Source organism: Sphaeramia orbicularis, chromosome 16 (assembly GCF_902148855.1).
Source record: "Sphaeramia orbicularis chromosome 16, fSphaOr1.1, whole genome shotgun sequence".
Lineage (NCBI taxonomy): Eukaryota > Metazoa > Chordata > Actinopteri > Kurtiformes > Apogonidae > Sphaeramia > Sphaeramia orbicularis.
The window spans coordinates 29,668,166-29,812,344 of NC_043972.1; the positions used below are offsets into that span (position 1 = coordinate 29,668,166).

Below are 144,179 nucleotides of genomic sequence, written 5' to 3' on the forward strand. Positions count from 1 at the left end.
ACACCAAACGTCCAGAGTCACAGTAGCTCCTCTCACTGCTGAACCTCCACATCTTTATACCATGATGTATCTGCAGACCGTCAGACTCTCCACCCACGTATTCCTGGGTACAAACAGACATCTCTGTGGCGCTTCGGCCTTCCTGCATCAGACACATCTCTCCGCAGCCCTTTGATTCCGTCCCGTCTATCAAAGGGGAATCATTTGTTCGAGTGCTCACACCCTCTCACGATGTTTAGTGAGCGTTCTTTGCCCCGGCATCGGAGGACTCATCTCTTCCTGAATCAGCTGAATTCTGGGTTCTTTCTGATGATCTGATGGCCACAGCTCTGAAGAACAAAAACACAACCAATGCATATGAGATCAGAACCAGCATCTTGTATCATTATGTTCCTTTAAAGCTCAGTATGATACTCACCTTAAGATGCTGAGGATGTTGAGATGACGTTTCTTCACAGATCTCTTTGAGGAAGTGACTTCAAAGCTGCGTGTTAGGAAACATATCAAATATTTACCAAAAATAACCTCATGGTAGCTGACATGCATACCTTTGTCACATTTTCAATACGACATGTTTATTGATATTGCTGTGGATAAAGATAACTTCACTTGCATTTTTTACATGCATAGTCGCTTTAAAAAAAAGCTCTTATCTTTACAGGCTCTCTAAATGTTTTATATCATGCAGTTATCACTACTATAGATCTGCCCGATGTCACTGTTTAGACACACCTTGGCCAGTCCATGTCATTTTTTAATCACTCCCTGTTTCCACTGTATCTGGGTGGTTATGTTATTTGTTTGTCACTTGTAGGAAACGTGAGTTGGCTACTTAGCCTTTCAATGACTCCTACCTAATTCACTCCTCTGTTCTCAAAGCCAATCAGAAACAAGCTGTGTGGACTTTGTGCACCAGCCTGAGATTATTCTACTCCCTCAAGCTTCAGCTGCATTGTTTTGATAATCGGACCCAGATGAGCATGTAGGACTCTTAGAACATAATAGCAATGCATTAGGCTAATAATAACACTGAAATAAGATGTTCTGCATACAGCTCCTTGTCCACAGTGATGACTGTCATTATAAACATAACCTAAAGCACTGCATGTCTGCAAACACATGTCAGAAGACCTTCGATTTATTAGATGCTCTTGGTCCAACTCACCTGTTGCTGCAGAAATGCATACAAGTCTGATCATCACTGGTGGCACAAGAGCAACGTCCAGCGGACCTTCTGCGACGAGACAGACCGTTTCCAAGCCCATAAACTATAGTCTTACTGTAGACAGGAAAAAAAAAGCTCAGTGTGACACATTGTGCAGACTTTGCTCTTTGCATGTTTAATGATAAGGACACAGCACATAAAACACTGGATACCCAAGTTGCAAGTCACTCTGTTATGATTAAATCATTTTTATAACATAACTTGCTATGTTGTTAACCTATCCTGCACAGATGAATAAGCTGCATGCATTAAGTGTTCAAATATATGCCTGGGAAAGGGTTTTGTGCCTGTACCTGGGTGTGTTGACCCAGATGATATCCAGGTGGCAGAAGTAGTGGCACTCAGAGTCCAGCTGGCTGCTGCAGGCACAGCGTTTGGTCCTCACACTATGTGATGGGACTCGATCACTGTTTTCCGTTTTCAGTTGCTTCATCAAAGGAACACTCAGACCTATAGAACAAGACAAAACCCCACTCAATAATAGAAATACAGCGTCAGTTCTACCCCTCCAACTGTCAACAGTCCCACATCTGTGTACACTGACGTTCCAAACACAGAACAGACATGATAGAATATGCAAGTAAGAACATGATAAAAACCAATGTCTTTTTCAAAGAAATACTGTTGCATGATAGATGTGTATTTATGATGTTTTCTGTGCTGTAGAACATGTTAAAGCATGTGCTCACTAATATATAGAGATGACTTTGACTAAGACAGATGTCAGTGTACATATGTGTATGAGTCAGTCGACTGTCTAATAATAACAAAAAGTACTACGGTGTGTTTGCGGTTTTCTTATGCATTATAACTAATTGAGTTTCAGGCTGATGCAAGGATAAGAACAAACACCTTGTATAATGTAATTTAAGAATTATAAGAAGTATTTTAATATTCATATTTATTCATGGACAGCTGTAAAAACACACTCACCATCCTGCATGGAAGCCCAAAGAGTGATGAGGAGGAGAAAGCCTGTGTGAGAAGACATATTTGATGCCAGTGAGCTCTTCTTAGGACTCGTATCCATCCAGTTACTGCTGTGTTTTAATGAGCTCCTGCTCTGTTTGTCTGCAGGTGTCTGAGCTCTGACCCTCTTATACTGTACCTCCTCTTCCTCCCATGATGTCATGGGTGAAGCTCCACCCACAGCTGTTTCCATGGAGTCACAATATGTGACCCCCAAGGTGTTCCATTGTGATTCCAGGAATATCTGATGCTTTGTTGCCTCAGTGTTTAACTGTTGTCACCTGCTCAGTGGGACTTACAGCATGTCTGCACTTTGTCCCAGAATGATGAATCGTCCCCTTCTGGATATACATGAGAGTGAGAATTAGGGAATTATCAGGGGTTAAGAGAGGTACTACTCAGCGTGGTAGTGCAGGGAAATTCATCCTGGCTGCTACAGATGTGAATATGTGATAAGGAAATGTGGCAGAGGAAGAGAAAAAGGATCCAAGAAAAGATTTGTGGAAATAAAAGAGGTGTGATGCTGATTAAACATAATGGGGTATTCCAAGTAACTATGACTCATTTACACTGAAAAAGTAAATCAGATAAAGGTTATTTGCAGTTAATACCTCAAAGACTTTAACAGCTGCTGGTTACTGATCTAAAATGTTTATTAACTTTTGACCCACTAACCCTATCAATACATTTAGAGAATTTGGATAAAACACAGTTTATCAGCTTTTGAGTGGCTTCAGGTGTGTCTGATTACCTTCCGTAGTGAATGTGGCAACACTATTTTGAATTTTTGAATTGAAACAAATGCAGTTTTACAACTGCAGACGCTTGTTTTTATGTCAATTAATTATGTACCGAGCTGAAAAACTCACTTTTTCTTCAGTTTCTTTCTGTTTTGATACAATACCCTTTGAATTTCCCTGAGCTTTTATGAACAACTACATTATCCGTAAATTATATATAGATAAATACCTGATGCCGACAAGTCATTTAAGAAAAGATGATATTATGTAGAGAAAAGTTAATTTGTAAGTTGCCAAAAAAAATTGTTCTTAGTCTTTAAGATTTATTATGAAAGGGCTGTGAAGTTTTCCTTCACTGACATGTTGTGTTATGTTTTTATGCTGTTTGTGATGTAAAGAACTTCCAAATAATTCGGAAGTATCTCTTCATTCAAATGTAACTCTGAAAGAATTACATTTGAATGTAGAGATACTTCCATGATGGCCGGAGAATCGCCCACATACGGAAAACAGACTCCTATCCTATAGGCAGTAGTTCTCTGGTTCGTGTCTCACCCACATGTTTTCCAGTTTGGAGGTCATCCATGTCTGAGCCATGCAGATAGTCAAATGGCTGCCTACATTCATGCACTGCTGTAAAAACACATTCAGATTTGGTTTTAATGTTACTTCTCACAGACAACAATTGACAATTGTCTACCGTCTGATGAATGAATTAATTATATCATTCCCTTTTTGCCACTTTGAGCATTCATTTGTACCTGGGAGTGGTACATGACCAAAAAAAAACAAATATAAGAGCACTGAAATCAAATTAATAAGTTAGTTTGTTTGGTTAGAAATGACCTACACCAGACGTCATACACTCAAATAAAAGATATGTTGGATTTACTTAAAAATGCTGTTTCAAGTGGTTCCACATAACTTAGTTAAGTAGATTTTAGTAAACCAGTTTTCATACAATTTACTCAATAGACTGAAGTATATTGTACAACAGGGACTTAAGTGACTTAAACTTAATTGGGTTTCTTTCTTTTTATGTATGAAGCCTACATTAAACTTATGTGATATGGTTCAGTTCAGTGAATGACCTGGATATACACTAAAGCAATACGGGGTTATTGAGTAAGATGAACTTGACGTGGTTAATTGAGTTTATTTTGTCTATTTAAATAAGAATACAGCAGAGCTGCAGCACTTCTGTAGGTATGAATGGTCCAAAAATCCTCCTGAACCAAAGGAGGTTCAATCGGTTATTTCATCCAAGGGTTCTCTTACTTTTTTAGCAGTAATATGAACGTTTAATAGCACAACTGTGTTCAACAGAGATATTCAATATTATATGGTTTGTGTGATATTAGCTTAAGAACATTGTGTTTGTCTATACTTGTGACTTAGATGGAGATCATCTCATATTTTCTGACCGATTCTTGCAGAAAACCAGGACATTTCAAAGGGTTTGTATACTTTGTCTTGCCACTGCATGTCATGATATTAAGAATTTTTTAAGGCCAAGTTGAAAACATTTCTATTTAGCTCTGCATATGCCAACTGAAATGGTTTTATCTGCACTCTTTTCTTTTTATTTTAGGTATTTAAATTTTTTAACATTCTGTTTAAAATACTATATCTTACTGTTTTTAATCTATATATGCTATAAATCAGTGTATTTATATCTTGTCTTTTATTTTTGTAAAGCACTTGGAATTACCTTGTGCATGAACTGTGCAATATAAATAAATAGTCTTGCCATACATAGCTCAAATGACAGTGTGTCTTTAACCCTTTCATGCATGAATTATGATTACCTAAATCAAGATTTTTTTCCTGAATGTTTTTATGCCTCTTTAGGCATGAAAAAAACAATGTGATTGAAATTTTTTTTATGAATCTACTTTTCATGGCGTTACAAAAATCTCCACTCAGCTGGACACCATGTGTTTAATTTTTGAAGCAAAGAAACATGTATTTACTGGCATACTGTGTGAAAACTATGAAATAAAATAATTTTTTAATGCTGTGAATCTGATGTTTCCTCACATTTTAACATACTAAAATACTAGTTATTACTCAATTGCTAACAATTAGCAATTGATTTAAACTCAAATATGTTACTGTAGATCAGGTTTATCAAGAACAGGAACAGTCACGGTATGAATTATAATGTATGGGGTGTTGCATAAGCGTCCACTGTGTTGGCTGATGTGGAACTAAAACAACAAAACTCATGAATATAATATAATATAATATAATATATAATATAATATAATATAATATAATATAATATAATATAATATAATATAATATAATATAATATAATATAATATAATATAATATAAGAGAACAGCTGGAGAATAGCTGTCCACTGTAGTGACCACTATGCATGAAAGGGTTAAAGGGACTTCAGGTAAAAGTCAAAGAAACATGAAAATGTGGAAAAAGTGGACCAAGTTAAAGCAAAACTAAGGACTTGTATGTCTTTTTCTACCAGATTCTCAGAGGAAAATGTATTATATTATTCTTTATGATGGGCTATATTAGTGTTAATAAATAATGTACAAGATGAGAAAACAGGATTGCTCCTTTTGTTGGTGATGAGTCTGTCAAACTGTATCACAACAGTGTAGATATTTCAGCACATTCCTGCACCAGAGGTTATGAGTAAAGTTCCCTCAGGAGTACAGATGTGCCCCTCTCCACAGGCATCACATCACATTAAGCAGCCCCATCAACAAAAAACGAAGAGCAAATAACAGTCAGTGATGCAAGTGAGAGGAAAAGCTGGAGAGTCTCCTCTAATTCTGACACAACCCACTGTTCAGACAACATGTCTGTGCAGGCTTCTGTCCTCCAGGAGGTGTTTATTTTTAATTAGCAACGTTACCTCCTCGGTTTTCCTCCCTTAAAATAGCCTCGGACTCAATTGTGTAATGTGCACAGGCTTTGTAAGAGGAGGGTAGATCATCACTCTAAACTATTTCTGATTATCAGATCCTAAAAATAGTCATACCTCCCTTTTGTCTGTTTTCAAACCTTTTTTTTTTTTTTTTTTTAATATGAAGTCACGGCAGCAATCATTTCTGGGCTCCTTGTCAACACACTCTGTGCCCAAGTGAGCTTTATGTAATCCACGTCTCGCTGTGCCGTTATGTGTTGTGCAGAAGACTAGTTAAGCGAACAGAGAGCACTGCTGGGAAACCATGTTTATGTGAATATTGTTTTATACTCCTAGAAGAACACCTGAAGTTGCAAATGGCAGGAATGTTGCAGGTGGGATGGCGGAATCCAAATAAGACTATAAAGGTGATAAATGTTTGTGTCTGTCATAAAAAAGGGGAATTATAGTTAGAGATGTAACCCACTTTTCATTCATATTGTCAACCATAAAGTTCAGATAGAGTCAAAATTGATTTTCAGGGTGTGTAAGGTATTTGAGTGGTGATATAATAGAAAGCAGGAAGTGAAGCCAACCTTTCTATTGACGGTAGATTAAAGAACACAGGTTATGCCAGGCTTATACAACAAAATACATAGAATAAAACAATATAACATTATGGTTGATGCAAAAAGAAGGAAACACCCCAAAACAGTCCTGATATCTAATCTCACTGAAGTACCATAGTGACAACAAGAGTTTAGATTTTGCTTTTTGACCCTTTGGCACATGAAAGGTAAACACTGCAGTCTGATCTTAATGTCGGACATTGGCCTTTTTGTCTTATGATCCACCCAACTTTTGTAATCTTTCCAAAGGAATAAGGAAATAAGAAATAAATGTGAAAACCATGTAGGAGTGTTTCAGAACTATTACATTGTCACCTTCCTTAAATAACTGTTTAAAACATCTTTGTAAGATTTTCCAGGAAACACAAAAAACTTAATCAGAAATGGAGTATTTGATGATTCATGGAAAAAAAGGGGTTTTTGTCAAAAAATGGAAGGTGATGACATATCTTACTTATTTAACGTTTCAAATCAGAAGTGCTTGCTTACAAGAAAAAAAGTAGACAATTTTAAGTTTGTCAATATTAATGTTGCACCTCATAATATTCAAATGGGGGATACAAAGTATGGAAAGACACACCACAAAAGAAAAAAGTGGTCCATCTCTAATGTGAACTGTTGAGCAAATTTTTATACTTATTTTATACATATTTTATACTTATAACTTTTCCATCTGTAGTCTGCAGAAAATCATTCAACATTTACATTCGCCACAGTAAAAACAATAATGGCACATATTCGTCACAATACACTAAACTGCACTGATGGCAAAATGGAAAAAAAGGGACAACCTCAGTGATGTGTAGTGCATTTTTATTTTTTTTTAATGACTAGAAATTCTGCTGTGTGTGAAATCTGCAGGGCACTTGATCCTCCAGTACCAGACAAACTCGTCCCTCATCTTTGTAACCAATTCAAGTCACAAGAACATCATGAAAAAGACACACAGATGTAACAAAAAGTACTTTTTTCCAATAACCAAAAGTAAGAAAAAAAACAAAAACATTTTAAAATAATGCACATTTTCATCAAACAACAATAAATAAGGAGCGTTCTTGCCTGTACAAAGATATATTCTAATCTAAAATCTTTTGTAATAAAAAATAGAACTTCAGTGCATTTCCATTAACATGTTTCTGCTCCTCCTTCAACATCTCTGCAACTTGGTTACCCTGACATTAAAGCAATGGCCTTTAAAACAGAAACAATCAGAAGACCAAATATTAACCCTCTTGGAAAAAAAAGCGATAAAAAAATTTCACAGCCTCCTCTTTGTCAGTCTGAACTGTACATTTCAATACACAAACCTGGACAGAAAAAGGCACAAGAAACTACAATTTGAGTAATACTGGACAAAATTTGGACAAACAAAAATGGAATTATTTTTGATTAAAGATTTTGGTCATTTACAAATTTATTCATAATTCTTTTACATATATTTAAACAGACATTAGGATACCAGTATCAATAGAGATACAGGATATATATATATATATATATATATATATATATATATATATATATATATATATATATATATATATATATATATGCAAATTTACAGAAACATTTTCACAAAGAAAAAAGTGCATTTTTATAACAAACCTGAATATTGCCGCAGAACATTTAAGTTAACAATAGTATTGAAAACTGTATAAAAACAAAGCAATAAAAAACAAGACTAGTGTAGCAACCAATAAAGCAAAATGGGATGCATGAAGCATCAAGGTGTCGACACTGTTAAGTGCTCTGGTCTGTTCTGGCTGAGTCTCCTTTAGCTCCTCCCTCCTCCGCATCACTACCTGATGGTGGCTCCTCCCCTTCTGGCTGCGGTCCGGTGGCACACGAGGCTACAGAGGCTGCTAGACTGAGGGGTGCTCTTAAACGACTGTCTCTGACGGTGGTCTCAGTAGCAGACCTGTGGGTGTGGGCGGAGCTATGCGAGCTGCTATATTGCTTTGAGTCTGTGGTCTCCAACTCTGTTTTGGAACATGTTAGTGCCGTGCTGAGACTGCACCGCCCTGACTGGCTGGTTCCTGCTGCCTGGTGCTCTGACCAGTGGTCTCGAGGAGTCCTAAGCCCTTGAGTCCTGGGGGTCCCGCCCCAGTAAAATTCAAACCTAGCCAGTGAGGACCCCTCCAACGGGGGAGACGTAGGGGATGAAGGGGTGGTAGGGTGGGACCTTGGTCTGGCTTGTACTATTTGTATCCCCCCGATGGGGATCATCAGATAGGGGACCTTGGCTTGCTGGGAGTGCATGGGAAGGTGGCTGAAGATGTTGTCTGCAGGCTGCTGGCTGGGATAACCCTCACAAGTAGAAAGACGGAAAGCAGGGGGAAACAAGCTGGTCTCTGGCAAAGTGGGCCCTTCCCCTGCTGTACCACTTTTGTCCTGTAGAGGGAGCAAAGAGTTCATCATTATGGCTGAATAGGCTCTACTTGAACTGTAGGTATTGTTCTATTGTGCTATGAAGGGTGTGCAAATTAGTGCTGGACAACACAGCAGTTTCAGTCAATTTATACAATTACTGATCATTGTACTGAGCTATTTTTTTAAGTAAATACCATAAAAAACGTTTCATTTAACCACATTACTTAGCAGGACACAAATATAATAACTGTGCACTGATAAATAAAGTTGAACTTATGACCAAAGACCAATCACTGATGTGTTACTGTACTACTTACAGTCACATTTATCCAATTTACCGCTTTCCACACTCATACAGAACTGTGAACACAGCACAGCATGTAGAGGCATAAGATCAAGTGCACGCCAATGCTAACCCCAAACCAGTTGCATTATCTTATCACATGATCAAAACTATGACAATGAACCTCAACATATATAAAATTGCCCACAAATCACCTCTGCTTAACTGTAAAAAAAAATAAAAAATCCAAACAAAATAGGAAAACATGCATTTGATTGAAGAGTTTCTTGTCTATTTTTGTTTATTTGCAGTTTTATAGTTGACGCAGCATAAAAATTGTATTTCATTATAGACTGCAATGACAGGAATGGACTCACATTTTTAAGAGGCTATAGAGCAAATGGCACCATGTTTAATTTAATATTATTCTCTGGTCTTCACTGAACACAGTAGGATCTACTCTAACTCTGACACCCCCCCCCCCCCCCCCCCCCTCCATCCTATGGGCCTCAGTGCAACCCGACTGTCTGCACTGTCTATATTTACACCCCTGATGGTATGTGCAGGGTTGCGGTGTGCCTTTAAAATCAGTTATAAGGACATTTGGTCTGGAAAGTCGCTGACACTTCCTGTTTTTTGGGCTGCGTTAAAGTTGTTGTTTTTGTTGCCACTGTTGTTTTACTAGTATAAATCATAACTCATCTTCAAGTTCAACCACCACTTACTAAATCTTGGTAAGATTTTGCAAAGATTACTGTGTTTAGTGCATTTAAGTCAAACTATCAAACACTGTAATGCACAATCTTGTGGTATTTATGAAATGGCGACTAGCAGGACATGTTGCTATCGCCCACGTCCTGTGCAGATGGTATATTATGTATGTGTTTACAAGGGGGCTTCAAAACATTCATGGAAAAGGAACAGTTAAGTTAAGTTTATGTTTCAACATATGCTCCATCTACAGGGGTTGGACAAAATAATGGAAACACCTTCACCTCAAGATGATAATGCCCCAATCCATACAGCTAGAATTGTTAAAGAATGGCATGAGGAACATTCTAATGAAGTTGAGCATCTCGTATGGCCGGCACAGTCCCCAAACCTCAACATTATTGAGCATTTATGGCCAGTTTTAGAGATTCAAGTAAGACATCGATTTCCACCGCCATCGTCTCTAAAAGAGTTGGAGGGTATTCTAACTGAAGTAACTGAAGTAACTGAAGCATGGCTTAAAATTCCTTTGGAAACAATTCACAAGTTGTATGAATCAATACCTCGGAGAATTGAGGCTGTTATTGCCGCAAACGGTGGACCCACACCATATTAAATTATATTTTGTTGATTTTTTAAGGTGTTTCCATTATTTTGTCCAACCCCTGTAGGTCAATATACCTCTGCAAGTGTTGAAACCAGCTTTTAAGTCCATCTGTGTAAAACCATGTGATTTAAACCATGTCATGCTATGTACTTTTTCCACAAACTTTTTGAAGCCCAATCGTATTTCTCTGCTTACATTGAATAAAAAATGTACCTGTTTGACATGACTACCCTGTATATTTGGACTCTCCCAGGGCAAAAATCCAGGGGCCCTGCGTTGCACCCCAAGTGGTGAGGGAGGGGCTCGGCCTTGTGATGACCGATAGCAGCTGGGTGAAATGGGACGAAGAGGAGAAAGAGGCCTGATGGGAGATGGTCCTCTCTCAGGGGAGGGCGAGACATGTCGACTGGGTGAGGACAGGTCTGTTCTTGGGGAGAGGCTGAGCTCCAGGCGGGGGGAGAGGCTGCGACTCGGGGAACAGCTCTCACTGCTGGGGGAGAAAGCTCTCGGCGCCTTCCAGCCTCGGCGGGAGAAAAGCGCTCTTCTGCTGCAGGGGGAGGCTGCTCTCCTGCTGGACCAAACCCCCCTGGGCGAAGGCTCCTGACTGGAACCAGGACTGGGCCCCGCAGGTTCTCGGTCCGGGGTGCCCTGCTGAGAGTGTCTGCTGCTGGTGGAACGCCCCCCTGTGGAAGGATGGGTGTCTGAGGAGCAGGAAGAAGGTGGGTCATCATGTAATGTGGACTCCTCCTCTTCATCTTCACCATCATCATCGTTGTCGTCATCATCTTCAGACTCCTCCACATCAGAAAACTGATGCTCTTCCTGTTCCTCTGAGCCGGCCACTCGATCATCACTTCCTGCTGTTTGTAAAAAAGGAAAAACAATCACATCCTTTAAAATGATATCGCTGATATACAGTGCATTTTAACACACAGGTACATAGAAAGAATAGAATAGAATAGAATAGAATAGGTTTCATTGTCATTACACCAGGTGTGCAATGAACACAAATGATGCATTCATGTATTCAAAAAATATAAAATATAAAATAGTGTGCAATCGAAAATAAGTGCAAATCAAAGATATACTATATGAAAAGGTAAAATTTGAAAAATATCGAAGTAGTATAAAAATTTGCAAATGTCACAGTTACAGTTCGAATAGGTGGTAATCAGAATATTGTTACATTCTTAAAATCAGCAGATTTCCTAAAGAGAATTCTTTGTACAAGTCCACACATAAATTGAAGATGAGCTACACAGGGCACTAAAGTTTCATTTCAGCTGAACAGTAAACATATAATATTTTTACTGATGTTTTATCTTATTTCACCCATTACATGCTGTGGGAAAACAGGAAAGGTGAATACTCCATTTTTGGTGATGTTTTAAAAGGAGCATTTGCATCATTAAAATGAAAAATATGCTCCAAATATTAAGTGGAATCAAAATGTTAAACTAAATCCTTTGGAAATGCAAATTCACATCATTTTGTTTCATTCTAATTTATGTTGGGAAAGTAAATGTCAACAAAAAATGAGGCTGTCAAGCTTTTTACATAAGACCAACCAAAAGCTAAATCTCATCTAAAATGTTGAATGAGCTTTGAAATAATAATCCATATATCGATACATGTAAATAGTTCAGGTAAAATACAAGATCTTAGCTTTTCCGCAGGATCAGATGTGACCTATTTAGTCACTAACGCTTATTAGTCACTAACTTAAATATAGGAATTTACTTTATTTTCACAGAAAAATGCAAAATGCAGAGGCTAATTTTATAATAAATGATGATAGATCATTTAGGACAGGTTAAATGTAGAGAAAAATTAATTTGGAAGTCATCACAAAAATAGTTCCAGGTCTTCAAGGGTTAAGTTTAGTTCTCATCTCTACAACATGTGTTGATATACATTCAGTGTGACTCCTGGATTCAGTCCATTTTCTGCAGCTGTGTCAGCGCAACATTCATGCACACTGTTACATGTAATAATAACACAGGGCAATGCAATGTTTAAAGGAATGATATTTTGCTTTTTTTTTAAAAAAAAAAAAAAGGAATTATGCATTTTAAAACATTTCCCTGTGGTCTACATAAACTGTAAATGCTCTGCTTGGGTCTGAATTCTTCATTAATTCAACTCCACAGGTCCATCTTCAACCCTATTTCCGACTAATGACACCAGAAAGGTCATTTTGAGCGCTGGCCCTTTAAATGCAAATGAGCCACTTCACGCCCAACCCCCTTCAGGTTGCTGGCTGTGCTCTGTGCTGCTCTGTCCCGTTAAGCCACTTGTGTTCGTTAATACAACCAAGAACTGAACATTTTAAGTAATTGCCTCAAAGTTTGGACATATTTTCAGTAGGGCTGGGAATCTTTTTCTATCATGATTCAACTCAATTCGATTCCGATTTTTGGGGCTATGATTCGATTCAAAATTGATTTTCGATTCAAAACAATTTGATTCATAATGATTTCTGCTTCATTCTATGGGTGTGCAAAGGATCCTCATGATCTACTCCGGTCTTGCCGCTAATCACTAATAACCGCTAATCGTGTTAGCTGCTAACCGCGTTAATGCTGTGAGACTGCCGGTGAATTTGTTTTATTTTTAAAAATCGATTTTGGGACATTTTAAATTGATTCTGAATCGTAGTAAATGAGAATCGCGATTTTTATATGAATCGCTTTTTTTTTTTTTTTCACACACCCCTTATTTTCAGTATGGACTACAACCGCTGCTGCAGACAAACAATTATGTCGTACGCGGAGAAATGTTCATTGGAAGTCTTGACCTTATATGTGCAAATGTTGTGACGTAACTAGTTATAGACGTAACAAATTAAGCAGGAATTAAAACAGGTTCTAGAAATTCGCTCGATTTTTGCCCAAATTAATATAAAGATAATTTTGCAGCACCTGGAGGGTTGAAATTCAAACTTTTTGAACATATTAGGGTCCAAATACACACAGAAATGTACCAAAGACTAATAAAAGTGGGTTTAGCAAAATATGACCCCTTTGGAGTATGTTACACTTTTACTCATTTAACATAATATACTGAAAATTACATTTAAGAGCACATATTCTTATGTATACTGATTTTAAAAGCAATCCTCCCAACATTATGTATGGTCAGTCTATGATCGTGACAAATATCACATTGTGAGAGTCGTACAAACTCATGAACAGAACAATTTTCAGGAACAAGCACAAAGAGCTAGGACAGTGTTCTGTATCCTTCTGACAAACTTCACCCACTACCCGTCAAACCTGTGTTATAAATAGAGCGAGGATGAAAAGACCGGAATTTAATTGAATAGCGCCATGCCTCTATTCACAACTATCACTGCAGCCTTGTGAATGGCACGGCGGTTTAAATGGTGAGTCCTTGGCTGTAATGAGTGTAGTCTGTCAGCAAAAAAGAGACAGCGATGGAGGTCTAGTAGAGGAAGGTTAGGGGGCAGATCGTGAGGCAGCTGGATGTAAGGTAATTTTTGTGGTTTTGACAGCGGATAGACTGAAGTGTCGGAATGTGTATTGTCACACAATCCTTGAGAACAAGGTGTACAAACTGCAGCAACAGCATCAGGAGACTGAGGAATGCTCTGTGTTCTTCATTTATTTATCTTATACTTTTTTATATTTCTTATGCAAGGCCAAAGGGAGGAGAATAGAACATGGTGTTGCATAAGCTGTCAGTACTGAACAGCTCCAATTCTTCACAGGCACAAGTTCATCCAGCTGTGTTCCAATATTTCTCTACAGTAGAAGGGAAATATGTGAAATGCCTCCCCATCCTCTCTTAAGTACCTGTTTCCTCGCTCTCCGGCTCGTCCAATGATGACTCAGACACTCCTACCGCCTGGCATTTTTTCCCATGAGCCTTTGACTTCATGTGTTTAGTGAGGTTCCCTAGGAAGGAACAAGAAAAGCACATTAAAAATTTCCCTCGACCTCCAGACTGCGACAGAGGTAGAGCAGGATCACGGGGCATAAATTAGCTGGCACAATTCAGAGTTGTTCTCGTACCTTTAGTTTTGAAGGCAAAGTTGCAGTGTTTGCAAATGTACGGACGGACATCGGTGTGTGTTCGGATGTGCTTTTTCAGCATGCTGGGCTTCTTACAGCGGATACCACACTCTCCACATATGTACTTTCCCCTGCCGCGACCTCGCACGTAAACATACTCTTCATTGGACTTGTACCTGAGAGAGCGACAAACAAACAAAAAACAAAAAGAATCTCAAATTAGGGCTACTCTTATATGCACAGCTGATTTTACTCCTAAAACACACATAAACAAATGTCTCATATTACCAAGCATTGTGAAATATTTCAGTAATTAAACTGAACATAGCATCACATTTTTTGGTATTTTCTTGAAATGTCACTGTCACTGTTACACCTTAAGTCAATGGTTCCCAATCTTTTCTGGCTCGTGACCCCATTTTAACTCTTTCGGTGCCAGACAGTTAAGGGGCTAATAAGCCTTAAAAGTGCCACAGAATTTGGCCGTTTTTCAGTATTTCGCGTCGTTTTTATAATCGAAGTCTGAATCGTCATCAGAACTCATTTTCTAGCAGATGGGACTGTTTTGACAGATTGCTGTGTTTACGATATTACTACAAAATGGCCATCTAATTTGCATATGATTTCATTCATAAATTCATTCATAAAATTTCCCAAGCAGAAAACGAAACGCGAGCTCTTCCTTGGTCAAAAACCGCTCGGTAACATCCGACCGATTGCTCCTTAGATTCAAAACGCACCGGACGCAGCCGATTCATTATTGATCGTAATTTGCATAATTTATTTGGTCGCGTGACCTCAAATTCCCGTCTGGTCTCAAAAGGGGGACACAGAAAGAACGTCATCGAAATGTGAGAAAGAAATGGGGGTGGATGGTTTGTTTGTACACAAATATGGCGTGTTCTCCAAAGCCGATCTGATCGGCCCGTGGCACTTTACAGGTTGTTTTCGTAAAGCCGATTTAATCGGCCCATGGCATTGAAAGAGTTAACATCACAAATTTCTGGCGACCCCAGACATACAAACAGAGACTTTTTTTTTTTTTTTTTGCTAAAATTAATTTGTTTTTGATCATGTAATAGTTTGCTATACTATGTTGCAAATAAACATTAATTTTAGATTACATTTAGTCTATATAATGTATATTATTCTGGACAGAGGCAGAAAAGCCAGGTGTAGATTACTGCACAAAATGAGAATTTTATTTTTCTTGGTCAGGATATGTACAGTCAGTCCAGCTTGGATTTACAAGGCTGACAATTAACACTGAACAAACAAGAACTCAAACTATGAATTATGAAAGAGCTGCAGCATCTGAAACCAACCACAATGAACATTTGAAAGATAAACAGAACCACAGTGCTTCAGTTTCAGCTTCAGTTTGTCATGTCTTTTATGGATTGGGATTGCCTCTGTCAACTCACAATATATTTTTATTAGTAAGTTTTTATTTTTATCAATTACTAGAAATTTCAGGTGACCCCATTTGAATTTCAGGCGACCCCAAGTGGGGTCCCAACCCCAAGGTTGAAAAACACTGCCTTAAGTGCATCACAATAATACTGCAAAATAATCACTGTAATTATCTTTATTTGCTTATATAAAAACAGCTTGATGGAATAGAAATATCCTATTTTCATAAATTTTTCCACATAATTTTCCATCATTTGAGAACAGACTGGCACTCTTTCAGCGCCAACTTGTAGCACCTTATTCCAGTAACTTTTATTAGTTTTTTTTTTTTTCAGTAACAGAATCATTCACATTATTTATGTCAAATCTGCCCTATTTAGTTTTTCTTTACAAACCCTGAAAGGCACCTAGCAGTTTTTCTTTCCCAGTATTCAAGAGCCACAATAAATGGCTCTTCTCCGTCATTATGTGAACTGTATAGGCTTAACTAAACTATTGTTAGGCTTATACTATAATCCTGGCGTAAATGGCTTGATCCCACTCATTTGTATGACAATTATAAGTCATTATCGTGTCAGCAAAAAAAAAAAAAAAAAAAGAAAAGAAACAGCCTGAAGCCTTATTGTGTCCTCTAATATCACATCAGCAACATTAGAATTCACTCCGAGTTCTAGTTCTGGTTTCAGCTCAGTTTTCATCTCCACCCAGTGCTTTGAAAAATATCAGGTCTAACCAGCTAGATGGTACCTGGTTAACTGGTTAGCTAACTTATTTTGCTGTTTGGAAGCAAACAGGCATCAGCATATTTTTGTTGAAGCAGTGAAAAACAAAATACAACGAAGAGGCTGAATCAGTGTATAGAAGAGCAGAGAAGGACTTGCTCAGATGATGATTTTCTGCATTTGTCAAATCAAATGAGTCCTTTCACATTATATGTAGACATTTGATACACTGAATATGTCAGAGTATTGATTAGAGCAGCTTTAATGTTGGCAGTGACTGGAAGTGCAAATACATGCACGCCAATACACCAAAAACATTTGCACATACAAGTCAAACGAGGAAACAAGGCTGTCTTTATGGAGGCGGGCTGGGGAAGCCCCACCAAAACCCCAGCAGCACTCAGTCTCAGCAGCCGCCTGGGCACACAGAGAATAACATCCATTCTGCTGTGCTGTGGCCCTGCCAACAACAGCAGCGACTTAAGAGAGGGAAGGGAAGCCTGGCTACGGCCAACAACCGAAAATAGACACTATATATAAAAATCAAGCAACACATTTAGGTCTGGTCTATAAAAACATTGTTTATACACAATCTTGATGTTTGCCCATGGGCTATTTGTGGACACAGTGGACCGCAGATAATTTATATTTGAGTGAATTGTCCGCTATGAAAAACTCTATCTGCGCTCACCACTCATGAAGGGATGTACAAAACATTCTGAATTGTAAACATCCAGTGTGTACAGCCTGTGTTTAATTACAGGACACACACCACATCAACAAGAGCCCAAGCTGTGAATGCGCCCTGTTGTATGGCAGAACCAACAACAGCAAATCATAACAAATTGTTACATGACTGTAAAATAGGCTCAACTGTGGCATTGTGCTGCATTCATTGAGTGACTGGCTACTGTTCGCTGGCATGTATTTCTTGTCACTGCTAAAAATATCCTCCCGCATCTCAGGAAAAACAAGACTGAAGTTGCACTTCACACATTGGGCGTTAAATCAGCAGCACGTCTCTCAGTAAACTCAACCGACAAGCTGCCCTCGCTTGTTCTGTAGCTTTATGACCACCGTGGCATATTGTTATAGAGAATACTGCTTCCAACCAGACGGTGACTGACTGATAAGGCCACTGAATTTCAAAGAGGCAGCAGCTGAACAGCAATAAAAGGCAATACCTCAGGTACTGAAGCAAAATACTTCAATCACCATTTGGCCAGAAAGACATTTGACACGGCTAATCCTCCTAACACAACTTTGCTCAAAGGAGAGGTTACACATATTTCATCAGCATAGTTACAGTATTATATTATACAAATCTGCAAAGTTAACTGCGCACACTGAAATCAATCTATATGTTTTAACAGAAACAAGAGAGAAACAGTTAATCTTGTGCCGTTTGAGAGGGATTAAAGCTGATGTTCCACTGACTTCTGCTGCCACTGTGCTATGCTTAGTAGTGGAGAAAGCTGCCTTTATCCCGTATCTGTTTCTTTAGGTGTGTCATACTAATACACCCCAGAGAGCCTGGCAGCCAGCCCCTTTGGCATCTCTGAAATTGGACCTGGATGAAATCATCACTGTCTCTGGAACATAAACAAAGTGGCACGATGAATATTAATATATAAAAGTGTTGTTTGTTCTGCAAAATAAAATGAGCGCACAGTTGTGAATTGAAGAGGGAGATGGGGATGTTAAATCCTAAAAGAGTCACAGTACAAGGCATTTTCCAGAGTGGGTCACTGTGCTTATTTTGCATGATGCATGGAGAAAATATAGAAGAAGCACAGATACACAGAATGTCAAAGGACACTGAGTTGATGGTGGGGAGTGAATAAGAAGAAAATAAAACATAGTTGGTACTCTACTGTCACTAAATAAGATGCGTGAATAGGAGAGGAGTGGTATGATCGAGACAAAACAGGGGAGAGAGAGCTGTAGGCTGTTTATGGAAAATCACTTCTTAAATGTGTGTAATGTGTAGCTGCAAATGATGAGCACTGGTAATTACTGCCTTATCTTCTTTTAAGCAGACAACTCCTTCACACTCAATCAGGATGCACATTAACACAAAACACAAGCCTTGATGTGTATTTTGCTGACACACATACATACACAGACACAAGCATATTAGAAAAACACACATAATCCATATTAAGGGTATAAAGATGATCTGTCTGCTCTAAAAATCCAAATTCACTGTTAACCCTTTTACTTTCATTCTCCTATTGTGATTTTCCATCTTGTGTATTTCCACATGTGCTACAGTGTGAACAAATTTCCACAATAAACTTTGCGAGGAGACAGGCTGCACTGGAAAACATCACTCAGACTTTTATGGAAAGCACAAATATGTTAATATGTGCATGGTGTGTATAGCAGGTAATGACAATCGCATGCAAACACACCTATACGACAGTCAGAGGTACAGGGTGGGGAAGCAAAATTTACAATATTTTGAGGCAGGGACTGAAAGACAGTGTATGACCAATTAGTTTATTGAAAGTCATGAAAATTTATTTGCCACAAGAAAATTTACATAATAGAAAATGTTTTTATTCTATGTGTCCTCCTTTCTCAATAACTGCCTTCACACGCTTCCTGAAACTTGCGCAAGTGTTCCTCAAATATTCGGGTGACAACTTCTCCCATTCTTCTTGAATAGTATCTTCCAGACTTTCTCGTAATAGTTTTGCTGATAGTCATTCTCTTCTTTACATTATAAACAGTCTTTATGGACACTCCAACTATTTTTGAAATCTCCTTTGGTGTGACGAGTGCATTCAGCAAATCACACACTCTTTGATGTTTGCTTTCCTGATTACTCATATGGGCAAAAGTTTCTGAAAAGGTATGGATAATAGTGTTAGGTATGATTATGACATCAATATATATTTGGTTTCAAAACAATTGACGTAGTGCCTGCTGAGAAAAAACAACTAAATGTTCATTGTAAATTTTGCTTCCCCACCCTGTATACAACTGTATGCAGTTCGCTTCATACTATGCCTTTATATACTCTCAGTAATTTATATTGGCGTAAAAACAGGTACTAATGAGCAACACACCAAGTGAAGTTAGAGTGTTTTCCCCTTCAACAGACATTACTAACTCTCCACTTCTAAAACACTGACATCCATGCCAGCAGTGAGAGGAAAAAGCTTGGCTGCAGGTACAAATGAAGTCCCTGCGGGCCTCACTGCCTCCCATCTGTTACTGTATTTTCTGTGCGCTCTTGTCTGCTCCCTATAGTTGCTGTTTTGCTGTCATCGGGCGTCAGTTGGTAACAGAAGAACAGATTACTTGCGTAATGAGGCACAGTCATTATTCTCAAATATTAAAATAGAATACAGTCTCCCTGTTGTTCTTACCCGCCTTCAAAGATGCGAACACGAGACGGTTCACCCTGTTTGGACGTGGAAGGTTCTTCCTCTTCTCTTTTTGCTTTGTGCTCCTCCTTTTCATGATGTGGTTGATCCTTCACTTCAGTGAGGCTGCTGGGTGGGGTGGCATGTATCTACACTCAAGAAACAGACAAAAAAAATCCAACATAAGTTAAAATAAAATGTCTAAAACATGGTTGGAAAGTAAATAAGTTGTGTATAGCTAACTGTTTTGCAGTCGTCAGAGGTTTGGTGAGAGAAAACATGCCGACCACAAAGCAGAGAATCTTTAACCCATAAAGACCAAAGTCATCTACCGGTCTAAAATGTTTCATAATTTCTGATCCACTAAACCAGGGGTGTCAAACTCATTTTAGTTCAGGGGCCACATATGATCTCAAATGGGCCGGACCAGTAAAATAATAACAGTGAAAAAAGTAAAATTACATTGTAATGTTTGCATCTACAACGTTTCCTTAAAATTCTGAAAAACATGAACAACTTGAAATGTCTTAAGAAAAAAAAGTGCATTTTTAACAATATTCTGCCTCAGTTTATCAGTTTATCATTTACACATGTGCGTTACAACTTACATTACAATTACAAATCCACAAAACATTTAGTAACATGCAGAATATTGTTAAAATTGCATTTACTTCTCTTAAGGCATTTCAGATTGTTCATATTTTTTTCAGGTTATTCACATTTGTTTGTAAAAGGATAGTTTGTTAATGTACACATTTTCATGTAATTTTACTTATTTACACTAAAACAAAGATCAAATCTGCAGTTGTCATTATTTATAGGTTATTATGACACTATTTTACTGGTCTGACCCTTTTAAGATCTAATTGGTCTGTATGTGGAACCTGAATTAAAATGATTTTTACACCATTGATTGTTAATATCTTAAGTGTGATTTTTGCATTTCACAAATTCATCCTATGGGCCAGATGGGACCTTTTGGCAGGCCGGATTTGGCCCCCGGGCTGCATGTTTGACACCTGTGCACTAAACCTATCAAGACATGTAAATAATTGGTGTAAAATGCAGGTTGTCATCTTTTCATGGTCATCAGATATGACCCACTTGGATGTTCAGAGGCTTTGTAGTGAACGTGGAAACACCGTGATCTTCTACAACACTGATTTTCCAGTAAAAAACTGTCATTTATCACCAGTTTGGCAAATGACAGTGGATGGAGACACATATCTTTGCTGTTAAAGTCACTTTTTCTTCAGTTTTCTCTATAACCCTAAACTTTAATCTGAGCTTTTATGAAGACCTACATGATTGGTGAATTAAATATAGGGAAATACATGATTTTCACTTACAAAAACACAAAATGCAGAGGATAATATCATAATAAAATAGTGATAAAACACTTAAAAAAGGTTAAATACAGAGAAAAAAACATTTTTGTAATTGCTATAAAAGTAGCACTGGGTCTTCATGGGTTAAGTCTAAAGCGTCCTGACTTGAGGTCTAAATAATTAAACCACAAGTTAAGATACTTTTACCCAGTTTCTTGTTTTCTTAAAAAGAAACATATACCACCAGTGTGCACAGACAACTTGGAAGCAGATGTGTGTATCAGTGGTTGGTGTTAAACTCTAGAATTCTCTTTATAATGAGCTGAAGGACTGTAAAAACATATTCCAACTGAAAAATGTGTATAAAAAAAGAACAATGAGATTATATGAACAGTTATAAGTTTTACATTTGGCTTCGTATTTGTTTTGCATTTTGTGACATATTTATTCACTTATTTTGGACTGGTAAAATGTTTTCGCATCATTTCATCAGGTTTATATTTACCTATGTTTTGTACTTTCTGGACATGTAGTTTTGCACTTGGTTTTGTATTCATTTGGTACTATCTTGGATGCATTTAGTTGGTTTTTCTGACTTTATACAGTATGATTTTATAGCTAGTTGTGTATGGCTAACCATTAAGGTTATTATTATTTAGAAGGGGGCAGGAAATATACGATTTTCTTCATCCTGCTCCTTTTCGAGCATGGGTGTGTACATGTTTGTTTACTTGATGATTATTGAATGTTTACTGATGAAATGCACAACCATGAACTAACTAACTAACTAACTAACTAACTAACTAAATAAATAAATAAATAAATAAATAAATATCAAGTTTCTGGAATAAAATATCTATAAATGGCCAAGCATATCCATTTTGGTATATGTATTTATATCAAACATTTCCAACAATGGTAAAATGAGAGAAATCTATAATTTATCAAGTGCAATAGTTCATTTCATTAGGTTGTCTATAAGTGGTCTTTGTATATTCTTCCTTTTAAGCTCAATACTTAGATCAAAAGCTTTAATTGTGATAGGCACTACAGGAAGTGGTGAATCTGCTGTTAAAATCATCCACTATTGTTTTCACTGAGGGATGCAGAGAACACATAAGGCCTACATAAGTGGATATAGGTATACTGTATTGTGGTTATGTTTACCTCTGACACACGTGGGGTCCTGCTGCCAGCCGGGGCCACTTTACTTTTCGCTGGGTTGGGGGCTGTGGCCATCGTGTACGTCTCTGAGCTGTGTTTCTGTTTCGAGCACAGCAGAGACAAGGCCACCTTAGTGCTTAGGCCAGGCAGGTTGGGGTTGTGAGCACTGACGCTCCAGGTAGAATAAACAGATGTTCTGGGGTCCCGCTGTGCAGACGGGTTGGGTTTGACATAGTTCAGGTAGCACCAGTTGACTGAGGTGGAGGTGTGGAGGCTTGGATAAGAAGGGGTGGTTGGTCTCTCACCCCTCACTTCCATAACCAGCACCTCTTCCTTTTTTTGACTTGTTCCCTCAGTTGATTCCCTCTCCTCCTGTTTTTCTTCCACATTATGCTTCTTTAGTACTTGCTCCTGTTTCTCCTCCTCTTTCACAGTTGTCACCTCTACACTCTTGAGATGTTTGTCCTCTTCCTCTTCCAGTTTCCTCCCAGTGGATTTACTTTCTCTCCCCTCTGAAGCCGTCTCTCTTACATCCTCCTCCTCTCTGGCTTTATGTTGCCCCCCCCCCTCTTCCTCTTTCACCCTCTTCTGGTGACGCTGGGCCTCTGTACTGAGCTCAAGACTGGCTGCAGGTGAAAGCATGCGTTTACTTCCTCCAGCTCCCAGTGGACCATAACCCTCCTCAGATCCTGAGGCCAGCTCCGCAGACAATGAAAGTGGAAAGAGACTTTTGACATCAGGGGAGGGGACCTTTAAGTAGGACCTCTGCATCTTGTCCCGTTCCATGTGGCTCATAATGACCATAGATGAGCAAGAAATTGGCTCCTGGGAACGGGTGGAGGCCAGGATTTGGGAAAGGGTAGTATACATGGCACTGGCGTAGGTAGGTATGTGGGTCTGGAGGCGCACTGGAACCACAAGGGACATTACTGGAGTGAGCTGTGCAAGACAGGTGGCAATAACTGGCCGTGTGTCATGGTAAGAAATGGTTACAAGTGATTGCTGGGTGACAGCAGGAGACAGCTGTCTGTTTAGAGTAACAGGAGGAGAGGGGGTGTATTCTGTAGGTCTTGATGGAACAGGTAAATACAAAGACGGACTGGCTCCAGCCCTGGAGGAGAACTGGAGAGGAACTAAAGATGGAAGATGATGGAGTGGTATACCTAGCCGTTCTGCCATGTGGATCTGTGTGGGATGTATCTGTAAAGGTGGAGGTGCTGACTGTGAATGTAAATAGGCTCTATGGACAATTTGGTGGGATAGTACTTCAGAAATGGCGGTGGTGACTGGAAGTAGATGGGCTAGTGATTCTTGGGGGAACACTTGCTGACCTCTAGGGTGCAAAGGGAGAATGTCCTGAGACAGTGGAAGGACTTGTGGCGGCAATAGTTGTAAAGCTTTCCCTGTGGTTTCCAGGCTGAACCGGGAGCTTTCATCTGTAGAGTAGAGAGGAGGGTGGCTTGAGTGTGAAGGCCCGGGCTTTGGACTATCTACTCTGGATAACTGAGAAACACCAGCCCCCTCCTCCTGCTCTGGTTCCCCTAAGGTAGCATGTTTTACAAGAAGACACTTTCTCCGTTCTTTCCAGGAGGAGGCGGACTGCTGAGAGGACAGGGACCCATAGTCAAAAGACTTACTCCTGATCTCAGAGGTCTGTTCTGTTTGTTGGGGGCTGGCTGGGGCTTGTTCTGAGGCTGAGCGCCTCATTTCTTTGTGGCTTTGATGGTGTTGGTGAGCAGCAGATGGCACCATCAACATCTGGGAGCTTTGGCTACTGGAGACCCAGACGACAGGCTCAGATCTCGCTGAGTCTTCAAAAGAAGCAGAAAGGCTTGAAGTGTGGGAAATGTTGCTCTCTTGACTGGGGCTGCGAGGCAGAGACGGAGACTCAAAGCTAGACTCCCCGGAGGACTGTGCTGCTTCTGCCAGGCGGAGTCTCTTCTTCTTGGGTGGCAGTTTCTCTGCAGGGAGCTGGGCCAAAGTCTGGCTTCGCTGAGGCCACTGGAACTCCTCCACTCTTTCTGCCTCCTAGGACAGATTAACAGTTTACTAATTTAATCTTGTATGTGACGCAAGAAAAATTAACTGCTTACCTGCTCATATTTATTTTAAGTGAAGTTAAAAGTAAAAAAAAAAAACATCTTCTCCATTTAACCATACTTTTTATGAGGAGCTACTTGAAACACATAAACATAAAAAACAGGGGTGTTAAATGGCACAGAATTGGCAAAAATAAATACGATGTACCTTGGATAAAGATGCTGTCACTGGTGGTGACACAGATGGCATGTCAGCATCAGGCTCCACGGTAACAAGAATCTCTGGCACTTGGATGTTTGGCTGGCGGATGAGGCGAGTTGTAGAGGGTGATGGTTTTGGCTCAGGTTGTTGTGTTTGCTGACTCTCTCTGAGGTCTGGTTCCTGACTTTCCATGGATATACTCTCTTGCTTTTCAAAAGAGCTTGTGTGTTGGATAACAGACACGCCCTTTCTGTCCTGCTGTTGTTGTTTTGGCTCAGTATGTAAAGAAACACCTAGAAAAAAAATTTTACAAAAACAACAGATCAGCTATTATGTACAAGATAATTATATATTGTATAAATTATGTTTTGGAATAATCACATGACATTCTCTTGGTTACTGTTTACTGTTCTGTAGATATGGATATAAACTATTTATTTTGTTAATATTCATACTTGTATTTATTTATTGTATTTTATTAATACTTAACTTCTTTACTAAGGAATTTAATCAGTGTAAAATTGAATCATTTTCTTTTGCTAGTAGTTGGAATTTTTTTATTTGGAGTCTTCTTATAAAGAACTTGTACTGACATGTTGAAAAAGTTTGATTACACTTGATTGTTAAAAAGTTATATATACAGTATGTGTGCCTGTATTTCTTTATAAGTTCATGAATGTCAGTTATCATAGTATACATGAGAGAAACCACATTTGTTGCAGTTACAGGATGGTCTTACTAGAAATGTATTTGATCCTGAAGGAATACAATAACAAACCTGAGTGGGCCTGGCTGTGCTCCGGTCTGGTTGGCACTGAAGTAAGGCCTGACATGGCTACAGACCCAGAACTGGGAGGATCCTCCTCCAAACTCTCCTCTTTTCTTCTTTTCCTGACAGCCATGGCCAGCGCTCGAAACTTATAGTGCATCATCATCTGGGGGCGGTCTTCCCTGCACATTTTACTGCTATCTCCGGTCTCTTGTTCCAGTTTTTGCTGTCCAGGGCAGGTGGCTCTGTGGGCCTCATAGCCTTCACTGTGTTGGAAGAGGGACCCACATGCTTCACATTCAAACAAGCTGGGACTGTGTTGCAGTTGCTGTTGTGATTGCTGTTTTGGCTGTCTGGCTCTATCAGTGCCTCTTGCTGATGAGGACAATGGGGGACTGGCTTCCTCCAGCATTTGTTCTGCTCCCAGGGGAACTTCAATGGCAGGCTGGCGTCGGAGCATACGCTGAGCATGGCTGACCCTCATCTCTGCCACCACTGCTTGCTGCTCATCAAATGACTGGCAAAGACGAAAACTTCTCGGAGACATGGTGCCAGAGGTGGAGGGTTCTCCTTGGCTGGTAGATGATGGCATTGAGTGGCTTCTAAGCAGAGGCACTGTTGACAGCTCCTGTACACCTGGAGGACCTCCCTCTGGATTAATGAAATGTCTCAAACCACTAGGACCAGGGGCTTCTCCTTTGGGGTCAAATGCGTAGGGATCTTTAGGGGCAGTAATTTTTGGTGACTCCATGCTGCTCTTTCTGGACAAAGAAGATCTTCTGGGCTTTACACTGTCAATCTCGCTAGTGTCTACCACTGCCTCATTGATGGTGATGAGCTTGGTAATGTGCTCTATTACTTGGGTTTTGGGTACAGCAAAGGGCATACCCTTCTCTTCTGTTCCTGAGGGTGAGGACAGTGAAGAATGAGGCTGTTGCTGATGGGGACTGCGCTGCTGCCCTCCAAGCCTTCCATATTTCCCTAAAATAATTTCAGCGTAAGTTTTGGCACTGGCACTTGGAGGGCTAACTTGAGACAGGTCAGTGCTGCCTGATCCAGAGAAATAACCAGACTCAGTGCTGCCTTTGCTACCCGGGCCTAGAGAGGAAGATGAAGTTGAGAGGGAGGAACGAGGGTCGTCTGGAGAAGTCATGGGGTCCCGTTTGCGAAGCCTTAGTGCCAATTTTTGCTTGACAGCCTGAGAGTCTTCAGGCCTTTGGCTCTCATCAGAGCTTCTTAGCACCTCTTTACCAGATTTTCTCTGTTGGCTTACCATCTCTTTTGTGGAGGATTTCCTGTGTTGTCCTGTCTCTTCTTCAGACTCAGTGCTCTCTCCCTCTGTGGGTTCTTCAGGCTCTTCTCCAACACCACTGCCCTCTGGTCCACTTAAACTGGGCTCATCACGACTGGACACCAGACCTGCTTTAATGCGATGGGCATGGGACTTGCGGTGCTTATACAAGTTACTCTTTGTCTTGAAAGAAAAGCCACAGGGGTCACAAGGGTAAGGTCTTTCTCCTGTATGGGAGCGAATGTGTTTCTGAAGAACGCTGGGCTTTGCACATGGACGGCCACAATAAGAGCACACATATTTCCCTGGTTTTTGGGGTTTCTTCTCCCCTCGTCTTGGTGACCCAACTCCTTCTACAGCCTCTTGGCTCAACTGAGAAGGGACCCTATGACCATGCTCACCCCGGGTTGAGGACGTAGAGGGTAGTGGTGAGGTTGATGAAGAAGCCGAAGAGAGGAAGCTGCCTCCTGAAGGACCTGGTGTATCTGAATGCTGCCATGCTACCGCTTGCTGCTGCTGTAACCGCAGCAGAAGGTCTGTGCGTTTGGGTTGACGATTTTGCAGGCGGCCCAAGGCTCTGTGTACAGGACGAGGGTTTGAAGGCTGCTGGGGCTGCTGAGGTGGACAAGATCCTAGTGAGGATTCAGTTGTCGCATGCTGCTGCTCTTGCCTTCCTGAGCACTCCCCTTCAGCCGCACGGCTGGGCTCAGCCTCCATAGAGTGGGGAGGAGGCCTCACAGATGCAGAAGGAAGGGCTCCTGGAGCCTCATGGGGCTAACCGCATGGCAGCAGGAAGGTCAGAGGCAGGGGAACATCAACAGATTGAGTTTTAAATCAAAACGAAAGGCCTTTTCCAGCGTGGGCCAAAAGTTATTCAAGAGGACCAAATGAGGCATCATTAAAAGGTGCCCTGAAGGTGCATGGATGCAGGTAAAGATGGATCATCACTGTGTACAAAACAGCTCTGCTTCTGTCCAGCCTCAGCCATTCTAACACACCTCCCAAGGCCTTTTCTGCATCTCCTTTGTCTGTTGTGAGCTTTAGTTGTTCTGAATGGGTCTGAAGAAAAAGAGCACAAAGAAGAAAGCACTGAGTCACACAATAGAAACATTAATACAACTATTATATGCTTATTACTGAACTTTCATATAATCTTTTGCAAAAATAAAAGTAATGTGATAAAGGAGAAATACAGGGAGGTCCTGCACTGCTGACTTCTGTGATCCCAAGTGCTCATTACAAATATTACTACAAAATAAGAAAACACAGGATTTTGTGAAGATGACAATTCACAAAGATTCCCAGGGCCTACCATACAGCTCTAAAAAAAACTTATGTTAGTATAGAGAGGAGCGCTAAAATCATTCAAATCATTCCAGATGATTAGAAATTATGCTGATGCGACATAATATCGTAAACACAAATACATTCCTTTGTGTAATGTGGTGCCATTGGTGTCAGTGCTGTAATTAGAACAACAGCGACATGTCGTTGCTCTCTTTTGTCTTAGCTTCAGGTTTTAACGTGCAGAGAATGTACAGTCAATCATCTCCTGGAAACCTATAAACTGAAGATCTGTAATACTAAGACTTACTGAAGGGACAATGAATTATGTACGGAGCATCTATGCGTCTGTGCATTTCCACTTACTGTAACATGCTTGTGAACTTCCTTTGAATTCGAAAAAAGTCACAAAAAATGTCTGTTTAAACTGAGATTACTCCTCAACACAGTCATGTCTAAATCATATCTGACCCAGAACTGGTCTACTCTGCAGGAGTCAGAGCAGCTCAGGGCCAGCAAGGCACTATCCACAACACAGGCACCAACAGGGGAGACCACAGTGTCAGGGCAAGGAGTCAAAACAAATGTTGGAAATATAGTCTATGCTCATCTGATCTGGCACTAAAGCTAAAGGGGGCAAGAGGAGGGGGGCATTTTCTAGTGGATAAAAGAATCTGACAGCGACTGGCATTCAGCCTCTGCCCTTCATACTGTTACACAGCCACCAGGGTGCAGTGTTTTGGAGAAGCCATGATACTGTAAAGCCTTTCATCAAGATAGATACATTTTAATATTTTCTAATCATCCACTAAAGCTGTGTTTATGAGGAGCCAAGTTTAGGTGATCTTGAAGACTTAGAGATGAAGCCATGATTAAATCTACTCCTTTATCAAGATGTATGTACTGTAATATTTCCCACTTACTACAAATCCTGCACTTTGTCTCAGCTCAAGACACAGGATTCCTGTACGGCAGCCAATCTAAACACTTTCTGGCAATGGATGGGGCCAATCATAACATTTTCACTAAGCTGCCGTGCCCAACCGCTGACAGTCCCAGCCAAAGCTCATCCAGATTATCAATCATCATCTGAGAAAGACATCAACGCTACTTGCAACCCCTACCTGTCAGACTACAGAGATGAGTGCGAACTGACAGAGGACGCTGCGTGTGTTCACCTCACAGTTGGAGTTCTCTGATGATGGACACAATGAAGAAGACAACAACATTCTATATGAGAGGTTGTACACAGCAAAAATTGGAGAGTTGAAATCTCAGGGTTAAACATTTGAGAGTCAATTTTCACTCTCAAAGTGTAGTTTTAACTCACTGTGATTTAAATGTCATTCAGAGTTGGGGTTAATGAAAAGAATTAGTCAAGCCTGTGGAAATTTCTATCAGACTGTCACTGTCAGAGAGAAAAAAAGAGGAAAAATACATTTTCTACAAAAATGCATCAGCTTTCTTTGAATCATCCTGTTCACATTGAATTTTAAGTCATTTTTAATGGATTCACTTTTTTATGATTAAAATTAACACTACTTTCAGAGTGAAAATTAAGTAAAATGAGTGTTATTTTTGTTACTTTCATGGTGTTAATTTAACTTTGTTTGAGTTAAAGGAGAAACTCTGACAGTGTAAATAATAAATCCATATGGGTTAATTTAACCCAGGTTGGTGAGATTATGGGATTGACAGACGGATTGGTGCAGCGTCTGCAGTGATGCACTCATTGTATCGGTCAGTTGTGGTGAAGAAGGAGCTGAGCCGAGAGGCGAAGCTCTCGATTTACCGGTCAATCTACTTTCCTACCCTCACCTGTGGTCATGAGCTTTGGGTCATGACCGAAAGGACAAGATCCCAGATACAAGCAGTCGAAATGAGTTTCCTCCGCAGGGTGGCTGGGTGCACCCTTAGGGATAGGGTGAGGAGCTCAGCCACCAGGGAGGAGCTCGGAGTAGAGCCGCTGCTCCTCCACGTCGAGAGGGGCCAGCTGAGGTGGCTCGGGCATCTGTTTCGGATGCCTCCTGGACGCCTCCCTGGGGAGGTGTTCCGGGCATGTCCCGCCGGGAGGAGACCTCGGGGAAGACCCAGGACACGTTGGTGAGACTATGTCTCTCGGCTGGCCTGGGAACGCCTCGGGGTCCCCCCGGAAGAGCTGGAGGACGTGTCTGGGGAGAGGGAAGTCTGGACATCCCTGCTTAGACTGTTGCCCCCGCGACCAGGCCCCAGAAGCAGTGGAAGATAATGGATGGATGGATGGATGGATGGATGGATGGATGGATGGTGAGATTATGAAGGGTGGCTGTGGCTCAGTTGGTAGAGCGGGTCATCCAATGACCACAGGGTCAGTGGTTCGAATCCTGGCTCCGACTATCCACGTGTCGAAGTGTCCTTGGGCAAGACACTGATGTCACTGTATGAGTGTGTGTGAATGTGAGGAATTGTAAAGCGCTTTGGGCACCATGAAGGTGTAGAAAATGTGCTATATAAGTTCAGTCCATTTATGAACTCTTGTGAGTGTTGGTAGTTAAATCAGTCAGTGTTAAGTTAACTCAGGTTTCTGAGTTAAAAAAGCAACTCTGGCATAGTGTTAAATAATTAACTCCAAAGAAAATGTTAATTTAACTCTGTAAAGTGTGGACCTATATAAACTCTGAAAAAGAGTTAAAATCAACTCTGTGGGAGTTGATTCAACTCTTCAATTTTTGCTGTGTAACAAGGGAGAGGAGGCAACTTTAAATGTTTACAAAGCCAGCACAACACGGAGGAGATGAGAGAACGATATGCACAGAGGTCCTGTTATATTAGCGTCATGCATATGAAGGAGAGGGATGGGGTGAAAAATGAAGTGAGAAGATGTGGGAAAGTGAAGGAAGTGTGAATCAGTGATCCAGCGGCTGAATAAACAGTAGAAGACTGCAGCTTAAGGTGCCAGTGGTGGCAGGGCTATACTGACAGTTTTTTTTAATGAGCCACACTTTTGCTCTCTCCATATGTCTAAAAAAAACACCCTGCACGGTCAGCCTTCATTAGAGCCAGTTTACAGTAGAAAAAAAAAAAGAAAGAGAATCACTCTTCCTTTTGGAAATGACTCGACAGTCTCAGCTCCATCTCCACGTTTCTCCACATGTGCTAAGGGCTCATCATTTGTTTAGTGTGTGTTTCCCCAAGTAGACCAAGGCTTTGATTATGGCAGACTTTTACCATCAACACTCTGCAATTAGGCAGCATAACAAAGAAAATCAACAACTTTAGAATTCACTTCTCTGTTTGCATTTTCATCTTTCACACTCACTTGCAGAGGTATGCTTATATATGCGATTATCCTTGGTTGTATTCAGTCTTGGGCTGTTCTCTGAGAGATACTCTGGAGTTACATGTAAACAAGTGGGCTTTATAGGGAGTGGAGTTCATGTATGAGCTACATGTCACACTTGATGCATGTTTTTTGTCACATAATTTAATAAGATAGACAACCTATGATGACAATAAATATCACTAGACTTGTGTGACATCAGGAGTGAAGAGACAGATGACATGGATGAGTAGGGAAATGCATAAAACTGAAGTGATACAAGGAGGATGTGCATAGAAAATACATGGACCAGACAGGAGGAAAGAAAAGAAGAGCTTAATAAATCATCTTCCACAACATATCTGAAATAAATGTCTTTGTTCATGTAGTTGGTTATCAGAGAGTGAGTTTAATTATCTCTGGCATAGCTGTTGATGCAGGATTTTAAAAGGACGATTAGATGGTTTTTAAGGTTGAAGAGAGCGCTGCTTACATTATTCATGGCAGTCTAGACTTCCAGCTCAGAGAGGGAAACACGTAGTCAGGGCCTTGCCAGGAAGACGAGGAAAGAAATGCCAGAGTCGTGTGTACATTAAACTAAAACACACACACACACATCCTACAGTGCACATACAGAGTACAGTTGTATTCCACGCTAACAGCGCTAAATCGAGTCTGACAGATCTGACCAGCCAATCAGCAGCAGTGACCTGAGGTGACCTACTCTGCTTCCACTCAGTTGATCCTCCTCCTGTTTGATGAGGGCTTTTCCTTTTGAATCATTTTCATTTTGCAGAAATAACTCACTCTTTATAGTGGTTTACCTACAACACATTAATGCACTATGGGATTAAACTAGGGATGAACTTTAATCAAATAATTATCAAAATCACAATATGGCCAAACGCCAGATCTAGATTTGCAGCAGTGTCAGTTCTTCAAAACAGGTAAAAAATTATAAATGACACATTGTCATGCAATACAGGTTATGACCTATGAATTCCTCTACATGTGTCTTTTTTGGTGCAGACACCTATAGAAATGACTTAATATTTTTACTTTTGCAGTGAAAATTAAGTCCCCACTAGAAGTGTCACATGATTTTTTTGCATATCATTCAGCTTGATCTTACACAAACCAACAACAAACAGGTGCTTGAAGGTGAAAATGACATTAAAATAATAAGACCTTAACGCACAGGTTATGTAAATTTGTTTAACCTCATCAATAAGGATGGACAAGGGCGTTCCTCAGCCGGTTCTATTTTTAGACCTGAGGTGTGAACAGGAAGCCACTGATGCAGATGTTATATGGTGTATGTTCTTTGACTGGAGGCATCAGATCAAAACGACAAGAGCTAATATTAGAAGCAGTTTGTATAACAGCAAGCTGTGAACGTTGAGGCACTGTAGACCCCTCCCTCCGCAAGTTATCCACCGTCTGTCTGTTTAGAACGACTACATGATAATTCACCTAACAGTCTCACAGTGTATGCATCAATTTGTTGTGTGAACTAGTTTCTGGTGTCGGCGCCTAAAATGTGATTAATGACTGGTCCACGGAGAGAAGACGAGAGAATGAGTGAGGGATGTGTGCAGAGATGTGTGCATGCAAAGAGGCTTTGTCAGCAGAAACAGGCAATGATGCAGGTACCCGAGGGAACTTGACACACGGAAGAGCTCCCTACATACACACATGTTGTCACTTACATGCTAACACATCTTTTGTCATCTCAGCTGTTTTGACTAAATTCAACTATAAATAGCATAATCAGATATTTACCTCAATTCTTGCACAATAAGAAGTGCAGGAGCTTTGCTGCAATTTTACACTTAAAACTTCATTATCATGCGCAAGAGTACGGCTAGCAGAGTTTGTGTTCATTTCCTCATCAATACCCAGATGTATTCACGTAGCTGGTAATGATGGATAAAAATATGGGCTAAACATTAAATTATCTTGTGCCCTGAGAACAGATAAACCCACTTAAGTGCTTCTTAAAAATCTGCTGTCACATCCTCCTATAACACACAAAGTCTCTCTCCTCATTCTCTAGTACTGGTGCTAGCCCGGTGCAGGTTCCCATGGAAACCAGCCTACTCTGTGCAATGGCAGATGGAGAGGGAGCTGGAGGTCTAAATTTATCTCCCAGCATCCTCTCTGACTACAGACGCACACAGGCAGCAGGAAGTGAGGAGGGAAAAGCTTGGCCTCTGCATGCATTGACAAGCTGGCATGACCCTTGACACCTAGCTGAGTGTGTACAGTCCACCCAGCGACAGCTCAGACACCAATAAATAAATAAATAAACTCAAAGGAGAAACGGCGATCGATATGAGAAGTGCTGCAGAACTGCAACTGCAAATGAAAAGTCGAATCATTGTCCTTTTAGATCGATCCCAACCAAATATAAAGAGAGCAGTCATTCAAATTCAGAACCCAAACTGCAGATGGTAAGTCAATCACAGAAATGCAGTTGGAAAAATAATAGTTTGGCTTTGCAGAAGTGACTGAAAGAAACCCAGAAGATACAACCAGACGCTATTAAGTGTAAAACCTCAGAACCCACAAGTCACACTCACCCAGGGATTTCGGTGCTGTCAGAAGGAGCTGTATGTTAAGGAGGACGACGGCTGAAAAACACCACATACCAGAAGCCTCACTCAGACTCTCTCAATAACATGCAGGGTGTGTGGGGATTGCTGCACTTCTGTGGCACAGGGGTGTATAAAGAGAGATTTTGCAGCGCTTTGATAAAACAGGCCGCTCGAAATCGTCACAGGGCTCACTTTGATTAAACAAAAGCCCCTGAACCGCAGGTCAATACCAGTCTTAAGTCAAACACAAGTGTCATGGCAGAGCTGGGTAATGAACACCTCCACAGTAGAAGATTGCATAGAGAGTTTTAATACTATGCTTGGCAGAGGAAAACCTTCTCCTCTGGTGACATAATCAACCATAAAAACAAACTGACCACAACTTAAACTAAACTGCAGGTTGCCATTTTAACCCTTAATGCCAGCTGAAGCTGAGTCTATGTGTATGACGGACACAACTCACAATCCATGCATCGAAGTGACAGGTATAGATGAGTGAATGTCTACATTTAAGTCTATTTTGCTGAATGATTTAACAGTGTGCAATTTATTTTCCTTGAACAGAGTTTGCATCCCCTCTTGGATGTGATGCATTTTGCCATCGCAGTGGAAATGTAGTCAGAGGGTTTATTTATAAAGTGCAAAATTAGCAATATATACTACAAAGTCAACATAATATTCCACTTAGAGGAAAAACTAAATGAAGAGGATGAAAAGCTACATAAACCTCAAGACGCATAAAGGAGGAAGCAATCCTCTTGAAGGACAGAAATATATAAGCTATGTATATATACAGCAAAGGGAAGTGTTTATAACTATTATTAAATCTGTGTGTTAAAAATGTAGTATGTTCACAAAGCTCAGGAACACCCCACAACAAGCTAAAACACTTTTACACCTCTTATGTTCACACAGTCATCAAACTTAACAAAGTGTCAGGGTAGTGAGAGAGAGAGCACGCTGTGAAAAAAAAAAGTGAAATTAGCAGTCATAAATGATTAAATGCAAATACACTTCCTCACAAGTGGAGCAGCCGCAATAATTAAGTAACACATTTCCCATGACTGATGAGTGGAGTGACAGAAAGGAGGGAAAGCAGGGGAAGGTTGAGATGAAAATTGGATAGAAGACAGGAGATAGAGATGGATTTACTGTAAATAAGAGAGAGAGAGAGAGAGAGAGAGAGAGAGAGAGAGAGAGAGAGAGAGAGTGTTAAACAGATGGAGTTTAGATTACCTGACAGAACAGTCTGGTCTTCCCCCTCAGAGACGCTCCACAGACACTGTGAGACAAGCAGGGAGAGCCAGAGAGTGAGAGCGGATATGACTGTTTGAGTGGGTGTGTTGCTGAGAGAGAGGGAGAGAGAGAGAGAGGGAGAGAGAGAGAGAGAGAGAGAGATGGGGGTGAGGCAAAAACAGTGTGATGAAGAAAGAGGGAAAGAGGAAGACACAAAAGGAATGTTTCCACTGTACAAATGTAATGGGAGAAGAAGGAAGATGCAGCAGATTTGTATTCCTCAAGCATGATCAACATCTAAAATACATTTAAAAAAAAAAAAAAATCACATCACCGTCGCCGACACCAGTGACAAACCAAAAGTGTGGACTTACAAACTGAGGATAAGGGCGTCTGTTTCTCTAACTCGCACACGTCCAGTAGAAGTGGCATGCTGCCGATAGATAGGATTACAAACAGGTCTTACATGGGGTTTTCCCCTGCAACACAGAACCCTGCAGGCGATTCCTTGTAATTATCACCTTCTTATCAGCAAAGTTATATTATTGTGGTGGTGGATGAAGAAAAATACAGCAGCCTTTTTCCATAGTGACAAACCCTTTGCCTCCATGAACATGTCCCATTTACGTAATTCCTCCAGTTTCAGCTCGAGTGCCACTTTGCTGCATCTGTAAATGAATTGCAGAGTGGCATCCATTCAAGCAAACCCCCGCATTACGCAGAACTCAGGCTAGGCCTATCAGCAGAGCAACATGAGAGAGAGAGAGAGAGAGAGAGAGAGAGAGAGAGAGAGAGAGAGAGAGAGAGAGAAACAGAAAGAGAAAGAAAGAATTGAGAATGAACGGAGGTCCTGCTGTTCCATAGAGCTTTGCCTCACTGGCAGAGCACAGGAAGCGTGAGTCACACTCTAAAATAAACACACTCACACAGCGACGAGCCAGCACACAGAACGAGCGGATGGCTGGGCTACTGATCAGAAGGCAGGCAGAGGGAACATGGATCCTCACTGGCCAGCAACACGTGGTGGCCTGGTGGGACTCACAGCCAGATGACGGCATGAGTCAAAGAAAAGACTTTGCTCACTCTTTGTCAAATTGCGTGCTTACATTTCACCTGTTTATCTGCTCTCTTTATCAAAGCAGTTTCTTTTTTTTTTTTTTGTTTCCATCCTGTGCACATGTCCACATTCTTCCTCCTCTTTGTGTTTTCTCTCTTATTTTATTTGCCTCCAGTCAATAGCGGTGTTGTTCGGGCCTTGGTGATTACCCCTGGCTCTGTGTGGCTGCTGGCTGACTGCTGTAGGGGGCTGTGCTGGCCTGATGCTCGGACACACTCGAGGTTGCTGGCTTCGCGGGGCCGTGGCACTGTATTGTGTCTGCCTGAATGTGCTCATTGTCACCCTTTGCAGCGTACACCTTCTATACTGTACTTCCCTGTGAGGGACCTTCGCCCATCCGTCATCCCTTTGTCCTCTGTTCCTCAGACTGAGGGGTTCTGACAGGAAGGTGGGGGGGGCAGAGGCTGGGAAACAAAACTGCCACTGTGGGGATGATTGACAGGAAAGTTGCTCTACACAGACGTAACGATTAGGAAGGCTGGGGACCAGGCGGCAGACACACAAACTGGTTAGAAACTAGAAACAGTGAGTGAAGAGGCATTAACCTCACCAGTGAAGAGTAGTGATGATGGATAACATAGTGGAACAGAACAGGAGATGATACTAGTATGAAACGAAGCCTTACAGTTTCATACTAGTTTTTGATGAACTATCATACAAATAATTTTGGTTAAGAATTCAATGAGCTTCTATTGATTTACTTTTTATAACCTTTGCTTAACCAGGAAAAAAGCTCATTGAGATTAAAAATCTCTTTTTCAAGAGTGTCCCGGCCAAGACAGCAGCAGAAGTTACACAGAATAGACATCACAGCCGTACATGAACACTAAAATGTGTGGACTAGGGATGTAACGATATGAACATTTCATATCACGGTTACTGTGACCAAAATTATCACAGTTATCATTATTATCGCGGTATTATTGAAATTGTGCTCAAAATGTTCAAAAAGTACTAATATACACACTGAAATAATTTAACCAAGTTGTATTTTGAAAAAAGAAAAACACAAAAAAAACAAATAAAATAATTGGCACAATGTACCTTCTGTTGGCAGAAATATTCACATATTAACCCTTAGTGGTCTGAGCCTTTTTTGTCCGTTTTTCAGTCCTTTTGGTTTTGCCTTTATATACTATATAAACAAATGTTTTCATCTGCCTATTATTTTTTTCACTTTAACCTACTATATCAAAATAAAAGGCCAGAAAACACACACACACACATATATATATACATACATATATATATATATATATATATATATATATATATATATATATATATATATATATATATATATATATATATATATATATATATATAAATAAATCGGATTTGAAAAATGTATATACTTTATTGCATAAATAACACAAAGATGCTTAACGAACCTTTTCAAAGACTTTAAAAGTGAATATTGGTTCCAAATATTAGGTATATACAATCAAAATTGTAATGAATTAAAACTATACTCCAATATTTGACATAAAAGCAGATCTTTACATAGGGTTTTTTTCCCCTAAAAGTGCAGTAATCAAACACGGTTATCATGATAATTAGAATTTAAATGGTAATAAGTCTGCAATTTTACCGCGGTTTATCGTTATACTGGTAATCGTTACATCCCTAGTGTGGACATGCCTGTTCTACCTCCCAGTACTTTAATTCAAATGAGCAATTACTTGTTTTTACCTTCCAGTACTTTTATTATTATTTTTATGTTTTTCTGATACAGTACTCTATTTTACAAGTGTGTATTTGTGTTTGACTGTGCAATAACTGTTTTTATATGCTTTAGCTGTGTTTATGAGTTGTTTCTGTTTTTGTTCATGTCTTTTTTTTCTTTGGATTCTGTGACTGAGGGAAACGCACAAGAATTCCAATGTACCTATACTGTGATGTATCTGTGCAAATGGCAAATAAAGTCTATTCTATTCTATTCTATTCTATTCTATTCTATTCTATTCTATATTATAGAATAAGCACAACAATTAGGCCTTCCAGATGTGTGATTATCAGAATATGACTTGTGTAAATAATCCACCTAACATTGCAATCGTCGCTAAATTAACACCACCTAAACTGAGATCTCACGACTACCTTTGACTTCACCTGTTTGTCTGGTTGGTATGAACACATGACCCATGTATCCAGGAATTCAATCTGATACATGAAATTACTAGTAGTTAATGTAAATGAGATGATTTCTCTTATTCACTAAAATTCAGGTAGTCTATCATGGGGTTGTTTGGGAAACACTATAAACAATAATTTATTTCTACACATATACAACGCCTAATGGTTAGGATTCAATATCAGAACATGTTTTTCTTTTTGTTAACTTAGATACACACTATATGAACTCTATAACTTAATGATCATGTGTGGTACTGATAAAAGTCAAAGAGTCTCAAGATGAACGGGGATAAAGAGACAACGCTGTTTTGAGTCAAGATTCAACACTGAAACAATGGAAAATAATATGGAAGTAATGATGGAAACATGACATTATTGTAAGTTTATACCCCTTGCTCTTATTCAGGTGAATGGGGATGATTATCAGGGTTATTCAAAATAACTGTAGTTAGCTCAAATAACTGTGATTAGGTGGAACTGTAATAATTGTGACAGTTCTATGTACAGTAAATGAAGAACATATGCTACTGACAGGCCCCAAGCCTGTGGGCTCATATTATGCAAAGCTGTTCATATTTACAGTAAATGGAAACAAGGACTCCCCTGTGGTCTGGTCACAAGAGGCAATTTCACATATGCGACACACACATACCTTTACAAAATAATGCAAAGGCAGCAACACCTAAAATGCAAACATCATGCTTTAGAAGAAACTTCATGTTGTTTTGGTGCAGCCACAGACTATAATTTAGACTAAATGAGTGGTTTGTGCATTTACAGACAACCATACAGATGACATATTTTTGGACTTTCACCCCATAAACTGCAGACACAGGCAGTAAAACTGGCAAATATGGGAGCATTCAGAGAGGGTTCTCTCTGTTCTGAGGGCAGATTATTTCAGACATGTGGTCTTCCAGTAAACTGACCCCCTTCTGTCCATATGACTGTGGTATTATGATAGAAACAAGATCCATTTAAAGAGGGAGCCCACCTAGTGTATAAAGGCCTCTGTGGCTTTGTATTGCTTTACCTGTTTAAATTTATTCCGTAACAAACTGGGGGCAGAGAGGACATCCGTCTCCCAATTGTGGCAAAAGCTGTTCTTCTTGGAAAAGAATGTCAAACCACTAAGTTTCGTCATTACTCAGTAAACAGACATCATTTGCCTCAAAATACAACTCAAATACTGTGGATTTTGTTGTGTCACATCAAATTTAGTTAAGTTTTCACAAGGTGCCTGACATTGTTTGTTAAGGAGTGTGAGAAGTGAAACATCTGTTGATGGTCTGGAAAGCAAGAGTAAACATTTTTTTTTAGATTAGAATTTGTAAAACAGATGACAACACATTTAAAGAGTTTACATTTCTACAACATGCTATTATTTATTATGAGAAAACAAGATGAACTTCATAATTTAAAAAATCATTTTAGGCTGATGATGAATCAGTTTGGCTGAACAGTCTGTGGTGATAAGACAACAGTATCTGCAGTTGGCTCTGATAGTAAATGGTGGCGAATATGAGGTAAGAATGACTAACTCTGAGGGAAAATTATAACTACATCTAGAATCAACTAGATGTTTCTCAATGTATTAACTGATGGATTTGTTTAGGCATTACTTTGACTTAGATGTTCAGTTCAACAGTTCTCTAATGTCTAACTTTAAAAAAGTACACATTTTTATCAGTTGGGGGTGATAAACCTCCTGAGACCCAGGAAATGTCAGCAAAATACAAGCTTTTGTGGTTTTTATTAAATAAGTGCCTATATTACAAACATCATGATGCAACACTTTTTTCAGATGCAGTTTTTAAAATTTTTATGGAATGTCCTTTGTGGTGGACAGTTTTCTTTTCTTTTTTTGTGTATAAAGTTGTGAAACTCTTGTCCACAAATGTGGACAGAAAACCCATAGCTGGGTCTTATGAGGTTAAATGGCTCTCATTTCAATAAAAGTCAACCTATACGTTCAACATTTTGAGCCTTACAAAAACTAGAAACTAGAAATAAAGTGAAATAAAATAAAATAAAATAAAATAAAATAAAACAAAAATAAAATAATCCTTAATCCCATAGTCCTTGATCCTAGAATTCTTACAATTACTTCCACAGGCCTATTAATAAATAATAATAATAATAATAATGGATTGGATTTATATAGCGCTTTTCTAGACACCCAAAGCGCTTCACATTATTGACCCATTATTCATGCGCTCTCACATTCTCCCTCTGGTGGTGGTAAACTACATCTGTCGCCACAGCTGCCCTGGGGCAGACTGACAGAAGCATGGATGCCATTTTGCGCCTACGGCCCCCCTGACCACCACCAAACATTCATACACCAGTGTGAGTGGCACTGGAGGCAAGAAGGGTGAAGTGTCTTGCCCAAGGACACAACGGACTGACTAGGACAGAGCAGGATTCGAACCACCAACCCAAAACTAAATAACTGAACTAAGTAACTAAATATTACAGTACTTTAGGCTACTTTATATTTCGCGAGGTGTGCTTTTATTTATCTATTTTATTTATAAATATGGTGAGCAAAGCACCAATATTTCGTTTAATAAAGTACTGATGGTGCATTTATTGAATGACAATAAAGCAAGTCTGAAGTCTGTACTGAAATGATGAAAAAGGGGCATTTAAATGTGCTGCTTCTTTTTTTTTGGCAAAATGACCTGACACTTAAGAAGTTTTTCTTAATAGAAATATTCAAAGTGACTTCAGTCAACTCAGAGGCAGAAACATCAAACTGGAGATGGGTTATCTGATTAATGACAACCAGCTCTAGTGGCTACACTACAGGATAAAAGATGCTCCATACATACATGTACTGCCATTTTTACACTATACACAAAAACAGATAAAACACCCTAATATAATCCAGTGAGAGAGAGAGTGACCGTGCAACCAGTCAGCTAATGGAGTCAAGCATGCTAGTCTTTTGTTAATGCCAATCGATAAGTATCCTCAGCAGATGTGATATCTGATCCTGTAAAACAGTGAAAGACTGGCCTCCCTCTGTTTCACTCAGCTACTCTATTTTTTTTTTTTTAAATCTTATGGGGTTTTTAACTTTTTCTGCCTCTGCTTTCCATTGCTTTTACTTTCTTTGAGACGGGCAGAAATGCACAGTTCCAACCTCTGCAGCCACAATCTTCCCATTTAGTTTTCAATTTCAGCTTCACAACACACTCTCATTATCTTTTCCTTTCCATGGCGCTGAGGCATTAATAAGCACTACTGTCTTTATACACTGCAGTAAGTAAACTTCATGCATATTATGAGGAAGGCTACCAGGAAATCTTGTCTCCAGGGTCACTGTGGGTAGTGATTATGGAAAGTAGCCTGTTCCAGACTTAAGTCCCTGATTGGTAAATGATACCGTACATAGATGTAATCTATCATTAGCTATTTAAGAAATCCACTTGTATTAGCTATACAGTTACAATAACACTTTGTGTGCTTTAAGAATTGAAATGTGAAAACACATTTGGTTTGATTCTCTGCTTATGAAACAAATACATCAGAGGCAGCAGCAGTAACAAACAGACTGCAGCTCTCGCAGGGAGTTACTGTAACAGAAGTGAAACAGATATAGACTGAAAAAAAAGACCTCCAGCTGCATTTGGACAGCTCACCAGCAGACATCAAAACGGCATTTGAGTCGTGTGTGCAAATGAAATAAAAGAGTGACAAAGCATAGGGGGTAGCAGGAGCAGATAAATATAGAAAAAGGAACTGACATTTTCAAAAGCTGTCTTAACTGCACCCACAAGTTTCACCAATGTGTGGATGTCGCGATCACAGTGCAAATTCTCCCACGCAGCATACTGTGCCCTGTCCTTCGCAGTCTGACGCTTTATATTTGTTCTCTTGGTCATGATGCATCTCAAGAGAAGATCTTTATACCTCTCATTAAATCACCACAAGTCAGAACTTAAGTACCCAGGTCAGAATAGTTACAATGGTGCAACAGCTCAGCCATGGAGAGATATTATTGACATTTTCTCAGAATAAAAAGCTGACTCATACATAACCTTTGCATGAACTTAAGTCAGCCTTAGCTCATGTTCGTGTGTTTGTGAAGTTTGTGTTGGACTGTTTGTTTTTTGACATTAGCCAACTATTCTAACAGGGTCTAGTGTTGCATAGTAAATGTTCCTTAGAGGACAATTAAACTTGATATTTATAGTGACAACTAATATTTTGGCTCTAGTACAAAGACTAGAGGTCGACCGATATGGGTTTTTCTAAGGCCGATGCCAATTCTTTAAAATTTAGCCGATGGCCGATATCTACAGCCGGTTTTTGAGGCCAATATTTAAGGCAGATTTTAGTTTTTTTTTTTAAAGCACATTGACCATAAAACACAAACACTCGGAAAATTGAGATTTTCAAGCAGCAATATAAATGAAATTATTAATACACATACACATAGTACTCTTTCAGCGTTTACTGAACTTCAAGTGCTGCCCACACAGGTGCCTGATCAAACATCTTATAACATTTTTACTACTGATCAAATATCAGCTTTAAAAAAAAAAAAAAAAATTAAGGCCGATGGCTAATACTGAAAAAAATCTATACATCAGCCCGATACATTGTCCAGCCGATATATCTACCTCTAACAAAGACCTACTTTTGGAAACATATTTTAAATGCATTTTATCCACAACCCATTCAGTTCATTCAGTATGTGTCTAGCCAAATTTTTTTGTTGATTTTACTGATTTTACTTTAGGTTTAACTAAGTTGACAGTATGTAGTATTGCACAGATGTTAGCATGGATGGATGGATGGATGGATGGATGGATGGATGGATGGATGGATGGATGGATGGATGGATGGATGGATGGATGGATGGATGGATGGATGGATGGATGGATGGATGGATGGATGGATGGATGGATAGATAGATAGATAGATAGATAGATAGATAGATAGATAGATAGATAGATAGATAGATAGATAGATAGATAGATAGATAGATAGACAGACAGACAGACAGACAGACAGACAGACAGACAGACAGACAGACGGACAGAGACAGACAGACAGACAGACAGACTGTAATGTGCTGAAATAAACTGTAAGGTGCAAAACAAGTTGGGGAATGTGCAAAAGACATTTAAGTGCAAATGGATTTACAACCGGAGACCTCAGACAGAGGTGAGTTTATTGTACAGTGTTTATTGTACAGTGTTTATTGTACAGTGTTATGGCATGTGTTCCACAGTGGAGCTGCTGCAGTCTTGTGAGAAGGTGCTCTGCTGTCTGTCCAGTGTATGGTGGAGAGGGTTCTCATCATTGTCTATGATGGACATCAGTTTCTTGAGCATCCCTCTCTTCATCACGGTCTCAAAACTGTCCACCCTCAGACCTTTTCCAGAGCCAACCTTCTAAACCAGTGTCAAAAATGACGAGACTTCAGGTAAACACACAAGCACGAGCAAATGATGCTAACAGTATCTACTGTTGCACACTGCTGCTGCTGTAGAGGAGCAGAAGAGAAGCACTGAAAAACTTCTTTATAGTGAAAACAAAGATATTTGCCAAACAGCAGATTTCATAAATAAAAAAAGGATAAAATTGGTTGTAAAATGTAAAATTATATTGCAAAAATGATAATTATTGTCTTACTTTATATCTTGCATTAAGTAACACATATCCCAACATAGGTATGAGGTTTTATTAGTTAGGACTGTGCAACACCTCAACAATCGGAGTATAATGTTATGAACACTTTTCTAAGAATAAAAAGTTTCTTCAACATATTGGTGAATGAAACCTGCTTGTGCATATGGCTTTCTCTTGAGCTATCTTCTTTTCTATGAAGTCACATATGTAGATTACCCCCCAGTGATAGAAACACCTCCACCAGTTCCTCCTTTCTGCAGCTGCTGTACTGCATCCTGTGTGAAGCTACAGCTGGTACGGCAAATCCTGTCATAGCACTGTGCATGACCTGGCGCCAAGCCTTATCTATACATCTCTGTAACCCGTGACTTGTGTCAATTTGAGCTGTTAGATTTGATCTGCTGGTGCTTTTAGTCCCGCTTGCATAAACACAGGACGTGGGGAAGAGTCAACAGGTGGAAGCTCAGCCTGAGTGTGTTCAAACAGGAGGACCAGGCCGCAGAATGTATCAACACAGCCTCCGTCCCCATCCTACCCTCTGCCGCTGTGGCTGAGGGGCACCCTTCTGATCAGGGGAGTTTACTCAAAGCCAGGCCAGTCCACGTAATTGCAACCCACAGTGACAAACAACTCCATTCAGCCTAAGTGTCGGTTTACAGTTTACTCTCCCTCCTCCGCTGTGTGCCCCCGCTGCCCATTCTGCCCGGTGCCATGATGCATTAGCGGCCTGTCAGCGAAGACACATCAACGCTTCATCATCCTTCAAACCTGATGCACATATACAAACCTAATACGCAATAATCCTTCTGTTTGAGTGTTTGTTTCTCCTCATGTGTGAAAGTCGAGGTGTGAGCGGGCGAATGTTTTAGAGAAAGAGAAAGAGTGCGAGACAGAGAAAAAACAAGTAGGAAAGAGAAAACACAAACACGTAGGATGACAGCTCTCGTTTATGGTCGTTTTATGTCCTCGAACCTACAGTGGCGACACTATCTGCCATCTGACACAATCTTATAAATGACTATCAAATGTGTGTGCAGTGTGCAGCCTCTATATCTTGAGACTGCAGCTCCGGGGCTGAATAAGACGGCTCATCAATCACACACGACAATCAAGTGCAGCTAAAACAGTCCCTTAGTAAATCTGTGGAAGAGAGAGAGAGTTTGTGTGCATGTGTGTGCACCACGCTCTGAAACGCTGAATCCGCAGAAAACAACTCTACCATAAATTGCAGCAAAGGTTGCTTACTGTATGTTTCTAGATTTCTCTGAAATACATTCTGAACATACAGTAAAAATATTTTTAAGTACATCAGCAGCAAAATGCCCTAGTTATTGTAGATAATCCACAGACTTCCTTGCAAATAAATAAGTCCAAGAAAAAAGTGTTCATAGTTAATAAAATGGTGCATTCAAGCTCCTCATGTCATGTTTTTATGGGTGTTTTTTTCATCATTTGGGTGAGTTTGCATGGTCTCCCTATGGGGAAAACCCTCTGCGAGTTGAAACATGTAGTTAGGGTGAATTAGCAGCTCTACGTTGCTCCTAGGTAAATGTGAGTATCAATGGTTGTCTTTATTACACTTTTATAGACTTTTCTAGGTTGTAACCTGCCTCTTGTCCATTGTTAACTCCTGTGACCACGTAAAACATGAAACTAATGGATGAACAGGTGAGAAGAAGCTTCAGTATTACAGTTTGTTTTTGGTTTTTTTTTTCCACATTTTGCCAGTGTCACTTTCAGAAATCTAAACAGAACTGCTTGAGTTCTGTTTGTTTGCCCTCACCTTCTACTGTTGCTTTACAAAATAATCATCTATATTGGGAACAAAACATGTTTTTTCAAATACAACAGCAAATATGAGTAATCAAGTACACCAAAAACCAATGTTTGTATATGTTACAGTAAAAAATAAACTATTGGTAACTCTAACACATGACTTTGTTGAAAGGCTTCTAAGTTGACTGTCAAATCAAATTTTTAAAAAGTATCATTCAATAATATGTCAGCAATATTAATGTTCAGCTTTCATCCACTGAACTTTGGGGATTATACATAAATATTAAAAATAAATAGTGCTAGTAGATAAATGAATGAATATTGTTGTGACCTGATTACACCTATCCCCTACAGCTGCCTGTGATAGTGGCAATGGCTTATATTATGCTTCTTAACCCTTTAACCCCTGACACATTATTCCACGTAAACACGCTGCTGTGAACTTGCGTCTGTTTCAGTGTCATAAAAGCTGCTGTGAGTATCGTCAGTGGTTTGGTTTACTGTGTTTTCAGATAAAAACAGGGTGGAATAACAGAAAAAGACAGAGAGGAATTGAAGTTTTACAGGTTTTTACCACATAAGGCACTCAGAATGTACATCAATAAGAGATTTAGGATGTTGAACTGTGAACTGGAACACACTGAACAACAAGGATTTGATACTGGCCCAGTAATTTTTGTTTTGGGGTTCTTTTTTTCTAAATCAGTCCAGCTGCTTTTTGGCACCTGGTTGAACTTTTAATTACTGAGCAAATGGTTGACTTTTTATGAATATCTAAAATAAATCATATATATGGAACGCACACCACAGACACGTTAGGGAAGTGTTTTTCAACCTTGGTATCGAGACCCCATGTGGGGTTGCCTGAAATTTCTAGTAATTGATAAAAAAAACAAACAACAAAAAAAAACAATAACTTACTAATAAAAAATATATGGTGAGTTGAGAGAGAAAATTCCAATACATAAAAGACATGACAAACTCTGAGGCTGAAACTGAAGCACTGTGGTACTGTTATCTCTCAAATGTTCATTATGGTCAGTTTCAGATGCTGCAGCTCTTTCATAATTCATAGTTTGAGTTATTGTTTGTTCAGTATTAATTGTCAGCCTAGTAAATCCAAGTTGGACTAACTGTACATATCCCGACCAAGGAAAATCAAATTCTCACTTTGTGCAGTAATCTACACCTGGCTCTTCTGCTTTCGTCCATAATAATATACATTATAAAGCCTTAAAGTCATCTAAAATTAACAATTTACTATGCAATATAGTATAGCAAACTATCATATGATCAAAAACAAATTAATTTTAGCAAAAAAAAAAAAAAGTATCTGTTTTGAATGTCTGGGGTCGCCAGAACTTTGTGATGTTGAAATGGGGTTACAAGACAAAAAAGGTTGGGAACCAGTGCATTAGGGGTTAAAGGATTAAATGAAATAACCAACTTTGAGGGAAAATAATGGCTATCCATTTGGATTTCTTTTTATAGTTAGTTTGATGCTTAGTTCCAAATGTGACTAATTGCTTCAAGTCTAATGACCAGTAACGTAAAATTACTTATTTTGTCACTGTTTATCAAAGTACTTTTTTTTTTTTTAATTTTGTTTTTATTGGAAAAGGAGCAAGATATCCCTGCATTAACATTCATACATATGATATCTATTAGAGTCCTTTTTGTTTTTCTTATTTTATACATACCACAGTGTTAAACAAAAAAAACCAACAAAAAACATATGAACTGAGTGCTTACAGTTTCGTTACTTCTCACTTAAAAAAGAGACAATCACAGCTTTCAATACCTCTGGGTTCTTTAAACATTACACATGTTCATGCAAAAGTAAAACATTCACAAAGAATAAAGACAGGGAGATTATAAAGAAGAAATTCTTAGAGGAGTGATATAAATTCTGGGCGGCTAGAGGATATAAACTTAATCCATTTGTCCCAAATATGGTAAAATTTAACCCTCTGGATTCTGATAGAATAAAACAATTTTTCCATTTTGAAAATTTGCAAGACGGTCTCGTACCAATCTTCAAATGGTAGTGGAGTTGGCTTTAGTCACCTTCTTGTAATAGTTTTCTTGCTGGCTGCTAAAAGTGCCTGTAATAATTTTGTATCCTCCCTTAAAGTAAATTTATAATGTGTTGAATATACTGACTTTCTGCTTCTACTACCTGCACACATACCTCCACAGAGACTATCTACGGTTGATACTTGTTTCAGAACATCACTGAAACTAGTGACATATATAGCGGGAAATATTAAACCCAAGATGCCGTGTTTTCATGGGTGTAAGTTTACATACAGGGTGGGGAAGCAAAATTTACAATGAACATTTAGTTGTTTTTTTCTCAGCAGGCACTACGTCAATTGTTTTGAAACCAAACATATATTGATGTCATAATCATACCAAACACTATTATCCATACCTTTTCAGAAACTTTTGCCCATATGAGTAATCAGGAAAGCAAACGTCAAAGAGTGTGTGATTTGCTGAATGCACTCGTCACACCAAAGGAGATTTCAGAAATAGTTGGAGTGTCCATAAAGACTGTTTATAATGTAAAGAAGAGAATGACTATCAGCAAAACTATTACGAGAAAGTCTGGAAGATACTATTCAAGAAGAATGGGAGAAGTTGTCACCCGAATATTTGAGGAACACTTGCGCAAGTTTCAGGAAGCGTGTGAAGGCAGTTATTGAGAAAGGAGGACACATAGAATAAAAACAGTTTCTATTATGTAAATTTTCTTGTGGCAAATAAATTCTCACGACTTTCAATAAACTAATTGGTCATACACTGTCTTTCAATCCCTGCCTCAAAATATTGTAAATTTTGCTTCCCCACCCTGTATTTGCTGACTGAAAACCTTGTTGTGACGTTTAACAGTTGTGTGTGAGTGAATGATGCTTTTGGGTTTGGTGATGATGGAGTTAAGACTTAATGAGACGGGACACGTCACATCATCGCGCTGCTTTCAACGTGCTAATCTTATCTTTACAGTAACAGTCGTCAACAACAGAGAACTAAAGAAACAGAGACTTGCCTTACTGTAAACACAAGGTCGAGAGGCATTAAGATGTCAGGATGTGTGTCAGTACCTGCTCGCTGCTTAGTAACTAAGTGCCAGGGACAAGCAAACATACACAGGTGTCAATTTCTCCAAAACCACAACACAGATTAATACAAGAAAATATGTGACAATGTTTAACAAACATTTTGTTCTGATGTTATAATAACAGAAACCCTTTATATATTTGTGCTCTTAGTCAGACGTGAATTCTGCGAACCAGCTGGCCCACTTTTGCAGTAACAGACAGACAGAAATGTGTCACTATCTGTACTCTGATGCTGGAAGGTATAGTCTAGTCTGGCCACTAAGAAAGGCCACACACAGCCACCGTCTGCGACTTACAGCATCAAACACCTACAGCTGCCAGTGTGCTGCTCCTGACTGATGAAATTATAGCGTGAATGTACAGTATATGACACACACGTAGTAGGTGGACATTTTTCTTTCGGCTGACCACCCAGATTCACTCTGAAACGTAACTGAACCCAAAGGTCACATGACCCGTGTTAGGGGAATTACTAGTGCATTCCTCCAGCTGTCATCACCTCATACAGATACGGTTAAGAGAGAAACCCGACTCCAAAAGCCGCCTCGCCGCCTCTCTTCCCTCCTTTCCCACCAGCCCACTCGTCTTCAGAGCCGCATCCTCCTACCTGTGAGTATCTGAATACAAAGCGAAGACACAAAAAACGTCCTTAAAATAGAGATGGTGTGGCTTTCAAAGAAGCACACAGCAAGAGACCGCGCAAGGAAAACACTGAGAAACAGAAGACAAAACAACACGGGAGAGAGACAGCGAGATGAGCATGCTTAGGGTGAGAAAGTGAGACACTATATTGATGTAGGATAGGTGGCTGGATACATTGATTTCCTGTTAGTTCTTGCCCTGTTATGTACGAGTGATTTGTCATCCAATACAGGCTAAAGCACTGAACATGCCCTTAGCTGGGATTCACAGGCTTCTCTGAATGGATACACACATTAGATCATTATGTTACCTTCCAAGATGTTTCCCCATTGGGATTTTTTACTGTAAGAATTTTCTGTCATAGCAAGTTACTAGATAAAGCTGTAATCCCAGTATAACCTCAACCCGGTGCACAAGATACTCAACACAAGACTGCACATTTGGCATGAAGTTAATCACAGAATCAAACCAATTAGAGCAGAAAGGTTCAACTATCAGGGTCTGAACTGAACTAAATCTGTTTAAGGTGGATAAAGAATACGCAGTAAAAGGAATCAAGCCTTCGACTGTAATGCTATACTGACCAAATAATACGCAGTTTAGTCCAGTTTATTAACTGCTGCTATTTAGCTCAGCTCTTAGTAAGTATTTATCAAACACTGGTGGAAAAATGAATAATTTATGTACATTCAAGGAAAAAAGAACCGCACCATTTTCATTTTCTTTATTTTTTTAGAAATATGACAGTTATTGCAAAATAGCAAACTACAATGAGTTCAGTACTATTCTGAGTTCAAATGAAATGATTGTTTTCCTGGTTCCGGTTGACTGATTTTGATTAGCAATAAGAACTGTATTTGTGTATTCCTCATCCATGTCTGCTCATGAGTGAAACTCACAGATGAACTGGACCTCTCCTCAATTGTGCACAACCATTCCCTATAAAAAGACACCAAAATGGAGTAAAGACACATTTGTCCACAATGCCACGACTACTGCAACCGGAGAGAGATGGGGCCATTGGCATGCTTCAAGCTGGATGGACCAGACAGGGTGTTTGGAGTCCACCACTCTACCGTTGGACGCCTTGCTGAGCGTTACCACACCACCGGCTCCTCCAACGACCGTCCCGGATCTGGTCGATCGCATGTTACAACCACTGCACAGGACCAGGACAATCAGCTGTCACATCTCCATGACAGGTTTCAGCTCGTTTTGGCCCGATCTCTCTCCGGTTGCAGTAGTGGTGGCCTTGTGGACAAATGTGTTTTTGCTCCATTTCGGTGTCTTTTTATAGGGAATGGTTGTGCACAATTGAGGAGAGGTCCAGTTCATCTGTGAGTTTCACTCATGAGCAGACATGGATGAGGAATACACAAATACAGTTCTTATTGCAAATCAAAATCAATCAACCGGAACCAGGAAAACAATCATTTCATTTTGACTCAGAATAGTACTGAACTCACTGTAGTTTGACATTTTGCAATAACTGTTATATTTCTGAAAAAAATCGAGAAAATAAAAATAGTGCGTTTCTTTTTTCCTTGAGTGTATTTTCTACAACTTTATAATGGAGTCAACTGCACACAGCATGTTGTCCTGGTTTTATCCTGACTACATGGCAGCAAAAGGTTTAATATTAGGTTTAATAGAATAGTATGTGAGTTTCAGTGACAGAAAAAGTGCTAGTTTACATTAAAGTTTAGTTGTAAATGCTGAACTACTTATAAGGAAATGATAATCAAACCCAGACGTTGCACAAATATATGTGTCATGAATCACATAATGAATCACATAATGATTCATGTCACAAACTGACAGGATTTTGTTTTATGAGAGTTGTTGTTGCATGGAGACCGTATTTATGACTGCAAGGCTTTTAAGAATCCCTGGTTTCAGATACAGTTTCATTGTCGACGGTGCTATTTTAACATTTTCATGCTTTGAATTAGCTGTTTCTGTGGTCAGCGGGCTTTGACTCACTGTGTAAAGCTGATTCAGCTGGGATTCAGGAGACTGAACCTCTTTTATTTATCAAAGCCAAAACACAATCTGACCCCAAAATACACTAAATGTACATCTGTCTCAGTTATATATCAAATCATATTGCTAGCACAAGGAATTTAATTAAAAATAATCCATGATAGAGTTGTAATGGATATTGGTGCTATTTTATCTGAGCTAATGTTTTGAAGTGTATTTTCAAATAGCAGAACAAACGATGACATAAACCCTAACATAAAGTCGACTCTTATCGGAAAATCAAAAAAGAAAGTAAAACCGTGGATGGTGACGGAGGCGGAGAGGACAAAGTGCACATCAGGACTATCTCTGATGGAGTGAGAATGCAGGCTGAAATTTATAGACGAGCAAACATATGCAAAGTAATACGTGCAGTCAGATTCACACGCCTACCGAAAATACCATCCCTATAAACAAGCAAATCAATTTAGGCAGGTCTTAGCAGCCCCTGTTTTTCCTGCCTACAATTTTCACTTCACTCACTGTGGTCTGGCAAGACTTAACAGGCACTAGGTAGAAAAGACGTCATTTCAGCCTGCAGAATGTCTCACCTACACTCAGGTCGCAGTGCAAACTCAGAGGAAGCAGCTTCTCGAAAGAAATGAGAAAATCCACAAAAGTAGTCAAGTGGTTTTTACCAGATAAAAATGCCACATATGGGTGACACAGATCAGAGCGGTTCATGGTCCATAAAAGGAAATGTTTTCCTTTTCAGTCAATTATGTTTCATTTCTTCACAGTCCCATGTGGTTTTTATTGTTGCCAATGTCATTCTGTAATTACTCCTAATTCTGAGTAATTCTTCAATAGACTAGATGGACTAATTGACTATAATAGAGCATCCTCATTAAGAAGCTTTTAGTTTAATGTAAAGTCTTGATCATTGAGCTTCTCTTGGCTCCAGTAAAAGTAGTAAAGAGTTGGAGGTTGAGAGGCAGAAGCACAAAGTAACACAAGTTCACCGTGAAGAACTACACACTGTATAATCTGATAACGCTGTAGTTACACAGAAAAGCAATAAACAGTGCATTACACAGATTGATGGGTTGAAGCATTAATACAGGAGCTCCTCTCAGAAACTGCAGAGATTTTTAACTGCACTTGAGCAAATACAGAAAATCTTGCCTGTCTCTCTGCTCTTGCAGCAACTCAAAAAACACTCAGTTATCAACCAACCTGTGACTTGTTTATCTGCAATGCTCATAACAGCATGACCAATCATGCAAGGAAAAACACACTGTGCTTTGCCCAATAAAAGAAAGACTGTTGCTGGCCTAGCAACTTGGACAGCTCGCTCTCACAAGACCACAGAGACCCTCCATTTTACAGGAAGACAAAGAAATATTATACTTAAACACTAACAAAATGACTCCCTCTGAACTATAGGCTTACACTGATTGTCACAAAGGCAATTTCTAAATTATGTAAGTGCACACAGGTCATCTGTCTTAATCTTGCAGTGATGTGTTTATGTGCCTCACCCTCTTTGCCCTTAGAGCAGACTGATTACTCCATCCTCCGACCTAAACTCTGCCTCTCGCTAAGGTTTCTCCTGATCTCCCTCTACTGTGTAATTTAGGCACTCCCACAGTAATGGACACCCTACTTAGGGGCAGTGAGTGGGATACCAGTCCTGCTGCTCAAGCTACTGTTCTCTGAAAGAATCACAGCCAGCTTCTCAAATAGGGCCTCACATACAACAACGGGTTAGAGCAGGGGTGTCAAACATGCAGCCCGGGGGCCAAATGCAGCCCGCCAAAGGTTCCAATCCGGCCCGCGGGATGAATTTGTGAAATGCAAAAATTACACTTAAGATGATTACAGAAAATTTGGTTCAGGTTCCACATACAGACTGGGAAAAATATGAACATAATAACCTATAAATTTTTACAATTCCAATTTTTTTCTTTTTGTAAATGTAAATATTTTCATGTAATTTTCCTGTATTTACACTAAAACAAACTATAATTTCACAGAAAACTTAAATATCCTGAACAACTATGAAAAACCTGAAATGTCTGAAGAGACATAAGTGTAATTTTGATAATATTCTTCCTGTTACTGAATATTTAGTGTATTTGTAGATCCACTGTGATCTGTAAGTTGTAATAAATGATAAATTCAGGCAGAATATTGTTAAAATTGCACTTATTTTTCTAAACAAATTTTAGAGTGTTCATGTTATTCACATTGTTTTAAAGAACAGTTTATAGATGTAAACTTTTTTAACACGTAAGGAAAGTTTTGAGTTGTCATTATTTATATATAATTATGTTATTATTAGGGCTGGGCAAGTTAACGTGTTATTACCGCGTTAACGCATTCATTAAATAACACTGACATTTTTTTTTTAATCTCACGTTAATGCCGTTTTATTATTGTTCCGCCTTTCAAGCAAATCTTAGTTCATTTATACATATGGACTCTTATTTTGAAACTCATGCTTTTATTTTGGCGCTCCACATGCTGGTGCTGTGTGAACGTACCGGCTGAGAGGAGAAAAGAGCGAACTTTACAAGTAATGCTGGATCAAACTGTGTGTAACTCCTGCAGTTCAACGCCTGTATGTATTAATCATTCTGTTGTTTGCTAAATAATTTCACATGCAAACGTGCCTTTAGAAACATGTTTATGACGTTATTTTGGATGTGTTTATTACAACGTGTTATTAACATGTTTAAGCTAATTCGTTTATGCTAGCAGTCAGAGATGGGTTGCTAGTTCTTTATGCAGGCTCATGTTAAGTTTATGTAAATTCATTGGTTGTGTTTAGATATAATATCCCAGCCTTTGAACTAACCTTTACTTATTTACCGTGTGATTGTTGTATTAGCAGTCAATTTAGCTCAATGCTAACTCGAATGGGAAAATCCATAGACACGCTAACGATTAGCATTTACAGATTAACTTGAGATTTACAATGTCTTTTTATCCAGCAACAAAGGTTCACATCAGCAATATTTTATACTATTCATTCTTACAACAACTGAACATAAAATACTCACAGGCAAACGTTTTTCAGGCCAGACAAACAGAGTGAAAGAAACATGTCTGTTAGTTCCTTCTTATGTCCAAATTCACTACGGGAACACCGCAAGGACAAAACATACATTAGTGCAACTTATTCCAACCACTAGAGGACCCCCTTTGCTTGCTTTGAACAACTGAACATCACATATTATTGGGCTTATTAGTATTAGTACTTATTAGTGGGCTTAAGACTCCTGTCAGTCACTCACAACCGTAAATAAACTGGTGGGGACATAAACATGGAGGAAAGTACCAGTCTTTTAGGTGGACATTTTCATTTTAAATGTCTTCAGATGGTGAGGTTGAGAAGGACACAGTTGTTTGGAAGCACTGACATGTGGAATTATTTTTATCACCAGAGTACTTCGCTGTTGATGTTGGCAACCCCAAAAACTATGTGATTAATTGCGATTAATCACAGAAATCCACACGATTAATTGTGATTAAAAAATTTAATCGCTGACCAGCACTAGTTATTATTTTACTGGTCCGGCCCATTTCAGACCAAATTTGGCTGAATTTGGCCTCTGAACTAAAATGAGTTTGACACTCACGTTTTAAAGGATAGTTGGTAGATGTAAACATTTTCATTGGACAATTATACTTTTTTTCGCTCTAAAGCACTGAGGAAATTTGGAGTTGACATTATTTATATATTATTATGTTATTATTTCACTGGTCCGGCCCACTTCAGATCAAATTCGGCTTAATGTGGCCCCTGAACTAAAATGAGTTTGACACCCCTGGGTTAGAGACTCACAGGCAATGATTAGGTGGGGGTGACAGAAAAAAAGACAGGGATGAAAGAGGAGGAAGAAAAAGAAGAAGAAGAGAGAGCAAGAGTGCTGAACCTTCTTTATTCCTCAGCTGGTCATATGCTATAGCTGAGCAGCTCCTAAATTCCCTATAGGCGGAGGTGTCAGAGTGAAATATGGCATCCAGCCCTGAGCATGAGTCACACTAGGGGACCACAGTACCCACGGTCATCCCCCCTCCCCTTTATATTGGCCAAGCAACCTGTCAGTCAACTGACATCTGGAGCAAGAGGGTCCTCAGAGGACGAACCAAGTGCCATTAAACATATTAGAGTTGCAGAGTGTTGATGAAAAATGTTAATCTGCAGTGAGGAACCTGGGGTTGCTCCCTATAGTACTGTGCTGACAGTGCAAAGCTGCAAAAAGGGAGGACGTGGGGGACTACCTGGGTGCAAACACTGGGACTGCTGACTATTTAAGGTTGTTGAGGACAGCAAGATTACATAATAGAAAACACTGTAACACCTCCGACTAAAGAAGAGCTTCCAACAGCATTCTCAGTCCTTTTCCCCAACAGTATGCTCTTATATATCTTATTGTTTAAGGCTTGTGTCTATGATGCAGGTGGGTTAAGGGCTGAATATTGAACTTTATCACACCACACTGACCCAAATGTTTCAATGCTCTAGCAGTCTTTCCAAAATGTCAATACATGAGGACTAGTACAGGGGTGTCAAACATGCGGCCCAGGGGCCAAATGCACCCCGCCAAAGGATCCAGTTTGGCCCCTGAGATGGTTTTGCCAAGTGCAAAAATTCCACAGTCTTGAATTGAATTAAGCAAAAAAAAAAAAAAAAAAAATAGCTTGAATTAAGGACAAAATCTTGAATTAAGCCAAAAGAAAAATCTTCAATGAAGTAAAAAAAAATCTTCAATTAAGCCAAAAAAAATCTCCAATTTAGCAAAAAACCTTGAGTTAAGCCAAAAAAACCCTTCACTTAAGTAAAAAAAAAAAAAAAAATCTTGAATAAAGCCAAAAAAAAAATATCTTCAATTAAGTAAAAAAAAATCTTGAATTAAGCCAAAAAATATCTAGAATTAACAACTTAAATTTTTTTTCTTTGTTTTAGTGCAAAAAATAACATTAAATTTTGAAAATATTTACATATACAAACTATCCTGAAACAATTAAATGTGAATAACCTGAACAAATATGAACAACCTGAAATGTCCAAAGAAAATTCAGCACAATTTTAACTATTTTTCTGCCTGTTACGAAGTGTTTAGCATCTTTGTAGATCTGTTCCATAATGCACGTGTAGAAATGATAAGTTGAGGCAGACTATTGTTGAAATTGCACTAAATTTTCTTATGTTTTTTTAATTTAAATTTTAGCTGTTTTTTTTTTTTGATAGTTTATAAAAGTAAGTATTTTCATAATTTAATGGGGCTTTTTTTACACTAAAACAAAGACAAAAATTTGGAGTTGTCATTATTTATAGGTTATTATGTTATTATTTTACTGGTTCAGCCCACTGCAGATCAAATTTAGCTGAATATGACCCCTGAACTAAATGAGTTTGACACCCTTGGACTAGTACATCTTATCAGTGCATGCAGCATGAATGCACAGCTTTCATTAAAGACATTACATGAAAAGTGGTTAGGTTCTGGTAAATGTGTTTATTTTTATGGTGTAAATCTACTTTAAAGCAGCGTATGACTTTGATCACAATTTTTTTTTCAAATTTGTAAAACCTGAGTGATAACCTAATTATCACTAATCTATTAGTCTTTCCGTGCTTACTTTCCTGAATCACTTTCCTCACGGTGAACAGATGACTCCATCATAAACACAGTCCGCTTATTTAACAAACCAAAATGTCACTCGGGCCTTTTGGGAAATTTTGTTGCGAAGTGCATTGTGAGTGCTAAACCCAAATGTCGCCTTTACCTCCATCCACCGACTATACTCATTCTTTAAAACAACCCTGGTGGACTGTATCATTTTACTTTGTAGCGATCTGGCTCGTATTCTTGCTGAATCTGTGAGAAACTGTTTTCTCTTGGTCACCATCATTGTTGCTGCTGTGTGGAATTCCCATTCCCAAAACGCACTTCATGACAAAATTTCCATAAAGGCCCAAGTAACATTTCGGTTTGTTATGTAAACAAGTGAACACGGTGAACATCTTCAAAGTTGTCCACTGTGAGGGAAGTGATTCAGGCACGTAAGCAGGAAAAGGCTAATGGATTAGTGATACTTAGGCTATCACTGAGGTTTTACAAATTTGAAAAAAAAAAAAACATTTGTGATGAAAGTCATACGCTGCTTTAAGTGGAAAATACCCATGTGTTGAAACCTGGATCCATCATCTTGCAGTGGTCTTGGTCTGGCAAGGAAAACACTGAACAAAAGATGGTTTTCTGCAAAATATGCAGCAAAACCATTGCTATAAATGTTAACAGTACAAAGTGCATTGAAGTTTCTGTTTCTTGATGAATGTAGTTCTTTTTCCCTTTAAGGTTTTTTAAGAATCTTTGTTGTGTTTAATACCTATTTGATAACTAGGGATGTAACAATTACTGGTATAACGATAAACCGCGGTAAAACTGCAGACGGTTAGTATTACCGTTTAAATTGTAATTATCATGATAACCGTGTTTGATTACTGCACTTTTCCATAGAAAACACATATGCAAAGATCTGTTTTTATGTCCAATATTTGAGTACAGGGTGGGAAAGCAAAATTTACAATATTTTGAGGCAGGGATTGAAAGACAGTGTGTGACCAATTGGTTTATTGAAAGTCATGAGAATTTATTTGCCACAAGAAAATGTACATAATAGAAAATGTTTTTATTCTATGTGTCCTCCTTCTTTCTCAATAACTTCCTTCACACGCTTCCTGAAACTTGCGCAAGTGTTCCTCAAATATTCGGGTGACAACTTCTCCCATTCTTCTTTAATAGTATCTTCCAGACTTTCTCGTAATAGTTTTGCTCATAGTCATTCTCTTCTTTACATTATAAACAGTCTTTATGGACACTCCAACTATTTTTGAAATCTCCTTTGGTGTGACGAGTGCATTCAGCAAATCACACACTCTTTGACGTTTGCTTTCCTGATTACTCATATGGGCAAAAGTTTCTGAAAAGGTATGGATAATAGTGTTAGGTATGATTATGACATCAATATATGTTTGGTTTCAAAACAACTGACGTAGTGCCTGCTGAGAAAAAACAACTAAATGTTCATTGTAAATTTTGCTTCCCCACCCTGTATAGTTTTAATTTATTACAAATTTAATTGTATATTCCCAATATTTGGAAACAATATTCACTCTTAAAGTCTTTGAAAAGGTTCGTTAAGCATCTTTGTGTTATTTATACAATAAATTATATAAATTTTTGAAATTGGATTTTCTATATTTTTTTGTGTTTTTTGTCCTTTTGTGTTGATATAGTAGGTTAAAGTGAAAAAACAATAGACAGATGATATAAATGAAGTTGTGCTGAAAAAAACAGATCCCAAACATGGGTATAGTAAACATTTGTTTATATAGTATATAAAGGCAAAATCAAAAGGACTCAAAAATGGACAAAATAGGCTCAAACCACTAAGGGTTAATATTTGAATGTTTGTGCAACAGAAGGGATATTGTGCCAATTATTTTATTTTATTATTATTTTTTTTAATACAACTTGGTTAAATTATTTCAGTGTGTGTATTAGTACTTTTTGAACATTTTGAGCACAGTTTCAACAATAATGATAACCGTGATAATTTTGGTCACAATAACTGTGATATGAAATTTTCATATCGTTACATCCCTATAGATAACACAATAGTATCTAGGCCTATATCATTCTAGAGCTGCAAAATATATCGTTTGAGCATCTTCATCACAATGTACGTGTGCACAGTAGTCACATCACAGGTCCTGGAATGTAGGAGGCAAATGAACTCAACATGTTCTCATCTAATTTCAACCTGGGTACCAGACACACTGCGCACACCAATCCACCAATCACAACTGTTCTTAATCAGTTTGCCGAAGCAGACCACACCCCTGCACATGGAGAGAGTCACTGGTAACAACATTGAAAAATGAACAACGAACAAGAGAAAATCACCAAAAACGAAGACTTGGTGCCAAAAAGAAAAGCAACTTCAGTTATCTGGAATTATTTCGTCTACAAGAAGGATGGTATTCAAGCACGTGTTCTGTGCTGATAGTACCTTGCACCTGTTGCCTCAACGAGAGGAAACACAACTAATTTGTTTGACCAAAGTGAAGCCATTCCTCTCTCGCAGAGATCTGGAGAGAGCGATCCATGCTTTCATCAGTTCCCGTCTGGACTACTGTAATGCTCTTTATTATGTTCTCACTCAGTCTTCATTCCATCGCTTACAACTGGTACAAAATGCAGCTGCCTGTTTCTTGACCAACTCCTCCAGATTCAACCACATCAGCCCCATCCTCTCTTCTCTCCACTGGCTCCCAGTCCGCCATTGTATTGATTTTAAAATTTTAATGTTTGTTTTTAAAGCTTTAAATGGTCTAGCTCCTCCCTATTTATCTGAGATTTTAACAGCTCCAGCAGAGCCCTCCAATCGTCCTCCCAGATGGTTTTGGATGTTCCCAGGTCCCGATATAAACAGTGGGGTGATCGTTCATTTGCTGTTGCCGCTCTAAAACTGTGGAACTCGTTGCCTCCTGACTTGCGAGTCCTCACTGACCTGCCCCTGTTCAAGTCCAGGTTCAAAACTCACCTGTTTAGACTGGCTTTTAACTCTTAGCACTGAGACACTATTAAGTTGGAATCTGTGCTCTCTTTTATCAATTGCCCCGTTTCCACTACGTGGTATCGGCTCAACTCGACTCGACTCGGCCTTTTTTGCATTTCCATTATGAAAAAGGACCTGGAATCTGGTACTCGGTACTACTTTTTTGGTATCACCTCCGCCGAGGTTCCAGGACTGGGGACCAGATACTAAAACATGACGTGTAAACACTGCAGACCACTGACTGGTCAGACAGTTCTCTCTGTGACCCGCCATTTTACAAAAAACAGATGTGGAAGTTAACAGTAAATATAGCGGTACATTAATCCACATGATAACAGCCCAAAACTGCACCATGGTCGATCGAGGAGATTCAGTCTTTGGTGGCTGATGTAAAAATTCAGACGAGACAACACGCAACGAGCAAGTTTATCAGCAACTCTCTGAGCAGACAACATGGAAGAAACACGCCGCATCCAGGTACTGTAAAGTCAGTAGTGTCTTGTAATGGAAACGCTCTCCAGGAATACCGAGTCAAGCCGAGTCAAGCTGGTTCCACGTAGAGTGGAAACGCGGCAAATGTGTGTTGTGTCCTATTGTTTTATGCATATTTATGGTACCTGATTAACCTGTTTTTTTATCTTATAATTTAATCATGCTTTTAGATGTAAAGCACTTTGGACTTCGTTATGTTTTTGTAAAGTGCTACAGAAATAAACTTTGATATGATTTGATTTGACCATTTAAAGGTAGGCTAGGAGATCCTGGAAAAACGGTTCGAGCAAGCTACATTTTGAAAATACATAATTCAAAAATCCATACTCCTTCCTTCAGACTTCCGCCCCAAAGCCACGCCTCCAGAGTACCAGACTGTACTTGCAGAGGGGGGAGGGGGAGGGACAAATGGCAGTTGAGTTTGATAGACATATCACCATTCAATCATTTCAATGGGCTGGTTAAAATGATTGGATGATGTTTTTTCAGTCCTGTCCATTCCATAGGTGACTAAAACTTTTTATTTTTGTGTTTGAGCATTTATTTAATTGGTTGCAGTCAGGGTGTGAAGGGGATTTTAAGCAAAATAGCAAAAAAGGCTGCTGGAAAACATCTCCTACCCTACCTTTAAGTCGGCACCACACAGCTATTATATCCTCCTGAGTATTCATTCATGTCGTAATATATATCGCAGGGTTAAAAAAAAAAAGTCAGTTTTTTCCAATATCGTGCACCCCTATATCATGCCATTATTTATTTTAATAGTTCTTAAAAGCTTTTCAGTGCCTGATTTGAATAAATACTTTGTTGTGCTTCAACACTTTGGCATTACTTTAACTTTATTACTTGACATTTTGAACCTGGGCTTCCACTCCACCTGAGCAGTACCACAAGCTGATCACCTCCATGACATGACACACTGATGCAGTAATTCATGTAAAAGTAGAAACAATCAATGTACTTTTCAGAAGCCTGACATTTCTGTTTAAAATATCCTTTTTTAATTGATTTTATGCAATATTTTAATTTTCTGAGACACTGAATTTTGGGTTTTCATTATCTGTAAGCTATAAACATCAAAATTTCAAGTAAAAAGGCTTGAAATATTTCACTCTATGTCTAATGAGTCATATAATATATGGGTTTCACTTTCTGAAATGAGTGACAAAAAATATTGAACTTTTTCATGATATTCTAATTTTTTGAGCTGCACCTGTATCCACAACATTGACCAGTCCTGCATAATGTCTGCAGATAATCATATACAACTTCACTATTGCTTCAAAATTAATCTACTTTTCTAACACCATCACCCAAGCATTTAGCCCACTGTGTGCAGGTTTAACCTCTATTTACCTTCTCTCTGCCTCTCTCCAGCCTCACCCACCCACAGTCTACCTTACTCTTACTCCCCAAAAGGTGATGACAACCTTAGCCTTAACGTCCAGGTGCTGTGGATAAACATGAAGCCCTATGACGAGCAGCACATGCTTTTTTTCATCATCTGTTTATTTTCTCAATTACACTGGGTGAGTCTGTGTCAGCAGCTCTGGGGTTTTTGCAGTGGCAAGATGAGGGAGGAAGGGTGGATCCCCCTCCTGGGGTGCAGAACTTTCTAGAGAAGGCATAGCACAGAAAAAATACCCATAAATCATTTTATAACAGCTAATGAGTTAACAGCTACAATATCAAACCATTTCTTTTGACTTTCAGGCCAATTTTTTCTGTCAACCATGACTTTGTAACAAATCTAGCAGATTATGTCACTACTGTGGTGGTGTAGGGTCTTTATTAATGATGACAGATAAACTGTAATTTCACTGTCATCACAATGTGAAAGTGCAATAATACTTAACCAAAGACAGCCTGAACCTGGATAGATAGGTCATACATTCACAGCCTTTGGTAAATCATATAACCCTAAGCTGTAAGATACCCTCAGACAAACTGGTGTCAATTTGTTAGCAACTGGGAGTTTAGTTTATTTATCACAGGTGACACTATAATTACAGTACTGAACAAAGCTATGTATGTATCACACAAGGCCTAGACATTTCCTGCCCAAGAGAGTTAAGACAAGGAATAATAATAATAATAATAATAATAATAATAATAATAATAATAATAATAATAATAATAATAATGATAAAAATAGACAGGCAAACTAAAACCCTTTAACTTCAGTGGTTTAAAAAAATAAAAATAAAAAATTAGGAGATTCCCCAAAGCTGAACTTACTTTGCTGCAGTAATATTATTCATTGTGATAGATTGCACAACTCACGATGCAGGTTTCTAGAGCAGTTAATGACAATCTGTGGTTGCTTTGACAAAAAAGATCCACGTATCTTAACCGTAACATTACGCCTTGCAAAACAGGTTTGTTTTGATACAAGTGAAAATGCTTCGTAGTAAATGGGTTTAAGATGTTTAGCTGCCTATTGCATTCTGCTTCGGCTCCTTTCCCTTTTCTAATCACTGTTTGTGTTTTCCAACTTCCCTGTTTATATATGAAAAAAATTAAAATTTACAATCCAATAGGGAAACTCCCACATATGCTGAATTTAATTAGCCATGTGCAGAGCACTTCACAGAATCATTCCCCAGTTGTACTTAGTAAGAGAATCTATGAGCTTTGCAAAGGCCTACCCCTGACAAATCAGATTTGGTTTATATCAAACAACCAGAGACATTTTTCTCCATCTTTTGTGGAATAATAGTGAGCTATGAAAGACCTTTCTGCTGCTTTGGCACAGAACAGACATAGAGCAGAGAGACAGGCTTGGCAATGCAGGACGAGAATATGACAGGCCCTCTGATTTTATGAAAGTACAGTGGTAGCCTCTGTTCTGTCTAGACCAAGCTAGGAAAGTTGTCTGTAGGAATGCTCATACAAATATTGACCTTCAATTAGGTGAAACAGACGCCCTCGCTTCGGGGATGCAATATGGAGGCATCAGCAAAAACATTGTACACATAAACAGTCGCAGAATATATATAAACATGCAGACATACCTACACAGTGTACACAAGCACATCTGATAAATACAGCTCAATGAGAGTCACTTGATTGTGATCTGACATCAAATGGAAAATGGCTAAAAACCTGAAGGCTTTAAAAGGTGGCTTTAACCTCAAACCAGGTGCAAGCACATCATCAGTAGCATAAAACACAGCAAGAATCAACATTTCTACCCTGGCACAACACACACACAGACAAAAATCTGTTGAGTTTTTTGCCCTTTAATGGGGTGAGTAGCAAATGACCTTCCCAAGTGATGGCAGTCGACCACACTCCTGCATAATTAACAGCATCTAAAATGAGGTGTTCTTTATATGACCTTACCTGACAATGTCAGGGCACAGTTTCCCTACAGGGATTCTGCAGTAAATAACAAATGTACATGTGAGCATGTCACCCACATCCACACGCAGACCAACTCGTATGTTATATCTTATTTTGCAAATATTCTATTATTTAAATGGACAATATGTAATTTCTGCCACTAAGAGTTTCTGTTAAAGCAATATTAAAACATATCTCTGCACATGATGTGGTGTAGAAGCATGGGAATCATGGGAATTGTTGTTTCTACTACTGTTGCCAATTAAAATCAATCTGACATGACATGACCAAATCATGTTCAGACGAAGTAATTTAAATAGGTTTTATTTGTATTATATTCAGCAACGTACCGCATATTTACATTATGCTAATTAATTCTAATGAAACAGATTAATATTATGTTATGATGTAACTGACAAGAAACCAAACAGGGTGTTTCACTTAAGAGCACTCTAAAATGACTAACTGCTCTGCATTTGGAAATTGTTGGAAACATTTGATGTGATGTAAATCCATCAAATATGTAACACAGGCCTAGTCACTTTCAGAAATTTTAATGTGAAAATATTAAACATTACGGCTGCAATGGGGTAAATAACCCCACTAAGCTGTAATAATCGCAGCCTCAGAAACCATGCTGCAAGTTATGACCAGAAAGTAAAAAAAAATAAACTTGCCCTAGAGCTACCCACAAGCCACATGTTACAGACATTATACTACATGTTAAAGCAGGAAGGCATGCCAGGTAACAGAGTATTCCTCCAGGCTGAACATGGCACACTGCAGACCGACTACACCACGAGTGAGAGACAACACATCTGGATTCTACTGAAGGATGTTTCACAGATTTCTAAGGGCTTTGAAAGAGTCCAGCTGAGGAGGTGTTCCAGGGGTTAGTTCAACCGCTCTGCTTCAGTGACAGTGGCGTGGCTGGGGAGGATTGTGTTGGAGCATCGCCTGCTGCCTTGATTTGCTCGGCAGATCCACAGCAGGGCTGGAAGGATTTTCCCCAAAGCCCTCTTACCCTCCTGCAGAGCAGAAATCCCCTGCAATCCTCACTCACAGTTCCAGGCCTGGTTACTGCAGGGACGCCTTAAAAACTGAGACGAGGGACAAGGGAGAGGAGAGGAGAGGAGAGGAGAGGAGAGGAGAGGAGAGGAGAGGAGAGGAGAGGAGAGGAGAAATGAGGAGAAATGAAGAGAGGAGAAACAAGGAGAAATGAGGAGAAATGAGGAGAGGAGAAATGAGGAGAAATGAAGAGAGGAGAAACAAGGAGAAATGAGGAGAGGAGAAATGAGGAGAGCAGAAACGAGGAGAGGAGAAAAGAGGAGAGGAGAAACAAGGAGAGGAGAGGAGAGGAGAGGAGAGGAGAGGAGAGGAGAGGAGAGGAGAGGAGAGGAGAGGAGAGGAGAGGAGAGGAGAAATGAGGAGAAATGAAGAGAGGAGAAACAAGGAGAAATGAGGAGAAATGAGGAGAGGAGAAATGAGGAGAAATGAAGAGAGGAGAAACAAGGAGAAATGAGGAGAGGAGAAATGAGGAGAGCAGAAACGAGGAGAGGAGAAAAGAGGAGAAACAAGGAGAGGAGAGGAGAAACGAGGTGAAACAAGGAGAAACGAGGAGAGGAGAAACGAGGGGAAACAAGGAGGAACAAGGAGTTGAGAGGAGAGGAGAAACAAGGAGAGGAGAGGAGAAACAAGGAGAGGAGAAACGGGGAGAAACGAGGAGAAACGAGGAGAGGAGAGGAGAAACAAGGAGAGGAGAAACAAGGAGAGGAGAGGAGAAACGAGGAGAAACGAGGGGAAACAAGGAGAAACAAGGAGTTGAGAGGAGAGGAGAAATGAGGAGAGGAGAAATGAAGAGAGCAGAGTGCCTTTTTCTTATCTAGACAAGGATGAGACTGAAAATTAGGAGCGAACCCATTACAACACAAAACCACACTTGAATCTCACCCTTCAACTGCAAGTCAAACACACACAGAGCACAGAAACCACAGGTTCTCTTTGCACGTGTTGGATCTGCAGCAGTGATCAGTGTGGTGAACAGACACCTGGAGATTGTGATCTTTGCCGATGCACAATGTGGTAAGGAAGAGGTGTGGTCCGAGAAGTATCAAGGGACCCAGAGAGAGAGAGAAAGACAGAGGAGAAGCAAGAGATTTGGATGAGGTAGAGATATCTAGTTGTGAAATATAATACCATGGCTGCACCATCAATCGATGAGCACACAAAGCAAGCATCTATCCTGAATCTTCCAAGGCAACAAAGAATCTCACTGGGGAGTTTGGTGCTTGACCTCCAAATAGTGAGGACTCATTTGCAAATGCGATTTAACAAAAAAAAAAAAAAAAATCCAGTAATTGATAAGCTACTTTGTGTGTTATCGCTTTTTTAGGTAATCATCAGCCTCTTCCCAGAATTTAAAAAAACCTTGCCAATGACACCCTGGCCAACCCCTGCTCAGACATACCTGTGGTGTGCAGCACAGAAGCTTACAATAACTATTACACAGCACTGCGGAAAGTGAAAACACGCACTGTCGATACAAGAACAAAACAGATAGATCACAACATATATAGTGAATAAAAACGTAAATGTGGTGAGAGTGATACATTCTGAAAATGTAAGGATCTGAAGAGTAGGTGTGATGTGATATAAACTTGTGGCCTATTTTGAGGGAGGGCACCACTGCGACTCCCAAAAGCCCCCTTGACATTCCACTTGGCTATCAACAGCGCCAAAGCAGGTAATGATTAACTATGAAGGAAGTGTTTGAATGAGTAACCTCTCTGTTGTGTGCAGCCGTTCTGCAGAGCATGCGCAGTGGGCCCGGCTGTACATCAGCATCCACATATACCATTACATAACCTGGGTCTGCACACACAGGAGACAGAGAAGCAGTCACACTAACACACATTCACACAATGTTTCCTGGCAAACACAAGGAAATTCTATCTCCACTTGAAGGGGCAGCCAACACACTGGCCAGGGTAAAAGGTTGAGACAAGGCCAGACACTGATAGACAATAGCACGTACTGACCTAAATGATACAATAGTACGACAATAAATGACAGGAACGTTCAATCAGCTAAAAAATATATTCTCAGTGTTCATTACAAACACCTGAATGCCAGGAATACAATTATTAGGCTAGTGGGGCATTTGTAAAGTTGCCAGACTGGCACTCCTTGCCTCCATTTTGGGTTTTTCAGTGTGTGTGTACGTGTGTGTGCATGTTTTTGTGTGTATGTGTAGCCGAGGCAAAGTCTTGTTCCTGGTTCACACTGGTCTTGCAGTACCACAGTGGGTCTATTCTTCACTGGTGCTTCAGAGAACAGGATTAATGACCAGCAGCAGCGACATGGAAAGGTTGTGCCCACCAACCACTAGGATTTTACAGCCTGGGTGTGTGTGTGTGTGTGTGTGTGTGTGTGTGTGTGTGTGTGTGTGTGAAAGTAGGGATATACTTTGTTAGTCAGTAGGAAACTGTATCTTTCACTCTCAAAAATAGAGGTACGAGATCAGAACATTTATGTACCTATAAGTACATTTTTTAAGAATGTTCTCTCAAAAGTACAATATTGGTCTTTAGGAGGCTAGAATTGCACCTTTAGACTATAAAAAGGGTCCAAAGTTGTGTTAAGTACAAATTTGTACTATAAGGTACCCTGCAGCATTAAAAAATGCATGTACAGTAGACCATGAGAATAGGCTATAGGCTAGGACAGGGGTGTCAAACATGCGGCCTGGGGGCCAAATGCGGCCCGCCAAAGGTTCCAATCTGGCCCCTGGGATGAATTTACAAAGTGCAAAAATTCCACACTTTTGAACTGAAGTAAGCAAGAAAAAAAAATAAATAAAAAAATTAGCTTGAATTAAGGAAAAAATGTTGAATTAGTAAAAAAAATCTTAAATTTAGCAAAAAATGTTGAATTAACCAAAAAAAAAATTGCTTGAATTAAGGAAAAAATCTTGAATTAAGCAAAAAAAAAAATCTCAAATTTAGCAAAAAAATCTCGAATTAAGCAAAAAAAAAAAAAAAATCTTCAATGAAGTAAAAAAAAATCTTGAATTAAGCCAAAAAAATCTTAAATTTAGCAAAAAATCTTGACTTAAGCAAGAAATCTTGAATTAACAACTTCAAATTTTTGTCTTTGTTTAGTGCAAAAAACAACATTAAATTATGAAAATACTGACGTTTAGAAACTATCCTGTAACAATAAAATGTGAATAACCTGAACAAATATGAACAACCTGAAATGTCTAAAGAAAATTCAGCCCAATTTGAACTCTTTTCTGCCTGTTCCTCAGTGTTTAGTGTCTTTGTAGATCTGATTCATAATGCACATGGACAAATGAGAAGTGGAAGCTGAATATTGTTAAAATTGCACTAATTTTTCTTAAGAAATTTCAGTTATTTTCAGGTTATTCACATCTTTTTTGCTTGGATACTTTATAAAAGTAAGTATTTTCATAATTTAATGGGGGTTTTTTGCACTAAAACACAGACAAAAATGTGGAGTTGTCATTATTTATAGGTTATTCTGTTATTATTTTACTGGTTCGGCCCACTGGAAATCAAATTGGGCTTATTGTGGCCCCTGAACTAAAATGAGTTTGACACCCCTGGGCTAGGAGAACTTAACAGTAGGCCTAATTATAGCTCAAACATTAGGCTTAGCACATTATTTATTATATATCATACTGTAATTACTCTATATTATATTTAATAATAATTTGTGTTTTAATTTAATAGCCCAATTAGCTCAATGCTAATAGCCTAATAATTTATTTAGCTTATTAGAACCTCTGATTATTGCCATAATCTCTGTTTTATCAAGTTTTCATTCACACCTCCATATCTTGATGTCATAGCTTTATTTTTTTTCTCAATTAGGCCACCGGTTTAAACTTTAAACATCATGGCATTATCAACTATAGGAGAGTTTTCTTTCTATGTAAAGTACTTAAGGTTCAAAAATGGACCATTTCGAAAGGGTACAGAAAGTTTCTCAAAAAAGTACACCCCCAGCGACAAGCATTTGTACCCTTTTAAGTACAAGCTGGTACCTCTATTTTTGAGAGTGTTCCATCTGGAGTGTTGTTTGAGCCAGGAAGAAGTATAGACAAACACACAAAGTGAATAAGTGTCTGAGGTTTTGTGCAGTCGGAACATTTCAGGTTTATTGTACCAGCGAAAACTGATTGCGCAAGTCTGCATATATGATACTACATACCAGAGCTTTTCGTAATGAACTGGCACTGCCAAGACGTTGACTAGTGGTATGAAACAGGTTCTACCGCTTTTCAGGTAATAAAACATTCACCTCCAAGCATTAAAACATTGTAATTATTCTTAACAAGCCACCTTCTAACATTTCTGCCAGGTTATAATGGTATAAAACATCAAAGTAAGTCTAACTCACATCTTTTATCCCTGTCCATGTTGGAACCATAAACGGCAGTAATCCCTACAGCTTACATTTTTTTCACTGATCAAATGCTTTGTGATGCCAGACAATCTTGGAAATTTGAAAGGAAATGGAGCAGTGCTCTCCTTGGGTGCCTGCTGAGCTAGCGCCTTTCTTCAGTCAGCACCACAAGTGGTCTTGATCCAGGCCAGAGCGGAGCACTGTAAGGCTGCCACTTTGTGCTGATTCAATAAGAAATAATTGCATATTGGCCTCTCTCCACTCATCGCCCTTCACCACCATGATCTGACACTTTACTGTATGTCGGTATTGGAAGTTACACTACGTATCCAGAGCTAAGACACTGCAGCGCTTTTTGTTTTGTTTTGTTTGTTTTTTTCTTACAATGACACTCCCACTGAATAGGGAACTGCAGATATGAATGTACCAGTCCACAAAGCAATTATTTAGTGTGTTTTCTACTGAGAGGAAACACTGTGCCATGTTTACCTCACAGCAAAATAAGCATGATAGATAGATAGATAGATAGATAGATAGATAGATAGATAGATAGATAGATAGATAGATAGATAGATAGATAGATAGATAGATAGATAGATAGTAGGGCTGAAAGATATATCGTTATTGTATCGATATCTAGATATGAACATTCAAGATATTAATATCGCAAAAACAACGATATAAACGATATAGATTTCCCCCATGCTCACCCTGCATGTACAGCTCTGGAAGTCACAACAAATTTCATTTATTCGTACTTTATGTTAATGTCGATGACTGGCAGTGAGTTCTTCTAAATAAAACTGCACTTTCCACATTCTTTTGTATTATGATGTTTGTATTTTTCTGAAAAATGCTTGGTTTTCACCGAACCCGTAGTCATATCATATCGATATAGAGATATCTGGTACGAATATCGAGAAATGAAATTTTGTGCATATCGTTCAGCCCTAATAGATCGAGTTCTGCCCACACAGGTGACTGATCAAATATCTTAGAACATTTTTACTACTGATCAAATATCGGCTTTAAAAAAAAAATAAAAAATTAAGGTCGATGGTTGATACTGAAAAAAATCTATATATCGGCCCGATATATTGTCCGACTGATATATCTACCTCTAACAAAGACCTACTTTTGGAAACATATTTTAAGTGCATTTTATCCATAACCCATTCAGTTCATTCAGTATGTGTCTAGCCAAATTTTTTGTTGATTTTACTGATTTTACTTTAGCTTTAACTAAGTTGGCAGCATGTAGTATTGCACGGATGTTAGCATAGATCAGTGGTTCTCAATCTTTTCCTGTCGGGCCCCCCTTCGGAGCACAAAAAATCTCCAAGCCCCCCTCAACCCCAACAACATTGTACCTGTGGTGCAATTATTACTTTTATTAAAAGAAACATCAATATCATAAGAATACTTTTTGCTTTTCCTTGAATAATTTGTTGTGCAAATTAAAAATAACGTAGATTTTTGATTGAACAATACAAATGAACTCAACAACACTGCTCCCTGAGACATTATTTTTCAAAATAAAAATAGGAAATGTGTAATTATCTTACAACTATGACAGTAAGGTACTTTTTTTTTTTTTTAGAACAAGAAACACATTTTGGTAACAAAGATGAACATTTTAACAATATCAGTGGCTGCAATGAGCCCGTTCATGTTGCACATCTGAGAACATCAAAGTGCAAACTGTACAAACTGTGCAAAAGCAGAAACATTGTACTTTTTTTTTTCCGGTCCAGTCCTTGTCCATTCTCCAAACCTAAACTCTTTGTCTAGTCCAGTGACAGATCACCATGACAGTAGATTTATTTGTTGTATGTCCCTAAAATGAGTCCAGGGTGCTCCAACGCTCCAGCGCTAAAACATTAGTTCCACCTGCTACATGTTCGAACCTGAAGAAAAAATAAACACCTAGGAATGAACCCATGCCACTTTTTGAGAAACACTGGCATGGATGGATGGATGGATGGATGGATGGATGGATGGATGGATGGATGGATGGATGGATGGATGGATGGATGGATGGATGGATGGATGGATGGATGGATGGATGGATGGATGGATAGATAGATAGATAGATAGATAGATAGATAGATGTAAATATTTTGCATAATAAACAGATAACAGCCCTAATGCCTTCTCTGTACCTCCATGCAAATGTCATTCATCAGTATAATACTGTCATTGCTCCATTGTATAAAGTCAAACCTGTGTGGTTACGTCTTACAATAACAAGCTCAAATAACAGTAGCTCTCAACCTGAGGGTGTGTAGGTGTTAGTGACTGTACAACCGCCAAAATAAACCTGTTTCAGCCAACTTCAGCCATCTATGGCATAACACTGAATCAAATGAGTACAAAAGCATGATGTCATCTCCTGAAAATCTGGCAAGTGTAGGTGCAGCCCACTACAAATAAGTTCACAGGCCTGATCGTGGATCCTAAATTTAAGTATGCACCAGTACAGTGGGTACTGCTGGTGTCTTCAACAGTTTTATTTTTAAGAACAGTGTGAATGAAGTACATGATGGAGTATACATATGCTGTCAGCGCTTCTGCCAAGATCAGCGCACACCAATGCGCGTAGTTTGGACCGAGACAGTCCTCTAATCCCACCGAACCTCCTCCTCCTGCTCCTCCGGTCCGGTCCTCCCGCTTGTACACATCCATGTCTATTTCATATCACTATCATTTTAACACAACGCGATGCAACTTAACTTCATAACACCGTGCGTAAAAACCCGGATAGGTGGGATCCTGTCCTTAAACTTCACCTAGACAAAACCCCCTCCTTATGACAACCACTGCAACACAAATGACACTAATAAGAATTATAATAAACACACAGTAATATTTACCAGCTTGCTGCTACAGTACAGACGCTGCAGCCATTTATCCCGTAGCGAAAGGGCCAGAAGTCCGCATTTCCTGGATTATGATGCGCCGGATAAAGCTGTTCTCGGTGCCCGCGATTGTGGGGAGGGAGAGCCGGGGGGGCTTGTGGTGCTTCCCACCGTTTTGTCAGAGCGGACAGCGATGCCACATTCAGCTGATCGCCACAACAAAACAACATCTCGCCCTACGCAAAACACACTCCGCGGCTTCGCACCACCCCGCACGGAGAGTCCTCAAGGCCCCGCCCCCTTTCAGCCTCCACCAGTGGGCTGGCACGACCAGCCTGCGTCATGAATATTCATGAGGCACAAGCGGCAGCCATTGGTGGAGAAAACAGTTCCTGGTTATTGCTTTAATTCTAATTACAAAGGTAACCTCATGTGCAGCCGACGCGTAAAGGAGAGCATGAGTGGAAAAGGAGTGTGATGGTTTGATACTCTTTGTTCTTTTTGCAGCAAAGCAGAGGAAACAATATGTCATTTATTTTGGGATTGCACCTACGTACATATAGTTTGGACTGATTTAAATGATTTTATAAACACAAAAATGGACTCTTCATGTAAATTGAACTTTCAACACATTTTATTTGGCCTATCACTCATTGATAAAATAACTCCAGAAAAAAGATATATTATCGACCTTTTGATTTTGTTTTTTTTTTTTTTTTGCCAAATTTCACATTCATTGCTCCAAATTTGCACATCAGCGTCCAGACATCACTGTTTTCAAATCCCTTTTTTCCTATTACGTGGACAATTTCAGAAAAAGTACAAATTCTAAAGCAAATAAAAAAAAAAAAAAAAAAAAGTCAAATGTATAATCTTATTCAGTTTGTAGAATTTCTATTTATTCCTCGAGCAATTTTTATTTTCATTACATATTTTTATTTATTATTATTTATTTATGTATTTTATTTTATTTATTTATTTATTTATTTATTTTCTTTCCTAATGTTTTTACCTACATGCATTTCTCTATATAATGTAAAAGATTTTGTGAATTATGGAACTCTCTACCCTTGTTGTTGTATACTATTATGTATATTTACTGTTCAATGTTAATTGTTCAAATTAAAAAAAAAAAAAAAAAAAAAAAAAAGGAGTGTGATGGCTTCATCCTCTTCCTCATCTCCTTTGGGATTACACTGGGATTTTTAAGTCGTCCCACCTCCCAGAATTGGGATACACCTCCAGTGAGTTTGACATCGCATCACACATAAGACAGACATAATATGAAAGAAAGTGGAGTACAGGTCATAAATCAGCTCCTGTAATTCACTGCGTAAAATGTTGAAGGGTTATAAGTAGGGGTGTGCATTGGCAAGAATCTGGCGATATGATACAAATCACAATACTAGGACCACGATACAATATATCACAATAGTGTTAAAAAGACTATTTTTTTAATTGTTGTTTTTTTTTTTAAAGATTATTTCCCGGAAGAATTGAATTCCACCAGAAATACGCACAAATACTGAACACATTTTTATTTGATCAGAACAGGATCTAATGTTTTATCACAAAATGTTCCTGTGTTCAAACGTAAGTTCTATTTTTACAGACATTACAGTTTAAGATCCTGTTCAAATGTTCATATTCTATTAATTCAGAACTAACATCAGAACATTATTTTAGTTCAATCCCAACAAAGGAATGAACATTATTTAATAAAAGAGTGTCAAAATAATAACAAATAAAATATAAACAATGAGGAAAAACAAAAAAAAAAGAACCTCCACAATATCTGAATTTGAATAAATATCTAAAAATATCGATACAGTAAATTTTAATATCGATACAGTATTGTGAAATGAAATATCGCGATATATTGCAGAACCGATATTTTCTTACACCCCTAGTTATAAGTAGTAATGATGGGACTTTTGGTTCTTTGAAGGGAGCCGTTCAATCAGGAGCCGTTCACTGAAAATAGCCGTTCAAAAGACCGGCTCTTTTATGTTTTTTGCATTATTTTGAAACACCAATGTTTTAATGACTAAATAGGCTACATCTGATGATTGACATTACATTTTAAAGATGTTTAACTGGCGCGGCAGTAAATACTATCTTACCATAAAAAAGAATAGTTAGTTCAAATGTGTGGGCTAAATCCATGACATGAGAGGTGACATTAAGCAAATGCTGGAATTTGACAAAAAACATCACGGTACATTATGTGGACTAGTCTGTAGCCTAAAAACGAAGAAGAAAATAAAACATTTTCTTATGAAATAACATTTTATTCTCCTCAAAACAAGAACAATAAATGTGTGTAAACATACGGAAAAAATTGCACAAAACACAACAGTGATTAATCACTGCAATTACTTAAATACCTGAACTATAGTGCAATTCTGAACAAGAACAGTATGTTGGTAAATTGACAGGCAATCGGACACTCCCTCCTTAAAAAAAATAAATAAATAAAAATGAACAGCTCTTTACAAAGACTCGGTTCCCATCGTTCATTTCAAAGAGCTGTTCAAAAGATTTGATTCGTTCGTGAACGTCACATCACTAATAAGTACAGTGTGACTGTATTAAAGTTCAGACTGCACATCCTTTTGATCTAATGACCTCCCATTAAACCCACATACCTGCTCACATACAGTAAAGGTCACTGACAGAAGCTGTGCCATGGTCCCCTAGAGACTGTTCCCTAAAGGCCACTGGACATCAGGGCTGACAGGTGGTGTTGACTGGCAGTACATCTAATCTCATCACCTGACATCACTGGCACAGTGCACTGGCAACTAATAGAATAACAAATATATCCTGAGAACATAAGACTTACCTGTGCACATGACATCACTGCCATGGCGCACAGGTAACTAACAGAGGAATAAATGTATCCTAGAAACCTAAGACGTGATGTCACGTGCACAGGTAACTAATAAAATACTTTATTAATCCCAGGGGAAATTGTGTGGTTACAGGTGCTCTATGCAAGTATAAGAAAAAGTAGCAGGGAAGAAATGATCAGTATATATACCTAAATATGCATAAAGCTCTAAGAACACAATATCACAATCAAAACATTATATTAGAACAAGAATAGAGGGATAAATATGCCCTAAGAACATCAAATGTACCTGTGCACCTGACATCACTGTCATGGTGTTAGATGTACCCTAAAAACATGTGCCATCCTGCCACAATCAGCACTGAAGAACAAAGTGGTGCATGGAACATTTTGATTTCCCTATACGAGTACACACTCAGTCCCACTCTTTTGTGTCTCATATTTTAAGAGCTGTCTGCGCATCTGTATCCAGAAGCTAACTCTTTGTTCCTGGTGTTGAGAGCAGCGCCGCAGCAAAGAGAAAAGGGAAGGGAATAGTGGGAGGGTGGGAGGAAGAGAAGAGGTGTGGAACAAACGAAGAGAAAGACAGTGGGAGGAAGTGAGAGACGGAGCAGGAGACAGTGGAAGGAGTGCAGGGACATGCTGTGGTGTGAGCGCTCCGTACTGTTACAATATGACTCTGACAGACTTATGTAAGCAGACTGGCCTGGCATTTGGCTCACAGCAGACGCCGGCTGCACTGACTGTTATATAACTGCATTAGCTGCTCCTCTGAGCTGGGGGGGAGCATGCGCACAGGAGAGCCCTTCCACACAAACAGACTTTCAGACTTTTAGACTTCCAGCTTAGCAGAGACTGACTGCATTGCACTGCAGCCAGGGTACACACAAGTAAGAGAAGAAAACAAAATGAGAAACACCCAGAAAGTCCAGCAAGTTATTAGAAACCATCAGTTCTGGAAGCGTCCAGGTTTCTCTTGCCGAGGGGGAACTCTTCAATAGGTCTGATGGGATTTAGCATTTTTACTTCCCATCATCCAGCAACAAGTTTCCCATCCTGAAATGCCTAATTGGGACTTAATGTTGGGTAAATGTTGCCAGTGCACATGCAGTATGCCAGCAGGGCTCTAACTCAATTAGCTCCCCTGCATGCAGCACATAATTTAATGGGCCTGGATCCCACTCTTAAAACCTAATTACACCTCAGACAGGCATTTCCTGTCATTCTGTCAAAGAGGCAGTCGGGGATGCATAAATCCCCCCCCAAAAAATGTGATCAGTGTTGACAACATTTGTACAATTAACAGCTCAGTAATCGTAAATAAACATTTTAATAACATAGTGATTACATTAATAATTGTAGAAATCAACCTTATTATTGAATATAAAATGCAGTTGAATGCTGACATTTCCACACAAATGTTAAAAAAGAGAAGTGAAGATTAAGGTCATGGATAACACTGCAAGTGATAACCATTGTTTCAGTCAATCTGCAATTAAAAATCCCAGGATGCCTAACCAAGCATGGCCACAGAGCTGCACTAAGTGGTTCATAATCAGCACATTACAGCCTCTGATCTCTTATTACAGTGACAAATTGCATCTGATGATAACAGAGGAAATGAAGGTGGGATTTATGACACGGGAGCCAATGGCCAAAGATGGAGAGTGCCTTAAATCTATCCTCGGAGAAAAACCGAGTTCACATTTGTTCACCTGATGATAACAGGGGAAATAAAAGTGCGATTTATGACGCTTAGCTAATTTGTTCTCAAATGCTTTTGGCTGCGTTCGGAGGCTGTTAAATTTTAGATAGGACTAATGCAGAGTATAGGGTAAAGATGTCTGTAGCCTGCACTGGTACAGAGAGGCTATAAATGCCTCAATCACTAAAACAGAAACAAAGATATAAAAGCTATGTTTACAAGAGTCTTACCAGTCTATTAAAGAGTAAGACGAATCAATAAAACTGGAACATTTTAAAGGCATTGGTGAGGGTTTGTTTCTGTTAAAGGAGTGAGATCACAGTTTTTGATTTTGGTGTGTAATGAGTTTGATGTTGGAGGGAAACAAAGTATTTAGTACATAATTCATCTACTTTTACTTGTGTATTTCCATCTCAGAGGCACATATTGAACATTTTACCCCATTATATGAATTTGACAGCTTTAGGTACTTTTCAGATGACAGTTTTTATCCTCTCCCTGTTCAGTAAAACCCACCAATATGGAAAAGTGTTCATGTTGAAAGAGTGATAAACTTTCCCAGGCATGGATGAGTAAAAGTTTTTTCATTGGTGATCTTGACTGAATTTTACTTTTAGGTTTAAACTACCCTCAATATCATAAAAATCAATCTCTAACACAACACATACATACAGACAGGATCGTGCAATGACAGAATGAATGGCTGCGTGTGTTTGTTTATGTATTTATTACTGTAGTGTTTGTGTTGTTTTTGTATTATTACTATGCACTGGCTGTTTTACACTTTTTTAGATTTTGTTGTGCATGTTACATGTTACAATGACAATAAAGGACTATTCTATTGTATTCTATTCTATTCTATTCTATTCTATTCTATTCTATTCTATTCTATTCTATTCTATTCCTTCCTTAATGGTTTGACATCTTCAGAACACCATTTTTGGATTAGCTGGAAAATCCATTGTCAATAACATGCATTGCTATAGATTAACCTAATAATATTTATTTTATTTTATTGGTTTATTTAATAGGGACCATGCATATTTATGAACATTGGTGTATATAAAATGCACCCATGTACAGTAAATATGCCAGAATTAGTAAAAATAACTACTTTTCATCTGCAGTCCGTAGACAGGTGACAGAACAAGACATAAAACAGCCAACATTGAAATAGCATTAGTTCAATATAAATTAGAATGCAAAAACTACACATATTGATGACACAGACATCATCAAAACAAACAAACAAACAAACAAACAAACAAACAAACAAACACATAAACCAGGGGTGTCAAACTCATGGTAGTTCAGGGGCCACATACAGCCCAGTATGATCTGCAGTGGGCTGGTGATGATTAAAATAATAACACAATAATATATAAATAATATCAATTCCAAAATTTGTATGTCTAATTTCAATGTTTTAAAGTGAAAAAAGTAAAATTACTGTATACTATCAAAATTTTTACACCTACAAACTATCCTTTAAAAAAAATGTGGAAAAACATGAACAACCATGGCCAAAATGAAATTTATTAAGAAAAAAAGTGCAATTTTTAACAATTTATGCCATTATTTGGCCTCAGCTTCTTATTTTCACATGTTCATTACAACGTACAGATCACAGTGGATCTACAAATACACAAAACATTTAGTAACAGACAGAACACTGGTACAATCACACTTAATTCTCTTAAGACATTTCAGATTGTTCATATTCGTTCAGGTTTTTCACATTTTTTGTAAATGTTAACATTTGTATAATTTTACTTTTTTTTTAACACTAAAACAAAGAGAAAAATTTCTAGTTTTCATTATTTATAGTTTATTATGATCGTATTTTACTGGTCTGACCCACTTCAGATGAAATTGACCTAAAATTATTTTAACATCCTTGATTGTTAATATCTTAAGTGCAATTTTTGCATTTCACTAATTCATCCCGTGGGCCGGATTGGACCCTTTAGCGGGCCGGTTTTGGCACCCGGGCCACATGTTTGACACCCCTGACATAAACAAAAAACAAAACAAATAGACATAGGATAACCACAGGGGCATTAGCCTATTCATTCAACTCCATACTTACATCCAATTTAAGAGAGAAAGTTGAAATGTAGTTCAAAAGAGCTCAACCATACACATCTGTAACAGTAAAACTTTACAGTATGTGAATCCAGAAGCATCGTAAGTAATAATAACACACTGACATCTTATAATAATTTTTCTTAACCTTCAAAGACCTCAACAGCCACTATTGACCAAAAGCATGAACTGATTTAAAATGTAGAATAACTTTTGAACCACTAATCTTATAATTACACTGAAATAATTCCAGTAAAATGCAGTTTCTCATCTTTTCATCATCGTCAGATATGAAACATTTAGACATTCAGAGTCTCTGTAGTGAACGTGGAAACACCATCATCTTCTGCATCAGTGATTCACCTGCAAAATTCATGTAGTTTTACAAATGACAATGATTTAAAGATTGAAGATGCTTGTTTTTATGTTCAGTTAGTAATATATTTTGCTGAAAAAGGCTTTAAGGGGTCATATTTTGCCAAACCCACTTTTATTAGTCTTATAAAATAACAGTTCATAAAGTTTGAATTGGAACCCTCCAGGTGCTGCAAAGCTATCTTTATATTCATTTTGGCGAAAATCAAGTGGATTTCTACAACCCGTTTTAATTCCTGCTTAATTTGTTACGTCTGTAACTAGTTACGTCACGACATTTGCACATATAAGGTCAAGACTTCCAACGAACATTTCTCCGAGTACGACATAATTGTTTATCAGCGGCAGTGGTAGTAGTCCATACTGAAAATATGTCCAAACTTCAAGCCGATTACCTAAAATGTTCAGTTGTTGTTTGAACAGTTTGGACAGAGCAGCACAGTCAACAACCTGGAGGGGGCGGGGCCTGAAGCGGCTGTTGTGCATTTAAAGGGCCAGCGCTCAAAATGACCTTTCTGGTGTCATTGCTCAGAAATAGGGTTGAAGATGGACCTGTGGAGTTGAATTAATGAAGAATTCAGACCCAAGCATAGCATTTACAGTTTATGTAGACCACAGGGAAATGTTTTAAAATGCATAATTCCATTTAAAAAAAAAAAAAAAAAAAAAGCTAAATATCACTCCTTTAAGTTTTGTCTGTTTTGATATATTACTCAATGCATTTACTCTGAGTTTTTATGAACATTTACATCCATTCATCCATTAACATGATCAGGAAATTAAATAAAGGAAAATACCTGGTTTTAACTGAAAACTACAGAAGATAATCTAATAACAAATTATAACAATTATAATAGATTACTTAGGAAAGTTTCAGTGTAGAGTGAATTCCATTTGGTCGTCTAACACATTAAAGTACAGCTTTCCCACAGAAGTACTTCTAAGTCTTAAAGAGTTAAGTATAGTTTTGATTGCATAACTTTTACTTGTCGTGGTTGATTTTCTGTGTACAATTAGTACTTTTACTTAACAAAGGCTCTGGCTGTGTCCTCTACATGGGCAATTGCACAAGACTTAATAGTCCCCCCCCCCATGGATGCCTGACCTGTGAAGTAAAGCCATGTGTCAGACCAGTGTGCACTGGACGACTACAAAGAGACAAGACAGAACTTCCAGTCGATACAACATACACCTTCTGAGCTCCAATAGAAAGCTGAGTGAAGAAACAGCTGGTTGGACATTTTATGTGTTTATTAAGTATTTTTAACGGCATCTTTCACAATTTGCATCAATGCTGTTGTTTTCTTTTAGTTAAATAGTGAGTGGGTTGTGTGGGTGTTATTATATAATTTACCGTGCATAATATTTACTTTTCTCAAATGTTTCTTAAAGTCTATGTAAAAAGTATTTTGATAATGTAAATATTATCAGTGCAACAGAACCACATACAATCAAACAGTACTTTGACAAATACTATTTTTTGTACTTGTTGAGTTGATTCAAGAAGGAGCTACTCTTATAAAGGCTTTTGTCCTGGTGTGTTTCATTCATTCTATAGCAGGGGTGTCAAACTCATTTTAGTTCAGGGGCCACATTCAGCTAAATTTGATCTGCAGTGGGCCGAACCAGTAAAATAATAATATATAAATAATGTCAACTCCAAACTTTCCTCTATGTTTAAGAGCGAAAAAGTAAATTTACATTATGAGAAGGTTTACATCTACAAACTATCCTTTCAGACAATGTGAATAACATGAACAAACTGAAAAAATAAGTGTAATTTTAACAATATTCTGCCTCAGTTTATCATTTACACATGTTCATTATAACTTACAGATCACAGTGGATCTACAAATACACAAAAACATTTAGTAACAAGCAGAATATTGTTAAAATTGTATTTACTTCTCTTAAAACATTTCAGGTTGTTCATATTTGTTCAGGTAATTCACATTTTTTGTGAAATTATACTTTGTTTTAGTGTAAATGCATGAAAATATTTACATTTACTAAAAATAAAAAATTGGAGTTGTCATTATTTATATGTTACTATGATAGTATTTTACTGGTCTGACCCACTTGAGATTGAATTAGTCTGAATATGGAACCTGAACTAAAAGGATTAATATTTTAGTGTAATTTTTGCATTTCACAAATTGATCCCAAGGGCCGGACTGGACGCTTTGGCAGGCCAGATTTGGCCCCCAGGTCGCATGTTTGACACCTATGTTCTATAGATTCATCATCATAACTTCTAAATGTTCTGTGAGGTCAATAAATTCTAATTTATTTATTAATAAATACAGAATGTTGCGCCTGAAATGACTGTGATGATGTAATTTTCACATTAAAATTCACAATATTTTTTTGGTGCTGTTGCTGTATTCTGCTGTTCTTAAATAAAAAAATCAAAAATCTGTATTTGTCAGTGCATCTCTTCTGGGATCTTCACTCTAATCTTAGGAACTTTTAATTACTTCCATGAAGAGGTTAGGTGACCACTCCTGCTTATCTGTTAGCAGAGTTAAAACTGACACATAAAAACGGATTTTCATGGAACTTTGCAGCTTTGCATTGGGCATGAACCCCTATAGCAGGTCCACAACAAGGGATGGAGCCGAGAAGATCATTGTTACCACGGTAACACACAGTCGCACCAACCAAGAGACTAAAATGATGAAAAGCTTTTAATTTTGTAAGATATTTGTTTCTAATTACACAACATTGTAGAATGAGAAAAGGACTGAACTAGTGGCCTTTTGCGGAAGTCTGGGCTCTCCAAGAAGTTTTCTACACGTGAATGATTTTTTTTTTCTTAACGCAATTCATGATACTATTTATCAACTCAGGTCTGTCATCGATAGGCTGAACGAGGGGTGGTGTAGTGGGAGGGTGGGAGTTGACAGGAGGTAGTGTGTCCTGAACAGATCCAGACATTGCCAACTGGTTTGAGTGACTGTAGCAGCCAAAACCAACAGGCTCTGTCTGCCAGCCAGAGAAGAAGGAAATAACACAGCAGAGTCTGCGAGTGCTGGCACACTGTACTCTGTGTGCCAGTGCTTTCAGGTTTAGACGCACTTAAATTGCTTAAATTGGTTGCTTAAATGTACAGTTGGGCAAGGAGGTAAAATCTAATCTTGTCAAAGCTAAAGTATACTGTAATTACTATTTGGTGGATGTGTGTGTGCTTTCAGTTTGGTTTCCTAGCACAGGAAGTTAAATGACAGGGTAAACATTCAGAGGAAACACAAAGGAACAAAACAAAAGTGGGTGATGTGACTGTGTCAGAAAAAAGAGAAGGGAAACACAACACGGTGTAAGGAAGTGTGCCAGATACAAAGACAATCCATCACACAAAAAGTTCTTGCATCATAACAATGTGTCAGGTATGTAGTCTGCATAGTCAGTCATTGTTTTTGTAAGCCTGGCATCCACAGCTGATGCTTCACCGTGAGCCCAGAATGTGATGGCTCTTATCAGCTCCACCTTAGTCCCCAACGCTGGTACCCCATGACCTAAATCCTGCAGTACTATTACTCCATGTACCGTGGAGACCTATTACAGATAAAGAGTCTGAGTACAGAAAATAACAACCACGAGACACCTACAACGCCTATCATGTTGACCCACCTTTACATTAATCAGTCCACCGTAGCAAATCAGTGTATTGAAATGCAAACAAATACTAGCGCTTTTCTCATGTTTTTATGAAATATTTTGATACTTCTATACCTTCTTATTTTAGATCACTACAGTATGGCATACTTTATATTACAACTAAGCAACTTTCAACACAGTGACTGAGTGAAAGATTTGTCTTTATTAAAAACAGTGCTTTTATATTAAATACAACGTTAGTTCATGTCATAGGCCAGTACTTGATGGCATGCAATGAATGACTCACCACCAAATGTAAGGCAAGTTACAATAAGCAAACATCAGCAGTTAGTTACAATTCATTCTGAAATGCAGGACTACAAAAAGGCACTTAAGAGTGTTCTGAAATATACCATTATGATCTAACACTGGCAGTTTTGCCTTGATTATCTACCTAGGATGATAATGTCAAATGCACAACACATTCATGTTAAACAAAAAATAAAAAAAAAAACTGTAAAAAGTTGTCAATTTGTCACAGCACTTTTAAGAACTCCATTCACAATACTTATATTCAGGGAAAACGAGATATCAAAGTGATGTGTTTGGGTATTGAAATGTATGAGAAGCGCATAACATCAACATAAGGATTGAACTAAAAACAATGTTCACATACAAAATATACTGATTTTCCTTTCAATTCATATTGCAACTGAGGTAACTACAGTACAATGCATATTATTACTGTACCACCATTACAACCATCAATATATCTATTAAAGTCAATACGGTTTAACAGCAATTTATCATTTCTGAAATGCAACATTATTGTTTTGCAAGTTGCAACATTTAAAATTCCCTTTTTTCTTGTCACAACACCAAATAAACTGGATTTGTGAGAGCACAGGCAAACTGTCGTTGACGCTGTCACCTCCTGAACCATAGAACTGCAAAATGCATGATGCTGAGTGCTAAGGATCAATACATGTCTCCTGCTGCAAACAGACGGCCCTACAGGTACAGATTGTTGCCCGTGGCTTGTACAAGACCAAACACAGTCAGACATGGAAAGGTATAGCACCGCAGATAAATTACCTTAGGTTGGAGTAGCCAAGCAGGAGCTGAGATTAGACTGGTGGTCTAAAAGTACTTTCTGGCTAAAGGTGCAATGGCATGGATTTGCATACAGCCTAGCAGCAAAGAGGAAGCCCTGCTATGATGTGTAGGGCGTGTCATGCGAGTCTTATCTAACTCTCACACTCACCTCTCTCTGGGGCTCCTAAACAGACTGCCCTCGTTGCCCTCAGCACTAAAATGTTCCAGCGAATCAGGGAATCCCAGACAGAGCCAATCAGAGACGTCTGATGTTATTGGAGTCTGTAACATCTGAGGTATTGAGAAAGTGCCTTGTTGCTGAGTTTTGGTGATACTCTACTAACTAAAATCCAGCAAAAATATCATGGAGCTCATGTACTGGTTGGGGAGTAGCCCACATTGGCAAAAACATGTTTTGTATTTATAACTATGTTCAACCAGGTGAATAAAAAGTACACTTACATGTTAAAAATGTTCAGACTCATTGTCACTCACAAACATACTAAAAGAGTAAAACAAGAAACACAACAGCAGAGGCAATTACTGAAAGAGGAATAAACAGAAAAGAAATGTATTCCCACTATAATACTCACACTATTCCCTTTATAACATCCTTCATATTTGTCAAATGTACCTGGCAGCAAAAAAACAGGACAAAAATAAAACAAATGCAGCCAAAACACGGGACCTGCTCAGCTGAAATCCCTGTCAGGAAAGATAAGAGGGGCGATGAGGGTCCAGAGGTAGAGCCCCAGGCCCAGCCAGCTGGAGCTCATCTTCACCCAAACAGCTGGCATACTGCTCCGCATGGCCTGGGTGGAGGTGTCCGGTCTAAAGGCAGAAAAAAAAAGGAAACATACATTGTCTGCACGTACAGCATGTCACCAACCACAGCTTTTCTAAAGTTAGGTGATTTTGAGAACCTTCAAGTTGTGTACAGTGACTTAAGAACTTAAAGGGGAAATGGTCTGCCCTCTGGTGGACATAGTAGAGTCCTACAATGGTCAGAGTGTGTATATTCTTTGCCCACTGAATTTGTACAAATAGTCTATGCTTTTTCTTTCATCAACTTCACTGTTTTGTTCTCAAGCCAAATCAGACTTTATGTGAACTTACATAGGCATATATAAAATGGAAAGTGATTTTAACAAATAGCTACAACTTCAAGAGGCACATTTTTTTTATAAAAGAAAATGCCACATCAGCCCAGTTGTTTTGCATTGTTACAGCCTGATCGAGGCCAATTTCCCCCTAACTTAAAAAAAAAAAAAAAAGTCATCTTCATAATCCATTCAATTTTTAAGACATTTCAAATTACATTTAGGACATTTTAAGGCCCAATATTCTCCTGACACCGAACAATGGATTTTTGTTCTCTGCAGGAGACAAGAGTTTCATAGATTTACAACATTTTTCTTTCCTGGGTCTAAAGAGGATATTCATAGTTTGTAAGGATGAGCAAAACCCTCTTTTTCTCATAAAATTAAGGACAGGCAAATCTTGCAGTTTCCCTCCCATCACAGTAGGTTTATCTGTACATCTTTTGAGTTCACATCAAAATTCTGTTGATGAGAGAAACTTACTGGTACCAGTTGGTGAGAGTCATCATAATGTACAGAGAGGCCAGACAGAGGTGAAAGTGGAAAAAGGAGTAGCTGTATGTGACTCCGTCTTCTTCGTTGTCCACAGCCCTTAGTATGCCATCCTCTCCAACGACACCCTCACCACCTGACCCTTTGCCTTCCTCTGTCTGCATCAGCTTATTTACTTGGGTGTTACTGGACGAACGGATACTAGGGGAGAAACAGTGAAGTTTTAGAAATATAAATGAATCCCCTCAAAACTCACAGAAAATATCATCAGTGACAGTGTGAGCACGGCCAGACTTACCTGGCATAGAGTGTACAGAAAAGGAAGATGATCAATCCAACGATGCCCTGAGCGTCCCACCACTGCACCTGTCCTGGGTTACTGTCCCCAGATGGTTCAGTGACACTGACGTTTGACACCAAACTCAACAGGCTGGGGTTACACTTCCGATCTAAGACACAGGTACACACAAATACCATTAGACATTTCACCACACAAAAGTAAGAGTATGTCACAAAGTGAAAAGCAGTCCCATTGTTCCTATTAGATTCTAACTATCAACCTAAAAATATGTTAAGTTGTTTATTTTTCCTACAGAAAGAAGCCTTTTTATTTGTCATCATGATGTACAAATTTGATGTGGTGTGCATGCATTACAACATTCATCTAACCTCAGAGAGAGGAAGTTCACTTAACTGTTTGCACAGAAAAGAAATATAACATTCTGCAAACTTTTAATGCAACTCAGCCAAATATAGTGTAAGATTCTGTTGAAAGTTACTCCCCTATAATTTAGATTAGATTGTCTTCGTGTAAAACTTATTACACACATATTTATATTTGAAAGTACTCAGATATTATAACTGCACAACACTGTTTCAAACAAACTTATCATCCCAAAAAAGGGACCATCTCTCCATTTGACGTCTTTGACCTTGGAAAAGTAGGTCAAGATGATGTGTTTTCAATAGTCTTCTGCTCCATGCCAAGATGCATCGATAGTATAAATTTGGTGCAGATATCTCAGTGCATTGTTTGGATAATGCAATTACATCGTTGAATGAACAGACAGACAGACTGACGACAAAACAATTACAATACCCCTTCAGCCATTTCTGGCCAAGGGGTAAAAACCAATTCTATGTAGGTCATGAGCCACATTGAAAGCCGTATGTAATTGGAGCTTGTCTACATGTGCACTTAAACAAATGTTTGGGTATTACTAAACAAGAACAGCCAAAGAAACATAGACTAAATTAGGACAAAGAAGAAGTTACTGTTGACAAAAATCTCTATATTGAATAACAAATAATGCTCCAGTATGATCAAACTGCTGTAAAAAAGACAAACCAAGTACATACAGTATATTCAAAGAAAACAATGCAGCACGGGAGAGCTACAAATGTGTAATGAAACAAATGTAAACTTACCTGGATTGTTAGTCATTGCAGACCAGGTAACATACATAGTGTAGAGGGAGATAAGTGATGCCTGAAGCAAACCTGAGTGTGGCTGTGCTTCCTGTAACACATAAGACAAAATACACAGTTCCATAAAATATAATCACTTTATGTCAGATGGAAAAGGCACTGGAAAATAGTTTTATTTTGTTTTGTTCTTGAACTATTAAAAGGCACACAGATCTCTGACAGGCTTTAAAAACAATAGGTAAAATGGCAGGCTAATACCGATATTTGAAATCTCACTAGCAATAGGACTGGGGATTATTTTCTTGTTTTTGTTTATTTTCTTTTTTCTTTTCTTTAGTATTACTCTTCCTTTTTTTTTAATGCGCTAAGATGTTGACATGTGTCTATGCATACAACTTGTCTGTACTTGTCTGTAACTGAACACCTGTGCACTATGTCCTGAAAAACAAAAAAGATTTTGATAAAAAATAATAATAATAAAAAAAACAATAGGTAAAATAATGTTAAGTTGGCTGAAAAGTGAAATCATGGCAACAGGATTTTCTTCCTATAAATATTCTCAAATACAAAATTTTCTCACTCTATTTTTGACATTTATCATGATCATGGTCTTAGACTGGTGTTACTGTACCTGTATTTTGGGTAAGATGGAAAGAATGGAGATAAAGATGCAGAAGATAAGATTGAGGCTGATGAAGACTTTGTGCTCAGTGCAGTCGTCAGGCTGAGTGTAGTAAACATAGAAGAGCACCACAGCAGTGATGGCCAGGGCATAATAGAGGATCGTAAAAGTCAGCAGGCCTAGAAATTTTAAGAACATATTATATCATGATAGAAAAGAAAAAACGAAATCATCCTTGGTAAAGAAAAAAGGAAAAACATGTACTTTAAGTGAATACAGTACCTGCAAACCAGCATTTGTTGTCACTGTTTTCTGCATTTTCTACCCACACTTTGTTCCATGAGTGGGCAAAGTCAATGAGAAGAATAAGCTGAATGAGGATGAAGATAAAGGATCCCACAGCTCCAAAGTAAAACCACACTGTGAAACACAAATAAAGCAGTATTATTACCAAAAATTGCACAAACATAAACACCTCTCCACTGTCTGAGTCACTGATATTTTATAGTCAGTTTCTGTTCAAGATAGAGACATATGACTGTTAACTGTTTTAACAGAGCATGTTAGTACCAGTGTGAAATGTTCCATCAGGGATGAAAAAGGCCCCCACTGTAATCCCAACTAGGATCAGAAACTTAAAGAACCAGAACCTGGAAAATAAATGGTTACAAATCCACCATTAGTACACCAGATACACAGAAACACCAAATGCAAATAAAAAACATTTGTTAGCATGCAAGTGTAGTTTTACATGTTTTTGAATGTGTAAATATAGCCACTGTCAGCCTCCCTCCCAGAACAAGTGTATCTTCTAAAAGCCAAATAAAACATGTACCCATTCTGGATAGCTGCACGTGGATCTCGGCTGCTACGAACACGAATCATGATGACAGAGAATAGAAAGAAGAAGCAGGTCATGGCAAAACACATGCGGTACACAGACTTGTATCCCACAATGACATCACAGTTGACTTGGTTTTCAACGCCTGGTATAGTAACTCCTCCTTGACAAAATCCCGGGATCTATAAAAAAACAATCAGAGAAAACCAAGTTGTAATTAAGGATGTGTTGGATGTATTGACTGGACAAACTGTATGATCATTTATTCATGATAAGCTAATGATGATGTTCTGTGTAAAGATTAGACTTCCTCTTCTTTAAACATCTAGCAACTACACGCCTATATGCAAAAGTCAAAATGTACAACAAACACAAACATTATTTCAGCAAATCCAAATCAATGCTTGAAGTGTAATGCTCATGGCATGTTGTAACATAATAACTATTTAATTACAATGTGATTAAAAGCAGTGTTCTCACTTTGCGTAACTGAGTTTCCATTCCTGGAAGGATCATAATGACAGACACCATGGTTCCCAGCAACAAGAAGAAAGAGAAAACCAGTCGTGTGATGGTGGAATTATTGGAGGATGGACAGCAGCCGCACAGGAGGCATGGTGCTGAGCCACACAGACACGAGGCCTGAAATAGGAAGAAAAAGACAAAGTTCAGGCTTTCAGCGGACACACATCAGAAAAATTACACTGACTGCCTGTAGGCTGCTGCTTAGGCAGATGACCAACTATGAAAAGAGCTCCTGACATTAGAAATACTTAACTGGTAAATAATTTATCTTGGTAATTAGTTTCCAGTACAGAATCCAAGCAGATGAGCATCCTGCATGACTCAGCTAGCTACGGGACTTCATGACACCTGACGTTATTCCAGTTTAACAAAATCTAGGGCACAATGTCCTGTTTATGATGACATTTATGATGCCTTCAGTCAGTCTACACAGTGAGAAAACAAATACCAACTTTATTACTAAGCATATTGACAGTGACTTGGCTACTAGTATAGTTTATTTAACCAAAAACAACTGCAAGAGTAAGGGATATTGTTTTCTTGAGAATAATCTTAATATAAAACTAAGCTATGTTTAATGTGTAAGTAATAACCTGGCCAACTGTTTCTACCTTGAGTTTACCTGGTGTCAGAGCCCAGTTTTGTCAGCTTCCTCAAAAATAATAATATTATCTTGCTATTAACAACGTGATGACTCCAACTTCCCTGAAATGTCAGGCGTTACGTGACAGATATATTTAGCTAGGTTATATTAGCATTAACTATAACTCCTACGAGAAGCATTTTAGCTAGCGAGCTAATCTGACGTTTAGAATACAACATGTATCTCATGTATCTGTTCATGTCTAAAATTGAAATGGTATTAAAACGAGATACTTACACAACTGGCTAAGGAGCACAAGGCCAGACAAGCCCCCATTTTGACTTTTAATCGGTGAGATTAGTGGTCCGCTCCGTCGCTTTTCGTTTACCCAAAACAAACAGAAAAACACCAAACCGGAACTTCCTTGACGGACTTTCAAAATAAGAGTCTTTGGAAAGGTTTTTATGATGAGTATCAGCTCTTTTAAATACAAGATTTTGTTTATTCAGTTAGTTATAAAAGTTTACTAATTACACTATTAATGTTTTTTTTTCTATAATGATTTCTACAATTTTTTTTTATGTTTGTTTTCTTAATTTTATTTGTGTATTTGTTGCATGTACACATGCACAGGGTTTTAGTACCATGATGAACTGTACCATTGTTTGTAAATCTGTCCCTCTGTTGTTCATTAAAGCATTTCTCAACATGAAAGGTAGCCTATAAAGGGGTCTATTGTATTGTACAAGTGCTGTCTTTGATCCCTCTGGTTGCTGCAGAATACTGTGGATAATAAGTCATTTTAGTAGGGCTGTAAATGGTGTGCACCTGCATGGAACTGAAGACCAAAGCTAATGGTATTAATAGAAAACACCCAAGAACTATGTGTAATAATAATAATAATAATAATAATAATAATTATTATTATTATTATTATTATTATTATTATTATTATTATTATTATTATTATAATCATCATCATCATCATCATCATCATCATCATCATCATAAGTAAGTCCTAGTCTAAGTAATGTAAAGCAAGACAACAAACAACCTATAGCTTTGACACATACAATAGTTTTCTTTTTTTTTTTTTTAATGAAGCTGATTCCTCTTTTAAACACTGGGTAGCACCATTTAGCCATACAGTATACACTGTCATTGTAAATTAGGGCTACTCTTATTTGCATCTTCTATACAAATCTCTGAAAATGCTGTTTTAAAATCATAAATGATGTCCCCCATGAACCAATAAGAAAAGTAGTTTAGTCTGCCTCTAAAGGTAGATAAACTCTTTAACAATAGCAACAATTGGCTGGAAAATGTATTATCACAAAAACTGAGAATGAGTATCATTCAGAGCTCATGAAAAAAATGACTTTTTACATATATGTGTGTCTTGCATTTAACATTTTTAAAACATGAGTATGATGTATTTCTGCAGATTAAACAGTGAACAATGTATGACGTGTAGAATATCCTCCACCTTAAGCATAAAACAGAAAAATGCAACAACTCTTTAATGTAGCAGACTGTTTTACTGTAACATGACTACTTTGACTTCCATTTTCATCGTGGTGGGGACTGCAGATATAAATTAGTCAAATGCTGACTCTAGTACGATGCATTGAATAGAAACAATTATATTTTAAATTGTACATGGTCCCTAATAAATAAAGTATAACTAATAAGGTATAAGTCAGACCTGGGCAAAGTAAGGCCTGGGGGCCACATGTGGCCCAATAGCTGACCCTGACCGGCCCGCATGAGGTCACTGGCAAATTAAAAGTCAACGCAAATATATATCATGGTAATAGATGCAACCAATGCAACAGCACAGCTTTAATTTTGTAGGATCTGCTAAATTAGCATTTTTTCGCACATACTTTCCATACTCAGCATAAAGCTTATGGTTATAATAAAGCTTATTGGTTTGTTGGTCAGTTTCAGCCCATTAAGATGTTAGCTAATGCCAAAAAAAGAAAGAAAGTTTCATTAAGAATGCAAAGATTTTAACAAGACATGGACTTCTAAGTACTTCTTCACTGAAGTCAGAAAAGGAACTGAGATATGCAAGCAAACAAAGCTGCATTTATGGTTTTTAATGTAAAGTTAACATGGAGCTGGTTTTGCATATTTTTGGACATGTTTTTGGGAATACTCATTAAATAGTTATATTCTGTGCTCCACATTTTCATTGTGTCACTGTATTATTTCATTTACTGTTTTTATAGAGATATACCGTATATTGAGCAGAGCTGCAAGTGCATTGATTCGGCCCTTAATAACTGTCAAAGTTTCTCATGTGGCCCCATAAGAAAATTAATTGCCCACCCCTGGTATAAGTACTTGTACCATTGGATTTGAACTCTACTTCTACTGCCATAATAATTACATGTTGGACACAAGCAGGCCTTTGTTAACCCCTGAGGACCCAAAAACTTCAACTGATCCAATCCGATCCAATCCAGTCCAACCCAACCCAACTTTATTTGTAAAGCACTTTAAAACAACCACAGTGGACCAAAGTGTTGTACAGAAGAATAATTAAAATCAAAATAGAAGAATAAAATACAGAAATGGATTTAAAGCCATAGAAATTGTACAAAAAAGAAAAAAAGTGCTATACAGAAGAATAAATAAAACTCAAATAAAAGAATAAAATACAAGAATAGATTAAAAACCCATATAATAAAAAAAAACAAAAATAAACAAATAAGTAAATAGGTAAATAAGAACAATAAACCACTATCAAATAAAAACAATAGAATAAATATAGTACCTTCAAACATCTCACATGGTTTCAAAAGCCAAGGAGAAAACATGACTGATCTTAAAAAAAAACCTTTTGATCCACTAATCCTATCAGTTCTGTGAAATAACTCAGCAGTTTCTCAGCATTTCAAGCAACATTAGAAGTATTTTGTAGATGCATCTGTAGTTTCTGTGAACATGGAAACACCATTGTCTTCTGCAACTTTCATACTCTTGTTTCGACCTTTGAATTTACTCTGAGAATTGATTGACACCTACATAGGAAATTAACCCTTTCATGCATAAACTATGAGAACCTTAATCAAGTTTTTTTTTTTCTTGAGTGTTTTTATTCCTCTTTAGGCATGGAAAAAAACAAAAAAAACAATGCAGTTGATTTTTTTTATGAACCTATTTTTCATGGAGTTACAAAAATGGCCTCTCAGCTGGACACCGTACGTTTAATTTTAGAAGCAGAGAAACATATATTTACTGATTCACTGTGAGAAAACTATGCAATAAAAACATTTTTAATGCTGCTAAACCTGATATTTTCTCACATTTTAACATACCTGCATGGAGATGATATGCAAAAAACAAAAAAACAAAAAACTTTTATTAAAAAAACAAAAACAAAAAACTGTTCATTACAGTCTAATAACAATTAGCATTAGCATGTAACTTTGCATAAACAGCAAAGTTTCAGTAATGGTATGAATGTCAGTGTATAGGATGGTGCATAAGTGTCCACTGTGTCCGCTGATACGGAACTAAAACAACAAATTCTTTTTTCTTCTATTTTGGTTTTAATTATTTTTCTGTACAGCACTTTGGTCCACTGTGGTTGTTTTAAAGTGCTTTACAAATAAAGTTGGATTGGATTGGATAAATATGCATGATCCCTATTAAATAAACCAATAAATAATACAAAACAAATAAATACAACAGCTGTCCATTATGCATGAAAGGGTTAAATAGGAACTCTCTGATTTTCACTGAAAACAATACAAAAGATAATCTAATAAATGGTGAAATCACTTGGTCATGGTTAAATACAGATAATTCATTTGGAAGTCACCAGTAAAAATAGTTCTAGGTCTTGGTAGGTTTAAGGCACAGGGTTGTCAGTGTTTTTCTGTCACGTGCTCTGTGTCTGTTATTTTGGGCAGGAGCTCCTACCGCGCAAACTTGAAAGAACGTCTGTGATTGGTGGATTCGGACCAATGAAAGCCCACGTCTGCGGTGACGTTCAGGGGCGCTGGGTTTTTGCGCGAAGGTGCAGATGTTGGCGGTGTAGAAAGAGAAGAAAAGAAGCAGGCGGAGGGTCGACTGATCTGAAGCACTTGACGGTGAGAACAATGCCTTTATGCATATATTTCACCAGGCTTTTGGAGCACTCAAATACAGCGGCTGAAGGGTTTAAGGTGGATTCACGGAGCTTTTTAGGCACCAGGTTTCTGCTCAGCATCAAATATTGTTGCATTTAGGGTCACTAAGTTTGTTGACTCGGCCTCTGTTCAGTAAACAATTATGGAGGATTAGCAGTTCAGAAAGGTTCCAACAAAGCTTTGGAAAATATTAAAAACATATCTGCATTCATTTATATTTTACTATTTTTTAACTTTTATCATGTATCAAAGCAGCAAATGCTTACAATTATTACAAAGTTATGTGTGAAGTTGATGTTATGTAACTATTAAGTAAACGTTAACATCCACACTTAGTTAAGCTAGGTGCATGTAGTGGCTCAGTGGTGGTGTACTCACTTTATTTGCACGGAAATTTAAAAACTGAAATTAACATTAAAAAACAAACAAACAAAAAAAAAAACAACTTAAATTTCTATTTTTAATACTTGTGCTTAATGAGGTACATGGCTTTTCTTTTGCATCCCCCCGCCCCCCCCCCCACCACCACCACCACCACCACCACCACCACTTTATATAATATTACATTATCATCAAGTGTAGTCTCCAGCTGTGAGTTTTCACCATGAACATTTAATCTGCTGATCATTAACACGACCTGGACACAGAGACCATTGTCGTCTAAAGTAATGACTCCACTGAGGCTGAAGCATCAGTGAGGTGGAAAACCTATCCTGTCAGCCATGTTATGACATGTTTTGGCTGTTAACCTGCAGATTACATAACCTTAGATTATAACTACAATAATGAACTTTCCTGCTCCCACTGCTGTGTATTTATGTCTATACTAAAGATTCATTTGTTTCCATATGCACAGTGAGGAAACATGCTCCCTGTACAATGACATTTTTGTTTGCTGTCCATATAATGCTAAATATATATTAAGAAAGATTAAAAAACATAAACAAGCTAGATAGAAATAGTGCAAAAATACATATATTATATCTTATAAATGTCAATGTAAAAAATACATGTATACATATGTGGTTAGCATCAGGAGTATCCGTAATGATGACAAACAAGTTAAACCAAGTGAAATGTGTGTATATTCTTGAGGCATTGCTTGACAATAATCTCTTTTCATGTTTTCTTTTTTTTTTGCAGTGGCATAAAAAACAACAATTCTGCTGAAATGGAAACCTCTGGAGGTAGGAAAACTTCATAAGCAGTTATCTGAATGGGTTGATGCTGAAAAGCATAACATTCCAGACAAGTTATTAAAAAATACTGAAGACACAATTGATTCCACCTGAGAAGGATGTAGTGCAGGCATTTTTCAATACATCCCTCAGAAGTAAAACAAAAACACAGTTAACACTTAATAGAACTGTCAACTAAAAAATAATGAACACAAAGCTACGTTGCTATGTGTTTAATGAAAACAGTGTGCAGACTCACTATATGTGTTTAATGAAGACTGTGCAGACTCACTATAAACATGTTATTATATCATATACCAGTAAGTGAAGTGGTTTGATGTGGTTGATGCAGCATGTTGCAGCACTGATCTGAGAGACAGCACTTAAGACTATTTGTTTTGTCCCATCTTTCTTCTTCAATGTAAGGAAAAATACAACCCTTTGTTTTTGACTCCACTCCACCTACAGCCTCACACGTAACAGATCTGCTATAATTTGCTCTATTCAGTGCTAACAAATATGTGTTTTACAGATATCCAAATAAAGGAGCTGAACAAGCGCACTTCAGGTCAAGCATTTGAGCTTATCCTGAGTCCTCCAACTCCAGATGCCAAGGGGGAATTTCCTTTGTCTCCTCTTAGGAAAAAGGAAACATCACTGGATGAGATTAAAAGGAAACTTGAAGCTGCAGAGGAGAGACGCAAGGTATCGTTTAGCAATCACTTAAGTTGTGAAGGAACAACCTGTGTTAAGTTTGATATTGAAGTGTAAAATATGGATTTAGAATTTACATTGGGTAACATTGTTTTTTGTCAGAGCCATGAGGCTGAAGTGCTGAGACACTTTGCTGAAAAACGTGAGCATGAGAAGGAGGTGATCCAAAAGGCCATTGAGGAAAACTGTAACTTCAGCAAGATTACACAAGAGAAGCTCAATCAGAAAATGGAAGCAAACAAAGAGAACCGTGCTGCACAGATGGCAGCTCTCAGTGAGAAGTTCAAGGAGAAGGTAAGCTCATAAAGTCATGAAAAGGTACCTTATTTTTTAATGTGAGTAAAAGTGAAAACTACTGACATCTTATAATTTCTCTGTTTTCTACACACAATAGGACAAGAAGCTTGAGGAGGTGAGAAAAAACAAGGATGCAGTGAAACAAAACGACAAATAATTTCTTCATGGTCTGCAAAACATTTACATTTCCAAAGATAAGCTTTTATTTTTGTAACTGACACCTAAACTATTGTTTGTTGTGTTAGTTTGGATTATGCTGTTAAAGTTAGTTACACGTTGGTAGAGTTGGTGTGGAAATAGAATGACTTTTTTTCACCCCTAGATTTCTCATTGGCAGCTTATACTGTATTTTTTTTAGGCATTAGCTATATTCTTTTTGGAGGCATTTTCTTGTAATTAACTGGATCATTTTCTATTTGGAATACATCACAGCATTGTTTTCAACTGTGTTGTAAGTTTGAATATACTGTATGATGACATGGTTGTAACAATAATAAAGAATTTTTGTTTTGGATAATAAATGTATGTGTTTCATGTTTCAAAGTTGTATTAAAAAAGACATACCTGGGACAGGAAAGACTCAACATTTGGCATTATTTCTGTTCTGGTGTATGCTTAGTATAGTAATAGTAGGTTACTGCTGACACCTAGTGACGAGTTGGTAATAGTAGTGGATTGGTTGGTTTGAGGATAGTAGTGGAATAAGTATAAATAAGTACCATATATAGAATCAGCTGTACTAAAAATACAAACCCACTTCTAAAATGTTCCAACATACTTGAAATGTAAATAATGACTGGCAAACCTTGTTATGCATATTTTATTCACAATAGAACGTAGGAAATATCAAAAGTTGAAAAATCCTCTCGTCTAAAGAGCAGAGGACCTAGTTCAGTTGTATCTGGTGATATGGGGTGCATTAGTGCTTATGGAACAGGGACTGAAATGCACATCAAAGGTAGAAGGTATGCATAAGATTTTAAAGTAACGTGCTCCATGCAGACGACCTCATTTAGTGAAGGCCTTGTTTATTTCATATTTAATATATGCCTCTATGGCTAATGCTGACACCTAGTGGTCAAGTGGAGAATAAACCTGACAAAACTATAAAATGAAAAAAGCAACTATTGCATGTGAGTATGTGCAGTTTGTCCAAGAAGACTTTTCATGAGCTCAGAAAAAAACAGGCCTGTTTTGATCGATGTGAAAATGCATTTTCTAGTAGTTCCACGATTGGTTTTAAAAAGTTCATCAAGATGACCTGATTTTCACTTGACAGGAAGTGTATGAAAGATTATAATTTAAGAAAAGTGCAAGTGCCACAAACGTGTAGTGGAGTAGAAATATGAAGTACAAGTACCTCAGATTTCACCTGATATGCATTTATTATTACAGGGGACATTTTTAAATATAAAAATGAAATGTTTGTGATTTTGAAGGGCAAAGGGTTGCAGTGTTACAGTAGTGCATATTTGCTCTACTGTTTTAACCCTTTCATGCATTGTGGTCACTACAGTGGACAGTTATTCTCCAGCTGTTCTCTTGTATATTCATGGATTTTATTGTTTTATTTCCATATCAGCCAACACAGTGGACGCCTATGCATCATCCCATGCACTGCAATTCATACCATTACTGTTACTTTGCTGTTCTTGATCAACCTGATCTGCAGTAACATGTTTGAGTGCATATCAATTGCTTGTTATTGTTAAAAGACTGTAATTAGCCATTTTTCTTAAACAGAAAGTTTTTTTTTTTTTTTGCATATTATCTCCATAAAGTGAATAACTAATATTAGAGTATGTTAAAATGTGACAAAACACCAGATTAGCAGCATTTAAAAAATTATTTCATAGTTTTTAAACAGTGTATCAGTAAATACATGTTTCTTTGTTTCAAAAATTAAATGCATGATGTCCAGCTGAGTGGATATTTTTGCAACTCCATGAAATATAGGTTCATATAAAAAAATTTTCAGTCGTATTGGTTTTTTCATGCCTAAAGAGGAATAAAAACACTCAGGAAAAATATCTTGATTAGGGTCAAAACACGGTATTCAAAATCTATCTGAAGGGACATTGTAGAGACAATTTGACCCACATTTTTACTTTTAAATATATTTTTGCTTTAGTTGGACCATAAGTGATTATCCAAAACAAGTAGCTACTTTATATTGAAATAAATGTTGGAATGGCAATCAATTAAAGTTCGCTCTCTGATGGGACATTACTGTGTTTTGATCCATTAAGGTTCTCATAATTCATGCATGAAAAGGTTAAATCAAAACCTATTGTTTGTTGTTTTTCTATATAAGTGGATATGTGTTTTTCTACTGCTACTGCATGAATTGATGTTACTTTGTACTTTAAAGAAATAAATACTATCTATTTAAATGCATTTTAAACAGTAAAAAACCAAACACCCAACGACTAAAATGTCTAATGACTTTAAAGCACTAATCCTATCAGTGCATGTCAAAATTCAGGTGAAATGCAGGTTCTCAGCTTTTTGGCAGAATCAAGTGTGCTTTTTTTTTGGACAAACAGAGGCTCCATAGTGAACATAGATATACAATTATCATCCTCTGCAACATCATTCACAAATAAAACCCATGTAGTTTGACAAATGGCAGCTGTTGTAGATGCTTTTTTTTAATGTTAAGTAAATTATGTATTTGCTGAATTTTTTTTCTGCTGTAAAAACTAATGATATTAATAATAATAAGAGTAATATATTCATCAGTTTTCTCTGTTCTGATATACTGACCTTTAAATTTACTCTGAGCCTTTATGATTATAACTGACTATTACATCTACATGATCAGTAAATAAAATATAGGAAAATACCTGATTTTCACTGAAACATGCAAAATGCAGAAGACAATATTATAATAAACAGTCATGAATCACTGAGGAGAAGTTAAATGTAGTGAGAAAACCATTCTAAACTTGCCACAAACATAGTTCTAGATCACAGGTGTCAAACATGCGGCCCGGGGGCCAAATCCGGCCCGCCAGAGGGTCTAATTCGGCCCGCAGGATGAATTAGTGAAATGCAAAAATTACAATTAACAATCAATGGTGTAAAAATCATTTTAATTCAGGTTCCACATACAGACCAATTAGATATCTTTTGGGTCAGACCAGTAAAATAGTGTCATAATAACTTATAAATAATGACAACTGCAGACTTTATCTTTGTTTTAGTGAAAAAAAAAGGTAAAAATTACATGAAAATGTTTACATTAACAAACTATCCTTTTACAAAAAATGTGAATAACCTGAACAAATATGAACAACATGAAATGTCTGAAGAGAAGTAAGTGCAATTTTACCAATATTATACCTGGTACTGTATGTTTTGTGTATTTGTAATTGTAATGTAAGTTGTAACACACATGTGTAAATGATATATTGAGGCAGAATAAAGTTCAAATTGCACTTGTTTTTCTTAATTTTAATTTAAAGATGTTCATGTTTTTCAGATTTCTAAGGAAACTTTGCAGATGTAAACATTTTCATACTGTCATTTTACTTTTTTCAGTTATTATTGTACTGGTCCGGCCCACTTGAGATCATACTGGGGTGAATGTGGCCCCTGACCTAAAATGAGTTTGACACCCCTGTTCTAGATGATTAAGGGTTAAAGTCAGACTTTTATTTATTTAGTTATTTTTGACAGTATTGGCTTTTGAAGTGCACTGCAAGTCTAGAAATCAATAACAACACAAAGATTGGACTGTCAGTGAGAAGTACCCGCACTGTTTGTCAGTATTATTTTGCCAGGTGCTAAAGTATAATGATGTTTGTTTAAGCGTGATACACATTTACACACAATTGTTCAGTGTTATCCTGATGTGCGAGGCTGACGGACAGTCCCGTCTTTGTCAAATGGAGGAAATTGTTTGGTCAACGGCACATATTTGTCCCACAGTGTGCTGTTCCTCCTCCGTCTGAAAACACATGAGACAGAGGCTACATGCATTCCCAGACCGCTCCTCAGCTTGTGTTGGATGTTAAAATCTCACTCATGATCCCACTTTTACTATAATGTTGTTCATATTATGGACATTTGTCACTATTATATATCACATGATTTAAAACTGCAGTGAGATGATTATGAACAAGTTGCCCTTTACGTTGATATTAGGATTACAAAATAACAATGACTAATATATTTGTTTTAGTGAAATATTCAGGGTAACACACATCATCATAGAGCGGAAAAATACCCAGAGCACCAAAACATATTCAGTGTTATCCACACTCTGAATGCATCACTGTTGAGAATATACACTGAGTAGGATGGTTTGAATCAGCCAACAATGCACATCTTTCAGTAACACTGAGTCCAACAAAGGAAACATTGTCACTGGGCATCTGAACTAGGGAAAGACAAGAGGCCATAAAACTGATTTGAGCACTTGTTTACCAGGGAAATCATTTGTTTTAACCCATAAAGACCACTGGTGACCACAATCATCTACTAATATAAAATGTTTAATAACTTCTGATCCATTAAACCTATCAATCCATGTCAATAATTGGTGCAAAATACAGTTATTCATCTTTTCATGGTCATCAGATATGATCCATTTGGATGTTCAGACGTGCTGTAGTTACCATGGAAACACTGTCATCTTCTACAGCATTGATTCACCAGTAAAACCCATGGAGTTGGATCAATGACAGTGGATGGAGACACTTGGTTTATGTTCAGTTAATGAGGGACTTTGTTGGAAAAAGTCACATTTTCTTCATTTTTCTGTTTCTGATATTATGACAATTAACTTTAATCTGAGCTTTTATGAATATCTACATGATCAGTCAATTACATTTGGGAAAATACTTGATTTTTATTGAAGAAATGCAAAATACAGAGGATAATATTATAATAAATAGTGATAAATTGTTTAAGAAAGGTTAAATAGAGAGAAAATTTCATTTGGAAACTGACAGAAAAATAACACTGGACCTTTATGGGTTAATAACCAAAAGAGAATCAGTTGGGATTATAACGACCATTTGGAAGCAATCCCTGAAAATGTCTGATCATGTCACAATCTGTGATGCATCTCAGGAAAAAGTCTAGTAATGTAGCACAATAGTTGGCTACAAATGTCATGTTTGGTGCAAATTTCTTTCCTCTTAGATATGATATATATCTTTGACATTTTATATAGTCAACTATTAACTATTATTCTATTATTGGTTATTATTATGGCACTGTCCCTGAAAAAATAGAAGAAAAAAGAACAAAGATATGTGTGTAATATTGTAACAATACCAAGAATTATTATTATTAGAATCTACATTTAATCTGAATATTTCAGACTTTTATACCCTGTTGCCCATACAGTTAGAATAATTTAATTTACGGACACATTCCTCTTTTTATTCCCATTTAAACACATCTGTAAGCACCTTTGACCTGACACTGACTACATACTGAGGCCCGGTTAAACTTCATCTATCAAGAATAAATCACATTGTCAAAATATTTTCATAAGTGATAAAAAATATTTGATTCCAATTTTAAAGGCTACAAATGTGCAACAGTGTCAGCAGGAACGCAACATATACATGCATCACAGATATTTCTTTTCACATCTCTTATTGACAGTGATAACCAATGTACAAAATTTGCGTTTAAACTGCTAAATATAATACACTGATGTAACTTATTCTTCTTTTTGTTAAGATTCAAATATTTAAAGCATTCATTGTCATATCCTCAGTAAGAAAAAATACTCCCTGTACAATGAAATTCTTGTTTTGCTGTCCACAGAATGCTAAATAATAAAATTCAAGTGTAGAACCCAGATAGCAAAATCATTATGGCTTAAATCTGGCTCAAAACTGGCATGCCATTTTGGCAAAGTTCTGGGCAGATGTACGAGCCCTAAATGGCCCAAAATAGGCAAGCCAAAATCAAAGCAGAAGGAAGCCAAAATTCACCCAAAACTAATTGCGGACTTCCAAAATATAGCCATAATTGTCCCAGAAAAGCCCCAAATCCCCATAATCCAGCCAAAAAGTAGCCAAAACTGACCCAAAAGGAGGCCAAAATTCACCCAAAATTTGTATTGATCATGCTTTTAAAATGAAGTGGGGTTTTCTTCTGGGTAGAAATTCCTGCTCTTTGCACAGTGTTTTGGCTTTACAGAAATATGCCAAAATATAACCAAAACACATCCATATATGGAATAAGATGTTGTCGCTCTTTAGTCAATCTTCTATCTTGCTATAAACATGCCATACCATCCTTAATCCCGCTCTTTGCCCAGTCTTTTGGTTAACCAGACATATGTCATATATTACTGGTATCTATTATGGATAACCTTAATCATACCACAGTTAAGCCTAAAGGTTTTCATAATGCCAAAAGAAAGCCAAAAAAGCCAAATGTATGCCATAATACTGCCAAAATATTTGCTATATGGGAAAAATAAGACAAAAAAAAAAAAAAAAAATAGAACAAGATAGAAAAAATAATGCCAAAATACACACTGCAGTAAACAGGTAAGAACAGTTACATGAGGTAGTGTATGCTTGAAAACTCCTGTTTACTCCAGGTCGACAAAGCAGTAAATGCATTCAACGTATAGTAAAGTCAACTGCATGACTTGTTTATGATATTCTGTATGTGCTCTATGGTGTGTTGTGTATTTGTAATGTGAGCTCTTGGACACCTGAAGGTTCCCATGGGAGTTTATCTCATTTCTATGAGAACCTCCCAGGGGAATGCTGAAAAACTGGTTTGTGTTTATATATATATATATATATATATATATATATATATATATATATATATATATATATATATATATATATAAAACAACAACAAAAAACTACGTGTAATTGCAATATAATTTTTGCATTTGAGATTAAAAAGTGCTATCGGTAAGTTCAGCAGCCTTTTTATTCCTTGTAAACTCTGAGCTAAGTGTTTGTATTCCCTCCAGCTATGGCACACTCAGGTACCCAGGGCTCTAATCTAATAGTCATGTCTCAGTGGAGTGCCATGCATTCACACAGCACTAGGAGCATTCCTGCTGAAAGTAGGCGGGTCACGGGGGTAGACCGCGGTCACCATTGGCTCCAAGGGCTGCGCGAGGCTGCGAACAGGAGCGGCACCGCGGCGTCTGATTGGTTAGGAGCTTGTACGTCACCATCCCTCCTCTCCTCCCAGTAACTGCGCCGTGAGATCCGCCAGGCGCTGCTGCCGTCGCGGTTATCCTTTCTTCGTTTATCCCTCAAACAATGTTATCTATATTCTACACGGCTCTCAATTATTTATTCTCTGCAAAACTTAAAACCTCGGACTGATTTCACCGCCTAAAGGTACGTTGGTTTTTATTTATTATTATTATTATTTTTTTTTTTTTTACCCCGACAGTGCATGGTGTTTTTTTTTTTTTTTTCTCGGTAGAATGGCAAAGTGGCATAGCGTGAAATACGTTCATTTGCGCTCTTACGCAAATTCCCTGACTGTTTGTGTTAATGCGTTGCGATGCCTTGTAATCCAAGAGATCAGGACAGGTTTGTGTGATGCACACGGGGAAATGGAGCCCCAGCCAGGTCTGGAGGCATGCAAATGATCTGGACACTGGGTTTGAGGAGAACATGCGTGCCGATTAGGTCCAGTTCACAGCCACAGGCCCACACACAGGCCCGGGTTTAATACCCACACAACCACAGATCCTTCCTGGATATGCGCTAGCATTGTTCACCACCTATAAATATTTTAAAGGATTGCAAGCCTTATTGGAAACCGAGGGTGTGGACGTCGGATGGGGTTATGTTACGTAATGTCTTCCCATTCATCATCCACGCCTTTCCTCCTGAACCCCGGCCTGTGTACATCCCACACATCCACATCCTGTATTCTCTGCATTTCCCATATTATCTGACCAGTGATCAGGCCAGATGATGATCCTGAGCTTGTTATCAGTGTTAAATGTAGATGCCTTTAAATCACAGGTGTCAAACATGCGGCCCGGGGGCCAAATCCGGCCCACTAAAGGGTTTAATCCGGCCCCTGGGATGAATCTGTGAAATGCTGAAGATATTAACCCTTTCATGCACAGGTCACTCCAGTGGACAGTTATTCTCCAGCTGTTCTCTTGTATATTCATGAGTTTTGATGTTTTAGTTCCATATCAGCCAACACAGTGCACCATCTCATACCCTGACATTCATACCATTACTGTAACTTGCTGTTCTTGATAAGCCTGATCTGCACTAACATTTTTTAGTGTAAAATCAATCATTTGTTAGACAAGAAGTTTTTTTTTTTTGCATATTATCTCCATGAAGTTAGTGATTACTAGCATTAGAATATGCTAAAATGTCAGAAGACATCAGATTAGCAGCCTTAAAAATGTTTTATTTCGTTGTTTTCAAATCACTTTCTGATATTGGGTTTTAACCCTTTTATGCATAGGTCACTCCAGTGGACAGTTATTCTCCAGCTGTTCTCTTGTATATTCATGGGTTTTGATGTTTTAGTTCCATATCAGCCAACACAGTGGACACTTATGCACCATCTCATACCCTGACATTCATACCATTACTGTAACTTGCTGTTCTTGATAAGCCTGATCTGCACTAACATTTTTTAGTGTAAATCAGTTGTTATTTGTTAGACAAGAAGGTTTTTTTTTTAATATTATCTCCATGAAGTGAGTAATTACTAGCATTAGAATATGTTAAAATGTCAGAAGACATCAGATTAGCAGCCTTAAAAATGTTTTTATTTCATTGTTTTCAATTCACTTTCTGATATTGGGTTTCAAACACATGTTTCTTTACTTCAAAAATTTATTTATATATATATATGATATTTTTGGAACTCCTTTGAAAAAAAAAAAAACTCGATCGCATTGTTTTTTTTCATGCCTAAGGAGGAATAAAAACACCGAAGAAAAAAATCTTGGCTAAGGTTCTCACAATTAATGCATGAAAGGGTTAACAATCAAGGATGTTAAAACCATTTTTGGTCATTTCAGTCTAAAAATGATCAGACCAGTAAAATACTATCATAATAACCTATAAATAATCAAAACTGTAAATTTGTCTCTTTGTTTTAGTGTAAAAAAAAAAAAAAAGTAAAATTACACAAATGTTTACATTTACAGACTAGCCTTTTATAATTTAAAAAAGTGTGAATAACCTGAAATTTCTTAAGAGAAGTAAGTGGAATTTTAATAATATTCTACCGGTTATTTAATGTTCTGTGTATTTGTAAATCCACTGTGATCTCTAAGTTGTGGTGCACATGTATAAATGATAAACTAAGGTGTAAAATTGTTAACGTTGAACTTTTTTTTAACTTAAGAATGTTGAGGTCGTTCATATTTGTTCATGTTAAGTTTGAGTACAATTCCTAGATGTAAACATTTTCATTATGGAATTTTTCTTTTTTCCCCTCAAAAGTTATTCTATTATTTATATTATTTTACTGGTCTGGCCCACTTTAGATCATATTAGGCTGAATGTGGCCCCTGAACTAAAATGAGTTTGACACCCCTGGTTTAAATGATACAGCATTGAATCAACATCAGTAATACTACAGAACCTGATGAGTGGAGGGTGGAAGGAAAAAAAAAAGCTTTGGTTTTGACTGTTTTTAGAGAGTGAGTCAACAGCTATATCACAGGTGTCAAACATGCGGCCCGTGGGCCAAAACTGGTCCGCCACTAGTGATGTGACGTTCCCAAACGAATCGGATCTTTTGAATGGCTCTTTGAAATGAACGATGGGAACCGAGTCTTTGTAAAGAGCCGTTCTTTTTTTTTTTTTTTTTTTTTTTTTTTTTAAGGAGGGAGTGTCCGATTGCCTGTCAATTTACCAACATACTGTTCTTGTTCTGAGAATTACACTATAGTTCAGGTATTTAAGTAATTGCAGTGTGTTTTGTGCAGTTTTTTCTGTATGTTTACACACATTTATTGTTCTTGTTTTGAGGAGAATAAAATGTTATTTCATAAGAAAATGTTTTATTTTCCTCTTCATTTTTAAGCTACAGACTAGTCCACATAATATACCGTGATGTTTTTTGTCAAATTCCAGCATTTTACTAATGTCACCTCTCATGTCATGGATTTAGCCCACACATTTGAACTAACTATTCTTTTTTACGGTATGATAATATTAACTGCCGTGCCAATTAAACACCTTTAAAATGTAATGTCAATCATCACATGTAGCCTATTTAGTCATTAAAACATTGGTGTTTAAAAATAATGCAAAAAACATAGAAGAGCCAGTCTTTTGAACGGCTCTTTTCAGTGAACGGCTCCTGATTGAACGGCTCCCTTCAAAGAACCAAAAGTCCCATCACTACCCGCCACATGGTCCAATCCGGCCCACAGGATGAATCTGTGAAATATATGAATTACATTGAAGATGTCAATCATTGTAGTTCAGGTTCCACATTCAGACCAATATGATCTCAAGTGGGTCAGACCAGTAAAATACTATCATAATAACCTAGAAATAATGAAAACTGCAAATTTTCTCTTTCTTTTTTGTGTAAAATTACATGAAAATATTCACATTTACAAACTATACTTTTACAAAAAAATGTAACCAACTTGAACAAATATGAACAAACTGAAATGATGTAAGAAAAGTGAGTAATTTTACCAATAGTCTGCCTGTTACTAAATGTTTTGTGTATTTGTAACTGTAATGTAGCTTGTAATGCACATGTGTAAATGATAAACTGAGGCATAATATTGTTAAAATTGCACTTATTTTTCTTAAAACATTTCAGGTTGTTCGTGTTATTCAGGAAACTTTATAGATGTAAACCTTTTCATCATGTAATTTTACTTTTTTCACTTATTATGTTATTGGTCCGGCCCATTTGAGATCACATTGGCCTGAATGTGGCCCCTGAACTGAAATGAGTTTGACACCCCTGAGATATATGATGTTAGTCTTATCATGGCGTGTTTGTATTTATTGAAATTCTTTCATCCTGTTGCTGGGGTACTACAGATGGATAGTAAAGGCAAGTCTGAGTCCAGTTTTGTGATCATCTTGAGTATGAACAGATGGTTGTCTTCAGTTTTAGAATACTCTGCTGTTTGCCTGATGATGTCAATAAACCAGTGTTAAGCACCAGGACTATATTTATCCTCAGACAACTTAAAAATGTAAATTGTAAGGGATTTTGCCTATATTATGGTACGATCGCTGCTTGATTTGATTTATTTTATTTATTTCGAACATGCAAAGAAACAAAACAAAACAAAGCAAATTAAGATAAAAACAAAATAACATTTAAATGGACAGAATCTATCTTCAAGCACATACAAGTCTGAATATTGCATGGTCAAAAAGGAGTAGGACGAAGTATAAACTTATTTAATCCTACCCCTCAGTGCTTTTACACCTTAATCATTAACTTAATACAAGAATCAAACAATACTATTTTCCTAATTTTAACATCAAACCGCAACAAATCCATAATGTAGTAACTGAATTATTCACAACAAAATGTTCATGGCTGCTTCTTTAACAGGTCAGGGTGTATAAGGCTACAGTCAGCAGACAGGTCAATCCATTAGACTGTTTCATATCAATATTGGAGTTCTTGATTATTTTTCCATTAACATGATGGACTTGTGAAGTAATTCATTTGTGGGATTAGCTAAAATCAACCCTGTCCGGCTGTTATTTCCACCGACAATTCTGAATTACATTTTTTTTTTCAGTGGTTTAACCTCTGGGTGATATGTACGGTACGTTACACCTCAGCTCAAACATTCAGCTTTCAGATTTCCCAGTATTTCACTTCAACGTCCCACTGTTCAGTTCAGTTCTACTTTATTTTGATACTACATATGAAACTAGAGAACAGTGAATTTGATCACATTCAGAGAAGGTCATAAGTTTACATACACTTTGGTGTTAAATTGTGTAACATGAATAAATGTTTGGTGTCTCAAAACAGTCTGTGGGAATTTCAGCCCATCCCTGCTGGCAGAAATTGTACAGATGTGTGTTTTTTTTTTTTTTTTTGCATAAAACCACTTTTTTCATTTCACGCACAAAGGTCAAGTCTTTGTGATTGTTACTCCAGAACATTTTCTTTGTTGGCTTTGAGCCACGTTGTTACCATTTTAGAGATATGCTTAGGATCATTGCCCTGCTTGTAGATTAATTTATGCCTTAGCCTCATCTTGTTGGCAGCTGTCGTCAGATGAAGTTTCATAATATGGTTATTGAATTACACACCTTGCCCTTCTTCTGACAGACTTTAACACTGATCAGCCACTGGTATGCTCTGTTAAATAATGCCAATTAGCCAGTCTGTAGGGGTATACGTATCAGAGGCATACCGTGTTATCTATATCATTTACCCAGATATCCAAACAATCCACTTCCTATTGTGTAGAAAAACTATTGTTCAATCCTACATAGCTGTCAAGGATTTGTCTTAGAGCTCAGACCAAGTAAATATTGAACTCCCATTCATCCGGCGGCTGAAACAGAACCCCGACTGAATGTCAATATTTTTATGTCCTAGAAAATGTAAGAATACAGCAAATACATTCAAGAGCCCCAAGGGATATCTTCTTAGTGTTTGTTTTGCTAGGTCAACTTTATACAATAGAAGTCTGTTATTACAATGTAAACCAGAAAAGCTGGAAACTCCAGAACAAGACAGGACAAAAAGTGCACTCATGAATGTCTTTATAAGTGATGATAAAAATGAAAACTCTGCACAGCTCAGATAATACCCCGTTATGTGTCACTACAAATGTATCAGTGTGTCAGTATATGTCAAGCTGTTAAAAACTGAAGTACAGAAATGTCAGACATGTTTTAAATCATTTTTATTTTGGCAACATTTATATTTTTTAAATTGTAAAATGAAAAGCTTTGTAGCCTATATTTCTTTGTCACAGCCAGGGCTCTAGTAGGGTGTCTACTATATAAAGTATAGAAGGTGATTTTATTAATATTAGTTTCTAAACATTTTATCTACATATTTAACTTCTTTTTTGTGAAACTGAGTCAAGCTCCTGTTGTTCATATGATATTAGAAAGTCTTAAACCTATATTATAATTACATAAACATACCTATGGTGGAATGTAGATTCAAGGGGTATATGTAGTACTGATATTCCAAACTGTTAACAGCAGAGGGAAGTCATACTTACCAAAACCACCAATGAATCAACACTATGTAGCTACAGATTTTATCACTCGCTGTAAAAAAATGTAAACATCATCGTTTACACACGTCTGTATTAGGGTTTACTTCTTCAAACTAAACCTCAGAGCTGGTTATTTTAACAGTCGATCCAAATAACACTAGTCGCTTTTCCATTGACCCTCAAATTGTGCGAATATAACTTGCACATAAAAATTTACCTAATAGAAAAATTACAGTTTTGCCAAAAATGTTTTAATTAAAAGTTTGTGCGCTGGCAAGAGGTGGTTTTTCGGGCGTAGTGCAATTGGTATATCAAGCAAAACTGCAATGGAAAGACCTTTTTCTGCAACTAGAGTCACATGAATAAAAAAAAAAAAAAAAAACCCAAAACGGATGTTGACGGGCTTTACAACAAGCAAAGAAAAAGAGTTTTAAAAGAAACATGGCGTATGTGTGGACACACCAGGAAACTGAATAATTTTTTCAATTTAGTACGGGATAGAGGGGTAATATATTATAATAATGAATATATCTGTAAATTAACACAATATTTATGTTCGTCGCCATGTTTATGGAATGACTTCTCGTGTCATATAATCATATCTTGTCATATAAATGAACAAATCGTCACATTTGTGATTTAATGGAAAAACTGACATTACGCACTTCTGTTTTTTTGACATTTAGTAAATATCAGTAAAGTTATGTCCAATGCAAAAGTGACTACTGTGTCTTAATAATCTTCTGCTGAATCAGTTGATAGTTTACATCAGGGGTGTCAGACTCATTTTCTTTCAGGGGCCACATTCAGCCCAATTTGACCTCCAGGGGGCTGAACCAGTCAAATAATAGCATAATAACCTATAAATAATGGCAACTCCAAATTTTTGATATGCAAAAAATAACATTAAATTATGAAAACATTTACATTTTACAAACTATCCAAACAAAAAAGATGTGAATAACCTGAAAAAACTGAAATTTCTGAAGAAAAATAAGAAGAAATAATAATAAGGAAAAATCTGATCAATATTATGCCTCACCTTATGATTAATACATGTGCATCACAGATCAGATTTACCAAGACACAAAACAGGCAGAATATTGTTAAAATTGCACTTATTTTTCTTTAGACATTTCAGGTCATTCATATTTGTTCAAGTTATTGATGTTTTGTTATTAAAGGATATCAGAATTTAATGTTCTTTGCAGTAAATTAAAGAGAAAAAAAATGGTGTTGCCATTATTTATAGGCATGATGTCATATTATTTTTTTCAACAGAAACCAAGAAGAAAATTTGGAGTCATTATTTCTAGGTTATTATGCTATTATTTTCCAGTTTGATGCCCTTGACTGTTGATATCTTCTGCACTTTGCAAATTCATCCTGTGGGTCAGAATGGAACCTTTGGCGAGCCAGTTTTGGCCCCCGGGCCGCATGTTTGACACCTGTGGTTTACATTATAGCTCTGTTAGCTTAGCTCTGTTTCAGACAGAAAACAGTGAGAGTAAACCACAAATCACCCCTGTTTTCTGAATGGTTTGTGTCGTCAGTAGCTGCACTAAAGATTTTTAATCATCCAAACAAGGTCAGAACTGTCACAGTTTAATCTCAACTGTGGATCAAAAATGGTGAAATGAGCAAAAATAATAACATCACTTAATGATAATAATGACTTTATACCTTCATAAGCCTCGTAATCAAACTCACCTGTGTCGCAGAAATGCTGCCATTTCAGTATCCAACTCTATTAGTTTGGTTTGGAGCTGTGTCAAGTGGTGAAAACAACAGTGATTCTAGCTTTTATCACTTATCACTTTCTTTAGCTGTAAAAGTTGTTTCTTTGCAGTTTTCATCCCATCTGGTCACTTTCTGACACTTTGAAGACCTCATGGTGTTAGTTTTCCTCAAAATGGGAGACGTGCAGAGAGCCTCACTACTCCCTCTAGTGGTCACATAAATCCTCCGTGCTGTCAGTGTAAATCAGGGGTGTCAAACTCATTTTAGTTCAGGGGCCACATTCAGCTAAATTTGATCTGAAAAGGGCCGGACCAGTAAAATAATAACATAATAATATATAAATAATGGCAACTCCAAACTTTTCTCTATGTTTTAGAGCAAAAAAAGGTAATTTACGTTATGAACAGGTTTACATCTACAAACTATCCTTTCAAAAGATGTGAGAAACATGAACAAACTGAAAAAAAGGGTAATTTTAACAATATTCTACCTCAGTTTATCATTTACATGTGTACATTATAACTTACAGATTACAGTGGATCTACAAACCCACAAAACATTGAGTAACAGGCAGATTATTGTTAAAATTGTACTAGCTTCTCTTAAGACATTTCAGGTTATTTGCATTTTTTTTGCAAAATTATACTTTGTTTTAGTGTACATACATGAAAATATTTACATTTACAAAGAGAAACATTCAGAGTTGTCCTTATTTTTATGTTATTTTGATAGTATTTTACTGGTCTGACCCACTTGAGATTGAATTGGTCTGAATGTGGAACCTGAAATAAAAGGATTGTTAATATCTTAATGTAATTTTTGCATTTCACAAATTCATCCCAAGGGCCGGACTGGACCCTTTGGCGGGCCGGATTTGGCCCCCGGGCCGCATGTTTGACACCTGTGGGGTAAATAGATATAATCCAATACAATTGTATCTTTGGCACAAATTCAAAGCTTTTTATTCAAAACACTAAATAATAATTTTGGGTATGCCTATAAATCCTGTATTGGTGTACACAGATATACTAGATACATACAAACAGACAAAGGTATTACGTCAGTGTGTCAGGATCATGTTGATACTGACTGTGTTCATTCTCTCCCCCCCCCCCCCCCTTCCAGTTTGCCATGGCGACAGTGGTGATGGAGCAGATTGGTCGCCTGTTTATCAATGTACAGCAGCTGCGTCAGATCCCTCAGCTGCTGGAGTCGGCCTTTCCCACACTGCCCTGCACTGTGAAGTTGGCAGATGTTCCCTGGGTGTTTCAGGAGCGTCACATCCTCTCCGGCTACAGACAACCCGATCATAGCTGGCGATACTACTTCTTTACCCTCTTCCAAAGGCACAATGAGAGCATCAACGTGTGGACCCACCTCTTGGCTGCCCTCATCATTTTGGTGAAGTGGCAGGAGATCTCAGAGACGGTAGATTTTTTGCGAGACCCTCACTCTCAGCCCCTCTTCCTTGTCCTCCTGACAGCCTTTTCCTACCTCTCCTTCAGCGCTCTAGCTCATCTTCTCTGTGCCAAGTCAGAGCTCTCCTATTACACCTTCTTCTTTCTTGACTACGTGGGGGTCGCTGTCTACCAATATGGCAGTGCCTTGGCACACTACTATTACGCCATAGAGGAAGATTGGCACGCTAAAGTACGAGGGTTTTACTTACCCGCTGCAGCCTTCTTGTCCTGGCTTACTTGCTTTGGCTGCTGTTATGGCAAGTACGCAAGTCCAGAGCTGCCCAAGTTTGCCACCAAGCTTTTCCAAGTGGTACCCTCAGCCTTCGCTTACTGTTTAGACATAAGCCCTGTGGTTCACCGCCTCTACAGCTGCTACCAGGAGGGATGCTCTGACCCAGTTGTGTCGTACCATTGTTACCATGTGCTCTTTTTCCTAATCAGCGCCTATTTCTTCTCCTACCCTCACCCAGAGAGTTGGTTTCCTGGGAAGTGTGACTTCATCGGGCAGGGCCACCAGATCTTTCATGTGTTCGTGGCCGTGTGCACCCTGATGCAGATCGAAGCGCTACGAACTGACTTCACAGAGCGCCGCCCCCTCTACGAGCGTCTTCACGGCGACGTTGCACACGACGCGGTCGCTCTCTTCATCTTCACCACCTGCTGCAGTGCTCTGACTGCGTTTTATGTGCGCCAGCGTGTACGCACTTATCTCCATGAGAAAGAGGAGTAAAAAAATAAATAAATAAATAAAAAATTTGAAGTGAGTTTAAAAGAAAAAAAAATCTAATTTGTTTTCCTCTGTGGTGAACATTAATCAAAATAATTTAAATGTTTTAATGTAAGTTATCGGTTTGTGACAGTGATTATTTTGCGATGTGATCTGCCAAACTACAGTGATCTGATGAAGTTCTTGCTGAAGGTGAAATGTAGAGACTGACTTGTGGAAAAAGGAAGGGAATCTGTCTGACAGGGAACAGACAGGATTTCATTAAGCACTGAAAAAAACTCCCTGCACCCTTTGTTATTCTAAAGATGTGAAGTCATAGTTTAATGAATGTTATAAAGCACCAGACAAAAATATACACTGTTGTCTATTATAGTTACCTGAAATATTAACAGACAAGTTTCCTGAAAAAAAAAATCAATTTTACCCAATCAATTTTATATTTAGAATTAAATGTAGGATTCCAAATTATGCAAAAATGTATTTTTACTTTTTTTGAGTTCTATTTATTCTAGTACCAGTCCCAGTCTAGTTCCAGCTGGTGTCCTTAACTTACCTTTCTGATTCTTGTTTTTCTTTCTTTTTCTTCTGCCCCTCTCTTTAGGAAACAGAGCAGAGATTTTAAGAAATATATTTACTAAGGCACAGACTCTGTGCAACACAAATGTAAAAACATATTCTTGGAAAGTTGAAAGCCTGATTTGAAAACCAAATATTGTACCTCAAATATAAATTGAGTTCTTTTTCTTTCTCTGGGTAAAATCACTCCGTTGAATTATGTTGCAAATAAGGCTGGCGCTCGGAATAGGAAAAATGGATGGAAGATTACTGATGTCTCTTTGTTGTTGAGACAATATTCATCTTTTTTTATTCAAAGGGCTGGAACCTCAGCTTTTGCCTTTTCACATCCCACGATGTCAATGCTTTGTGTGCATTGTTTTCATTGTTGGTTGATCAGATTTAACTCACAAATGCCGATGTCTGAGTGGTGTTCTGCTTTTTGTATATTTTATTTGTTTTTTTGTATGACGAATATGTATGTGCCTCTACGCATGTTCTTTTGGTATATACTGTGGATGTTAAGTGTGTGAATGTCTATGAAAGCTTAGCCTTGCACTTCTTTCTTACCCTGTAAATAAGCAGTATTTCTCTAGAAAGTCCTTTGCATTCCATTATTCCTCTTCTTTATAACACTCAGGCAGCTGAATGCATTTTTCTGGTGGAATACAGCACATTTCTGTTTTGCTGCATCCTTTCAGAGAGTCTTTTGTGTTCAGTGTCCATCTGCCTATCAGACTTTAATGGTTATAAATACATCATTTCATACTGTTGCACTGTTACTGTTTTTTTGTTTGCTTTGACTTTAGTTTTTGCACATAGATATGCCTCAGTGATAATGTTTTTCAGATTTTTATCTCACAGAATCATAAATGCTAATGCCAGAAATGATCTATATTCATTACAGCACTCTCTGTTCATGATGGTGTTTAATGTGCCAATGAATCTGTTATTGCTTCAGTGATGGTACTACTAAAAATGAATTCAGAGACGGATGTTAAGAGCGACAAGTTGATTCAAGCAAAGTCCCGACCAGACTGCAAACATTTCAACTAATGACATTTATCCTTAAACCCTCTGTGAAACTACTAACTGTTGACTTTAGGATACTGTAACTGAGATGGTTTCATCCTGCACTGCCTGAATCAACACTGTATACACTGTAGCTGACAACACTGGCTATGTTTACATGCATGGAGATGTTTTGCTGCTTATGTGATTTTTCTACTAATGCGAATCTCAGAATAACCTGGGTAGACTTGATGTTCAAATGCCTGTGCAAGTTGCCTGCTGTAATTGACAGAAATATGAAGTGACACAAGACTGACCAATAATAAAACATTTAGAAGATGCAGTGTTTTATCTAAGTCTTCATTACAGGTTTATAATTTCTATAAAATTGCAAATTAAGCCTGCAGGTTTTTTGAACTTGCTGCTTTTAACACTGGGATCATTGTGAGGATCAAATTAATTACTATCGCACCAACCGTTTTGTCTGAGACAAACAGGGAGGTGACGTGTATATTTTGCAAAGCAATGTTTTTCTATGGTCACATGAAGCAAACAGGACCAGCAGCGACATGCAAAAAGCAGACGTGTGTGTGTGTAAACATAGCCTCTGATACAACCCAAAGTTTCCCTTTATCACTTTATGAAAGCAGGGTGAGAGGGACCAGAATGTCTTCTGCCTCTAAAAATATGTGATTGACTGTACTAATATCCTGTGGTATTTATGACAATAAAGTGTTACAATAATTTAAGATTCTCCTGTTATTTTTACCGACTAGGGGTTGTAACAGATTGCTGCCTATAGGACATATATTCAGTGTATTGAACATCTTGATGCAAATGAAATTTCATTGTTCATTGTAAATGTCTGCCCTTCTAAATCTTACACTTTTATTACTTGACACAAATTGCAACTTGGAACTACAAACTATATGGCTGTCATTAAAAGTGTCCTGAATGCAGATTTCTAAACCCATAACTTCATTAGTAATGTTTTATGGTTATCATAACATACAAGTAGATGCTTTGTTATTGCATTGCAACAAGAAACATAGCCCTTGACTACATCATGAAATGGTGAATGTAAATAATGACAAGACATTTTATGGTGCAGGATTAGTTGGTTGTTCCATCGCCAGCAGAGGGCAGCATTGTTTTTTGGTAAGAGCTTGATAAAAGGTTGTTTCATCTAAGGTAAAACTGACTGAAGAAGTGTTTTAAGGTAAAAAGGTATTTTGTGAGGGCATGAGTTTTGTAATATTTCATCCGAAAGGTGGTGAAATGGTAGTTAATCATAAAATTCAGTTTTATCACAAGAGTCTAGTCATGAAAGAGCATTGGATCACAAAACCACACTAGAGATAGTACAGGGAAAAGCATCGCTGGCTGATGGCTGTTGAAAAACAAGCTTTAAAATATTGAAGTGAAAGGACTTGGGATGAATAACAAGTTCAGTATTAGTGTGAATCACTGAGTCATTGTAAGTAATATGTTTCGATATTAGAATAAAGCAACCAATCATGAAAGTGTGTCTATATATCTATATAAATAAAGCAACCAATTATGAAAGAGTGTCTATATATATATGAAACCCAAAAAAGCTGCATAATTTGGTAATGGAATGGTCAGACAAGGTTAAAAAAAAAAAAACCCATTTGTGTTTAGAGTAAATCCATTTTTCCATTAGGGGGCACAAATGATCTGCATATAATCCCAAATTCATACTACTCATGTATCACAGCACTTCAAAGATGATCTTGCAGGTCAATGTTTTTGGGATGAATTTTTATTGATGGCGACCTGCTGTCTGTAGTATGTTAGAATATTCATTATAAACCATCTGCACTGTATATTACTAGACAACATACTGCATGCAATCTCCTCTGTTAAATTAAACCTTCAGTACAGATGAGCCAAAGCTAATTATTGCTGTAAACATTAGCTTAATAGACTAAGAATAATATCACGAGATTAAATCTAGTTTTTCATGCAGATGGTCCCCTGGGAATGATATTTGCAGCGGCATCTTGGTCATGTGATATCCCTGTGGGTGGCAGGCACATATAGTTTATGCATGCCCCTGAACATGTATACATATATATATATATATATATATATATATATATATATATATATATATATATATATATATATATATATATATATGATTATTTATGCATAACACTTGTTTATGTGTACACAAGTTCATTTTTTTGTTTTCCTTCCTACAATAATCTAAATATGCCAAAGTTTGTGGGGTGTACACAGCATTGCGTCTTTTGTTTATATTTACCCATAGCTTTGCATATGATGATTAAGCTGACTTGTACACTGTGCATTCATATAAGGTAACTATATCATCAAGCATAGTCGTCTCACACTCCTACCCACCCACACAAAGGCACACAAAACATACATAACATTCATATCCTGAGTAAGTGGAAATTCATATGCTGTGCTAATTAGAACATCTCTAAAGTACATTTCCTTGTGATGGAGAGGAATCATTGAAATTTAAGGCAGAAATGGCTGTGTGATGTATCTACCTTAGAAGTGATTAATTCACTGTATTACTCACTCAGACGGTCCTAAATCAAACAGCAGAGATAGTGATAATTGCCTTACAGCCTGCTTCCTGTCTTCTAAGTATCAATTGCTTTCCTAGGCTCCATCAATTTTCATAGGCCTGTTTCTGGAGTGGCTCACTGTCCCTATCCTCCCAGCTTCACTCCTCTTCTTCCTCTTCTTCTTCCTCTGTCTTGTTCTACTCTCTGCGACTTGTGCTGAAAGGTGTTGCTCCTCTCCATTCCTTTCTTTAATCGCTTCATTTGCCTTGTATGATTTGTATCAAAGTTGCCGAAGTAATCTTAGGTGAACTCGGTCTCCTATCGTGTTTTGTAATTAAAGGTTGGAATTGCTTAGAGGGAATGGCTTTGTTGAGAGTTATTAAATTGCCTTCTCTTTTTTTTTGCCAGGTGACAGACAGCCAACTTCTTTTTTCCATCTTTCTTTCTTTCTTTCTTTCTTTCTTTCTTTCTTTCTTTCTTTCTTTCTTTCTTTCTTTCTTTTCTGATTAGCCCCTTTCTTTGCTGCCAGGTATTTTGTCCACACTGCCTTTGTTATTGTGGCATTTTCATACAATTTTCTATTATGTGAGGGAAAGCTTTGGAAAAACCACTGCATTATAAGGAATGCAATCATTTGAGAAACAGAACAAAGCACTAAGAACATAATTTAGAAATGAATAAAAGTTGAAACTATAACACCTTTCCTTTACTTCCAGATATGTACTCATAACAAATTATGAAACCTGAAGTCGTTAAATGATGCATTTCTCAAAGTTCAATCTCATTTCCTGCAGCACAGAGTGGATGTTTTTTTTATTACAGCAAAAAATAATGGTCTGTTTGAGGTCTGAAAAGTGTTGAAATGACTTCCAATGTGTTAATTTACTTTTTCAGGTGCTAAATAGTCACTTAGGTCAAAGAACAATATTGAGATAACACTGGTGCTCCATTTTTACTATACCAAGATCATCGGAGACTGGTAGGGATTTCAAAGATCTGTTACTGTACCGTTACAGATGTAATTTACTTCTATGAGAGGGTCATAAAATGTTCTTTCATCAAGTTCACACCTCTAAGAAAAGATATTTTGAAAGCCTCCATGGTTAATGGATTGTGTACAGTTCAGGTTCAGTAGACACACTATTTATACTACCAATAAAATACACACACAGCCCTGTACATGCTTTGCTATAATACACTCACACTCCCACATTCCCAGGCCTGTCGCCTCACTGACAGGAAAAAAAAAAAAAAAAAAAAAAATTCTTCTCCATTGTTTGGATAGTTCTTTAAAGAAAACACACTCATCTTGGGTGATACTAAGTGACAGATGCATCAACAGTGTTAGGTTGTTTTGGTGAAACATTTTCTGTTTGGGAAGTGGCTCTTTTGGTATTAACAAAAGAAAAAAACAGCCACCACCTGAATACCCCTTCTCCAATTCTCCTCTATGGTGGCTGCTAAAATGTAAAAAACAAAAAAGAAAAAACAAAACAAAAAACAAAACCAAAAACAAAAAAATCCCTCTTTAAAAATTACTATTAGGTGATATTATATAAGTAATACATAGAAAAGAAATAGTAAGAAATAAAGTTTATGATAATAAAGGTTATTTATATAGCACTTATTCCAGAAAGAATTCAAAAAAATGCTTTACAATAAAATCAGAAGCAAAATAAAATGGCAAAAAAAAAACAGCACACGTACACAGGCATAAAAACACACAGCTGGAATAAATATATATAAAACAAGAGGAAGTCTGATACACAACACATACACATACACGGTTCATTCTAAAGTAACAAAAACACAAATCTTTTCTCCGCCGAAGTGATTATGCACTAATGAAAACATAATTACAACTGTTATATTCCATTTATGCAATTAGATCTCCCTAAATCCCCCTAAATCTTACACATTGAACCTCTTTTTTTCTGTTTCTGTATTGCTTGATTGCTACTGGTTTCCAGATACATGTTTAACAAGTTGTATTGTACTTAGCAGCAGTTTATTTTGGCATTCCTAGTAATCCTGATTTTAAAAGCATGTGTATGGTTAAGCAGAGGGAGACACAGATAAAAGAAAAGAAAAGAAATCAAAGGATAAAATATAAATTAACCCTTTCATGCATAGTGGTCACTACAGTGGACAGCTGTTCAAAGGTATTCTCTTGTATATTTATAGATTTTGTTGTTTTAGTTCCATATCAGTAAACACAGAGCACACTTATGCATCATCCCATACACTGTAATTCATACTATTACTGTAAGTTTGCTGTTCTAGATAAACCTGATCTGCAGTTACACGTTTGACATTTAAAAAAATTGCTAATTGTTATTAGACTGTAATTAACTTTTTTTTTTTTGTTTTTGTTTTGTTTTTTTAAAGGCTGTTAAAATGTGAGAAAACCTCGGATTAGCAGCATTAAACATGTTTTTATTTCATAATTTTCATACAGTTTATCAGTAAATACATGGCTTTTTTTGCTTCTAAAATTGAATTTTTTTTTTTTTTCATGCGTCAAAAGGAATAAAAACACTCAGGAAAAAAAAATCTTCATTAATGTTCTCATAATTCATGCATGAAAGGGTTAAAGGATAAATGAAGCAGACTGTCAGTGCTTGTACATTGAATTTCCAGTCAATTATTGGTTCTTTTTGGAGGAAAGATGACATTTCTGCATTTACACAGTGTACATTCATAGCCTTGAACACACCATCATAAACAGTAGTGTTTTTCAACCTTGGGGTTGCCTGGAATTCATAATGGGGTTGCCTGAAATTTCTAGTAATTGATAGAAAAAAAAATTACTCATAAAAAAATATACGGTGAATTGAGAGAGACAATCTCAATACATAAAAGACATGACAAACTGTGAAGCTGAAACTGAAGCACTGTGGTACTGTTTACCTTTCAAATGTTCATTGTGGTCGGTTTCAGATGCTGCAGCTTTTTCATAATTCATAGTTTGAGTTATTGTTTGTTCAGTATTAACTGTCAGCCTTGCAAATCCAAGCTCGACTGACCAAGGAAAATCAAATTCTCACTTTGTGCAGTAATCTACACCTGGTTTATCTGCCTCCGTCCATAATAATATACATTATATAGACTAAATGTCATCTAAAATTAACATTTATTTGCAACATAGCATAGCAAACTATTACGTGATTAAAAACAAATTAATTTTAGCAAAAAAAAAAAAAGTCTCTGTTTTGAATGTCTGAAATTTGTGATGTTAAAATGAGGTCACGAGCCAAAAAAGGTTGGATACCACTGATATAACAGTCATCTCCTATTAACAACTTATTACAAAGTAAAGTGATAAAACAGGCCTCCACCCTTATAATCTCACAAACATTGCAGTGTCCTTGCTGGCAGTGATATATACATATACACCGCACCTCCTCCAGAACTGTCAGAATTTACTACTAACACTAATAGATTCAGCTTGCTCCAAAACAGACACTTCTTACCTCCTCTTCATCTTTGCGGTTGCTTTGATGCAACTTGCTTCACCAATCAGCTCGCCTGCTGATCGGGCCTATTCATCATGAGCTGGTTGAGGAGATACTGGAGGCTGGCGGAGGTGAGGAGGAAGCACGTATGCCCTATCTGAAGGTCTCTCCCTTGCCAAAGCCTGTAGCCGCTCAAGGATAATGAATTCCCTCTATCTGCCCCTTAACCTCGGTGTATACAACAGGGTTACAGACTCCCAACACGAAAGTGGGAAACTTTAAGAAGCCTGTGTGCAGTGTTTTTCACCCAGCGGGCTCAAATGGTTCTAGTGCTAGAGTCGCTAAGGGGTAGATAGACTTGTTTTGTGTTATTGTTTGAATAACCTTCTGCTCACTTTGGGTTGAGAGATGATAGGCAATACTCCATGCCTCTGCTGTAATTTCCACAATAATAAGATATCAGTGGTTCATTGTTGTTCACAGCTGAATACTTGGTGTCATCTGGTTTATTATCTCCCCTAAGGAGAACATATGATCATTCCTTTTTATCTGTATGTCGGCAGGATTATGTAAAAACAATGGCACCGATTTTTATGTAATTTAGTGGAAGGGCATGGCATGGGTTGAGGACGAACCCCTCAAAGCTTCAATGTGCAATATATTTTCAGTGTCACTGGGCAAAACAAAAAGAAAAAAAACACAATTACCGTTCAATATATTGTGATTAAAGCAGTCTGAGGTAAAATGGAACTTCTGCAGCTGCTCTTAGCTTTGACTGTATAATGTCTTCCTCTGCTACTAGAGCAAACAGGGGTTAAAATATGTGATGGACGGTTTTATTCTGACTGCTGTTATGACTCAGTCAGACACGACTCTACCCTTCTATTCTGTGGCTCATCATAGAAATAACATGGCAGCTCCCCAGCTTTGACATCACGTTTCTGTGCCAACATGAGACAATGTCAGGTCACCTTTTGTTTAATATATATTTATAGCTCTTTACCAGGGGCCTCATTTGGTCTTGAACTTAAAGGTGGGGTAGGAGATGTTTTCCTGGAGCATTTTGTACTATATTGCTTAAAATCCTCTTCACACCCTGATTACAACCAATTAATTAAATGCTCTAAGACAAAAAAAAAAAAAAAAATTAGTCACTTGTGGAACAGACAGGACTGAAAAAACACCATCCAATGATTTTAACTGGTCCATCGAAATGATTGAACGGTGATATGTCTATCAAACTCAACTGCCATTTGTCCCTCCCCCCTCCCCCCTCTGTGCGTACCCCTCTTTGTGCATGATTCATGCGTTCTCAGAGGCTTGCAGCACTTGTACAGGAAACAAAGCCAGAGCCAGAGCTTGGCTATATTAGCTATATTAGGATGGAAAGTTCACTGGCAAACTGTTTAGTCACGAACATAAATCACTTGGAAACGTAACGTTAGCCAGATAGGTATGAACTGGGGCTGTTCTGTAAGAACGGAGATGTTCAAGGAGACTGAATAAGGTATGCATGGATCCGCGAGCCGGAGCCTGGGCCAGAGCCTGGTTCGGGCACAGAGCTGGAGTCGGAGTCTGAGTTGGAGCTGGGGCCGGAGGCAAATTGATGCCGTGCTCATGGACCTTCAGGAACAAGCATTGCGTGTGCCAGTATTCTGGAGGTGTAGCTTCAGGGGGATGTCTGAAGAAAGGGTTTTGGGACTTTTGAATTGTGTATTTTCAAAATGTAGCTTGCTCGAACCATTTTTCAAAGATCTCCTACCCCGTCTTCATCCGACTTCATCCAAACCAAATTTGTGGGCGTGAAAACTTCTCTGGACTATGACTCAGCCCAGACAGCCAGTCTTTAGCCTGACCAAAAGAAGTTCAGTTGGTCTAGATCAATCTGAACCATGGTTTGGTTCATTTAAAGTGTGAAAACACTATTTGAATGGTTTGAACATTTGGGACTTTTGCCTATCTTTGCCAAGAAATGTCAGAAGAAAAAAAAAAAAAAGAGGAGAAGTTAAAAATGAGCTGAATTCAATCATCAATAAACCAGTCAATGTGAAGTGCAGGAAGACACAGCATATGTAGAAGAAGATGGTGGGAGGTAGGTATAACATGTAAAATTCTTTTTGGACTCTATATATAGTGATGTAAAATTGGGGTAAAACAACATAAGCTAGGCTCCTTCAAACTCCATTCTGGACATTAAGTGTTGCACAGCCACTGTGAGGTAGTTGAAGATTGTGTGACTTGTTTTCTTTTTTTGTCTGGTTGGATGTTGCCTTCGAGTTGTGTTCTGCTGAATTTGTGGTTCCTCTTTGCCTAACCTTCACCTTTGTATTTTATTCCTATTTATGTTCAAAATAAAGTTTATCATCATCATCATCATCAACATCATCAATGGTTTAGTCCACCCTCAGAACTGGAAGGTGAAAGTTTAACTGGATCAGATGTATAGACAGCTGAAACAGTTATATTTATAAAAGAAAATGAACTGGCACTGACTCAAATATTTGCAGAGACAAACCTTGTATAGACACTGTTGGTGAGTCATACACCATCCACGTTAATACAGAAATGTTGCAAAACAGATATTGTTCTTCACATTTGAGCTTCTTATCCATACATTAACAGCATTTTAGGTTACACATTCTGACATTTCGGAAAATACTGTCCAAAGTGACCAAAAATGAGAGATTTTGTGTATATCCATTTAATTTTTTTGTGTTATGAACCTGTATCTGAAACATTAAATGCACGTAAATAAACCAGTGTATGACCTGCTGTAGATCAAAGTCAGCACAGATACCTTTGGGAGATGGACCAGAACAATGTTATGACAAAATCCACTTCAAATAAATATGTGGTAATAACTTAACTTGTTGCTGTTGCTCAACTTTATGAGAGAGTAAAGCCTGTACATCTGCTACGTCTTGTATCATCCACTGTGTCTGTAGTTTTAAGTTGAACAGAAACAATGGTTTGTTTGAGCATTTGTATATTTTCATGTGGACAGAATTTTTTTTGATGAAGATCTTTTTTATTGAAGTTTTCTCAGTATAATACAAGTGCAGTGCTGAATGGTCCTTACAGAAAACTGAAGGAGGCATGGGTATATATCAAATGCAGCTAGCACCATAGAAAAAAAAAAAAACAGAACAAAACAAAACAAAGCAAAACAGAACAAACAACAGACTGTACATAAAATAATCCCTCTTCAGTCATTGCCAGTGCGCTAGATATTTAAGGATCACTATCACAACAGAAACCTGTGCTAGGAGGAAGTACGACGTCTGCAGCGTTGTTAAACTGCACCTGAACACCAAGCATTTACAGCAGTGTTTGACCCCACATGGGGTCACCTGGAATTCAAATGGGGTCACCTGAAATTTCTAGTAACTGATAAAATTAAAAACTTACTAATAAATAAAATATATAATGAGTTGACAGAGACAATCACAATCCATAATAGACATGAGAAATTGTGAAGCTGAAACTGAAGCACTGTGGTACTGTTTATCTTTCAAATGTTCATTGTGGTTGGTTTCAGATGCTGCAGCTCTTTCATAATTCATAGTTTGAGTTCTTGTTTGTTCAGTATTAATTGTCAGCCTTGTAAATCCAAGCTGGACTGATTGTACATATCCTGACCAAGGAAAATCAAATTCTCACTTTGTGCAGTAATCTACACCTGGATTTACTGCCTCTGTCCATAATAATATACATTATATAGACTAAATGCCATCTAAAATTAACATTTATTTGCAACATAGTATAGAAAACTACACTGTAAGACCAGATAAATTGAGTTTACTTAAAAACTTTGAGTAAACCGGTTGCCTTAAAAAATTTAAGTAATGAGTAACGAAAACTTGAGTGTATTAAACTCAAATGCTTGATTTGAATGGAATTGCTATTTTAAGTACAACACACTAAATACCAAGTTAATTTAACTTAATATTTGTTGCAATGTCAATTGCTTTGTATAATCACTAACTCTATATCATAAGTTCATTGAATTCATTTCCAAGTTGATTTAAATTAAATTCTTTTGCAATATAAATTGCTTTGTATATTTATTAAACTTAATATATTGTAGTGTGGATGGAAGTTAGGCAGGGAGTTAGCTATATGTAATTTATCAGTACAGAAAGTGCTTTTCATTTGGCAAGGACTAAGTATTTACATGACATAAAGTCAATTATGGATGAACAGGAAAGCCATTGTTTGGCCTATGGCTTTCACTCATGCTGCAACTCTACAAAAATACAAAAACAAACACAAAAACGCCAATAATCAGCCATACACAGATTAAGTCAAAATTAACACTAACACCACAACCCTGCTGAACCCCTGCAAATAAAAATAACACATTTTCAACAACATGCCCAATACCCACAATGCAATGTGGAGATAAAAAGGTGTGGTCATGACTAAAATTTAAATTCATTCAACTTAAACTTTGTTGTACTTTCGACTACGTCTACAAATTAGTAGAATACACTTAACATTTAATAGTAATGTAAGAAAACTTAAATAATGTAAGTACATTGTAATTAAAGCATTTTAGTAAATGCAAAGTCTGGTCTTACAGTGTATTACATGATCAATTCATTTTAGCAAAAAAAAAAAAAAAAAAAGTCTCAGTTTTGAATGTCTGGGGTCACCAGAAATTTGTGATGTTAAAATGGTGTCACAAGCAAAAAAAAGATTGGGGACCACTGATTGACAGTCATCTCTTATTAACAATTTATTACGAAGTAAAAAAAAAAGATAAAGCAGGCCTCATAATCTCACAAACATTGCAGTGTCCTTGCTGGCAGTGATATATACACCTCCTATACATCTGCACCTCCTCCAGAACTGTCAGAATTTACTACAAACACTGATAGATTCAGAGTCTGGAATGTTTTTTTAGGAAGGGATCCCACACTTTCTGGAATTTCCCATTTACTTGCTGGAGTATCTAATTTTCCCCAGTCTTAAACAGGACATGATGTCTTCCAACCACTGTAGGACAGCTTCCCTCCACCTGAGCAGGATTGCTTTTTGAACCGGAAGGGCGGCAGAGGATAAAGTGTGCTGTTTTTCTGTAGGTAACTTATCCTCCCCCTCCATGATCCCAGATAGAGCAGTCAAGGGGTTTTGGTTCTAGTTTGATTTGGTTTAGCAGCTGAAAAAGTGTATGAAAGATTTCCCTCCAATGCTTGTTAAGGCTTGAACAGGACCAGTACGTGTGGATGAGAGAAGCTTCTGCATATTTGCATTGGACACAGTATGGACTAATATCAGGGTACAGGGAAGACAATTAAGCTTTTCGTGGACAGAATTTTGGACTGAAGACAATATCTATTTGGGAAAATTTCTGTTTACATGACCATAAAAATCCGACAAGTGGGAGTAATCAGATAATTGTAATAATCAGATCAATCGCATTTGCATGAATTTAAGAAACGTCGAAAACCCTGGTTTAGACGTTCGGTCGTTCAGTCCATTATTGGATTTCTTTTGGAGTGCGTATGTACATAGTGATGGTAGACTCAAACTTCCTGTTGTCATGTTTGACCAGGTAACTTCTTTTTTCTACACTTTTAATTGTTTTTGCACATGCACAGATGTAAAAGAATGCAATAAATCAGATTACACATACAGGAAGACACAAGATTACTGGAGAGAAATCCAGGTGTGTTTGATGTTCTCATAATCAGATTACTGCTGTTATCCAATAAAGCATATCAAATTATCCTGTTTATATGATCACTTGAATAATCGGATTATTCCAGAAATCGGATAATGGTCGGACTATTGTATTAAACAGGTTCAATTGGGACACGGCATTAGTTTCTCAAATGGGCAAAATGCAAAATGTAATATTACATAGTGTACTTGTAGTGAAATCCAGGCTCTACTATACCACCTCTCCAGGAACAAACGGGAAAAAATGTCTCCCCTCCAGGTTTTTGTATGTTTGTGTTCACCAGAAACACGACGACGCAGCTGTAAAATAAAAGACAGGGGGTGGTTTTCCTTGAAAAATGCTACACTGTTTTGTCTGGTCACATCGTTCTGAAATGAACAGTGCATTCACTTTACCACTTTCCAACTTTCTTCTCTTAACTGAACTTAGACATTTGCTACAAGGCTAATACATAAGTTCAACTACTCAGTGATTCAAAGTGACAAAAAGGAAGAAAACATAGTAATTTGACTTCCATTTGTGATTTAATAATATTGTTGTAGGAGAGGAAGAGTGGAGTGTTATGTTTGTGGAGGTCTGCCATCTCTGAGCGCACTTCCAATTTACATGCCTGATTAATTATAGACAGACCGGCTTGTCAAAATGTAATGATCTTTATCCACTCATCCAATGTCTAGTTTTCTTATTCTCTTTGTGTCTCACAGAAGAGTCTTTATGTTTGATTCTAAAAATCCATCACCTGGTGAAGAGTCGCCTCCTCCTCCTCCTCCTCCTCCTCCTCCTCTGCCACACTATGAGTTTTCTCAAAAGGCTCCAGATGGCTTAGGTTCCTTTTGTTGAAGTCTATCTGTACATTTCCTCTGCTCAGCTCTGTTCCATGATACATACTATTCAATTATCCATGCACCTGCAGCACACACTTCAGTTTTTATATGGAGGCACTGGGAAAGGCTTTTCACGCTTGTTGCTACAGGAAATGAGCAGCCATTTCAGCTTTCCACACGCTCACTGATGTCTTTATATTATTCTATATTGAACGTCATTGTTGAAAAGCTACGTTATGAGGGTGCAGTTTAAATAAGTCCTCGTCTCTTCTGAAAGATGATGAAAGTCTTAAGCAACACAGAACAATGCTTGTAAAGTTATCTGTTTTTGCTTGTAACCCTGAATGTAATTCGTGGATTATGCAATTGGCTGGGCTAAATTATTGTTGTGACTTTTTCAGGGATTACATCCACACTGGAGGATTAGTAGAGAAGTTGTTAAATTGAATTTTGGGCAAGTACAGAGATGATAAAGGGTGGTATGTAGTGTATTGGCTCAGCCGAACTGAATAGTCTTGCTCTTCTTCAAAGAGCAGAAGACCAGAGAGCTGCTTGAAACTGGCAACCCTCTCTGATCCCCTTTTTACCGTCTAAACCGGCTTATTCAGCAACAGTTGAGCATCCTGTAGGAGGCCGACTCTGAGCAGTTGTGCACCTATTGAAGGAGAAAGTTTAGCACCGCAATATAAAAAAACAGATTACTAGAAATTGAGAGTTTCCTATAATCTTATTTTTATTATTGCAGCAGTACTGATGAAAATGATTAACTATACCACATAAAACTATTCACAGAGCTGCATTTTAATATGAACACTGGGAATAAAACACCTCCGGCTGCGACTGTAGGTAATGCTGACATAAAATTATAGCATTTTTTTTTTTTTATCAGTGTTAAAAATACCTTCCCAGTATTTTCTATTTGCAGCCCTGCTTCACAGTCACAGCTGCTTGACTATAATTATAGTTTCCCAGATGTTAATGTATGTTCATATCAAATCACTGTGATATAAAGTCGTTACCTGTTCATCAGTTAAACTGCTTACAACATACAAGGCCTTCACAAAAAAATTGAAAATGTGGCTTATCAACACCTTGTTGAGCTGCATTATGTAATAAATTCCCATTATGTAATAAAAGTTCAAAATGTAATAAGAATGTCACGTCATCTTGTAATAAAGCCGCATTATGTAATAAACTGACGCATTTTGTAATAAACTACCTCAGTGCATTATGTAGTAAATTTTTTCACATTATGTAGTAAGTTATTACAATTTGAGAAATTTATTACAAAATGCACTTGACATATGTTTATTTAAAAAATGTAATAACATGGTTCATTATGTAATAACAATCCAAATTAATATAATTTCAGAGCAATTTAGAAGAAATTAGTCACAGGAGCTACAAGTAATGTAATCAGAACTTTAACCACACAGTTTAAAGATTAATTTAGCACATTACATTTTCCTGAAAATAAAAATGTGTCAAGTGCATTTTGTAATAAATTTCTCAAATTGTAATAACTTACTACATCATGCGAAAAAATTTACTACATAATGCATTGAGGTAGTTTATTACAAAATACGTCAGTTCATTACATAATGCAGCTTTATTACAAGATGACGTGACATTCTTACTACATTTTGAACTTTTATTACATAATGGGAATTTATTATATAATGCAGCTCAACACACCTCCAGCTGCCAACACTAAAAGACAAGCCTGTTGTGATGTTTTGATGTTGTGATCAAATGTTGTCATGATATGTTGTGATGCCTTATTCTCTTTTAATTGTATAGTAAGTGTTCGAATATGTATCTTGTATTATATTGTACAGGTATTGTGTGTTTTGTGCTCCCTTAACAGTCTGTTATGTATATGTTATTTGTTACATTAGTGCCCTATCAAGTGTCTAACCATGTCTTTCTCTTGTAAATGTTTTTTTTTTTACTGTCTTTTTAAAACTTGGCCAGGGGACTACAGATGAAAACTAGCCTTCTGGCTAATTCTGGTATGTTTTTAACCATGTGTAACCATGTGTTTTATGAAACTGCATTGTCCCCTTTCAAATAAACTAAACTATGAAACTATAAACTATCAGTGTGAGTATTTATTTCCCTGAATTAGATATGAGCAGTCGATAGTGTGCCACAGGTGGTGTTTAGCACCTGATCCATATTTCTTCATTTAAGCCTTGTAATGCAGCTGACAAAACAAGACCTGCCTTCGTTAAATGACCAGCAATAATCTAAACCTGCAAATCCCTGTGTGCATGTAACACACTTTTTTTTTTTCTTATCTTTTAAAGCGGTGTGTTGGGAGTATTAACAAAAGGACTGGGAAGATATATAAAAAAACGAGGACCTCTATGCCCATCACTCTGAAACAATACATATAATGTGATGAGTGTATCTTGACAAAATCTAAATAGAAGTGTCTGAGGGAAAACAAGGAACGGGTGGAGGCAATCGCTGTGGGTTGGAGCTCCAAGGCTTGGTGAATCGACACAGGCTGATAGATGGCGTACAGACTGACAGCGGAGGCACAGTAACTAAATCACAGAGAGGAGGGGCAGGCCTGATAAAAACTCTGGGACTGTCACACAGTTTCTGATTAAGGTTTTCTCTCAGCTTCTCCATTGTGAGAGAGCTGTACTTTTAAACTTGGTTTGAGATAGTTTGCTGGAGGGAGGTGAAGAACTTCCTTCTCATTCCAATTAACCTGAGCACTAGTTCTGAGGAAGAAGGGGAGCGGATGGCATGATCTGCATTTAATGTGTTTCTCAGATAATCTGTCTGCAACCCTAGTTTTGAGCCTGAATTCGGATAGATAGCCATGGTTTGGGGGGAAAAAGTTTCATAGATAATGTTATAATTTCAGAGTTGCTCATTGCTTTAAGGCTAATTATTAACTAGGTATGTTATAAATTTATAGGTCGAAATATATAATTTAAGTGTAGAATTTAAAGTCACTGAAAGTAGCATTCCTGCGTAAATACTGATACGTATTACAATGTGAATTTAATTTGCAATCAGTGTGAAGCCTTTAGTGCTGTTGAGAACTTATTCGAGCATTGTAAATAAATCAGCCTGTAGATTTGATGAATGATAAGTTCTCCTCTAATTAATTCCAGCTATGAAGATAATAGAATGGTGCATTTTGGAAACACGAGAGTCCTCTAAAAGAATAAGCTCTTGTAAAGGGACCACAATGTGTTTCAATCTATTTGGAGAGTAATACTTTGCGGTTTAACAATGCACACACCCACATGCACTCGTGACTCATCTTCGTCCGTTAGCTCCGACAGCTGGCTCAACAATATCTATGAAGTGGCTAATAAATAATCTCACTGCTGTGAAACCAGAACTGGAACAATAGCTCTGTGTTGTAACTTTAATAGTGAAATACTACATTTTTATGACTTCTTCTTGTAGCTAAAAGGATTTTACTATGTGACTGGATTTTGAGACTAACAAATGTGTAAAAAACAAAACAAAACAAAACAAAAAAACAGTTAAAATATTTATTGCATCCTGTTCCAGGGAGACTCTGTGAGAAATTATATTCAAATTATATTCATTTGCAATTTGGACATAATAGGTACAGCTTGTATCATTATGTGAAACAACACACCAGACTTGAAGCTCAACAACTTAATTGTCACCAAAATTCTTTATTTATTTTTTGTTCACTGTGCAGTGTAATTTCTTTACAGATCTTAAAGTAACACTTGTAGGTAAAGAACGGCTTCAGAGTGACTTACATGATCAAACATCTCTCTTCGAGGCTCAGGTTATATCAAATCATTTGTCATCCTCATATTCCACACTGCACTAATATATTGGATTAGATAAATGTAATATTTTCTGAAGGTACAGGTAATGCTTTTGTTAGAGTGTAACCAAATTTTGTCACCTCAGGGCAACTCTATCAAATAAACCTGCTAAAAAACAAAGAATCTACAAGAGCTTATTTATCTCACCTTCAAAAAACTACAGCTAACTTAAATATGAGAGCTTAGGTTGAACACCATGGGTACAAATGTGAGTTGGTTTTTTTTTTCTTTATTATTTGACATTATACTGTCTTGTATTCCACTGGAGATGCTTGTCCTGCCTCGGTTGGACAATTTTATTCTGTTATGTATTATAGCCTGTTTCATTGGACACATTGATTCTGTTCTTTTCCACACACTAGCATTTGTACCCACAATTAATGTTTGATAATTTCTTGTATTTCAGCTCAAACTCCTGCAAGGAAGAGCAATCTGCTAGTATTTTTCCTCTTCATGAAATTTTAATTAATATATAAAGTTTCTTTTGATTAAAATATGCAACTGTCGTGAGATTATAGCAGCTCTCAGAGTCTCTGTGGTGTTTTTGTGGATGGGATGTGCTTAATATTTCTAATTGTCTTATGTCAATCACAGCAGTAGCCACCACCCTGATAGCATGTACTGTATAAGCGCAGATGGTGATACAGTTGGAACACATACACAGAGCGAATATAAACATATTACAGCCAAATGAATAAGAGGAAGAACAGATGCTGTATTAATTTACTCGTTGTTAATCCAATACTCAGCAGCATGCCACACACTTCTTCCCCACGGCACGAAGGTCTGCTGACATAGAATTGGTATTCTTCTGCAGGCACTACTTTCTGGGGTAAATATTTATAGAGGGGGCTGGCATGAGGTGATAAGGAGTAGGGGTCCATTCATGATAACACAGGGGAATTTAAACAGAATATTTAATCAAGCACAAGTTTCTATCTCTGGGACAATAACGTTTCAGAGCTTTTAAAGGCCTACCTAAAAGCATTTTGGCAAAGGTCAGGGAGTATTTCTACAAAGTTTTATCCACCCTGGAGCAGCTCGCTATTTAGGAGCCATATTCATGAGGTTGTAATAATCATAGACAAAAACATGGCATACTTGTTGTCCCAGAATACAGTGCACAGTGGGCTGCCAACTGAATATAAAAAGATATCTGAATGTGCACAACAGTCAAAATAAAAACTAATCTTGCAGCTGCATATTGTGATACGGATATAGACTGGGCTGTAAATCGTGTGTTGCTCCTAAATGACAACTTCCACTTTATTTCAGACAATAATTTTTCTCTTTTTTGCAATTAACCCTTGCAATGAAATCTGCAGTGATAAAAATTATGAAAAAAGAAGCCTCAATTTATTCTAAATGAATTCTATGTAATTAATCTATCTTTCATCAAACGCTCCACACGGGAATCATAGTTCATTGCCATGACAGTACAATTTTCATTTTACATCCGATATCCATTTTTCAGGCTTCAAGAGATGTGACAGGAAACACAGAGCTGACGTACTCTATGTACTGTAGATGAAAGAAGAATCGATACATCATTTAGACAAGACGCCCCAGAGTCCTCATATTCACAGCAGAATGAGCCTGCAGGTATAACGGTCTCACTTGTAATGTAGACACCAAATGCAAAACTGGGATTGCACTGTGATTGCGGGAGGTATCCCACCCTCAGGAAGTCACGATTTGGAATAAATGTGGATAAATAGTCCAGCATTTGGCAAGTAAACAGATTTGGATGGAAATGTGACAGAAAAAGCCAGAGGGACAAGGACAACAGTGTATTCATCTTCCTGTTTCACAATGTTATTAAACCACAATCAAACTCAAATGATGACCTATATGTTCCTCCTTTGTGTCAGTTAAATCCACTGGTTACTTAACCTAACTGTAACCATAGCAACGAAGGTCAGGGTAATTGTACAGTTTGTTCCATTGGTCCGATATAGGCAACGACGTATAGACTGATAGAGGATGGACTGGATGAATGGGAGAGGTGAGTTCTTTGAATAAACAGCAGAACCCTGTTGGTTCCATCACAATCAGATGACCTCTGTGATGGTCTTGAACATGTCAGCATCTTACCCATAGTTCAGCAAATTAGATAAGAAAGGAAACCTAGATAAGATAAGGTGCTGCTAAGATGGTAAAGTGCTGTCAAACAATTAAAATTTTTATTCAGATTAATCACAGTGTTGCTGTGGATTAATTTTGATTAATCCCAATTAAATGTCATTCATTTTTTAATTTATTTTAATCACATCTCATTTTGCATGAGCAAACAGACTCAATTTATAATGAATACATATGTGCACTTCACGTGTTTATTCAACAGCTTCAACAAAACAATTTGAACCAACCCCCTGAATCCTAATATCTGTTGGCAAAATTGTGAGGCTCACTTAGGGAACCATACCAACATATTCTGGATGTGTCCTAAGATCTGACCCTTCTGGGATGATATATTTCTTGCTGTGAACACAGTTTTCAACCAAACATCTTCTAAAGATTTGAAATTTGCTATTTTAGGTGTAATCCCAGAAAGTTTAGAGGGAAATAACCAAAAATACCTCTTGCAAATTTTACTAACGGCAGCCATTAAATGCATCACTATAAAGTGGTTGAAACCTGAACCTCCAACATATAACATTTGGATTGAGAAAGTGAGAGAAATCTATCAGATGGAGCAAATTACACATGTACTTCGAATTCAGGTAGAGCTATTTACAAAGAGATGGAGTCCCATGATTAAGCTTTTAATGCAGTAAGCATTCAGAAGTGGTTGTATACGTGTATGTTATTTATACGTATGTATGTATGTATGTATATGTGTAAATGTATATATATCTATATTATTATTATTATTATTATTATTATTATTTATTTATTTATTTATTTATTTATTTATTTATTTATTTATCATTCATGTTTCATTTGTGATTAATTGTAATCAATATCTACTGTAGCTATTGGTATTTATTTATTTTTATGTGTGCCATATGGGGATGTAAGATTATACGTCAGTATATGTAAAATGTCTTATATATTTGGATGAGCAAAACCAAACAAAAATTAAGTTTAAAAAAACAAAAACAAAAAACAACTTGAACCAACTGTTTTGTCTTTGTTTTTTTGTCCTCATATTTCCATCCAGTGGACCAATGTACTGTTTAGTGTCTTCCATCTTTATGGGTTGGTTCAGCTGCCTGTCACTACCGGACCAAATGTCCATTTGTTCATGTGCGACACTAACTCTACTTGGACAAACTGCCCCAAATGCATTGGCAGAGATGTTCAGACTCATTCTGGGCTGTAGATGGGTTAATTACATTAAAATTTTCAATCAGATTAATCATGATGATGGATTAATCTGCGTTAATGCATTAATTTTGACAACCCTCATTATTACTATTTTTATCCTATTCTGTGAATGCATCAGTGAATAGTAGTTTATCTCTGTATGTCAGCCCTGGGATGAACTGGTGATGTGTTCAGGGCACACCCCGCCTTTGCCTGGTGTGACTGGGATCAGCTCCAGCCCCAGTGACACTACAGGGGATTAAGCAGTTACAGAAAATGAATGAATGAATGTTACCATTCTAAGCTCTGAGTTAACCTGGGGCTTTCCACTGTTAGAGAAAGTGAGAAACATTTCTAGCCTCTGCTACTTTTTGTGAATCTGCTCCAAAAATGTGAGGAGTTTGCCTTTGGCCTATGCTTTGCTCTTCCACTGAGTTTTCTGAAAATCACTGCAGTAGAGTTTCTATAATCCTGCTGACTGACTGACTGACTGACTGACTGACTGACTGACTGACTCACTGACTGACAAATAAACTGATCCTGTAACTGAGGTAATTATGCAGTAAAAATAATATCTGTGAGTAAGGACTGAAATCTAGTCATTATAGTAGTTCAAAGAAAAGGAAAACAACCCTGAAATGGTGCCTGTTTTAAATGACAAATCTGAGAAGTGTTGGCTGTTGTATCATCAGGATGTACAAAAGTTGTTGAACAGATTGAGTGCAACAATAAAATCTTTGTTGAACTAAACAAAGTTGCTGAACAACCAAACAAAGCTCTTGTTGTTGACTTCAATCTGTTGCAGCTCTTTCATACATCTTGACAATAAAGCAGTTGAGAATACTCAGGTTTTCCATTTAAACTCTAACATGGGCTGTTTCCATGCTATTCTCTTTTAATTTGTCTTGAAAAATGTTGGTTATGAGACAGTATGAGCTTTAAAATCTTTTCAAAGGAGACGCTTGGCAGTAAGGACCCTACCATGACAGATGGCTGAGGGAGGTAAGGGAATAGAGGAGAGCAACAGATCAGACCTGACTCGGGATTGAAGGACTGGAGAAAGAGAGTTTTGGAACTCAGGATGAAAAATGGGTGATGAGAGGAAGAACTGCCAGACTCCAAACATGAATCATAGAACTTTAATGACAGCTTGGAGACTGCTGATGTGAAAAAAACAGACTTTCTAGTGGTTTCAACAAGTTTTCACAAACACCAGTCATGTCATTAAGATGCTCTTAGTGAAGTACATTGTCCTGCTGCATTTACTTCTGGTGTTGAGCCCTGTGATGTGATTAAATCTTGAACTAAGGTCATTCTTATTTGCATGCAATTAAGACTTGCTTTAGTTTTGCTAACAGCATGGCTGTGTGATATTGCACGGGCTTACAGGCGGCTCACCACAAATATTATGGGCAGACCCGGAATCAAAAAGCCTTTTGCTGGCTTAATTAACCCTGATCATGCTTGCATTGTGTTCTGGTTAGCATAAATGGCATTGCTAAGGAGAATCCTGTGAGTACAAATGAGCTGGTGAAAGCCTCATGATGAGTGGGGGGGGTTGGGGTATAGTAATGCATAGTCATTAGTCTGTGGGCCCAAGTGAAAATGTCAGAGATAGAGAGGGACATCGGAATCATATGCCACTTTCACAATACCAACTACAGGCTGCAAATAAAAAGAATATGTGAACAGTACTGCTAAATTGCGGAAAAACACTTACCCTTCAAAGTTGGAAACATGTTGTTGCTCCATCAAGTTTAGGAACACACTGATTCAAAATTAATTCTCCCCCGTGGAGTTCTTGATTTGGGGGAGCATTCTCTCTCATTCTTGGCATGACGCTCTTGACCCACGAGCCAGGCTTAATGAGTTTACTGGTTCATCTGTTTTTTAACATTTAACACTTAACACCATCTGTTGTGTTCAAGAACAACCACCCGCAAGTCCAAGTCTCACCACCTGATTCTGAAGCATGCCGCCATGTTCCTCCATCCTCTTATCCTTAAACTGCTCCAGAGGGACCCGGTGTATTTAGACTCCACGCTGTCGAAAAGAACGTGTCCAATCTTTTTTTGCGTAGGGTATTTAATCTTGTCTTTTCTCTCTCACACTCTCTGATGATCTCGACAGTCTCACTGAGCTTTATCTCTTGGATAGGAGAAACTATCTGCATCATCTTTTTCCATATGTAAATTGTTTTTTCACACTTCCGTTGGCTTGTTGTAACCCTTCACTATGATTTACTGAGTGATGCCTCACTGATGGTAGTGTCTCTGAAGCAAATCAAAGGGGACTAATAAGGAGGGCAGCAATTTCAATGTGTCATCACAACAAAAATATGAGCTGTATTAGTTTAAAGACACAAAGAATGAGACAGAGACAGACACAAATGCATATGTATTTAGGACTGCTTCAAGTCTGGAAACTGCAAGTTATCTGAAAACACGGACATATAACCAGTGTCCATCTTTGCATTATTAAGTTTTATTTTTGTTACATGATGTTTTCATTTCCATTTCCTGGGCAGCACAAGCAATTCTTTAGTTCATTTGTCAATATATTTTTTTCCCTTTTCACCAAAGTGTTGACCTTCACTTTTGGTAATGTCAAAATGACCAGATGAAAACTTTTTAAAGGGAAAATTTTTGTTGTTATGTCTGCATGTCATGCATTTTGAAGTAAAATAAGAGCTTGACTATCCTCTGCTCTGACTCATTTCAACTCCATCTGGATGAAATCTGTGTAAAAAAAAAAAAAAAACTCCTCTGAAGCTGAAATAAATACAACGTAGAGGTGATTAAAACTGTGGAAATATTTTAAAACCCAGATGATCTACTGCTTAGAAAATATAATAACATGCTTTACAAGACAAGATGAAATTTTTAACTGTTAACTTATGAATGTCATTAATGAATGAGACAGATGTTACTGAGACTGGAGTTTAAACGTTAATACTGGATCCTCTAAAGATCCTCAGTTGGATTGTAAACAGCAGTATATTATAATTTTCTTTAAGAACTGAATTGAATCATTAAGTTACACAATGACTGACAGGTTTGTGAATTTATTTACAAGACATTAGACACCATCGTCAATTATTAACGTTACAGTGATGTACTAACATACACAGGGGGTTTAAGAGTACAGGGAAGTACATCGCTGTGATGTGCTGCTGTTTCTTCTTCTGCACATTGTTATATCGAACTAACTGACAAGTTTCATTCTGCGTCGCTCTGTTCTCATCATCATCTCAACTTTTTTCCAAAGTACTGAAATATTGTGAAGAATCCTTGACAGCTGCAAAAACTAAGCTGGCTTCAATTTTTTGTTTGATGTTTTTTGTGATAAAATATTCACAATCCAATGCCCACTTATTATCATCAATATTTCAATCATATTCTTCAGCCCAGGATCAGTATAAAACTTTGTTTATGTTTTGTTTTGTACTCTTTTTGGTCAGTGCATTTTTATTAAGTCTTTCAACCATACAAAAAAGTAAGACAAACACTAAGACATATAGCAGAGGTATAAGATGCTGTAGGACACAGTGTTATAAAAACAACTTTGTTCCTGTCACCGTCACTGAGCTCAATAAGAAATAGTGACATTGCACTTTATTAACTTATTTTCGTCATTTATTCTATTTCTTTGCTCTATTTATTATTATTGTGACTTCAAATTTTTAAATTTTATGCTCTTATCCTGGTTTTTATCCCAGACTGTTTTCATCTTTTCGGGTTTTTATTGTGTTTCATTGCATCTTGTTTTTATTTATTTGATCTTATTAATTTATTTTATTCTCTTACTTATCCATACTACTTTACTGATGAATGGTGGAACACTGAGTACTTTTTGTCCTGTCTGTCAGCTCGATCAAGTACCTGTCTTACATGTTCAGTGTATGTTTTGTTGTAATACCAAAGCAATCACCTCGACTGCAAAACAAATCTACCCACGGGTACAAATAAAGTGACCTTGAACCTTGATACAAAAAAAACAACAAAAAAAAACAAAAAAAGAAAAAACTAACAAACAAACAAAATTTTAAATTAAAGGATTCCACTATGTAATTACCCAATCACTTACACAGAACACATTATCCAGAGTCAAGACCATTGCTGACCATTGTCAACTGTTCTACATAAGAAATAAAAGAATAGCATAGCATACCATGCCACATTTCCACATTGATCCATTCAATGTGTGTCTAATCTTTTCAATTTTAAGGAAAAACATGACATCACATATCCATCTGGGGGGGGGTTTGTCATTCTTCCAATTTACAAGAATGAGTTGCTGTGCTAAAAGGTATTAGTAGGCTATCCTGTTTAATTGTGGCCTTTGTAGAGGGAGATCTTCTGATGGTACCCAAAAAGTCCGATTAAATTGTTTTGCACTCTTAACACCTTTTTATTAAACCATTTTCTGTAAGATGTTACACAGAAGAAGCATGTTTGGTTTTCAGGGCAAGCACATCCACCTGGTTTTAGCGTCCTTTCTCCTCCGCTCCAATTCAAACTTTCCACCTGTTTTTTCTTTGTTAAATCACCACCGACACAACTAGCATAACATCCTCACAAAGCAGTTATCTCTCTCTTTGTCCACATAGGCGGAGAAGACCTAATTTCCTCACAAATAGCCCGCGTTTTCCACCTCTGCAACAGTCTGAGTCTACTTTATGTTATGTGAAGTATATTTTCATTTCCGATAAAGAGACCAGACTAATGACTACATCAGCACTGGTCATAATGCTTATTATCCAAACAAAGTTAGAACAGTATGGAAAATACTTGCTAAAAAATAAAGCATTGCTAGAATTTACCTTGGCTTCTTTTTCACTGCTGACAGTACGAGCTTAATATATTTCTAGTTTTAAATATACATCCTCTCTACTCTGCATAATGCAACTAATGCTGACTTTCTCCCTTTTTTTGTGTTCTTTTTGAATTACTCTTGACAACGACTTGCATAATTTCTATGCACAGCATTTATGTCTCTCTTATTTGCATTGTGCAGCACTGTAATAGCAATCATGGCCATAAATTCCCACCAGTGCGACTGTCTGCTTTGTGCAGTATAAAATATCTTAATTTCTAATATACAGTTGCGGAAAAAATTATTAGACCATCAAGTGTCCTTAAAAACAATGGTTATGCAATCAAGTACTAATTCCTGTGGGTATCATGTGACTAAAACAGACAGAAAAGAAAACATGGAATTCCTAAAAGCACTGTTTTTGTCAGTACAATGCCATAGATATTGATGTAAGAATTAAAGTGATTTTGGTTATTATCAAGAAAACATGGAAAATGGCTAGATATCAGCTCTGAAATTAAACTCTTATGAACTATTTTTGTTGTTACTTTTATATTTGTCCAAACAAATGTACCTTTAGTTGTACCAGACATTAAAATGAACAAGAAATTGAAGAAAACAAAGAGTAGTCTGATAATTTTTTCCACGACTGTATAAAGAACAAAACTGAAGGCTAAATATAGTCACAATAATATGGATAAATCCTCTTTCCTGTGTTTTTGAAAGTTTTTAGATGACAATTGTGAACTGTGAAACGGTGACATAAAGTATATCAAAGCCATCGTTACAAAAAGTCATAATGGTTTTAGTGTTTTCTGCAGATTAAACACAAAGAAGCAGCAGCAGCACTATCTTTAAATAGTGTTAGACGGTAGAATTACCCTTAATAGCTTTTAATAAGCTGAAGGTGTTTCTCCAACTGCTCTGTGCTTCATTGACTGCTGTTTATTTAGATGATTTCACTATTTGGTGCAATTACAAGACCGAAATATGCGAAGCAGTGTTGATTAAACCAATGGCCCGTTATATGCAAATCTCTTGTGGAAGGAGGACAATGGAAACTCGCTGGCGTAGAAGCACATGGGGACACATTGTGACCGACTTATTGAGACTGTCTTCAGCCAAAAGCAGGAAAAAAAAGAAAAATAAATAAGCCAGAGCAAAACTAGGCGACAAAGAGATCTTTGTGATTGACAGGAATTGTAAGAATGAAGCCATTTCTGTCCATGAGTGTAGTCTCTGGGCTCCTCCAGTCTTTCTGTGCCACTTGTTAAAGCTTTCATGACTAAATTTGAGGACATTTCCTTGAACTAACGTGGTTATATTCACAAAACTGAAATTCCTTTGAAATCTTTGCAGCACCATCGCATATCTCTGATCTAGGGTTTTATTTTTTGAAAAGGTGTCTAATTCATCAGTTAAAAATGCTATTAAATGTTGACGAATGCTTTAGATTACTGGCAGCAAAGGTTTGGTTCTTTTTAATATCAGGGAAGAAGTGAGGTCAGGTGGCAGGTCAGACAAAAATCACCAAACCTCTATTTATTTCACACAGTAAGGGAAGCATTTTTACTTTGGAGGATGAAAAACGGTCTTAAAAAGGAAGAGGAGAAGAAGAGAATGGCATGTGTCAAAGGAACTAGTGAAGTGGACCAGTGAGAGAGATTTGAAAAAACATTGAAAGATGGTTTGATATGCTGTTCTGACAGAGCGCACTGCTTTGTGAAGAGGCAAACAGAGGGATGCAATGGCAAGAGGCATCAGTCTCTTAGCTTGAAGAGCAGGAATTTGAGACTGAAGGTGCAGCTCGAACCTCTATGACAGTGAGACAGACACTGAATTAACACTGACCACAAACCTTACCAGCTCATTAAAGGCTCGGAGGTGTTTCTTTGTTTTACTTCATTTTTAACCCTTAAAGACCTGAACCACGACAAGCTAAAGCTTTGACTGATCGCAATTGTTTAATCACTTTTGAACAGAGGCGATTTCTCAAAGACTGCAAGGGAAGCTCGGCTTCCCCTAAAATTACGAAAATTAAATGGTTAAATATGTACGGTTGTGTTGATGTTTCATTGACTACAAATGTGTTAGAACACGTTCATCTCACAGACGAGTTCGTTCAGAATCAGCTTTATCACAAATCAACGGACTCAATGTTGTTCACTTCTCATACATTCCTGTTGCGCTGTTTTCTCATTCGATCTCTGCTCAGTGCATTTACCCGTAGACGCTCAGCGTCCATGCACTTCAATGGGACTGAGTGGAACAGTTTTTTTCATTGCCTCAAAACTGGACGGTAATTGGATAAATGCCATGATGTTGTCCCGCCCCCGGACGGTCTGCGTCTCTGGGGGTGAATGGAGCTGTGGGCGGAGCTCAGCCGGGCTGGACGCCGAGCTTCCACGTGCTGATTGGAGGATCAGTCAAAAGACTGAATCTCATTTGACTGACAGCTATTTTGAGATCTACTCCTTCACTGACAGAGTTCAGTTTAATACCGTTGTGCATTCTGCGGTGAAATCGAGAGAGAAACCACTACGAAATTACTTGTTCATTTCTTGCACTGTAAATAAAACACACTCATTGTACTTCCTTGTTTCAATTTAGCATAATTTCAATGTTTTCTTGTTCGGTTGGTACGATAAGGTCACTGACCATTTTCTTAAAAAGGAACGGAGGGCTGAATTTATGTTTAAATAACTTGACATTTTTTTTAATGTAAGCCAACAATGAGCTTCCCCTCTCTGAAAGACGAGCAGCCGCCACTGCTTTTGAACCACTAATCCTATCAATATATGTAAATAAATCAGATAAGATGCAGTTTCTCAGCTTTTCAGCAGCATCAAATGTGTATTATTTGGATGTTCAGAGGCTCTGTAGTGAACACTGATCCACCAATAAAGCCCATGTAGTCTGACAGATGATGGCGGTTGTAGACAATTGTTTTTATGTTCAGTTAACTACATATTTTGTTGAAAAAAAGTCACCTTTTCTTCATTTTTCACTGGTCTTTGACATAATGAAGTTACTCTGAGCTTTTATGACCATCTGCGTAGTCAGTAAATTGAATAAAAGAAAATACCTGATTTTTACCAAAACCTGCTAAATCCAGGGGATAATATTGTAATAAAGCGATAAATCACTAAGGAAAGGTTAAATGTGGAGAAAAATACATAAATCACCATGAAAGTAATTGTGGGTGTTAAAGGGTTAAGTAAAGTCTATTATTTAACATTGCAAAGGAGATTAAATTCAGAAAAATCTCCACAATAGTGCCTTTGAAAGGATTTCAGCAGCAAATTTGCCGCTTATTCCTCAGTAATTTCCTGAATGTCAGGACACTAATTCAGGTATTCACATTATGCATAATGATAATAATAAAACAAACAAAAAAAAACTCTCCTTGGAGTGCGCACAAATGTATAACCAGCTGGTAGGGATTTAATGTGCTCAGACACTACTTAAGATAGAAAAATCAAAACTGCAAAAACTTTCCACAGCGCTCGCTCTCTCTCTCTCTCTCTCTCTCTCTCTCTTACTCTCTCTCTCTCTCTCTCTCTCTCTCTCTCTCTCTCTCTCTCTCTCTCTCTCTCTCTCTCTCTCTCTCTCTCTCTCTCTCTCTCTCACACACACACATCAACTGAATAACAAGTCACCCACACTTCGGTGAGTCACCAACGAGGAAGTCTTGGGGACTACACACCTCCATTAGCAGGTGTTGTCTTTTGTAAGACCATATGTGACATTCCTCTCAGACAGTTAAGCATTTCTTTGATGGCACTGGCTATTTAAGGAATACTAAAGCTGCGCTCTATGTGACATTTAACAGACTAAAAGCCAAAACAAATGTGACCTTTGGAAGTCTTATTAAGTTAGAGGTAGACAAGCTGGGAAAGTTATGCCAGGCTTTTCTTCACACTTTGATTTTCCGTTATCATTCTGTCACTGAGGGCTCCTGTTGTTTACCGCTCCTGATGAATCCACATTTTCACCCTTTTTCTAGGGCTGTGTATTGGGCCAAAATTCAGACGGTGATTCCTGTGTGATAATAGGTTTGGTCAGGTTATTAGGTTTATAAATGACAATATTTTCTACAACATCAGCTTAGGATGTTTGGCCGCTGTCATTGTTGAGCATAATGAAACCGTTTTACTTCTCTGTGGCACTCTGAAAGTTTAGTTAGTGAATAGCGAGTGAGCAGAATTACTTTTTGAATAGTCAGTAAGAGAAAAGGTTGAGTACCATCTCCACTCTGCTTAGTTAACGGGTAGAGGGATAATTCATGTTGTTCCCACTGTGCTCTCGGCTCTACTCGCTTCAGAAAGCTCTCATTATGACAAACTGATCAGGCTGTGTTGCAAAGAAACACGCTTTTTTTGTAATTTGCCGTGGAAAAGGAACTTTAAGCGAGCTGACATTAACAAACTCTACTCTCTGTTGCATCATTCAGAAGCTAAAAGCTGCCTGCTCTTGCAAGGCATTTATGTTGTTAGTCTTAGTCTCAGTGCCGTGGTGCTTTGAAGGAAATACCATGAAATGCTTCACGTTATTGTGGATGTCCCCTTCCTCTTCAAAAGTCACATTATCCTGAGATTAATGTGCACATTCCACATTTTACTGTAGTCAGAATGAACTCAGGACATAAGGTTTTGTGAAAAAAAAAAAAAAAAAGGAAACTGAATCTGCTGAATTGTGTTATAATATTAAACTACAGCAGTATTTAAAAAAACATAATCTGTTTAGTGTAATTAGGAACAAAGACTTCAAAAGACTCTCAGAAGAAAAATGCAAAGTAAATACTTATTAACAGCAATTTCACAAGACAACAGATGTCGGACATTATGAGGATCATTTTACCCACCAGATGGTTGCTGCTAAGACAAATCTTTTACTATATGTTTTCAGAATATCTTCACTGCTATCCATCAAAATAAATATCTTATGTTTACAGCATCAACAAATCATTAGCTCCTCAACTAAAATTCACACTTTACCAGTTTTATCTAAATTGAAATGTGTTCATAAGAATTTGTAATCCACCGCACTCATGTTTATCAGTAT

The 144,179-nt window shown here is 37.6% G+C and overlaps 5 protein-coding genes across 7 annotated transcripts in view; 2 read left to right on the forward strand and 3 right to left on the reverse strand.

Annotated features, from left to right (window-relative positions):
- The window catches only part of LOC115435375 (endothelin-2), a 2,732-nt gene extending 297 nt beyond the window's left edge, over window positions 1-2,435 (reverse strand). Inside the window, exons 1-6 of one of the 2 annotated variants that reach the window (XM_030157746.1) lie at window positions 2,319-2,435; window positions 2,159-2,200; window positions 1,519-1,675; window positions 1,166-1,279; window positions 419-484; window positions 1-329 (exon numbers count right to left, since the gene is read on the reverse strand). The exon at window positions 1-329 is cut by the window's left edge and continues 297 nt beyond it. In XM_030157746.1, the coding sequence (XP_030013606.1) occupies window positions 236-329; window positions 419-484; window positions 1,166-1,279; window positions 1,519-1,675; window positions 2,159-2,168 (441 nt within the window). In that variant the 5' untranslated portion in view covers window positions 2,169-2,200; window positions 2,319-2,435 and the 3' untranslated portion in view covers window positions 1-235. Of the gene's footprint in view, window positions 330-418; window positions 485-1,165; window positions 1,280-1,518; window positions 1,676-2,158; window positions 2,278-2,318 lie in introns of those variants that run through there. The other variant, XM_030157745.1, reaches the window with a different exon arrangement.
- Window positions 2,436-7,234: 4,799 nt separating this feature from the next.
- On the reverse strand, window positions 7,235-72,582 carry hivep3b (HIVEP zinc finger 3b). Of its 2 annotated transcripts, XM_030157392.1 has the most exons (10): window positions 72,342-72,582; window positions 35,161-35,206; window positions 25,464-27,804; window positions 24,692-24,978; window positions 22,448-24,472; window positions 19,956-20,101; window positions 14,444-14,619; window positions 14,225-14,326; window positions 10,623-11,269; window positions 7,235-8,829 (listed from the first exon to the last, which is right to left on the reverse strand). In XM_030157392.1, the coding sequence occupies exons 3-10, from the start codon at window positions 27,460-27,462 to the stop codon at window positions 8,179-8,181; spliced, it is 6,033 nt and encodes a 2,010-aa protein (XP_030013252.1). In that variant the 5' UTR covers window positions 27,463-27,804; window positions 35,161-35,206; window positions 72,342-72,582; the 3' UTR covers window positions 7,235-8,178. The 2 variants fall into 2 exon arrangements, with proteins under 2 accessions (XP_030013252.1, XP_030013251.1); XM_030157391.1 differs by lacking the exon at window positions 35,161-35,206.
- A 10,564-nt stretch (window positions 72,583-83,146) lies between these two features.
- Window positions 83,147-90,039, reverse strand: serinc2l (serine incorporator 2, like). The gene is made up of 10 exons (XM_030157393.1): window positions 89,926-90,039; window positions 89,001-89,162; window positions 88,515-88,702; window positions 88,250-88,329; window positions 87,962-88,099; window positions 87,689-87,858; window positions 87,058-87,148; window positions 85,928-86,078; window positions 85,621-85,830; window positions 83,147-84,868 (listed from the first exon to the last, which is right to left on the reverse strand). The coding sequence occupies exons 1-10, from the start codon at window positions 89,962-89,964 to the stop codon at window positions 84,730-84,732; spliced, it is 1,368 nt and encodes a 455-aa protein (XP_030013253.1). The 5' UTR covers window positions 89,965-90,039; the 3' UTR covers window positions 83,147-84,729.
- Window positions 90,040-93,640: 3,601 nt separating this feature from the next.
- On the forward strand, window positions 93,641-96,497 carry stmn1b (stathmin 1b). The gene is made up of 5 exons (XM_030156963.1): window positions 93,641-93,731; window positions 94,914-94,957; window positions 95,481-95,653; window positions 95,765-95,956; window positions 96,057-96,497. The coding sequence occupies exons 2-5, from the start codon at window positions 94,942-94,944 to the stop codon at window positions 96,114-96,116; spliced, it is 441 nt and encodes a 146-aa protein (XP_030012823.1). The 5' UTR covers window positions 93,641-93,731; window positions 94,914-94,941; the 3' UTR covers window positions 96,117-96,497.
- Window positions 96,498-103,155: 6,658 nt separating this feature from the next.
- On the forward strand, window positions 103,156-115,370 carry paqr7b (progestin and adipoQ receptor family member VII, b). The gene is made up of 2 exons (XM_030158232.1): window positions 103,156-103,302; window positions 111,999-115,370. Exon 2 carries the CDS (start codon window positions 112,005-112,007, stop codon window positions 113,061-113,063), a length of 1,059 nt encoding a protein of 352 aa, XP_030014092.1. The 5' UTR covers window positions 103,156-103,302; window positions 111,999-112,004; the 3' UTR covers window positions 113,064-115,370.
- The last annotated feature ends 28,809 nt before the right edge of the window (window positions 115,371-144,179 follow it).

Bases quoted from the DNA above. Each gene is read 5' to 3' on its own strand.
- serinc2l (XM_030157393.1), bottom strand. From the start codon at position 89,964: ATGGGGGCTTGTCTGGCCTTGTGCTCCTTAGCCAGTTGT. The intron at 88,703-89,000 runs GTGAGAACACTG...GTTTTTTTATAG, and splicing joins TGGAAACTCAGTTACGCAAA to ATCCCGGGATTTTGTCAAGG. The intron at 84,869-85,620 runs GTAAGTTTCTCT...TTCTGCCTTTAG, and splicing joins ACTCTCACCAACTGGTACCA to ACCGGACACCTCCACCCAGG.
- hivep3b (XM_030157391.1), bottom strand. From the start codon at position 27,462: ATGGAGGCTGAGCCCAGCCGTGCGGCTGAAGGGGAGTGCTCAGGAAGG. The intron at 14,327-14,443 runs GTACGAGAACAA...GTTCCTTCCTAG, and splicing joins CTTTGCCTTCAAAACTAAAG to GGAACCTCACTAAACACATG. The intron at 8,830-10,622 runs GTACATTTTTTA...CTCCCTCTACAG, and splicing joins AGGGTAGTCATGTCAAACAG to GACAAAAGTGGTACAGCAGG.
- stmn1b (XM_030156963.1), top strand. The intron at 95,654-95,764 runs GTATCGTTTAGC...GTTTTTTGTCAG, and splicing joins CTGCAGAGGAGAGACGCAAG to AGCCATGAGGCTGAAGTGCT. The intron at 95,957-96,056 runs GTAAGCTCATAA...TACACACAATAG, and splicing joins GTGAGAAGTTCAAGGAGAAG to GACAAGAAGCTTGAGGAGGT.
- paqr7b (XM_030158232.1), top strand. From the start codon at position 112,005: ATGGCGACAGTGGTGATGGAGCAGATTGGTCGCCTGTTTATCAATGTA.